The 112,004-nt window shown below is 42.0% G+C and overlaps 1 protein-coding gene across 1 annotated transcript; it reads right to left on the bottom strand.

The window, feature by feature from the left end:
- Positions 1–8,781: 8,781 nt before the first annotated feature.
- Positions 8,782–81,704, bottom strand: CFAP47 (cilia and flagella associated protein 47). Its single transcript, XM_032220387.1, is given in 18 exon segments — positions 8,782–8,957; positions 10,325–10,569; positions 13,006–13,222; positions 15,200–15,296; positions 19,369–19,552; positions 31,452–31,604; positions 31,908–32,076; positions 45,762–45,951; positions 46,809–47,041; positions 49,281–49,384; positions 55,382–55,391; positions 56,146–56,153; positions 60,131–60,294; positions 62,739–62,967; positions 63,666–63,804; positions 79,400–79,515; positions 80,394–80,545; positions 81,533–81,704. Coding segments are annotated over 18 exon segments (2,733 nt in total). The 5' UTR covers positions 81,680–81,704.
- Positions 81,705–112,004: the final 30,300 nt, after the last annotated feature.

Raw genomic sequence — 112,004 nt, 5'->3', positions numbered from 1 at the left:
GAAACAGCCAAAGAGCTATCAGTAAACAGTCCAACTAAAGAATCCTAAAGACAACCCCCACTCACACAGGCAGGCAAGACACCAGAATATAAATTGACAGCAAACAGCACTCCATACTAGCACTTACTAGCACTGATGATGTTAACTAGTTAGGGTAGTGAAACATCTGCAAGAAAACAAGCAAGCTCAGAGAGCAGCAAGGACCCCCCATTTCAATCCTGAGCTACAAATATTCTCCTTTATTGGTAAAACTTCTTTAAATTATTTTAAATGTTTAGATTTTAAGATAAATATAACAGGCTTTTCTTTAAAAAAAACTAAACAGATTTTTCTAGACAATTACAATTTTAAATTAAGAAATACCTGGCTGAAAATGTAGAGTAAAGTCATCATGTTCAGACAAATCTATTGTCACTTTAGCATATGACTTTCCTTTGTTCTCAATAGAAAATGGTATTTCTTGAGTAGAATCCACATAAACACCAGGGAAGATAAAAGAGCACTTTAAAGAAAGCAGTAAATAATCATTTGAGTGACCAAGATAATGGTAAGAAGGAAAACTGCAAACAATTATGTTGAGGAAACTGTAGAAAATAGGATGTCTTCATACATATGGAGATATAACAATAAATATTATTGTGAATATGTGACATTATGGAACAGCTTAATGAAACAGTCAAATAAATATGGAAAATGATGGATTTGCTTTAATAACCTGAAGACAGAAACTTCATATATCTCCTGCATATCACAAAAAACTCTTCCAAAGAATTTACATCACCATAATGATCATGACAAAGATGTGTCATTGCCTTAAAGAATAGTTTACCATGAACTAAGAAGTAACAATCTTAAACATTCTCAGGACCTAATGGACATTCTAGAAACAGAATGTGAACAATTTAGACTTTGTGGAGTTATCAACTACTATTTTCTTATTTTTATGAAAGGGATGTGCTATTATTTATTACACCTACTTTACTTTTCATAATACAATTTTCTGAGATTCTTGGAAAGACAAAAATATTGATTTATGTAATGACATTATCTCAGGTAAACATATTTGAGATTGAGGACATGTTTATACACACAGATCTTTTAGCATCACAGAGCATTTTAAATTTTATTATTTTTTATCCTTTCATTAAAATGAATGGGACTTCCCTATGAATAAATGCATAATATTCAGTACTACAAATCTTAGAACCTAAAAGCATAAAATATTATATATTTACCACACTGATATGTATGTCAGGAACCTCTACTGATCCACCAATCCTAAATTCCAAAGATTTTGCATTGCGTATTTCTACCTAAATAATGAGGGGGCAAAAGTGATTTTCTAATTTCTCATTTTCAGTTTCATTTCTACTTTATTTACTTGTTCTTTGCATTTTCTGCTAAGATTATTCATTGTCAACTTTGTAATAGTCAATTCCCTTTCTGTGTTCAAATCTTTGCTTCTAAAATACAGTGTTACCTCAGTACAAGGCATTAATTGGTTCTGGGAGGCAGAATGGGTAGTAAAAAAACTATGGTTGCCAAATAAACCAGGTGACTTGCCATGTGACCAGAAGTGGGTTGTTCCTGGTTTGGCCCGGATCCGGCAAACCAGTAGTAGCAGCGGCGGGAGGCTCTGCCCCCCCCCCCCGCTGTGTATGTGCAGAAGCGTTGTGCGCATTCCCAAACCGGTAGTAGAAAAATTGGCAACCCACCTTTGCATGTGACTCTTTGTTTTTGCCAGAAAAACTTTCTGCCTATCTCATTTCCTATGACCTTCCCAGGATGGCCAACTTCCTGCCTTCCTGCCTCTGTGGCCATCCCCCTCTCCCTTTTACAGAATGCCAATTACCAAAGAATCCAGGAGTAAAGGGACAACATTTTCTCATCAAAATGCCTTGAGTACCAAATTCAACAAGGTTTGAAGTAGTGGAATACTGAGTACCACTATATTGTAAGAAGTTTCAGATGAATATCACAGAAGCAAAAATCTACTAATAGTACTGCTGACGGTTTATCCATTTAGCAAACAGAATATTAACATACATTTTATGTTGTTACCGAAAGTCAGCTAATCATGGTTAATCATGGGTTTCACAGAGTAAAACTTTAAAATATGCATATATTTTGAAAACAATATTTATTTATTATCCAAATTAATAAAAGCTTTTGAACAACAATTCTAATACCTCTACTCTGCTGTCAAATTTCATTAATGCATTGGGTTTGAAATAAATTTTAATTTCAGTGCAGCCTCCCACAGCAATTACACCCTGAAAAGGAGTTATAATCATTCCAGGAATTGGATTGACATCAAGGACCTGTCAACAAAAGCAAGTACAGTATTATAAATGTTATTTTCCCCCACTATCTTAAAAGTATTCTACTACCAAACATGCTGGAATATCCATGGTAAAGCTATATTATACACACTCCAATCTCTATTGTGAATATACCTTACCTGAAAATATGCATGGTTATGTCCCAAATTTTGAAGAATGGCTGTTCTGTAAGTGGTTAAATGAAGAGGAGCATTATTAAAGGTAATCCGTGGCTCCTTAAACTGAACACTGGTAGAGCCAAGCTAATATTGTGAAAAAAGAAAAATGTATTGTATCAAATGTCCATTTTCCTGTAGACAGGTTTTCTTTCACTTCACAGAAACTAGGCAATAAGGCGAGTACACTACAGATACAATATAAAAAACTTTTTTTTTGAGAAATTAAAATTATAATAAAAACAGAATCATATCTTAATTGCATTATACATAAAACCATTAAATACATCCTAGCATTCTTAAAAATATATTTAACCATTGCCAGCAAATCAACATTAAAATTTCATTTCTGTTAATAACCTTTTTACCTTTAATGCAGAACAACCTCCCCCCCCTCCAGCAGTGACAAAGCCATTGACAAATTACTATTTACTGGATTGTAAACTAGAAAATTTACACAATCTAGGTGTAAGTTTCTACAGCTTTTCTAAAACTTTTGCAATAAAATAATCATAAAAATAATGCCCTTTGGCATTTAATTCAGCAACATTAAGAAGCAATTGTCCTTTGAAACAATTATGGTTTTTCCCCCTAAAAACTATCAAGGAATATGTCTCATTCTTCTGAGATAATTAATACACACTACACTATCTCTCTGACATCATGCTTCAAAAGAATGAAAAGGTAACATAAATAAAAAATAAAAAAAATATGTTGGATCTATTGCAGCGGGTTGAATTATTTGCTGGAAGATGTTATACAGTCTGTTTTCTTTTTCTGATGTGTTCGGTTGCTAGGGTATGTTTGTGCCGTTCTGAATAATGTTCTTACAGAGCTCTTCACAGAGAAATTATGCACACACACCTACACACACACACACACACAAATGTATATGTGTGGTATATATACAGTATGTGCGTGTGTGTGTATGCGTGTATATGTGTGTGTGTATACACACACACACACACGCCAGTATATATATAAATATATTTCTTCTGCTAATAAGGATAACCAGAAAAAGTAGATTGCTGTTGCTTTCCTATTTTCTTGTTAATTCTTTAAGGAGTTTGATGGTTTCAAAAGTATTTTCAGAAATAAAGTTTTTATTTTCAGAAGGAAAAGTCCATGGGAGAAGTTGATTCTCAGTTCGCCTGTGGAAAAGAAAACTGATGGACTAGTACAGGGGTTTCAAACTTGTGTTGTCTATTAGATTTTACAACCCCCGGTATGCAGTATGTAATACAGCCCAGGTTCAAATCCCAGTAAGGGAATGGCTAGCTGATGAGAGCTAAATAGCTTGAAATAGATCTATACTAGTCTCCCTTTATTTATTTATCAGCACAAATACAACAAATGTAACAAAAAGGGAACAGTAAAAATATTGGGTTTCTGCCTGGATGGTCTCTTGTGACGAGCCAAAGGACAGAGAATGGAAATAGTGATCTTCCTCCTATATTTGGGCATACCGGGGGTTGTAAAATCTTATATATATATGTATGTATATATACATACATATATACATATACATACATACATACACACACACACATACACACACACACACACACATATACATATATAATGGTTTTCTATATTACTGTCAAAACATGGACATATTTATACAAATCATTTTAGAAATTAAAATTGTCATTGTGAAAAACTATCTGTAGTACAAATAAAGAACTGAAATTATAAATACAGCAGAATGTCGTTCTATCCTTACTTTTTTACTTTCTATTTTGCATGAGGACCAACTCTACCTGAACAGTCCACTTTAATTCTACTATTTGGCCCCAATCATATTACTACCATCAGAGAACAAAAACAGAGGGGGATAGTTGTTCCTTCCTTATGATAGATCAGCATTGACCTATCATTAGTGAAACTTCAGCTACTGTCTGAAATTTCATCTTCTGAAATGAAACAACTTGATGCCAGAAATTGGGGAATGTATTACATTTCTGTTAGTGAAAATGCTGTGCTTCTAGCCCAAAGGTACCTTAACAGGTACCTTAATATTACCACATCAGAGTTCAAACTCAAATCCAGATAGCAAGCCATTAAGGGCATGGGAACTCCCTAAAGAGGCACATTCACCAGAACTGAGCTTGAAGTAGTAGAATGTCTGTGCATTTTGCTGATAAAATAGTTCTTTATCCATGAGCTAATCAACCAACTCTAATCCTCTCAATTCACAGGTCTGCGATTAAAAACTGTTTGGTTGTTTTCATCTAATTTCCCTGTATTTTGGTGTGCTGAAAACAAATAAAATATTGAAAAAACTCCTAGACGTCATGATTTGCCATAACATGCAAAATTATCTTCAAATTTATCAGTTTTTTTCAATTTTTGGTATTTTTTTATATTATGGGTTTTTAACCAAATTTAAAGTTACTATCAATTAATTCACATAAGTGCATTTAAGATATAAAATGCCAAAAAAAAAAAACCTTAAAGGGTTTGTCCGAGTTATGTAAAAAAAATATAGCACTGTAAATCTGATGGTCAGCAATTTATACATAAGCTAAGCAAGTTTTAAGTCTGTGCTTCTAATGGTAGAAGGGGTTAATCTGAAGAATTAATATTATCACATCATAATCCAGTGGGAGGGAGACACAATATTACCACATCATAATCCAGTGGGAGGGAGACACAGGGCAGATAGCAGCATCTCTGGTCAGTGCAGGGGGCGTGGCCAGAACTGTGATGTCTCGTGTACAGACACAGAGCTGCTCTCTCCTGCATGCCACACTTGTGCATGAATCATCATCAGGTTCTTGGTTCTAGGCTGTTCACACTTTTTCATCGCAATTCATGTTAGCTCGTCATTCAACCGTTGTTATGGCTCCACGAAAGTGTATTAATTCGCCAGACAGTTTCTGTTTCATCTGTGGTGAATATACAGTGTTGAAGCAACAGCAGAATATTACAGACTGTCAACTTCTGCTTTGCTGTCGCTTCAGCTGCCATGAAACGGGGAGGGAGGGCATGGTATTTGGGAGGGGTTACTCATTGTGCTGGAGGAAGGTTCTGGAGTTCACCGACTGATCGGACTATGCATGCGTGGGTGTTTCCCACCAGGACTAACGGCACCGACATTCCATCTTCGTGATGCCTTTTGCAGTTATCTCACACCTGACACTTGAATGAATTATGATTGGACTGGGACTATGATGCCAAGGGGTGGGGAATGGGCTATTCTCTATATCAATCGCTTTCGCGCCTAAATAATCAGACTTCGCTACGCTTTGCCTTTAACCATTCTTAATTAGTAAAAGTACACTTGATTTCTACACATGGAGTCTCGTGGTCTTTCTTTCCTAATTAATTAATGGAGAGGAGCTGACAGATAGCGAAGTCTCATAAACACCCTACCAGGAGAATTCAACCTTCCGTGGGGGGTGAAACTACAAGAAGACGAAACAGAGAAAATGTCTTCGCAAGCCAGCGATGGAGAAATGGAAAAAGAACCCACTGAACTATTATTACCCGAGGAGATGGCCCAGCTGGAAATAACGAGCCCTGCAAGCCCCCCCCCCCCCCTTGGCTGACACAGACTTTGTGAAAAAAGTATACTTTGCATACTTTGGATTAAAAATTGGAGATCAAGATAAAGTTTGGCCGCCTCATAAAGTGTGCAAATGGTGTGTTGAGGACCTCCGAAACTGGTTCAAGGGTAAGAAAAAATCTTTCCGTTATGGGATTCCTAGTGATGACTGTTACTTTTATTCATGTGATGTGAAAGGGTTTAATTCCAAATGTAAGCATTCCATTTCATACCCCAATCTTCACTCAGCAATTCGTCCCATCCTCCATGGCATAGATTCGTCCCATCCTCCATGGCATAGATATATCAGTACCCAAGCCCCCTGCTACCTTGGAAGAGATACCTAGCTCCGATGAAGGTGAAGTCATACCTGAACCAGATGACGAATCAAGTTCTGACTTTGAAGATGATACAAGACCAAAATTGTTTTCTCAGGAGGAGATGAATGATTTGGTAAGAGACTTGAATCTTCCCAAAGATGCTGCTGAGTTACTCAGATCAAGCCTGAAGAGCAGGAATTTATTGTTGCCAGGAGTGTCATCTTCATGGTTCAGACATCGTGAAAAGGAGTTTGTTCCTTACTTCGCTGGTTTATTGCATTGATGTCAAAGGTCTGATGGGTCAATTTAAAATCCAATATGATTCAGAGCAATGGCATCTTTTTATAGATTCTTCAAAAAGAAGTCTCAAAGCAGGTTTTACTCCACAACGGTTTTTACGCTTCCATACCTGTAGGTCATTCTGTACACTTGAAGGAAACTTACAAGAACTTGGAATTGGTTCTTCGTAAACTTAAATATGAAGACCATGATTGGCAAGTGTGTGGGGACTTGAAGGTCTTGTGCATGCTGCTCGGGCAACAAGCTGGGTATACCAAATACCCTTGTTTTCTGTGTCTATGGGACAGTCGAGACCGACAAAATCACTGGACCAAGAAGAGTTGGCAGCCGAGGGTGCTAACAATCGGTGAAAAAAATGTCCTCCGAGAAACTTTGGTACCTTCCCATAAAGTTCTTCTACCACCTCTCCACATAAAATTGGGATTGATGAAACAATTCGTAAAATCACTTCCAAGAGATGGGGAATGCTTCAAATACTTGGTCACCAAGTTTCCATGCCTGTCAGAGGCAAAATTGAAGGAAGGTGTGTTCGTCGGACCAGACATTAGAAGGCTTATAGTTGATCAAGAGTTTGTCAATACCATGACGGATGCTCAAAAAGAAGGGTGGATTGCATATAAAGAAGTCGTACAGAAATTTTTAGGCAATAACAAAGATCCTCACTTCAAAAAGATCGTCAGAAGAATGCTGAAAGCATTTCAAGCTTTAGGTTGCCTGATGAGTTTGAAAGTGCATTTCCTCCAGTCCCACCTTGACTATTTTCCTGAGAATTTGGGAGTGAGGAACAAGGTGAACAATTCCACCAAGACATTAAAGAGATGGAAAGGAGATACCAGGGAAAATGGAGCATTACAATGATGGCAGGCTACTGTTGGATGCTTCAGAGAGACATTCCAGATGCTATTCACAAGCGTAAATGCACCAAGAGGAGCCTCACAAGGAAGAAGAATCGAGTTTAGTGTGTGTAGGTGAGCTCATTTCAGTTAAAAAAAGGATTTTCATGAAAATATTGTAATAAAACTTTAATTTTATAAGTCTATTTCCATTTATTTTGAGGTATTGCCTTATTTAACATAGTTACCTAAATTGTAAGGAAACGTGATGTCCTATGACAAAATGGAGGTTATTTTCGGATTCAGTGCACCAAAAAACATAAAGATTACGTGGAATAACCAAAACAGCTCTTGAAAAAATTTTTTTTGCAGACCTGTGTTAACCCCCGCAGCACAGGTAAGTTGATTCCCTGTCCAAGCAGCAGACAGAGGCAGAGGCGCAGGAGGGGGGAGGCAGGCAATCCGAACACACTGCATAGGTCGCAGAAAAGTCAAGAGAGCATGTGTCTGCAGGGATGATGCAATGGTCATAACTTTAAGGTGAGGTCATAAATCACTTTTTCCAGGGCCATCATAAGTTTGAACCATTAGAAAATGAATTGTTAAGTTAAGGACTATCTGTACTTGTAAGTGCCACTGTGGCAAACATTTCTCCTGATAGCTCTGAATTTAGTGAAGAGAGAATGTTTCTTTAACAATTACTAGTTCATCCTTAATGTACTGGCATTGTTTATTTCTTTACATATTAAACGCATAAGTATCATTACTACAAATAGAAGAAATACTAACTACCATACTTTTCAGAGTATAAGACACACTCCCCCCCCCCCAAAAAAAATGTGGTACGGCAATCGCTACCACCCATTGGCGCCATCACCACCCACTGCCACTGTCACCTATCACCGGGTCCACATTACCTATTTTCCGCCTCCGCGCATCCCATTTTCGGCCTCCGCACACCACATTTTCGGCCTCTGCATGTCCCATTTTCGGCCTGTTCCATGATCCGCGCAGAGGCTGAAAATGGGGTGCTCAGAGTCAGTGGTAGATGACAGTGGTGACAGGCAGCGCTGGCGTCGATGGGTGGCAGCGATCCCCACAGCCTGGAACAGCTGATAGGCAGTATTCCGGGAGGCCAATCAAACCGCCAATCAGCTGCTCATGATAAATTAGGCTGCACTGAAGCTGACAACCCTGTTTGTTGTTTGTGTCAAGAAGGCAAACTGCTGGGAGATAAAGGCAGATTTTTTTTTCTTGTTTTCCTCTCCAAAAGCTAGGTGGGTCCTATACTTTGGAGTGTCTTATAGTCTGCAAAACGTATACTAATACCTTTGCAAAACATTTTAATCTAAGTGTTTTTCCTTCATGCACACACAAATCAAATTCTCCATTTGCAGAAGAGGAGAAACTTGGATGCCAAACAACTTCGCATTCCAGATCTTTACTTGCTTCTACTATACCTAAATATAAAAGGAGAGAAAATAATACTAAACTGTTGAAAATATAACTATTATGAAAGATAAAAAGTAATTTTAATACATTGTAATATTAAGTCAATTCACATAATTAGTTTATAAAGTTATCCATATTAATTAGAGCTGTACTTTTATTCGATCTGAATATCCCAAACTTAATTTACTGAACTTCAAATAATCATCTAATGTAGGTTTTTTTGTAGCCAGTGTGTGGTGTTTCATATTTCCATGCCATTCCTAAAAAAACTCTGCCACATGGAAGATCTAATTTTAACTGAGGTGAGTAGTGAAAAATAATGATTTTCCTTTCAAGTTCAAATTTCAGCATACTCAAACACAGAGAATATATTTATAAAGACATGATTACTAATTATTGAGATAACGTACTGTTAGACAACTAAACATTACAAAACAACAACACAAAACCATGTATCCAAATTAGGGTGATTCTTTTATATCATTTTATAAGTCATTTTTCATTTGTCCTGATTTATAATTCTCCATAGTTTTTACCAATCCAACCAGTGGTGGGTTCTGGATCCCGGTGCAACCAGAACGGTGCAACGAGACTGGGCGTTCACCACATGAATGCGGGCAGCTCATGCACAAGTATGCAGCGTTAACATGCGTACTTACCGCCCGCAACGCTCCAGCTGCTTGGCGGAGTGTTGCGCAGACACCGTACGCTCCATGCGCATAAGCCCCAAAAGTACCGGTAAGGAGCACGGACAGGCAGGTGGGCCCTCCGGAGCACCGTAATGGAACGGTACCTGGTGCTCCCGGCAGGCACTGGTACTCCCGTACCAGGGCGTACCAGTCGTAACCCAACACTGAATCCAACACATGGAAACATTATTAATAAGAAATATTAACATTACACATAAAGAAGTTTTATCATTTAATACTGTAAACTGTTTCAATAAATGAACAACTTCAGTAGCCCTTAATTGTGATATAAACTGTGCCTATCCAATATAACCGCTATGAGCTAATACAGCATCAATAAGAATTGGAAGACTAGGGACCAATTGTTCTCCAAAAAGTCTTTAATATCAATTTGGACCCCAAATCACTATCTCTCATCATAATTTAAAAGATAGGCTTGTAATAAACATGGACCATTAATAGCAGCTAGGCTGGCTAAGAAAATGACAGAACTATGCATAACTAATCTTGGATAACTATAAATATTTTGAACAGAAAATTATTACCATACAATGTACTTTCAAGAAAAGATTACTGTATATTTGACAAATATGATTTGTCCCCTCATATTTAAGTCAATATTCTCTCATTACATATTCAATTTGAAATTCCTCTTTGATTGAAAAAAAGAACACTTTGTACATTACCCTTTTCTGGACAGATGGAAAATCCCATTCCTTTATCTGTGATGACAGGTTTCCAAGTAAATTGTGCAGGATAGTTTTTTTGATTATATAGAGTGACTGTTGTCCTAAATCCAGTTTTTGCTAGAAAGCTAAAAGCAGGATTTAAAGTCAATTCCCTTGTAGATAACTCCAAAGCAACTGGCACAACTTTTGCTATTACTAAAATGTGTCCAACATGGCGTTGGTTTATTGAATACATGAAAGACCTGTAAAACAAAAAAATATTTTCTTCATCAGCCGCTTCATTTGGGAAAACAGAAAACAGAAGAGAGTTGGAAGGGACCTTGAAGGTCTTATAGTCCATTCCACTACTTAGGCAGGAGACCCTACACCACTTCAGACAAATGGTTCTCCAACATCTTTTTAAAAATTCCAGTGTTGGAGCATTCACAACTTCTGGAGGCAAGTTGTTCCACTGATTAATTGTTCTAACTGTCAGGAAATTTCTTCATAGTTCTAGGCTGCTTCTCTCCTTGATTAGTTTCCACCCATTGCTTTTTGTTTCGCCTTCAGGTGCTTTGAAGCATAGCTTAACTCCATCTTCTTTGTGGAAGCCCCTGAGATATTGGAACACTGCTATCATGTCACCCCTAGTCCTTCTCTTCATTAAACTAGACATACCCAGTCCCTGCAGCTGCTCTTCATATGTTATAGTCCACTAATCATCTTTGTTGTTCTTCTCTGCACTCTTTCTAGAGTCTCCACATCTTTTTTAAATTGTGGTGACCAAAACTGGATTTAAGTACCATATATGCAGTATATATAAACTCCTAGCTCTAGATGACTGAGCTGGGGGGCGGGGGGGATGCTAAACAGGATGAGACCACTGGAAAATCCCAGGACTGCAGGCTGGACTGTAAAAAAAAACTTTTCAAAGAAGACAAACCAATTTGCTATATTACCAAAGAAACCCAGAAGATGATCCATGTAATCATAGGGCAACAGATCTTTCCTTACTCAGCAGTCCCTTACTCAGCTTCATCACATTTCTATCTTATTTGCATCCAATTTTCTTTTATTTTCCTTCCTGACTGCAGTTACCGCCCTCTTTTATCCCACTTCTCCTTTCTTTTGTTATGATTTTTGCTAGAAGTAGAGAGGAAAATGGATGACCATTTCTGGGAATATGTGTGGGCTTTGTCTGAGAGAAAGGATGGTTAGTTTATGTAGATAGAAATCAATTTTGAAAGTGGAATATCTTAAAGTCAATTATTTTAAATTAGTAGTTATTTATTCTATTAAATTAATATAAATTCACTTTGCTTTATAATTTGTATTTTTTTCAATTGTGCTTACAGTTTTAGAGTTGGAACAGATAATTATTTTTCCTCAATTTATGTATGTTATTGTGACTGTGGTCCCTTATTGTTATTGGTACAATTACACATAGCCAAATACTTGCTAAGAAAACATCATTATCATGCCATCTTCTTTAGGGCCATTATAGGTGCACTAAAAGTGTGTGTTCAATATAACATTAAGGCTAGAAACAGAAGTGTCAAATGTTAAATCTCAAGCATGATTCAGAATAGTTAACCCGAGTTAGAGTCTTATTTATCTTCAGTGGTTCACTACCACTGTTATTACTAGATAAAGTACAAAGACACTTGACAATTAACCTGGAAAAAAAGTTAGACATATGGATTCTCATTTGAATTTCTACATCACATGGGCTATGAGGATGCTGTTAATATAGTCAAATCAAGGATAGCCAAAATAGAATCCTACAAAGATTTTCAAGTCTCAGAAAGTCCCTCCTAGACCTCCTGCTAAATACCTATATAATTTAACCTGTTATAAACACATGGGCTTTTTTTAATGTACATATTAATTCATTTCTTTCTACAGCAACAGGCAACAATTACTACAAACTTCTTATTCTGAAAGAGTTTGGTTGTATGGATAAATAGAAAAAGAATCTATAGCAAACACTCTTCTAAACTTTTCTCTTTATAAAAGTATAAGGTTATTCAATTCCTTAAGAAATTGAATGGAAAAGCTATAAAATTTGCTTCCCATTTTTTTACACCCCATCCCCCCCCAATGGCTTAACTAATGTTCCAATAGTTTCTGCTCAGAAACTATCCAAAAGCATAACAGTTACAGACAATAGGCAGCAGTAGGTTACTATAGCTAGAGATAGATTTAGATTAGCTTTAGCTTTTATAGATTTTAGACTAACTTGCTATCGGTATTTTATTTAGCTACCAGTTCTTTAGTTGGTCTTGGCTTTCAGGCACAATGAGTTCCTATGAAGAAGCTTGGATATTGTAATGTATCATGTAGTATGTGTGCAGATCCAAGCAATGTATCATTTTGTAATTAACAGATTGAAAATTTTTTATTATTGCCGTGCCATCAGGCAGCACCAACGGTAAAACTGTGCCATTATATATATTTAATTTAGGAATATTGAAATTGACTTAACTTGCTAAACTCTTACACTGTCTCTAAACATAATTCTTAAAATTTAATTTGGATAGCACAACATATATGAAATCTCCTTACAAAAGAATACTTAGTTTTAATTAACTTTTATAACTGCTTTCCAACAAGAATCCTATCTGCCCATCTCCTAGTGTTATTACTGAAAAATTATTTTTCTTCACTACCAAATTACTACATAGAGATATGAGTTTTACTTTTTAAAGTTCCCTAATGTGTCCTTCTCAAACACCACGGTAATACAAGTTTTCATAAAAGGCGTTATGACATGCAACAAAGGATTAGTTCGTTGCAGTTCTTCACTTTTAATTTCTATTTGTAGCCATATATGCACAGGTAGGTTGTTTATGATATGTATTTTTCTGGTAGTTGTAGAATGCACACAGACTTCTCCAAAGTCAATAGTGGAAGGACCTGGAAGGAATAGAAAAGGCATAATAGTTTTTTAGAGAAAAGGAATATACTCATAAATTATAGCACATACCTTTATTTTTCGGAGTATAAGACACACCTTTTTTCTTAAAAAAGAGGCTGAAAATCTGGGTGCGTCTTACACATCGAATACAGCATTTTTTGCCTCCTGAAGCCCCACCCCCTTCACCAAAATTACCATGCATACCCTTATGGAGGCTTTCAGAGAGCTCCTGGGGGCTGGGGAGGGCAGAAATGAGCAAAAAGGGACTGTTTTTTGCCCCCCTCAGCCCCCAGCAGCACTCTATAAGCCTCCATAAGGCTATGCATGTAATTTTTTTTTGACAAAAAATGGGCCCATTTTCATGAAAAACGGACCTTTGTTGCTCATTTTTGACCCCTCCCACACACCCCATGAGCACTCTGAAAGTCCCCACCCAAGGCTTATCATACTTTTTTTTTGGGGGAAAAAAAAAAAAGGCCCGTTTTCATGAAAAACAGGCCATTTTGGGGAGATTTGCAGAGTGCAAAAACTTTTTTTTCTTTTGGAAAGCTCTTTAACTGATTGATGAGAATTACATTGATCAAGTGCTGTGCCAGCAGAAACAAAGTCTTAGGTGCTGCAGATTGTCAGCAATTTCCTTCTCCAGCACATGGATACACTTGGAAATATCTACCTACCTACTCTCACTCTTTCTTCCTACCTACCTACTGTATTTCTCTCTCTCTCTCTCCCTCTATCTACCAACCTACCTACTCTCTCTCTCTTTCCCTACCTATGTACTGTATTTCTCTCTCTCTATTTCTCTCTCTAACCCTCTACCTACCTACCTACACACACTCTCTGTCCCTACCTACTTACTGTACTTGTCTCTGTCTCTCTCTGTCTCTGTCTCTCTCTCTCTCTCCCTACCTACCTACCTACCTACCTACCTACCTACTTTTTTAAAAAAATTGCCTCTTCAAAATATTGGTGCGTCTTATACTCCGGTGCGTCTTATACTCCGAAAAATACGGTACCTATATATGCACAATATTTTATATATAATTCCTCATTTTTCAGACTACACATTTGTGTAGGAACTCCCCTCCAGGTTGTGCAAGGACCACATCAAGGGAAAAATATGAATTTAGATTGCTAGTGAACCCCCTAATTATAAAGTACCATCTGCCAATTAACTACTAAGACATTTTGGAACAGCTTTTATTGATCGAGTAGTTTAGAACAGTTTATTTCTGAAACCATCTATATCTAGTTCATTTATTCAATCTTTGTACATGACAAAATGCACTACTGACATTGCTTGCTTATATTCACTCAGTTGTGGTAAAAGTGTATTCCCTGTAATGAGGCCCAGGTAGTGATATAAATTTCCCTCAGATTTTAAACAGGTCCTTACTGTGAAGTGTTTGTACGGAAGTCAAAATATTTAACAGTTAAAATATTTATTTAACAGTTAAAATATTATTGGTTTTATCAACTTTTCAGCTATTGCCTGTTTACTATTTGTGGTAGTCTATTATTTTGTAGTATTTCAGAGGATGTACTATGTATTCCTATATTTTATTGTATTTATTATAACTGTTTTGAAAATTACATTTTTAAAAACTGAAAACATGGCAATACAATTGCAATTGTAGTTTTCCTTTCTCTTTCTGTGAATAGGGGATATTAATGACAATAGATTTGCTCAAAAAAAGTTCAGTGTGTGTAAAGAGAAAAATGTAATTCTTTTTTGGCAAACATACCAAAATACTATATACGATCAAGAAAAATTTCCACAAATCAACTCCTCAAAGTAAGTTAAGAAAAAGAAAGCAAGTCTCAGGAGCACTTAACCTCTAAAGTTCCATATTCTTCAAGATAATTCATTTATATGCTCTTCTAGATTATTCCATCTTTGTCCAATTTTCCATTTGCCTGTACAATAGTTAATAATTTAAGATAGGAAAATACATGTTATCAAATCACTATCTTACCAATAACTATCTGATGAAGCTGTTTTGGTGTCAAAATTAGACTGCAGTCTTCAATTTCTTGCTGAGACAATGGTTCAGGATTAAGACAACCATTCACCTATTTTAAAAAAAAAACACCCCAAAACCCACACTATTAAAAGAGTTTAATTTGTTTACATACAAAAATACCGCATCTATTTTCTTCTCTGATGATATATGAAAGTCCTGAACTCTGAACTCAAAAATTGTGCCTCTGTGACTCCTAAATTAAAAGGCTTCATAAAATTTGGTAGGCTGGCAGAGTGCCTGCCTCCACTGTTCTTTTCCCATTTCCAAGATTTGTTGAAGACTCTCCACCTCCCTTGAAGAAATGTCATTCCCACTAAAGAGGTGCCAGGACTACAAGCTTCACCATCTCCTAAGACCCAATTTTCCAGTAGGGAAACAACTCTTCAAGGTTTTATGTACTACCTACTTTGCAAAAAAAAAAAAAAAAAAACCAGAGCCAAACAGCTACTTTTTCTAGAAATTCTGAGAAGTCTCTAGGTCATTGATGGGCAAAACTAAATCCTGGCAAGACCGAGTGGCTCTGGGTTTGGGGTTCATTGGCTCAGGGAGAATTGTCACCTCTGATCTTAGATGGGATGACACTACCCCAAACAGATCCTGTGAGTAATCTGGGGGTTCTCCTGGACTCACGATTCGTGTTCAAAGAGGTGACAGTCGTGGCCAGGAGGGCCTTTGTGCAACTGTGGGGTGTGCACCAGTTACGCCCTTTCCTGGACCAACAATCCCTAGTTACCCACACCCTAGTCACTTCCCGTCTTAACTATTGCAACGCATTCTACATGGGGCTGCTCTTGAAGAGCATACACAATCTCCAGTTGGTGCAAAATGCAGCAGCCCACATGGTTTTGTACAGACTCTGGTGTGTACATGTATCATCTTTCCTGCAGGAGCTACGTTAGTTATTGTCTTATTTATTCCCTCCCCTGTTTATTGTGAGCCGCCCGGAGTCCTTCGGGAGTGGGCGGCATACAAAACCAATAAACCTAAACCTAGCTGGTGATTTGCTTCTGGGTACAATTTAAGGTGCTGGTTGTCACATTTAAAGCCCTTCAGGTTAGGATCAGGTGTCTCTTGCTGGTCACATCTACCCAACACATTAGAGCAGGGAGGCAGGGAATGTTGTGGGTGCCATTCCCTAGGCCTAGGTAGATATACCTGGTGGGATCCAGAAGGGTCTTCTCCGTGGTGCCCCCTTAATCTCCCCCAGAGATTAAAATGGCCCAACTCTAGCACTCTTCCAGAAGGCATTGAAGGCCTGGTTCTGCCAGTGGGCCTGGGGAACCCAGAGCGGGATGGAGTCCATTAAATGGCTGGTGTGAGGTGTCGTCACTGGGGCGGGGGGGGGGGTGATTTTATTATATTACCATATTTTTCGGAGTATAAGATGCACCTTTTTTTCTCAAAAAAGAGCCTGAAAATCTGGGTGCATCTTATACATCAAATACAGCATTTTTTGCCTTCCGAAGCCCTGCCCCCTTCACCAAAATGGCCATGCATACCCTTATGGAGGCTTTCAGAGAGCTCCTGGGGGCTGTAGAGGGCAGAAATGAGCAGGCCGTTTTTCGCCCCCTCAGCCCCCAGCAGCACTCTATAAGCCTCCATGAGGCTATGCATGCAAATTTATTTTACAAAAAACGGGCCCGCTTTTGCAAAAAATGGACTTTTTTTGTTCATCCCTCCCCCCAGGAGCACTCTGCAAGCTCCCCCAAGGCTATTCATGCCTTTAAAAAAAACAGGCCTGTTTTTGCAAAAAAACCGGGCCGTTTTGGGGAGGTTTGCAAAGTGTAAAAACTTTTTTTTTTCCTTTTGGAAAGTTCTTTAACTAACTGATGAGAATTACATTGATCAAGTGCTGTGCCAGCAGAAACAAACTTTTAGGTGCTGCAGATTGTCAGCGATTTTCTTCTCAGCATATGGATAAATACATCTGGAAACATCTATCTATCTACCTACTCTCTCTCTCTCTCTTTTTCTCTCTCTCCCTCTATCTACCTACCGACCCTCTCCCCCTACCTACCTACTGTATTTCTATCTCTCTATTTCTCTCTATATATATATATCCCTTTATCTACCTTCCTACATACTCTCTTTCTCTACCTATCTACTTATTTATCTCTCTATCCCTCTATCTACCTATTCTCTCTCCCTCCCTCCCTACTGTATTTCTATCTATCTATTTCTCTCTCTCTCTCCCTTTATCTACCTACCTACCCTCTCTCTCCCTACCTACCTACCCACCTACCTACCTACCTACTGTATGTATGCATGTATGTATGTATGTATGTATATATATGTATATATATATATTCCTTTATCTACCTGCCTCCCTACTTACTCTCTCTCTTCCTACCTACCTACTGTATTTCTCTCTCTCTCTCTCTCTCTCTCTCTCCCTTTATCTACCTACCTAGCTACCCTCTATCTCTCCCTACCTACCTACTCTATTTCTCTCTCTCTCTCTCTCTCTATCCCTTTATCTACCTACCTACCTACTCTGTCTCTCTCCTTACCTACCTACTGTATTTCTCTCTCTTTCTCTCCCTCTTTATCCCTCTATCTACCTACTTTTTTTTTAATTTGCCTCTTCAAAACCTTGGTGCATCTTATACTCTGGTGCATCTTATACTCCGAAAAATACAGTAATTTATTATATGACACTTCTTTTATTAGTTTTAGTTTTTTTTTTTGAGGTTTTATATTCTGTAAGCCTCCTTAAGTCTCCATGTGCAAATAGGCAGCAATATAAATTCCCTAAATAAAAATTTAAAATTTTTAAAAAAGTTGTGAAGTAATTAGTATTTTGGCTGACCAAGCTCATTGCAACCCTAACCCTAACCCTCCTCCCGTTTACCTTTATTTTTGCATACACCCTTATTTACTAATATTTAAATTAAGAAAACCAATAATGGATCAAGATAAATGTATCATGCAGAAAAATATCTCTGCAATTACTAGAAATCAATGTATATTTATAAACATGCATTATTTAGTCTAACGACTGGATAGCAATTTCTTCAATAGCTTTCACCTGACATTTTCCCGCTATCCCCAGCCCATGAGAAAGATATATCATGCTGTCCTCCTGAAAAAATGTGGCGAAAATAATGAAATAATTGCTACGTTATAATCTCCTGAACCTATCGAGTATAGACATATAACTAGGGGTTTGAACCCCCTTTTCCCCTTTAAGAGATAACATAACTCACAAGGTTTCTAAAAAATCAAAGCTTATTAAAAAGAGGAGAGGTTAAAAAACACTTTAATTTTTAAATATCAACATGCCAAACTACAAAAAATGAATTATAGAGATGCCCTAATTAAGTAATATATAATAGTTGGCCATAACCTGGCACTGGTTCACTACAAATGGTACAATCTCTTTTGTGCAATATTAAAATGTAATAACAGACTACAAAAATATTCCACATAAATTTAATATACACTTGCCAATCTCAAATATGGTAAAACAAACTTGGCATTTCAAGTTTATTTTATCATTTTTATAGTCTCTCTCTCCAATTCAAAAGTCTCTAGGTAAATTATAGCAAAATAGAGTATTATAAGCATAAAATCTGTGCTGTTTTTCCACAGTACTATAGACTCTGCTAACTGAAAATGCCACTTCCTTGGTAATTTATTTTAATCAGATATTGGAGATCAATAGTAGCTTGCTCCTTCTCACAATCGCAGCATGCAGCTTTCCCAGGTTTCTACTTCTACTTCTCAAAAAAAAAATGAAGGGTTTACTTATCCAGTAGAGGGAGCATTTGTGTATTGGATTATGCCTACATGCCAAACTTTCCCTCCTGAATGTTGACTGAAGTTCAGACTCACATTGGCTGTCAGTTAATATAGAGAAGGAGCTTGCAAGCAGCAAATTTACTAGAAGATACTAGATTTTGGAGAAAGGGGTTGTAGGTCGATTAATTAAACTGCAAATTATTTATTCTTTTCTAGGAATAAATCCTATTAATTTTAATGGGACTTCAGAGAAAATACACAAAAGAATATGAAAAGTACATTTAAATAGTTAATAGAGCAGAAATAAACAGTTTATGATAAATCAAATATATGATGACAGGCTAAAAGTAAGATACCATATTCATCAATACTAAACGTACCTCTTTTTGTATAGATGTAGATTTGATTTCTGCTAGCTGTTTACTAGTTAACAGGCTATTTCTGTTTACACAAGCAGCTTCGTTCTCCATGTTATCATGCTTTAAAATTCTGAGCATAGGAGATTTTAGCCCTGATGCTGGCTTTAATCCTATGTCCACAGGATTATTAAGCATTTTGGATATCCTATTGTATCAGAATAAAGAAAGATAAGTCATATTTAACTATCTAGTCTATATATTACACAATTTTGCAGAATTTTGACTTATTTGCTGGATTTTATTAATTGAATGAGTATGAAGGGGAAATTCTTGCAAAATGTTTTGCCAAACCATTATTGAAAATTCTGATTGATAATCGGTTCAGAGACTACCTTTGAACTTTTTCTTCAAAAATAATTATTGCTTATTTTCCAAAGGCAACTTTCTATAAAGTGAATATAAAAGTACAATTATCTTAACAATTTTATCACGACTGGACAAATGTTTTCTTGCCTCACTTATAAGAACAAATAATAATGTGAGTCCTCCAGAAGTTTATGTAGAGCCTATGTAATGCCAAGCAATTCAAAAGTAATGAGAGGCAGTTATTTCAGTTCACAACAATCAATTCTGATATAGCAGGAATCTGTATTTTTAAATTATTGACTTGGTGGATGATGATATTAAAATAGGCATTCCCTTATTTATTTTATTTGTATTTTACAATTCTGTGTAGTTAACAGCACAACATGTTTAAAAATCTAATACAGCTTAATGGAAGTGACACCACAAACGTGAGATCAATTTATAAGCAGTTAGAATCAGAACTGATAACTGGCTAAAGCAAGGAAAACTGGAACATCCATAGATTTCTATATTCTAATATTCATTTAGATACACAGAATTATTTCAGCATTTAAGACAAATTTTACAAAAATCCAACAGAAAATAGGACTTGAAAGTCTTTTTGAAATAATTTTGAAGAGGTGTTTTGTTTTGGGTATTTGGGATCAGTCATCTGCAGCTTCTTTGCAGCAGCCTTACCTTTTCTTTTCCCACTGTAGCTGCTGAATCAACCTTTCTCAACTTGGAGCCCTTGAACTATTTATCAAGCAGTAGGAAATTCCTGCACATACAGGCTCAAATATAGGCCAGAAGTTACAAAATTATTATATTCCTTTCATGAAGCTTTTTCCCCAAATCTAATTTACCCTTACTTGTCCCAGAGACCTCTTTACAAAACTAGAAGGAAGATGACACCTTGCAACCTCCAGTACCCCTTCCTTAATACAGTGGTACCTTGGTACTCAACTGGTTTGAAACTCATGAAATTTGGTATTCAATGCATTTTGACACAAATATCCAGAGAGGTATGTTGTCTCCCTGGAGCTAAAATCAAAGATGTCGCTGAGAACCTAACTAAAATAATAAAACTGACAGACTACTACCCCTTTCTACTACTACATGTACGCATGAATGACACAAAAAAGGACTTGAAAACAATATTGAGGGATTACGAACAGCTAGGCAAGAAAGTCAAGAACTTAGGTACACAAGTAGTTTTTTCATCTGTACTGCCAACGAAATGACATCAGGTAAGAGAACAAAAAATTCTAGAAGTGAACTGCTGGCTAAAACGTTGCTGTCGCCAGAAAAATTTTGGATTCCTAGACCATGGTCTGCACTACCTCCAAGATGGGCTTTTGGACAGGGATGGGTTGCACCTCACTGACTCAACTTATCAAGAGGGCTTTAAACTAAAATTGATGGGGGAGGGAGACCAGTCTTTAGGATCTCCAGGACCTAAGTCCAAGCCAAAAAAAAAAAAAAAACCTTAGAAAGCAAGGCAAATAACAAAGTAAGGAGGGATGGGAAGAACGACAAACTCAAACACCAAATAGGAGACATAGGAAGCATACCCAGAGTCAGACATAAAGAACTCAGGTGTCTATATGCAAATGCACAAAGTCTGGGGAACAAACAGGATGATCTTGAACTATTAATACACAAAGTAGATACGACATAGTTGGAATAACAGAAACTTGGTGGGAGGAAACTCAGGACTGGAACATACTGATAGAAGGATACAAAATCTTCACAAATGCCCAGACCCCATAAAAAAGGAGGTAGAGATGCACTGTATGTAAAGGACCACTACATTGCTACAGAATTGCATGAAACCAAAGACAAAACCTCTTAGAATGCATATGGATCAACATCAAAGGAAAAAAGAATGACATGGCCATACATGTATACTATAGGCCACTCAATCAAGCAGAAAAAATAGATATCCTTTTTGCCAACCAACTAACAAACATATGCAGGAAACACACTACTATAGCAATGGGGGACTTCAATTACCCTGATATCAATTGGAAAACTAATTCTGCACCAAGTGAGAAATCAAATAGATTCCTAACCAACCTAGCTGACAACTTTATCATCCAAAAGGTAGAGGAGGGAACTAGAGGGACAGCCATCTTGGACTTAAGTCTTACAAACAGAGAAGTGATAGAGGGAGTTGAAACTGCAGGGAACTTAGTGACCATGTCATACTAGAATTCAACATAACAGAAACACAAGTAATAGAACATAATGATACAGTGGGGCAAAAAAGTATTTAGTCAGCCACCAATGGTGCAAGATCTCCCACTTAAAAAGATGAGAGAGGCCTGTAATTGACATCATAGCTAGACCTCAACTATGAGAGACAAAATGAGAAAACACATCCAGACAATCACATTGTCTGATTTAGAAAGATTTTTTTTGCAAATTATAGTGGAAAATAAGTATTTGGTCAATATCAAAAGTTCATCTCAATACTTTGTTATATATCCTTTGTTGGCAATGACAGAGGTCAAACGTTTACTGTAAGTCTTCGCAAGGTTGGCACACACTGTTGCTGGTATGTTGGCCCATTCCTCCATGCAGATCTCCTCTAGAGCAGTGATGTTTTCGGGCTGTCGCTGGGCAACAGGGACTTTCAACTCCCTCCAAAGGTTTTCTATGGGGTTGAGATCTGGAGACTGGCTAGGCCACTCCAGGACCTTGAAATGCTTCTTACGAAGCCACTCCTTCGTTGCCCGGGTGGTGTGTTTGGGATCATTGTCATGCTGAAAGACCCAGCCACGTTTCATCTTCAATGCCCTTGCTGATGGAAGGAGGTTTGCACTCAAAATTTCACGATACACGGCCCCATTCATTCTTTCCTCTAAACGGATCAGTCGACCTAGTCCTTTTGCCGAGAAACAACCCCAAAGCATGATGTTGCCACCCCCGTGCTTCACAGTAGGTATGGTGTTCTTTGGATGCAACTCAGCATTCTCTCTCCTCCAAACACGTCGAGTTGTGTTTCTACCAAACAGTTCTACTTTGGTTTCATCTGACCATATGACATTCTCCCAATCCGCTTCTGGATCATCCAAATGCTCTCTAGCAAACTTCAGATGGGCCCTGACATGTACTTACTTAAGCAGAGGGACATGTCTGGCACTGCAGGATCTGAGTCCCTGGCGGCATAGTGTGTTACTGATGGTAGCCTTTGTTACGTTGGTCCCAGCTCTCTGCAGGTCATTCACTTGGTCCCCCCGTGTGGTTCTGGGATTTTTGCTCACCGCTGTTGTGATCCTTTTGACCCCACAGGCTGAGATCTTGCATGGAGCACCAGATCGAGGGAGATTATCAGTGATCTTGTATGTCTTCCATTTTCTAATTATTGTTCCCACAGTTGATTTATGCACACCAAGCTGCTTGCCTATTGCAGATTCAGTCTTCCCAGCCTGGTGCAGGTCTACAATTTTGTTTCTGGTGTCCTTCAACAGCTCTTTGGTCTTCACCATAGTGGAGCTTGGAGTGTGACTGTTTGAGGTTATGGACAGGTGTCTTTTATACTGCTAACAAGTTCAAACAGGTGCCATTAATACAGGTAATGAGTGGAGGACAGAGGAGCCTCTTAAAGAAGAAGTTACAGGTCTATGAGAGCCAGAAATCTTGCTTGTTTGTAGGTGACCAAATACTTATTTTCCACCATAATTTGCAAAAAAATTCTTTTCACATCAGACAATGTGATTGTCTGGATTTGTTTTCTCATTTTGTCTCTCATAGTTGAGGTCTACCTATGATGTCAATTACAGGCCTCTCTCATCTTTTTAAGTGGGAGAACTTGCACAATTGGTGGCTGACTAAATACTTTTTTGCCCCACTGTACCAGACACTTAGATTTTAAAACAGCTGATTTTAACAAACTCACAGCGAACTTGGGAAAGATTCTTTGGATGAAAAGTTTAAACAACTCAAGCAGCTTGGGAAACTCTGATCATAAAAGCCCATATCAGCACAACACTACTGAAAAAGAAAAACAAGAAATCCAAGAAGAAACCAGCATGGCTGCACAAAGATCTCTCTGACAAATTGAAAGACAAAAAGGACAAGTACAAAAAAATGGAAAGAGGGACACACAACTAAGACAGTCAGCAGCTAGCCAGAATCTGCAAAGACAAAGTCAGGAAAGCAAAGGCTCAGAATTTATAGATTTGCAACAAAAGTCAAAGATAATTTTAAAAACCCTTTCTTCCAACATATAAACAACAAGAAAAAATCAAGGAAACAGTTGGTCCACTAAAGAGAGAAGACGGCAAGGAAGTAACAGGCAACAGAGAGAAAGAGCTGCTTAACTCATTCTTTGCTTCAGTCTTCACACAAAAAGAAACTATAGCCCAACCTACCAGAAACATAACTGTCAATAACAGACTGGAAATAAAAGTTAAAACAAGCAGCAACAACAAAAAAACAGAGAAGACCTGTCTGATCTTGATTAATACAAATCACCAGGACCTGGCAGATTACATCCCAGTGTTCTAAAGGAGCTGGAAGATCCTGGAACACCAGGGAACTACCAGAGGACTGGAAAGAGCCGAGGTGGCGCAGTGGTTAAATGCAGCACTGCAGGCTACTTCAGCTGACTGCAGTTCTGCAGTTCGGCTGTTCAAATCTCACCGGCTCAGGGTTGACTCAGCCTTCCATCCTTCCGAGGTGGGTAAAATGAGGACCCAGATTGTTTTTGGGGGCAATATGCTGACTCTGTAAACCGCTTAGAGAGGGCTGAAAGCCCTATGAAGTGGTATATAAGTCTAACTGCTATTGCTATAAGAGCTGATGTGGTTTCCATCTTCAAAAAAAAGGGGGGGGGGACAGACCCAGAAAACTACAGACCAATCAGCCTAACATCAATACCCAGGAAGATATTGGAAAAGATAATAAAAAAGAGATCTGCCAACACTTAGAAACAAGTAAAGAAATAACTAGCAGTCAGCACGGGTTTGTTAAAAATAGAACATGCCAAACTAATCTTATTTCATTCTTCAACATAGTGACGAAATTAGTAGAGCAGCGAAATACTTAGACTTCAGCAAGGCATTCGACAGGGTAGATCATAATCTACTTTTCAAAAGCTAGAAAAAAGTGGGATAGATAGCTTCACCAAAAGATGGATTCACAACTGGCTGACAAACTGTACGCAACGAGTAGTCCTTAATGGAGCTAAGTCTACATGGAGAGAAGTCAGCAGTGGGATGCCCCGTCTTAGGCCCAGTACTCTTCAATATCTTCATAAATGACTTAGATGAGGGAATAGAAGGGGAACTTACCAAATTTGCAGATAATACTAAGCTGGCAGAAATAGCTAACACCCTAGATGTTAGGCTCAAGATCCAGATGGATCTTGACAGACTTGAACACTGGGCCCTATCTAACATAATGAAATTCAATGTAGAGAAAAGTAAAGACCTACACTTAGGTAAGAAAAACCAAAATTATACATACAAACTGGGTGAAACCAGGTGTCAGATCCCTTACGTGATACTGCCATTCAATTGGGAGGGGGGGGGCACCTCGGAGTTAAATTACTAGCAGTATCTGTAACAACTGAGTTTTCCAACTAATTTCCTGTTGCTGGAAAGCTGGAGGTCCCAGAACCTCTGGAAGGATGTTTACGATGGCCATGTGGGATATCTTACTTTAATGTCAAGCTAGAGATAGCCATGGGAACATGTGTTTAATTCAACTCTCAGGGCAGAAGAGTTAAGGAAAACATCTTCACACTTGTATATTGGCCAGAGTCTGCATTCTGTCAAAGGGGAGGGGTCATTATCAGTTTAATCCCACTTGCATTGCCTAAAGGGCTTCAGAGGCTCCTTTGCCTCTAATGGTTTTCCATTCTGCTTAATTAAAGATTCCTTTTGAAACAATCCATTTCAAGAGTCTTTTACTTTCTTAAGTTAGGAGAGGAGCCATTACATAAAGCAGCATCTGCGAATTGGTCAAGCAGGAGAGACGACATTTGCTCTACCGAGGGGACCCTGCAAACCATGTCTGAGCACAACAGCGAAAAAGGAGAAGCTGATTGCTGGAGGGAGATGACAACCCCTTCCCAACCAGAGAACTGTTCCATATACTCTGTCAGAGAGGATGAGGTGAGCCTAGAGGACCCCCAAAAAACCCAGCTGGTCAATCGGGATGGAAGATGGCTGGGATGGGAGATCCAGGGGAGTCACTCCTACCTGAGGGAGCCGAAACCCAGGGTGGAAAGTAAAGCTAGAAGCCCACTCTGACCAGGAGGAGCAAAATGAAGCCTCACTGAGAGAGGATCGCCTGAAGAGACAGGTAACCCAGTTGGTGATGGAGATTTTGGAAAATCTCAACATCCGGGGGGAGCCAGAACGGCAACCAAGAGGCGTGGGAAGGGCGGCAACTGCAGAGAGGCCAAAGGAGCTAACCCCCATCTGGGTCCTACTGATCAAGCAGAAGACACCGCAGCAACAGCTAGTAACCCAAAGAACCCTCCCCCCCAGGTGGCGCATAGATTGGGAGGCACCCCCAACCAACCCCGAAACCTTCAATTAGAAAGGAAAACCCCCTCCCTTGGGGCGAAGTTGGATGGAAACCCAAAAAAATGAGATTCTTTGTGGCACACGTGCTCACCTACATGCAAGAATACGGGCATGACTTTCCCAAAGAACCCAAGGATCCCGAGTGGTTACCCTAGCCCTGGAAGGAGCTGCCGCCTGATGGATGGTGACACTACATGATGCCAATGCGCCAGAACTGCGGGACTTCGATCATTTCATGATGGCCCTGCACCGATGTTTCGAAGACCCCCTCGCAGACCACAAAGCACGCGACCGCATTACAGTTGTGAAGCAGGGACGCCGGCCAGAGGCAGAGTATACCAAAAAATTCCGAGACTTGGAGTGTCGTGTGAACTGGCCAGAAGATATCCTGGTAAGCTGGTTCAAAAACGGGCTGAGTGATGACCTCTACAATGCTTGCGTGGTCCGAGGGACATTGAACCACCTACATGAGTGGTATCTCACTGCTGAAGAGGCAGAGTTCGACATGGCCAGGAACCAGTACCGATCAGGGTGAATGTGGAAGAAATCCCCACCCCAATTGAAGCAAGAGCCTTCAAACCCGCAAACGGCATTTTCTCCAAAACCCTCAGCCTGTTTCAAGTGTGGAAAAGAGGGGCACCAAGCTGCAGAATGCCGTTCTCAAGCACCGGCTAGGAAACCAGAGCACGCATTAGGGGGGAAATCTATAAAACCGGGCCAACGTGGGAAGGAAATGGCCCTGAGGAGCAGGGAGATCATAGAATCTCCACCCCTTCCCCTTTTTGAGGAGGATACCTCGGCCTCTCGGAAAGAGGAACCATACTCGTCCGGGAGCGATCCAAACCACTGGTAAGCAAACCAATTAAACCGCTTACCCTCCCCCTAAGACTGTTTATCCACAACCAGGAGAGGGGGATAAAAATCTCTGCTTTAGTGGATTCAGGGTACACCTGTTCTTTGATCAGCCCAACCCTGGTAAGGGAGTTGAGGATTAATATAAGGAAGCTGAAGAGCCCCATAACTTTTTGCCAACTAGATGGGTCAATAGCAGGGGGGGGGGGAGCCAGCTTCATTTGCCACTGAGTCCCTACAGATTGGCATTGGAAGCCACAAAAGAAATACTTACATTTATAGTGGCACCGGGCATGGAATGGCCACTAGTTTTGGGTCTTGCATGGTTGAAAAAATAGAACCCCAAAATTAATTGGAAGCAAGACATCGTAAGAGTGCAGATGCATGTAACCTCTGCTGAGAATCCAAAACAAGAAACTGAGTGGGCAGAGCACCAAGAAACAGCAATGCCTGCTTACACTATGCCAACCCAGGGCATACCCAAAGAATACAAGGACGGATGAGGTTTTTAGCTAAAAAGCCTCTGACGAGCTTCCCCACCACCCCACTGATTTTTGCGATAGAAATTCTACCCAGGGCCAAACTCCCTAAACCCAAGATGTATAGCATGTCTCCAAGAAAGCTGGAAGAACTGAGGACATTCATTGAGAAAAACCTAGCAAGGGGTTTCATTGAACTAGGCCGACCAAAATTGCAACCCCCGTGTTGTTTAGAGAGAAATAAGATGGCTCTAAATGCCTCTGCATTGATTTTAGAAACCTAAATTCTATCAGTGTGGAGAATGTATATCCTCTCATGAAGGATATGCTAGCACACCTCGCAAAAGGGAGAATTTTTGCAAAGCTGGATTTAAGGGAGGCTTACTACCGTATCCGAATTAAAAAGGGAGATGAATGGAAAACGGCATTTAACACCCCTCTGGGATGCTATCAATTTGGACTACAAGGGGCCCCTGCAGTGTTTATGCAATTAATTAATTAGTGTTGTAGGAACGCGTAAACAGCTACAAAGTTTCTTGGGATTTGCCAAATTTTACCGCCCTTTACCCAGATTGCTCTCCCCATCACCAAGCTCTTAAAAACGAAGGGGGAGGATAACACGAAACCGAAACAGCCTTTAAACTGGACAATGGAATGCCAAACTGCATTTGAAAAACTTAAACGACTGTTTTCAGCAGAGCCGATTCTAAAGCTCTCAGACACAGAGAAACCGTTCGTCATACAAGCGGATGCTAGCGATGTGGCAATAGGAGCGGTCCTGCTTCAGAAAAATGAGCAAGAGAAATTACAACCATGCACTTACACATCCAAAAAATTGAATGAATCTGAGCAAAGGTGGGCCATTTGGCAGAAAGAGGGTTATGCAGTTCGATGGGCTCTTTTATCTTGGAGACATTTCCTAGAGGGGAGCAAGATCCCTTTTGAAGTCTGGACAGATCATAAAAATTTAGAAGCCCTAAAGACCCCAAGTAAACTCTCCCCAAAGTAAGTACGATGGGCTCAGTACTTTAAATGGTTTGAATTTATGGTCAGATACCTCCCGGGGGGGGGGGGGGTTTCTGGCAGATGCACTATCCAGGAAACCGCAATTCAATAATGTGAAGCCAGACCTAGTCAAACCCATGATACAACAAAATCAACTAGCTGCTAAAGTAACCACCAGATCCCAGGGGGGAAAAAACACATTGGAGGACAATGACACCACCAAAGCTTTTAAACAAGCTTTAACCACCAATGAATGGTTTTTGAGCCACAAAGATAGCTGCCTGATGAAAGATAACTTAGCTTGGGTGGGAGCGAAGTTGTATGTTCCAGCTAGCCAAAGACTGTACTTAATGGAAAGGTGCCATGACTCCAAATTGGCGGGACACTTTGGTTTGTAAAAAACTTTACATCTAATTAAAAGGCAATTTTGGTGGCGATCACTAAAAAAGGACATAGAGAGCTATGTAGCCAGCTGTCCAATTTGTGCAGCAGCTAAAATACGCCAAGGCAAAATGCCAGGGCTGTTACAGAAGGTAGCCGAGCCTTCAGCACCATGGAAGGAGTTTGCTATGGATTTTATTGTCGAGCTACCAGAAAGCACAGGGAATACTGTCATTTGGGTCATAACAGACTTTTCAAAACAGACACATTTTATATTGTGACAAACGATTCCAATTGCAAAAAGTCTAGCCAAGTTATTCCTGATACACATTTATCGTCTTCATGGAGTCCCGCAGAGAATCATCTCTGACAGAGGGGTCCAATTCACCTCAAAAATTTTGGGGGCATTCTTAAATTTACTTGGCACCACCCAAGGACTGAGCTCCAATCACCATCCGTGTACCAATGGTCAAACTGAAAATTGGAACATGGTTCTAGAACAATACCTAAGATGTTTTATTAATTTTCAACAGGATAACTGGGTTGATCTTTTACCTTTTGCAGAAGTGGCCTTCAATAACACTGTGCACTCAAGCACTGGTTTCACCCCTTTTAGAGTAGCAACAGGCCAGGATTTCAACACCATGACTGAACTACCCACAGAAGAACCCACTATCCTCTCACTTAAAGAATGGATAGACAACCTATGAAACACATGGCCAGTAGTTAGATTAGCTTTACAGGAAGCTAGAGGCTTTTAAAAACCAAGCTGACAAAAAAAAGAGTAGACCCCAAACCTTTCCATGTTGGAGATAGAGTACACTTATCTACAAAATTCCTGAAGTCATTGCAGCCATCAAAGAAATTAAGGCCAAAGTTTAATTCCACTTGCATTGCCTAAAGGACTTCAGATGCTCCTTTGCCTCTAATGGTTTTCCATTCTGCTTAATTAAAGGTTCCTTTTGAAATAATCCGTTTCAAGAGTCTTTAATTTCTTAAGTTAGGAGAGGAGCCATTACACCAGGCTTAATACAGAGGTGGGTTCCTACCAGTTCGCACCTATTCGGTAGAACCGGTTTGTCAAATCTACCGAACCGGTTAGAAGAGGTTCCACCAGTGGACCCAGAAAGCAGGCCACACCTACAGAAGATGTTCCAAAATTTTTTGAAACCCACCACTGGTCCTTGGATATGATTATTCTACACTATCATGCTCATATTTATAAAACTCAGTGCCTCTGTGAAAGGTAAGGATGACTACTGCGTTTGTGGTGCAATCAGAACATTGCGTGTGTTGAAGTTGTTTTAACACAAACCAAAGAAGCCTTTTAAAAAACAAGTTTACATCATATTCTTATGCATGCCACTGCTGTGTTTGAGGTAATTTAAGGTGGTTCTGACAAGTGTCGTCGGCATCTTCATATCCGGTCACATGGGTGGCAAGCCACTCCCATCCGGTCACATGGGCGGCAAGCCACTCCCACAAAGGAGGCCACACCCACAGATTAGGTTCGAAGAATTTTTGAAACCCACCACTGGCTTAATAACAGTGACTGTGAGAGGGACCTTGGAGTCTTCATGGACAACCAGCTAAACCAACAGTGGGCAGCAGCAGCCAAAAAAGCCAATGCAATCGTAAATTGCATTGACAGAGGGATACAATCAAGAGCAAGTGAGGTACTAATACCACTCTATAAAGCCCTAATAAGACCACACCTAGAGTCCTGCATCCAGTTTTGGTCACCACACTATAAAAAAGATGTTGAGACTCTAGAAAAAGTGCAGAGTAGAGCAACCAGGATGATTAGGGGACTGGAGTCTAAAACATATGAAGAATGTTTACAGGAACTGGGCATGGCTAGTCTACTGAAGAGAAGGACCAGAAGATACATGATAGCAGTGTTCCAATATTTGAAGGGCTACCACAGAGAGGAGTGGGTCAAGCTATTTCCAAAGCATCTGAAGGCCAGACAAGGAATAATGGATGGAAACTGACCAAGGAGAGATTCAACCTAGAAACAAGGAGGAACTTATTGAGTGAGAACAATCAACCAGTAGAACAGCTTGCTTTCGGAAGTTGTTGGGGCTTCAGCACTTGAGACTTTCAAGAAGAGATTGGACTGCCATTTGTCAGAAATGGTATAGGATCTCCTGCTTGAGTGGGGGAGGGGGGGCTGGACGGCATGCACATGCTGACAGTTGATGGCTGGGAAGCCAGCAAATATGGCTCCGTGTGCCACCTGTGGCACACATGCCATAGGTTCGTCATCACGGCCTTGGAGTTTCACCGAACCCCAGCTGAGAAACACTGTCATAAATGATTTCAGGAAAAGACACAACTATTTTGAAGACTACAGACTCTTTCTGCCTCTATTTTTTGAAGCATTGTTTTCCAAATGCTTAGTAGAATAAGTGGATATTTAAAGTCATTCGAATAAGTAAAGATATATAATAAATATTTCAGTATTATAGATTGTGTATTTAATCTAGAAGCAACTTACTGAGCTTCTTTTTTTTTTAAACGGACTTTTCTTAAATTGTGAATGTAGTCTGCGTAGTACTCTGTATTCATTTGCTTTTCCAGTTCTTCATATACTGTGTAAGAGAACTCTGGATCTATGTAACAATATCTGGAAGTTTTTGTGAAAATAGTCCTAAATCAGAACAATGATATATAACTTTATCACTACATGGAATATTTAAATATACATTGAAGATACAAAATATTAGTCCTTTTACACACACACACACACGGACACACACACACATGGGGACACACACACACACATGGACAAAATAATTGGAATTTAATTTAACAGCACATATACTTCTGCATAAATAAAAATCACTAATAGAAGATAATAAATTTCCAATATAAACATAATATTCACTATGGCAAAAAAATCATATAAAATAATAAACATAATATGTCTCAAGATCATCATTATTTATATTACCTGTAATCCTTATTCCACTCAGCAGGTCGTATGCTGGCTGGACGATCATTGGGCATAGCTACTAGTTCATTGCTTAAGTTCCTATTAATCCGGTGAGCATGTAATTGTGTTTTATCTGCCTTAAGTAGTACTATTCGTGCAACATCACTCTGTTGATCCCTCTTGTTAGCTATAAATATCCCAGTAGCATTGGAAATCAATGGGGGTAAACCTTGAGACAGGATTTTTAAAAAAAGCGTATTATATAGGACAAGCAAACCAAAATATAAATTATTATATTTTATTACACAAATTCTATAATACTTAATTCACAGTAACATTTTATTCAGTTAAGAATCATATCTGAGCTTCCTGTGGTCGTGCAGCCTGAAGAGCAGCTCTTTTGAGTAGCTCCAGCCCCGAGATCGCGTTACACTGTTTGGACAGCGTATATCAGCCGTCTGACAGATTGATAACCCTTTCCTCGGGTGAAGAGGAAAGGGGAGACCTGCTGAGCTTGGGGAGAGCTCCATTAACCCCGCAGGAGATAATTCTGGGGTGTGGAAGGCACGAGCCCCCCTGTAACTCGGCAAACTCCACACCCGGGACTCATTCTGCTTTTCCGCAGAAACCAAGGCTCACGATCATCCCTGCTCAACGTTTGATTTACATCTGAGCAAAAAGCAAGCAGAGCAGATACTGGAGAATTTACAACTGTAGGTATATGTAAACTTTAACTCCATTTTCTAGAAATTCCTTCTATTAAAACTAATGAGACAGAAGATAAAATGGCGCCAGAGTCTTGAAGGTGGGGCCGAATCGTAATTTAACAATCTACTACAGAGCTTAAAATCACTTAAAGCAGCATTGATTTATTAGCAAGCTACAAGAGTAATAATTGGAATAAAATGTTTGTTTGGACTTAATAATTTGGTGGAAGATAAGGTTGATTGAAGGTTAGAAATGGCTTCAAAACAAGTTAAAACAACAATGGCCTCGAAGAGTGCTGGAAGCTCTCCAGCCCCGACAAATAAATTACAGTCATTACTACTCCCTCTCCTCCTGCTGGAGAAGTTTTAACCCAGGAGGTGCTGCAAAGAGTTTTAAATGATGCTCTAAAAGACCATGCAGCTGCTTTAGAACTTAAAATACAAGAAAAGGTTTCTGCTGCCTTCAAGGAGGTCTCGGAGGAGATTTTGGAGATTAAAGAGTTAATTCAGATTTGCAACCAAGAGATCAAAGAAGATATTGTGGAAGCCTTTAAAGGCTTGTCTGGCTACGTATCTTTATTGGATGATAAAGTGAAAAAATTAACGAGTCTAATGTTAATTTATGAAATAAAGTGGAGGAAGTCCAAAACAAGGTTCACGATGCAGAAACTGAAATCACAATGCTACAATATAGGCAGATGGAACTTGCTCTGAGAATAAGAAGCCTTAAAGAGAATAATCAAGAAAACCTGAAGGAGATTCTTTCAGAAGCCTTTGATCAATTAGTAGGTCAACCAAGAAAGGACTATGACTGGCAAATAGACAAAATATACCACATTAACTCATGGATTGCCAGACAGAAATAACTCCCAAGAGAGTTGTAGTCTACTTTGCCACAAGGAATATAAGGAACTTGATACTACAAGAGTCCTATAAAACCAAGCTGCAGATTGAGGGCCAGGAGGTGATAGTTTTGAAGGAAATCCCACCCAAAATGCTGTGATCCTGGAAAGACTATGCATTCCTAGTGGACAAACTCAAAAACCACCAGCTACAATACAGATGGGAGGCCCCAGCCGGATTAGTGGTCAACTACCTGGGACAAAGACACCGACTTAACTCAGTTTGGAAGGCCAGAGATTTTTACAGCAACATACTAAAGGCTGGTTATCCCTCATCTCCAGGATCTAGAGAAAGGGAGCAAGCAGGAGAGGCCTGACAGCAAGATGCCCAAGGATCATTGGAGGTGGCCCATGTTTTGAATCCTCTGGCAGAGTTAGAAGGAGTCAAGGAGCAAAGACAAACCCGAGTGGCTACCAGACGTAAGGAACAAGAACTAAAGATGCAACAAGCCCAGACAACGGCTCAAGAAGCCATAAATATTAGCTCAGAAGCGGAGGGAGGAGCCAGGCGGAAAATCAAATTACAGGATTTCCAGGTGGCTCTTAAAAAGCTTCAGGGAGCTAAAGATCACAATTAAATTTTTAACTTGGAACGTCAATGGCTTAAATTCACCACAGAAAAGGAAAAAAATAAAACATTATTTGAAACAATTCAAAAATGATGTAATTTGCCTGCAAGAAACACATATTAGAACAAATGACCAGAAATATTTGATGAATGCAAGACTCGGACAACATTTCGTGGCCTCTGCCTCGGAGAAGAAAAATGGTATAGTTATATACCTAAGAAAGGACATAAAGGCTGAACTAACTGAAGCAGACTCTCAAGGAAGATATATTGCAATAGAACTATTTGTCAGACCTGCATTTATATTCCTTTTAGAATTTTGGCCTGCCACACTTTCTATTATTTCATTATGCTGTTTCTTTAAGTATAGTCAATGGGAGGGGGGATTAGAAGGAGTAGAATTGTGGAATGTATTGTTTTCATTCTTTGCTAGAAGTCAGGGTCATCCTTTGTCTCTGCACTTTCACACCTGACCGGAAGAAGCTGGGCATGGCCGCCAGCATGGAAGTTTAAGTTTAAGTTTAATGGAATTTATATGCTGCCCAATCCCAAAGGACTTCGGGCGGCTTACAAAAAGAAGAGGAAGAAGGAAGAAGAAAGAAATAATAAAAAAGACAGATTTAAAATCACAACATGCATTCGTTCTAATCAGGGCTGGACCTAAACAGTGAGGTCAACAGCCCCAGGCCTGCCGGACAGCCAGGTTTTAACAGCTTTCCTGAAGGCCATGAGAGCGGGTAAGGTCCGGATCTCTGGGGGTAGCTCATTCCAAAGGGTCGGAGCAGCCACAGAGAAGGCTCTCCTCCGGGGAGCCGCCAGCCAACATTGTCTGGCTGACGGCATCTGAAGGAGGCCCAATCTGTGTGATTTCACTGGCCGCTGGGAGGTATGTGGCAGTAGGTGGTCTCACAGGTACGCTGGCCCTAAGCCATGTAGGGCTTTAAAAGTAATAACCAACACCCTGAATTGCATCTGGAGACCAATTGGTAGCCAGCGCAGCTCGTGGAGGACAAGTGTAACGTGGGTGTACCTCAGTACACCCAATATCACTCGTGCGGCCGCATTCTGGACTAGCTGCAGTCTCCGAAGGCATTTCAAGGGTAGCCCCATGTAGAGCGCATTGCAATAATCTAGCCTTGAGGTGACAAGGGCGTGAGTAACCGTTTGAAGTGCCTTCGGATCCAAATAGGGCCGCAATTGGTGCACCAGGCGAACCTGGGCAAAGGCTCCCCCTGGTCACAGCCTACAGATGGTGTTCCAGTGTCAGCTGCGAATCCAGGAGGACTCCCAAATTGGGGGCCCTCTCTGAGGGGTGTAAATTTTCACCCCCCAGGATTAAGGATGGACTGACTAGGCTGTCCTTCGGGGGCAGCATCCAAAGCCACTCAGTCTTATCGGGATTGAGTACAAGTATGTTCATCCCCATCCAGATCCTGACAGCTTCCAGGCATCGGCACATCATGTCCGCCGCTACACTGAGCTGGCACGGGGCAGAGAGATACAGTTGCGTATCATCTGCATATTGATGGTACTTTATCCCGTGCTGTCGTATGATCTCGCCCAGCGACTTCATGTAGATGTTAAATACCAGGGGGGACAAGACCAAACCCTGTGGCACACCGCATTTAAGGGGCCTAGGGGTCGACCTTTGCCCCCCGACCAACACTGACTGCGACCTGTCAGAGAGGTAAGAGGAGAACCACCGTAAAACGGTGTCTCTCACTCCCACCTCCTCCAGCCGTCGCAGAAGGATACCATGGTCGATGGTATTGAAGGCCGCTGAGAGGTCAAGAAGCACCAGGATAGAGGAATGTCCTCTATCCCTAGCCCGCCAGAGATCATCGGTCAGTGCGACCAAAACAGTTTCCGTGCTGTACCCAGGCCTGAAACCAGACTGAAAGGAGTCTAGATAATCCGCTTCAATCAAGGTCCGTCGGAGTTGAAGCACCACCACCTTCTCGACAACCTTCCCCAGAAAAGGAAGGTTGGAGACAGGACGATAGTTCTTGAGAATAGCTGGGTCCAGAGAAGGCTTCTTGAGGGGGGGTCTTACCACCGCTTCCTTTAATGATTGTGGGAAAGACCCCTCCTGCAAAGATGCGTTCATAATCGTCTGGAGCCAGCCTCGTGTTACCTCTCTGCTGGTCGAAACCAGCCAAGAGGGGCACGGGTCCAATAAACAGGTGGAGGCACTCATTGCTCCCATGGCCTTGTCCACTTCCTCAGGGGTGACAAACTCAAACTCATCCCAGCAAATCTGATTAAGACTCTCCCTCGGCCAGCGTCGCTCTAGGCGTCTCTTTTGGCGCTTCATCCCCCGGAGTTCCTCGGTGAACCAAGGTGCCCTCCTGGATCCACTGCCATGGAGAGGCCTCAAAGGCACAATCTGATCCAGTGCCTCAGCCGCCGCAACATTCCAGGCAGCGACCAAGGACTCCGTCAGATTGTGGACAAGGGAGTCAGGTATCCCTCCAAGCTCCCTCTGAAATCCCTCCGGGTCCATCACCGCCTGGGGCGGAACCACTTAATCGGCTCCACCTCCCTGCAATGGGGGAGTAGCATCCTAAAGTCAAGCCTCAGCAAGGAGTGATTTGACCATGACAAGGGCAAGATCTCTATTCCCCTTAACTCTAGATCACGTCTTCACTGCCCCGAGAGAAATACAAGGTCGAGTGTGTTTCCTGCTCTATGAGTTGGACCCTGAACTACTTGGGTCAAGTCCATGGTTGTCATGGAAGCCATGAACTCCTGTGCCCTGTCAGAGTGTTCACCAAGAGATGGCAGATTAAAGTCCCCCAGTACCATTAGTCTGGGGAACTCCACCGCCAACCTGGCTACTGCCTCTAGGAGCACAGGCAGGGCTATCGTGACGCAGCTGGGAGGTATGTACATCAAGAACAAGCCCAATTGAACTCCTAGGTCCAACTTCAAGAGGAGAGACTCACACCCCACAATCTCTGGGGCAGGGATCCTGCGAGGAGCTAACAACCTTCGGATGATAACTGCCACTCCCCCACCCCTTCTCTGATGTCGTGGTTGGTGGAGCACCTGGAACCCATCTGGGCACATTTCTGAGAGGGGGATTCCTCCCTCTTGGCCCAGCCAGGTTTCAGTTATACATGCCAGGTCTGCCTCCTCATCTAATATTAAGTCCCAGACAAGGGGAGCTTTGTTCACCACAGACCTGGCATTTAGCAACAGCAACCTGAGACCAGGGCCCTGATCTCCTCTGCCACCAGGTCCTTGAGTTGAGCCTGAGGCGCTGGAATAAGGAATCGCTGTAATGTAGCGAGTCCTTCTTCCCCGGTAATGGCTAGCCCTATAGCTCCCGTCATATCTGCCCCTCCCAGTCGTAACCAAAATGCTCTGACCCTCCCCCATCCCCATAGACCCTCCCCCCTTCCCAATGGCCCCCATTCTTCCCAGCAGGCCACACACACCATTCACTCCAGGACGGGGGGCGAATCTGGGCCCCCATCCACTTCTGCTTCTGCACTCAGTGGAGGGGGCTCCAGGTCGCACTCCCGGTCCTATCATATGCACCAATCAGACACTCTCCTCATCCACACCCCACAATAATCATTAAAATACAGTACAACAATGCAATAATTAATTAAGTTAAAAAGTGGGCACATTCTCGCTCACATTCATACATTCATGCACTGAGCAAACTGGCTAAAAACACAGATCTTAAATACGCAAAAGGCAGTCAGCGCAAGTTCGAAGTGGCTGGGGCCGGTAGTGGTTTGGGAGGGAAGGGTTCCTCGCTCTTCTCTCCTGCGGGGCCTGGAAGAATGTCTGAAAGTCTGAGGCGGCTGAGGGAGTTGGCGCCAGTTGGAGGGGGGGCAGGCTCCCCATCCCCGTCTTCCTCATCCCCCATCCTCTGCAATGGTTGTGAGTCAAAGGGCGGAACGCAAGGCAGCCGGCATGGCAGAAGTTCCCTATGGCCGCTGCAGCAGCCGGAGTGGCGAGCAAAGAAGGTCCCCCGCGGCGACGTTGTCCAAGAAGGCCCCCCACAGCGGCGTTGTCCCAGGGGCCGAAGCGGAGAAGAAGCAGAGGCCACGTCTGGAAACAGGAGCGGTGGAAGAAGACGGCCGTTCAGTCTCAGGGCACACCGGCTCCCCAGAATGGCGGCGTCGAGTCCGAGGCAGCCAGAGAGGGCGGCGCCGCCCAAAGAGCTGCGCCAGGGACAGGAGTGGACGGCAGCGGCAGCAGCGGAGGAAGCTGACCGAGGCCGCAGCAGCCAGAGTGTCAGGCAGAGAAGGTCCTGCGACTGTGTCGCCCGAGAAGCCCTGCAGCGGCGGTGGCAGAGGAGGCTGGTCGCCCAGTCCTATGGCACACCGACAGAGACTCACCGGCTCCTCGAGGCAGCGGAGCACAGGCTCAGCAGCCCAGGCACAGCAGCTCCCCGAGGCAGCGGGGCCGAGGTCGCGGTGGTCGGAACAGGAGTCGTCCTCCAAGAGCAGCACCATCCAAGAGCAACGCTCTTCCAGGTAGCCGCTTCTCCAAAACCTCTTGTGTTGTTCTTGAAGAGTTCTTCACTTCACTGCAATTTCTAGGCTTCGGTTCTGTTTATTTTTGGCCGTTTTTCCCTCTTGAAACCTGAGCGGCAAAGCTCAGGCAGCCATCTTCCTTGCGCATGCACAAGATTGGACCATGTGATGGACCGTGGGTGTGGGGACAAGATCATGAACTTTTAACTGGGTGGAATTCTGATGCCATTTCCAGTATTGGGATTAACACAGATGTGCCTAAAATGTCTGTCTTATTAAATTGGAACAAAAAGGATCGTTTTGCCTTGGACTCTGATTTAATTCTGCATGATACTTGGAACGCTGACACTATTATTAGAAGGGAAAAAGATACTCTTAATGGGAGTATATGCCCCTAATCAACAACAAGAAAAATTATACAAGATGCTCCGTACGAAGTCAATACAATGGGACTATAGATCCTGCATATTAATGAGTGACTGGAATGGAGTTTTGGATACCAAGAAAGATAAGAAGGGTCTTTTGCAAAATATCCAAACACGTGCGAAACTACCTAAGTCTTTCTTCGATATGATGGATGATTTGGAGCTAAGAGATATTTGGCGAGAAAGGAATGCTAAAGAACAGGACTTTACATTCTTTTCTGATAGACATCAATCTTTTTCTAGGATTGACTTTATACTAACTATAAATGATTTGCTTTCTAAGGTAAAGAAGACGAAGATATGTTCCAGAGCCTTAACAGATCATAACCCGGTCTGGATGGAATTGGAATATGGGAAGGAATCTAGAAGGTGTTGGAGGTTAAATGAAAATTTATTTAGATATGAGAAAAATGTCAATGAATGTAAACAATTGCTGAGAGAATATTTTCTTTTTAATATGAACAAGGGTACATCTATGGAAATGGTTTGGGATGCAAGCAAAGCGTATATGAGAGGAGTCCTAATAAATGTAAATAAGCTACATAGACATAGACAGGGGGAAAAAAGAAAGGAACTAGAGGAAGAGATAAAGAAGAAAGAGCAGGAGTTAATATCCAACCCAGGTGACAAGAAGACAAAAGAGGCAATTACCCTATTACGAGCGCAATTTAATATGTTGATGTCACATCAGGTGGCTACTAACTTGTTATATGCTAAACATAATACTTTTTGCAATGCAAACAAATCAGGCAGATGGTTAGCATATATGACGAGGAAAAAACAAAAATCTTGTACTATACAAAAAATATATTATAAAGGCAAAGAAGTTCATCAACAGGATATGATCCAAAAGGCCTTCTTAGAATTTTACGCAGGACTGTACACGGGTGATAAAATACAAGGTTTAGATATAGATAGATACTTGGAGAAAGAAAAAATACCTATAGTTAAAGATGAGCAAAGGGAGAGATTGAACCAACCAATAACTTTGGAAGAAATCATCCAGGTAATTAAACAGTTAAAAGCTGGGAAAGCACCGGGCACAGATGGTTTGACAGCGGTTTACTATAAAAATTTACAATTAGAAATGATAGAACCTCTTAAGGAATTATTTAGCAGAATCCAAATGGAAGGAAAGGTACCTCCATCTTGGAGAACAGCTTTTATATCCTTTATTCCCAAAGAAGATCAAGATCTTAGCCAGCCAAAAAATTATAGGCCTATATCCAGGGGTGGGTTGCTAATCCCGTTCCAACCGGTTTGGTTGGAACGGGGCCGGCGGCGTCCTCGTGCACACGCGCAGTTCACGCATGCATCTTAGCACCTGCGCGATGCTCCAGCTGCTCGCGGAGACACACGCAGGCGCTGTATGTGCCATCCAGCTGCTCGCGGAGAATCGCGCAGGCGCTGTATGTGCCATACGCCTGCGTGGAAGCGCAGAAGCCTTCAAAGACCGGTAAGGAGCGCGGGTGGGTGGGCCCTTTGCCGTTCCCGGAAGTTACTTACTTCCGGGTTCACCGACCAACCGGTTTGCGGGGACTGCCGCGAACCGGTTGAAACCCACCCCTGCCTATATCATTACTCAACACAGATTACAAAATTTTTGCCAAAATATTAGCAAACAGATTGATGTTAGCTATACAGCAACTGATTCACAATGATCAAACTGGTTTTATACAAGGGAGACAAATGAGAAGTAATGTAAGACAAATTGTTAATATATTGGAGTATTTGGGAAAGAATAACCAAGTCCCTGCAGCGCTTATATTTCTGGACGTGGAGAAGGCATTTGATCGAGTGAATTGGCAATTTCTAATGAAAATAATGCAAAAGATGCAAATTGGAGAGTACTTTATACAATCTATCAAGGCAATATACCAGGAACAAACAGCACAAATTACAGTTACTGGAAGCTTAACAGAACCTTTTAAAATTGAAAAAGGTACAAGATAGGGTTGCCCCCTATAGCCATTATTGTTTATTCTAACCCTGGAGTTATTGCTGAATAAAATACGGGGGTCAGATGATTTACAGGGAATTAAGATTAGGCATCACAAATACAGATTACGAGCATTTGCGGATGACTTGGTTGTAACTTTAACCCAAGCAGGGAAATCTACTAAGGCCTTAATGAATATGATTAATCAATATGGTCAAGTATCTGGGTTTAAAATAAATATAGGGAAAACAAAAATGTTAGTTAAAAATATGAACACAAATCAAAGAAAAGAATTAGAAAGAATAACAGGATGTGAGATAGTAAAAAATATCTAGGAGTTTATATTACAACTTCAAATGGGAAATTATATAAGTATAATTATGAAGCATTATGGCACATAATATATGTAGAGATGAAAAAATGGGGAAAACTACAATTGTCTTTGTTGGGAAGGATAGAAGCAGTAAAAATGAATGTTCTGCCTAAGTTCTTATTTCTTTTCTAAATGATACCAATACTTTAAAAAGATGCAAATTTGCTTGAATGGCAGAAGGGTATTAATAAATTTGTCTGGGCAGGGAAGAAACTGAGAATAAAACTTAAAATAATGCAAGATGTACGTGAGAGAGGAGGCTTGAAAATGCCAAATTTAAAATTATATTACAAAGCAGTAGTTTTATCAATAATTAGTGATTGGATCAATTCAACAGAGGATAGAATACTGAACATCGAATGGCATGATTTGGTATACGGTTAGCATGCTTATTTGATATACGACAAGAAGGTGGATAAGACTTTCAAAAGTCATATTTTAAGGAATGCTCTATTGCGTGTCTGGAAAAAATATCAACATAAATTAAATGATAAGATACCTATGTGGGCAATTCCCAGACATGCAATAGAGAATATAAGCATAGCACAAAAACATGATGTAACCACATACAGACAGCTTCTTCCTATAGAAAGAGGTGTATTACAGCTAAAACCTCTGGAAAAGATAATCCAAATGTGGTTTCAGTATGGACAGTTACAGGCCAGATGGAAAAAAGACCAGAAAATTGGTATTACACAAATGAGGACAATCTAGTAAAACAAATTAGGGACAAAAGTCAAATGCATATAAAAAGGTTATATAATAGATTGATAGAAATAGATTCTGAAACAGAATTAGTTAAAGACTGTATGATAAAGTGGGCACAAAATTTTGAAGAACCAATAATGATGGATACATGGGAAAAGATATGGGTAAGAAATGTAAAATTTCCGCAAGCCCAAAATCTGAGGGAGAACTTTTACAAGATGTTTTACAGATGGCATTTAGATCCCAAAAAATTGGCTTGTATGTATCTGAACCTACAACCTAAATGCTGGAGATGTGATTGTGCTGATGCTACGTATTATCATATATGGTGGACTTGTAAAAAGGTCAAAGTATTTTGGATAAAAATATGGTGGATTATGCAAAATATCTTTAAAAAGAGGATAAAGTTTACCCCTCAGTTATTCTTGTTAGGTATAACTACTGATTGTACTGTTATAGAGACTAATTTGATTCTGAACCTAACAACGGCAGCAAGACTGTTGGTGGCGCAGTACTGGAAGAAGGAAGATTTGCCTACTATTCAAGAATGGACGTTAAAAGTAACAAACTTAGCAGAGACGGCTAAAATATCAGCATATCTCAAGGATCATTCAGACGAGAAATATAAGCTGGAATGGAGAAGATGGATTGATTATATTCAAAATAAATACGGGACTAAGAAATTCCAGATAGCTTATGATTGAATGAGCAAGGAATGATATAATTTGTTTAGAGTTAGCTTAATAAAAGGGGAGTTAAAGTACAAGTGAGGGATGCTAAAGTCTGTTAGTTTATTTTAGAATATGGTTGTTAAAGATTTATACCCTGTATTTGCTCTGGGAGGTTGAGGAGGGGAGGTTAGGGGGGAGGTGGGTTTGGGTGGGGGAGAGGAAGTATATATTTGTAAAACCTTTTTTAAAACTTTTAATAAAAAAAAGAATCATATCCACATCTAACCTCTTATAATGTAACAATTTTTGAGACTGAACTTTTTAACATGAGTTTCAATAAAATTGATTGGAGAAAACAAACACAAAGAAAATAAATAAATTGCATCATTAAAATAGCTAAATTAAAGATATTACACAGAACTTAAATTTCAAAATATACTATACATATACAAAATATTTCTATTTTATGGTAATATGTTTCACAGTTTATGCATAAATTAATTTCATTTCTTATTCCTAAAACCAGGCAAGCATAAAACACCAAAAAGAGATCATCAAACTAAATCATTTTGTGTGTGTGTGTTCATCAGAAATCCTCTTACCCTCGCTACCGGGAGCGTGCGCACCTTGCATGCACGCTTCGCTCACCCGCAGCACTCCTGAGCATGTGCAGAGTGTCCATGATGATGTCTGGCTGGGTGGGTGGAGCCCCCCGCTGCCGCTACTGGTTCACCAAACCAGGCAAACTGGCAGAATACCACTGCTGGTGTTCATGTGTTATATTTCTATAATGATCAAATGATTTCGAAAATTAATTGAAGCAGAAGGCTTCTGTCTGATCTTTGGCGAAGAATGGAGTGGAAGCTGGCAGATGTAACAGTTTGTGTTTATTAAGCATAGAACAGCAATATACTAGTAATAGCCAAAGGCTGCAGGCTGACAGCAATCTATATAGAGGGCAGTCAGCCATTAGCCAATGGATTCAAAGTATTTTCCCATGCCTTGTGCTGACTGCAGTGAAACCTTTCAACAGCGCATGTGCATACACAACACCCCTCCCCACCAAGTGGGAGCTGTCAGTCTCCAGTTTTTACACTACAGGCGGAGTCTTCCAAGTATGCAGGTCGACAGCAGGTGTGCATTCACTCCTCCATTCTCAATGAGTCAGTGGGAGCAGCAGGTGCTTGGGCGGAGTCTTCTTATTCTCTCCTCATTCGTAAAGAGTCGGCATGGGAAACGGATGGTTGGTCAAAGACCTCTCCAGGAGTCGTTTGGGCAGAGCCTTCATCTGGGATTGTCTGCTGCAGTGGTGGGACTTCAGTGGCAGTTCACTCTGGTATCGCGGGATTCAGTCCTACAGGTAATGATGCACGGTCTCCTCTTCCTCTCCATTCTGCAATGCTTGGTTGCCGTCTTGCCATTGCTTGTCCATTGTTGGCTCTGTGGAATGGCACGATGATAGCATGGTAGATCCACTGGCTTGCCAAAAACAGTTTGAACTGGGTTGCAGTGAACTGTGGCCCATTGTCCGACACCAGGACATCCAGCAGTCCATATGTCACGAACATCTTCTGGAGTGCTCAGGTGAGTTTCTGTTGTAGAGGATACCATCAGGGTTACCTCAAGCCATTTTGAGTAGGAGTCAACCAAGATGAGGAATGGTCCCGCGAAATCGAGGTATACCCTGGACCATGGTGTCGTGGGTGTTTTCCACTCCCATGTTGGCACCGATGGGGGTTCTGGCCTTGACTCTTGACACAATGCGACCCATTCTACAGTAGCACTGTCCAGGTTGGGCCACCAAACATAGATCCGGGCCAACACCTTCATCTTCACAATTCCGGGGTGGTCATCATGCAACGATTTCAGAATGGGTTGCCTTAGTTTAGGGGGAATCACTACACGGTTTCTCCACAGTAAACAGCCCCACTGAACGGACAGTTCATGTTGCCGGGTATAAAATGGCTTGAACTCTGTGCTTACTGGTTCCTTGGGGCACTCCCTCCACATCCAGTTGAGTACCTGTGCAATTGTTCAGTCCTTGTTTGCGTGTCAGGTGACCTCGGCCCTCTGCCTGGTTCCGGTGATAGTATACGTGCCTGTGGGCAATGCAGGATGGCCTGGGTGCATAATGTTCTTGTAGTTTTTCTTGTAGGGTGTCCCATCTGCATTGGTTGCAGAGTGAGGAGTGCTATGGCTATTTCAATAGTTTTAATAGTTGTGGTTTTTCTAAATAACTAGGGATTTTAACACTATCACTTTTAGGTAAATAATGCAATTTAATCTGAAGAAAATTGAACTACGTGTTCTCCTAGATTTCAAATGGAAATAAAACATAATGGTATATTTTTCATGTCCAACCCCCCAAAAAGCAGATTATAATAGCACTTAGATTACAGACATGTGGTGCAGTGGTTAGTATGCAGTATTGCAACTCACTGCTCACTTGCTAGGACTCAAATTCTGACCGGTTCAAGGATGACTCAGCCTTCCATCCTTCTAAGTTCGGTAAAACCGAGGACTCAAGATTGTTGGGAGTAAACCGCTTAGAGAGGGATGTAAAGTACTATGAAGAGGTATATGAAGCTATGAAGCTAAGCTTATTATAAATTGTAAAAGAAAAAGGCTAAAACTAATATCAGCAGCTCCCAACCACACAGGAAATTAAACCAAGATGTTTAAAAATGTAATTGAGACATTAAAATTTTCTATTTAGTTTTTTAAAAAATCACCAGAAAAAGAGATAGCTTGTCAAACCTTTCCCATCTCGCCATTATCTCATCCTGGAGATATCTGGTATCCGACTTATCCTAAAAGGCATATTAGTCTCAGGGGAATGAAATCAATGCTTACAAATAAGCTTAACTGATAACTAAAACTCATTTATGTTAAGCTACATGGATCTCCACATAATTTTCAAAATTAATAGTTTAAATCAGTTACTTCTTCATAAAGACAGCATTTTGGAAGTCTATCATTTCAGATGATACATAGATCACATCTGTCTTGGGAAAATGTCAAAATTGTTTCTCAGAAAGAAATACATTTCTAAGTAAAAACTTAGCATTTTTTAATTAATAACATACCAGGGTTGGTTTTCAGCACATTAGTGGATACCGACTTGCAGAGGCCAGAAAAAACTAAATGTATTTGATGAAATGGTTTCATCTCTAAAACTGGAAAGTCATCTTTTTTTGCTACTGGTCCTATAATATCTACTTTCTGCCTCACTGTGAAGGATCCTATATGTCGTGGGATAAATGAAAATATCACATCCTGAAAACAAAACAAAAAAACCCACAAAAGTATTAAACACATTAAAAAGGACACAAAAGTTAATGCAAGCTATAAAAAGTTCCATTTGTTACATTATGCTTACTCTCACTCTTAAAACTTTAATTTGGTTTCTTATATTTTTAAAAATTAAAATCTGTAAAGAAAAAAATTGAAATGATGCAATGGAATTGAATGATACATTATCATGTTCTGTTTCACATATGAAATAGACATACCAATTAAATATACAAATGGATAATGAAAGAGAGAAGCTGAGGAGCTAAACAAATGATAAAATAAAATGAGAGAAGTAAATTGGAAATTAGCTGCTTATTGCTTTAAATAATTTAATAAAATATTGTAAAAAATTGAATCTCACTAGGAAACAAAAAAGAAGAGAGCATTCCATTCAGCAGCTGAAGAAAAAGATTAAGGATGTGAATGAACACCAGCAAAATACAGCTGAGCAGGATACAAAGAAAATAGGAAATAAGGAGGATACAAAATAAGAAAACATAATTTAGAATTGAGTATAAGCTTGTAATTGATGAATTATATGAGAGATAAATATAAAGAAAATAATTGTAACTACTACATAGGAGAAAATAAGTTACAATTCAAATATTGTGGACAGTAATGAGAGGAGAAGCATATGGAAGCAATAAAATGGCTAATGTAGTTTAGCCAAAAAATGAAGAAGAGAAAAGGGATTTAGTGCTAATAATAGAAAGTGGTGATGTGTGGGACAAATTGTGTTACATTCTCTCCTTTGCCATGGTTAAAGACAAGAACAGAAAAGCAGCAGCTGCTTTATTTAGATACACATAAATAAAGAATGAAAGAAAATATGTGAATACCTTTACAGACTTTCCTTTTATTTTTCCCTTTTCGGGGCAAATATTATAATGTGCAATCTTATGAAAAACAAATGTCACTGGAAGAACATCACATTCATTTTGGAGTGTGCAAACAAGATCTGTGTGTTCACCAATATAACATTCTTTGAAACTGATAACTGGTCCTGGGATGAATGTCAACATGACTGGAAGCCCTGAGCCTATCAAACCCAGTTCAACACAGTGGGGATTCCCTGAAAAAGATATTAAGATGGAAGAACTATTGTATGTTGTAAAGAGAGTAACAATATATCAGTAAGTTTTCATAGGATATACTGCTATAAAGGAGCAAATAATAATGCATTACAAATAGAAATATTGTTCTCTAATGCAACAATAATTTTAAATAGAACTTGTTCTATAACATGTTTCCCCGAAAATAAGCCCTACCCCCCAAAAATAAGCCCCAGTGAAGGGAGTGGGTATGGCCAGCACAGGAGGTGTTGAGTGAGCATGGGCCAATGATGTCCAGCAGCAGCAGCTGCATGTGCAGTGCAGGTAAGTTGATTACCTGTCTAAGCAGCAGGCAGAAGCAGAGGTGGAGGGAGGGTTGCAATCTGGACGCAGACTGTGGAGAAGCTGAGAGTCGGTGGGCTGGAGCAAGCAGCCGCAGGAGGCCTGTCTTCATGTCTCTCAGCTTGCCTGCTGCATGCGTGGTACATCAGTATCAACTGCCTTCCGCCCTGCACCTCTGCCTCCATCTGCTGCCATTGCTGCTGCATGAAAAAGAGTCTCCCACAGCCAGCCTCCTGCTCTAGCCCATCAATTCTCAGCTTTACCGCAGCCTCATTGTGTGTCTGGATCACCTGCCTCTCCCTATGACTCTGTCTCTGTCTGCTGCTTGGACAGGGAATCAACTCACCTGCGCCGTGCAGGTTGCACAGTGCCAGAGTGCACCGACCAAGGGCTGCAGCTGCTGCCAGATACCATCAGTCCCCTCGCCTAGCCAGGCTGATTACCCTGATATCGTGTTTCCCCGAAAATAAGCCCTAATCTTTATTTTGGAGGGCCCCCAAATATAAGGCTGGGTCTTATTTTCAGAGAAACACTGTAACAATAAAAATCTGTTCTCCAAAGAACTGTTCACATAATAAAGCATTCTTGAAAACAGATGGTTGCACTCAAATGGTAAAGCTATGGAGTTGCTGCCTTAAGTGGAAAACTCCTGAAAGAAAGCTTTTATTAACTACAGCAAATGTAGGTGACTTTTTAATCCTGCTGAACTAACAGATATAATTAAATGGAGAGAGGAGAGTTGGGAGTAGATTGACTAACAGTACCTCAGTCTACCTTGTCAGATTAATTTTGACTCTAGACAACAAGGAAATTGCTAAGTCATTTGTTTATATTAATGTCTAGCATCCTCTGCAAAGCATGAAATGGGATCTTTCTGTAAGTATTTAAGAACTCATCAAAGCAAAAATGATAGCCATAATCATGTATCATTTTTATCTTTGAGCATAAGGAACAAAAACAGAAACTAGGATGATTAGCTTAATGTAATGTTGACGATGGAGTTACACAGTTAGCTACATTAAAACAAGCCAGGAGTCTTCAAAAAAATCTAGCTTAAAATGACTTAACAAACAAATCTTATTTGGGTAAAATGACCAATATTTCTAAATGCAGTTGTAACATTAAATTATCTATGTTGACATGTTTATTCATTAAAATAAGTAATCAGGTTGCAAAAACCAATACATAGCTCATGAATGCTTTAACTTAATGAGTTTCCAGGTTAAAATTGAAATGAAATAATGGTCAATACAATATCTCTGATTCTTGTCATGAAGAATACATAAAGATTTATATTCTAGAGTTAAGCAGTATCAAATAACTGTGATTTCCAAATATAGTTCAAATGTTCAAGATTCCCAGTATCCTATGGAAATTTATGCACAACCTATAGTTTCAAACAATCTTAAACAACTCTACACATACTCTATTGTTATAATGCATTTTCAAATTTATTCTAGTAGAAATGTTCATCATAACATTCAACAGTACTCAAACTGTGATGTTTGGCAGTCCCATCTACCACCAGAATTTATAATTTCAGAAAGGCTAACAAAATAGTGGCCACTCAAAAGCTGCATAAGTGATCAGAAATGTTACTTTGTCCATATGAATTAAAGTACTTTCAAGAAATTCCATAGAATACAATAATCATGATCAATATTATCAGGGATAATATTGGGTTATAATTTTTATCTAATGAAATATATAAATAATTCCATGAGATCATTATTAGAGCTGTACAAACTTCAAAAAATATTTATCTATACACAACATTAATTAAAAAGAGGAACATGTTATTAGACGCTCATCAAGAAATTAACTTTATGTTTTTTAACAATACATATATTGATCTCAATACTTTTCCTATAAAATACATTGATTTTACACTTAATTCAGTATTTACCAATACCATACCTTGGATGGGTATTTCAGCACCAAGCATTGTGTGTAAAAAATCATCTTTGCTTCCTACAGCTTCAAATTTCAAAAAGACAGCATAATCTTTTCGTGATAGTGTTCTGTCAAAGATCCTATCAATTTGTAGCTGCCTGTAAAATTGAAAATTACATTTACATTTCTATCATTCAGATTCCTAATTTCTAACTGTTGATATCAAACTATATAGCAGAAAAAAAGGGCATCGGATACCATCATTTTAATGAAGAATAGCTGAAAATTTAACTACCGTATTTTTCGGAGTATAAGATGCATCAGAGTATAAGACGCACCCAGGTTTTGAAGAGGCTTTTTTTTAAAGTAGGTAGGTAGATAGAGGGATAGAGAGGGAGAGAAAGAGAGAGAAATACAGTAGGTAGGGAGGGAGGGAGAGAGAGAGAGTAGTTAGTTAGGTAGGTAGATGAAGGGAGAGAGAGAAAGAGAGAGATACAATAGGTAGGTAGGTAGGGAGAGTGTAGGTAGGTAGGTAGGTGGGTGGATAGAGAGAAATAGAGAGAGATAGAGCGAAATACAGTAGATAGGTGGGGGGGGAGAGAGAGAGTAGGTAGGTTCACAAAAACGGCCCTGTTTTTTTTCAAATAAAAAGCATGAATAGCCTTGGGGGGGGCTTGCAGAGTGCTCCGGGGGGGGGGGAGAAGAGCATAAAATGGCCCATTTTTCGCAAAAATATGCCATTTTTTGTCAAAAAAATGCACGCATAGCCTCATGGAGGCTTATAGAGTGCTGCTGGGGTTTGGGGGGGGGGGAACGGCCATTTTCTGCTCATTTCTGCCCTCCCCAGCCCTCAGAAGCTGTCTGAAAGCCTCCATAAGGCTATGCACGGCCATTTTGGTGAAGGGGGCGGGACTTCAGGAGGCAAAAAATGCTGTATTCAGTGTATAAGACGCACCCAGATTTTCAGCCTCTTTTTAGAGGAAAAAAGGTGCGTCTTATACTCTGAAAAATATGGTAATCCAAAATCAGGATATGTTTTATGTAATTTCAACAGATCTTTCCACAATAAATATTCTCATTTGTTAATCATAAGGCCACCTGTAGTACTTTTGTTAGATTATCTTATTCACTATTCAGGATAATGAATATTTCAAGTTTCTTGACATCTTTGATAATGACATTACTTTGGTATTAAAATTTCAACCTACCAACTTCCAAATTATTGAACACATGCATATACAATATGTGGCATTTGCACCCCTTTTTATAATTTCTGATGCTGTGTTGCCTAATTATACTAGTATCTACTATACAATCCTTAAGCTTGCATAGTTCAATAATCTTTTAACAATAAGAGCTATCATCTTAAGTAGCACCATTTTGTTCTAAAAAAACTCTCACCTTAATAAGAAATGAAAACAAATAATAGATATCTTATTTTCCCGCTATGACTTAAAGAATAAAAAGAACAACATACATATTCCTCACTGCCTCTTGAAAATGGAATTCATTAAAGCAGAGGTGTGACACTCAAGGCCCAGGGTGCTTAGATCTGGCCCACGGGGCCATTCAGAAAATAGCAAAGGAGTGGCCCGCAGTGCCTCTGCAAAGCAACACACACACACCACGGCCCATTTTTGGCCAAAATGGAGCCTCTGAGACCTCCTCGAGCCTGTTACAGGCTGAAATGGAGCCTCCATGGGTCAGATCCACTTTTCCCCATCCCAGTTCCCATGGCTTTACTGTACTTACTTTTCGAACAGTTCCAGAAGAGGCTGGCCCACGTGGCAGAGAAGCCAAAGTCTTTTATTCAGAAACCCGTGAAACTGTAAGATGAGATGTAAGGAAAACAGCTTTCCCCATCTGAATAAAAGACCGGCTTCTCTGCCATGAGGGCCTGCAGGCTTAGTTTGGGTGCAGTCTGGCTGGTGACGAGCAGCCTCCCACTTGCTGCTGACTGTCTAGTTCAAATGAGCAGCTTCAGGCATGGCAGACAATCAACAAGGGGCTTCCAGTTCAGCCTGATAAGACAAAGGAATTGATTGGCTGCTGCTGCTGCCTCAATCCCTGAAGCAGGAGGCTGCTGGGACCCAGTCCAGCCTGGGCCTGCTGGCCATAGGGCCCCAGTCGAAGTCTTTTCCTCAGAAGCTCATGAAAACGTTTTCCTTAGATTTCACATTCTTACAGCTTTGCCATCATCTGAATAAAACACTTTGGCTTCTCTGCCAGTGGGTGAGCCTCTTCTGGAGTTCTGGAGATCTTTAAAAAGTAAGTAATCCATGGGAAATGGGATGAGGAGGAGTAAGTGGAATCTGGGATGCTAGCAAAGCAGGCCCAGTCTGTGGAGGATGGGGGGAAGCAACTGTGAGGATCCCAGCGGAGCATGAGATATTTCAGTGGATTGGGGGAGGCCTTGGATGGCCTGCGGCAGCACTAGACCTGCATGCTCTTCCCCACTGAGATACTTCATGTGCATGTGATTAACAAATGCATTGGGGAAAGCAGGAAGTGAACACATTCATTTAACGTGATTCAATCAAACGAATCCTCAGGTTACAAATGTAATTGGCAGACTATTACATTCATAACTCGAGGATTACCTATATAATGAGAGTGGGACGTTGGTTCTTACCTGATACGCCCCTTCTCTGGGCAGGTGGAGACAGCGGTCATGCATGGGTTAACTCAGTCAGTAACCAATAGAACTGAGTCTACCAAAGTGATGTCATCGCCTCTGAGGAGCATGCTCCCCGCTTTTCTTGATGAAGGAGATTAGTAGACTGCTGTGCGTGAACAATAGCTTTCTCCCCAGATGCAATACAACATGCTCATAGAACACCCCTGCGAGGTAGGCCAGAATCCCAAGGGTGGGGATGACCGCTGTCTCCACCTGCCCAGAGAAGGGGCGTATCAGGCAAGAACCAACACCCCATTCTCCTAAGTTGGTGGAGACAGCGGTCATGCATGGTACGTACCAAAGCTGGCGTGTCCCCGGGAGGGAGGAGACTGGCCTAGGAGCAAGAGGACGGAAGGACCTGCTGGAGCACACGCCGTCCGAAAGCCGCCTCCGCAGATGCATACCGATCGACCTTGTAATGCCTTATAAAGGAATTAGGGGAAGCCCAGGTCGCTGCCTTACAGATCTCCTCCACAGAGGCCTGCCGCGCCCATGCTGCTGAAGTGGCTGCGCTGCATGTGGAATGAGCCGTAATGTTGGGTGGTGGAGGGTGGTGGAGGGAGATGATGTGAGATGTAAGACTGAGCAATGGCAGATCTGATCCAACGTCCGATCATGGAGGGAGAGGCTTTTTTTTTTATATAATTTTTATTAAACATTATTACCTTTAAAAAACAGGAAGAAAAATACAGTGACATAAATACAACGACATAAGCAAGACAAATCATACATAACAATATAAAGTAAAACATACAGATACAAATGTCGTTTTAAACATACAACCCCCCCTCCCCTCCCCCCCCCCCCCACGGTGACAGTCATTCACAGCCCAGTTTTTTCTTTCTTTCCTCATTGTTAGGTCTCTAGGCCACATCTTCTCATTGCAAGATTCAGGGATCTATTACGGTACCTATGTTAACTTTCCCCATTTTAAGTCCCTGCTGTTCTCCTTGTCGCCCACATATACCATAGGTTCCAGCTAAGATAATGTTCTGTTTCTCCTTTGTCCCTCAGCCAACCCGTCATTCTGTCCATTTCTGCACATTCGTAGATCTTTTTAATTATAGCATCTTCCGACGGTATAGTAGTGGATTTCCAAAATTGTGCATAGGTTATTCTTGCGGCCACAATTACATGCAGGCTCAAATGCCATATTGAACTGCTTATGTTTTCTGGTTTGATGCTTAGTAACAGGTTCTCGGGTCTCCATTCAATGTTTGCCCCGGTAACCTCTTTTAACCATTTTTTAATCCTTTTCCAATATTTCGTGGCCTCAGTACAGGACCACCAAATATGGTAGAATGTGCCATCCTTTCTTCCACATTTCCAACACAATGGAGATAACCCAGGAAACATCTTGGCTAACCTCGTTGGGGGGAAGTGCCACCTATAAACCATCTTGTATATGTTTTCTTTGAATGCAGTAGATGTTGTAAGTTTAATGGTCTTACTCCATAGATCCCACCATTTGCCCATTTCAATTTTATAACCTAGGTTATAAGGAGAGGGAGAGGCTTTTAGGCCCTTATTGGTCGGGTGAAAAGAGACAAAGAGGGCTTCACTACGTCTGAAGGCTGCTGTGTTGGTGATGTATGTTTTTAGAGCACGCCTGACGTCTAGCTTGTGCCATTTGCGCTCCAAACTGTGAGAAGGAGACGGACAGAAGTTTGGAAGGGTGAGATCCAGGGAATGATGGAACGCTGAATTCACCTTCGGGACAAAGGTGGGGTCGATGCGAAGCACCACACGGTCTGGGTGGAAGACACACAGGTCGGCCCGGATGGAAAGGGTCGCCAACTCTGACACCCTCCGTACCGATGTTATGGCCACCAGAAAGGCAGTCTTGAGAGTGAGGTGGTGCAAAGTTGCCGCCCTGAGGGGTTCAAAGGGCGGTTCTGTAAGGAAGTCGAGGACCTTGGTCAGATCCCAGGAGGGGAATCGGTGCATGACAGGAGGACAGATATTGGATGCCCCTTTGAGGAACTTGCGGACGTGAGGGTGCAAGGAGAGGGGTTCATCTCGGTGGAGAGAAGGAACCAAGGAGAGAGATGACACCTGCCTCCGCAAGGTATTCGGAGAAAGTCCCGTATCAAGACCCTGCTGCAAGAAGTCAAGAAGCTGGGGTACTGCAGCTTTCAATGGGTCCTCCCCTCGCCCCTGACACCATGAGACGAAAGCTTGCCATGTAGATTCATATATCCTATTGGTAGCTGGGCGGCGTGAGGCTTGAATGGTATGGATCACAGTCTCGGAGAGGTTATCTGCCCTCAGGACCGCCCGCTCAGCCTCCAAGCAGTTAGGCATAGCCAGTGTAGATCTGGGTGGTGTATGGAGCCCTGATGGAGGAAGGATGGAATCATTGGCAAGAGCCATTGAGGTTCCACTGAAAGATTGATCAGGTCCGCATACCATGGTTGGCGCGGCCAATTGGGGGCAACCAGGATGAGCTCGGCCTCTTCCTCCAGCATTTTCCGAATCACCCTCTGTAACAGGGGGAAGGGAGGGAAGGCGTACAGGAGACCGCGAGGCCACCTGCACCTGAGAGCATCCGTCCCTTCCGCGCCTGGTGTTGTGTAACGAGACAGGTACCTGGGCAGCTGGTTGTTGGCAGATGTTGCGAAGAGATCCAAGGCTGGAGTCCCGTACCTGGCCAACAGCTGATGAAAAATGCGTTGATTCAAGCTCCACTCCCTGGGTCGATCGTTGTGCGGCTCAGCCAGTCTGCTGCAGTGTTGTCCGACCCAGAGATGTGCTCGGCGCGTAGGGAGAGAAAGTTGGTCTCCGCCCAAGTTCCTAGTTGAAAGGCAGATTCCATGAGAGAGACAGCTCTCGTCCCCCCGGCGGTTAACATGCGCCTTGGCCGTGGTGTTGTCCATCCGGATCAACACATGTGAGTTCTGGAGAAAAGGCTGGAAGCGAAGGAGAGCTAGATAGATGGCCCTCAACTCTAGCCAATTCATACTGTGTGATAGGTTTGAATCGGACCAAAGCCCTTGTGCTACTTGTTCCTCCAAGTGAGCACCCCAGCCCATGAGGCTCGCGTCTGTCATTACTACAAGATGTGGAGGGTCCCTGAAAAGAGAGCCCTGAGCAATGGCCGGGGAGATCCACCAGTTTAGGAATAACAATACTTCTGGGGACAGGGAGACCTTCACTGAGGAACAGCTGCTGTTGGACTTCTGGAATGGCAGAAGAAACCACTGGAGGCAGCAGCTGTGGAGCCGTGCCCAAGGAACGATGGACAAGCAGGAGACCATCTTCCCCAGCAGCTAAAACAGCTGAAGAAGAGGGACCGGCTGCCTCCTTCGTACCTCCTTGGCTAACTCCGAGACTGTTCTGGCGGTCCTGGGACAGGAAGACTTTGCCCTGGGATGAATCTATGAGGGCTCCCAGGTGCACCAGGCGAGGGGTAGGGATGAAGTGACTCTTCTCCCGATTGATGGAGAACCCCACATCCTCTAAAACCTGAAGGGTGTCCTGGAGATCCCAGAGGGCCTGGGTGTGAGACCTGGACAACAGAAGGATGTCGTCCAGGTAGCAGAAAGTCCGGATGGGCTTGGCCCGCAGATGTGCGGCTATGACAGACAGAAGTTTCATGAAAACCTTTGGGGCTGAGGACAGCCCGAAGGGGAGGGCCCAATATTGGTAATGGAGGCCCGCATGGACAAAGCGGAGAAACCTCCTGTGCTGTTTGTGGATGGGCATGTGGAGGTAAGCCTCCGTAAGGTCCACTGATGTGAGGAGATCGTATGGATGGGCATGTGGAGGTAAGCCTCCGTAAGGTCCACTGATGTGAGGAGATCGTGTCTGCGAACACTCTCCAGAATTGATAGGAGAGAGTGCATCTTGAATCTCCTGTATCTGATGAACTGATTTAAAAATTTTAGATCGAGGATTTCCCTCCAGCCCCCCGAAGACTTTGGCACGATAAAAAGACGAGAATAAAACCCTCGTCCCTCCTGACCTGGAGGTACAGGTTGAATGGCCCGAATCTGGAGCAGATGTTGGATGGCTGATGTTGCTCTACCAGGAGCCTTTTTTGAGGGTTCCTGGAGATTGGGCACATGACAAAGTGGTTCGGAGGACTGGAGCGCAAATCCAGAAGACCGAATCTGATTGTGCACTTGACCCATGCGTCGTTGGTGATGTCGTCCCAACGATCCACAAAGGTCAACATACGCCCCCCTATTGGGAGATTCTCCAGGCAGTCACTTCTGCCTCTTAAAGGAGTGGTTGGAATTGTCCTTGAAAGGCTTTCTGGGCTGGAATCTCTGGTTGTTCCTGCCTGATCTATAGGGGAAGGAGGGGGCCTGTCTGGGAGGGGCCTGCCACTGTGGACAGGAGGTGGAAGCACTCCCGTCCTGGTTATGAAAGGGCTGCCTGCGGTAAAAAGAATGGTTCCGACCAAGAGCCAAGGTGGCGCAGTGGTTAAATGCAGCACTGCAGGCTACTGCTAGATCAGCAGGTCAGCGGTTCAAATCTCACCGGCTCAGGGTTGACTCAGCCTTCCATCCTTCCGAGGTGGGTAAAATGAGGACCCAGATTGTTGGGGGCAATATGCTGACTCTCTGTAAACCGCTTAGAGAGACCTGAAAGGCCTATGAAGCGGTATATAAGTCTACTGCTATTGCTATTGCTATTCTTGTTTTTTAGTGGCTGGTTGCAGAACTTTCCTCTTATCCTTGGACTCTACCAGAAGGGGTTCTAATGGAGGAACAAAGAGAAGGGATGAAGAGTAGGGAGAGGAGGCAAGTCTCCACTTGGCCCGCGCTTCAGCCTGCCACTGTTTTAGCCAGAGAAGCCGGTGGGTGGAGATGGAAAAAGCAATGGCTTTGGACGCAAACCGGGCCGCGTCCAAGGAGGCATCTGCAATGTATTCTAGAGCTGCCTTGATCTTGTTAATGTCTCTGCGAGCCCTAGAATCCCTGGCTGGAAGGCGAGGTTGAAGTTGTCTCAGCCACAGAAGAGCGGAGCGGCTAAAGAAGGAAGCGGATGTGCCCGCTCTAACGGCCCAAGCTGAGGCCTGATGGCCCTTGACTAGAGTTTGTTCTATTCTCTTGTCTTCACGTTGCAGAGCTTCCTCCGGAGCTGTTGAGGCCGCGTTGGGAGAGGAAAGGGCAATAATAGGTAAATCAATAGAAGGTACCTCTAAAGCCTTAGCGAGGTCAGGAGCGACATTGTACAGGCGCTTGTCCGAGGCATTGGGGAGGGCTCCAGTACCTGGAGAAGCCCATTGATTCTGGACAACGTCTATGAAGAACCTTGGTGCTGGAATCACCTCCTTCTCCACCGTAGGCTGGATGAAGAGTGGGTCAGTGATGTCAGCCTTGTCAGCTTCCGAACTCTGAGGTGCCTTTGGAGAGGGGATGCCTGCGATCTTTTTGGCCTTCAAAAGGAGAGAACGAAAGACAGCAGATTTAAACAAACCAACAAATGGAGGAGGGTCGGGAGGTAGGCCCTCATACTCCGATAGATCTGAGTCTCTTGCAGGACGTTCCTCTTCCCCAAACACCGATGGTTGACTGGAAGTGCCAGGTAGCTCATGTGAAGAAGAAGCCGAGAGATCTCCATCCCTGTGCCTAGACCTGGAGAAAGAAGCAGACCTGCGAGAAGCAGAACGATTAGAGAACCTGTGTTTAAGGCCTGCTGCTATACCCAGTTCTATGGCCTCAGAGATGGTATCAGCCATGCCTGGCGAGTAAAAACGACATTGGCGGGGGGTGGGCGAAATATTTCCCTGGTAGAGGGGATCCTCATTAGGGGTAACACTCCTGCTACAATCTGAATCATCCCCACTGTAGGCTAAAGCATCAGTGCCCCTAGCTTCCTCAGGCTGCAGGATGGACACAGCAGGGGAGAGGTCATCCTCCGAATCCGAAGCAAAATCAGAGGGGTGACTAGAAGGAATAGGCCCCTGGTCCTGGAATATACAAGGTTCAGGTTCACCTTGAGCCAAGGTGGCGCAGTGGTTAAATGCAGCACTGCAGGCTACTGCTAGATCAGCAGGTCAGCGGTTCAAATCTCACCGGCTCAGGGTTGACTCAGCCTTCCATCCTTCCGAGGTGGGTAAAATGAGGACCCAGATTGTTGGGGGCAATATGCTGACTCTCTGTAAACCGCTTAGAGAGGCCTGAAAGGCCTATGAAGCGGTATATAAGTCTACTGCTATAGTCTTAGACCTGGCCTTCTTAGCCGGAACCTGAGGGGCCCTGTCATCCTCCTGAAGAGATGGATCCTGCACCTCCCCGAGTAGGCCTGGGGTCACTGGGGGTGGGCTCTGCGTTGGTAGCCTGAGCAGGCCTGCACTTGCGGCCTCGAGTAGCAGGGGGTTCGATGGTAGGGGCAGGGGCCAAGGAGGTAGGAGGCAGTTGAGGCTCCAGAGGAGGAGAGGAGGCCATAGCCAGTACTCACAGTTCCTTGATCCAAAATGGCCACCGGAAGATCTTCGCGCCAAAATTAACAGCCACTGAGGCTGCAGAGCCTATGGGCCGGATCCACGAGGTTGCCTAGGCCTCGCAATGCAAATGGGCTTTTTAGGCCCTGTGGAGAGGTCGAGGAGCCAGGAAACAAGCCACAGACCTTTAAAAGCTGATCAGAGCGACGATGGGAGGCAGCCTCGTTGTTATTTCAGAGGGAGGGAGGATCCGTTGCTGATATGAAACTCCCCAGGAGTTCGGAGGCTCTTCAGCGGCAATTAGCAGCAATTAGCAGCAAGGCAGGGGCCTGGATTTCCCCTCTAAGGAGTTTGAAGTCTCCTGAGTATTTCAGCTGCTCTGGTGAAGTTCAAAGCCGCAGAAGCCCGGAGGCTTTCACCCACCGGGAAGCCAGCAATTAGGCTTTAAAAGGCAAGCCTGCAATTTAGGCGCATTAGCACTCTCTAGCCCTGAGGCTATTGAGAGATTTCTTTTAAAGGAGCCCAGACCAGAGAGACAATTTAGAAGGACCAATCTGTTAGTAATTTTGATAAATCCAATTAATTTTACCCATTTTTAAGAAATAGTTGAGGAGAAGCAATTAGCACAGCCAGTTCCTATCGAACTGAGTCTAGAAAAGCGGGGAGCATGCTCCTCAGAGGCGATGACATCACTTTGGTAGACTCAGTTCTATTGCTTACTGACTAAGTTAACCCATGCATGACCGCTGTCTCCACCAACTTAGGAGAATGAGGGAGGGTCTCAGGGAAGTCCTGTCTTAGCACTTGGCCACTACAGGTCCACCACCCCGACAAGTCCCATGCCACACCTACCATGGCCACGCCCACCCTGGGCATGCTCCAACTCGGCCCTCTGAAGTAAAACACAACCCTGATGTGGCTCTCAATGAAATTGAATTTGACAACCCTGCATTAAAGCATTTCACCTAATTTAGAGTAAGGTAGATTATCTTGACAGAAAGAATAGATCTCTTACCAAAGCAATGAGGTGATCATTGCTTAAGTTCAAAACAAGAAGGTATGTGTAAACATTTCATAACCTAACTGTAACCCCATCCCAATTAACATGCCTATAAGACAGAGAAAACATAATAAAATTTGGAAAATTATATTACTATAGTCCATCTTAATAAGAGTCATTTTAAACTTCTATGCAATTTATATTTTAGTATGTTCTACATTGTAGGGTTGACATCAAAATAGGCTAATTATAATACGATATATATTGCTATAATGAAGAAAATAAATTGTTTTATGGAATTAGGAATATACATACTTGGGGTATGTATGTATGTATGTATGTATGTATGTATACATACATACATACATACATATATATGTTGTATTTGTGCTGATAAATAAATAAAGGGATGGTCTAATAAATAAAGGGAAGGACAGAGAATGGAAGTAGTGATCTTCCTCCCATATTTGGGCATACCGGGGGTTGTAAATAAATAAATAAATAAATAAATAAATAAATAAATAAATAAATATACACACACACACACATACATACACACACACACACACATACACATACATATACATACATACATATACACATACATATACACATACATATACATATATACATACATACATACATACATACATACATACACATACATACATACATATATATATACACATACATACATACATACATACATACATACACACACACACACACATGTCCATACAGATGCATAAATACACACACAATAGAGCTTTTATCATTTTGTTGTGCTCATTACTGCAGTTTACAAAACCACTTACTTTGGACTAAAAGAAAGAAAAACCACAGTCTTCTGATAAGGTTGTAGTGTTCCTTCATTAGGAATGCAAGTAATCAGAGTTGAAACATCTGTTCCTTGATTGCAAGGATAATTTTTCAAAACAGCATTTGAACTCTGCTTAATATCTGTGCCCTATAGGAAAACATAAAATGAATATGCTAAAAATTACTCACTCTATGTATTTACATGGATGTTTCATATATAAGGTTAATAAATTTACTGAAAAGATAAGTTATAAAAATGTGAAGAAAACTTGCCACTAAGTCTAAACCCACTAACCTTTCCTTTAAAACAGAGGTGTCAAACTCAAGGCCCAGGGGCCGATGTGGTCGGATCCAAGTGCACAGCCATTCTGGAAACTAAGGGGCTGGCCCACTTCACTTCAGCCTGGCCCATGCCATTTGGGCAGGCACATATGTGCACAGGAGGTAGCGGGCACATGTGTGCCTGTTGGGATGGTTTGGCCCAGGCCTATGCGCACAGGAGGTGTTGGGCCAGTGTCACCTCCGCCCAGCCCAGCCCATCTCAGTGTGGCTGCCACCAGGTTTAAAATAAGTGCCGTGCCCCCCACCAACGTCTCCAGCCTTTCAGGAGTGAGTGAGTTTGTGTGTGTATGTGTCCTCGTGCACAGAGAGGGAGCTATCCGGCAGCAGGGGCTCCACAGCTGGTCCTCCAGGAAAAAGGTGTGGCAGTGGGGCACCAACACCTGTAGCATGCAGAGTCAGAGGGAGGCACATGATGTAGACCACCAGACGTGTCTGCTCCATCCCATGTGGCTGGAACGGGCAGGCAGCTGCCTGGCACATCCAGCAGGCCAGACCACTTGCTTCTCCCCTGCGCCTCTGTGGGCTGAGACAAGTTTAGGCAGGGGGTAGGGCCGCTGCTGCCCATCATCATCGACCCGCCTACTCTGTCCCATCTGTTTTTGCTTATGGTTGGAGAGCAGGTCGGTGCTGGTCATCTCCTCAGCCCCCTTGCCAGTCTTGCCCTTGGCTCCCACATGGAGTATGTTCCACTCATGCACCCAATGTAACTCAGCACTGCTGTGAGCCACTGCCACCACCAAGGCCGCCAGCAACTTGCACAGGTCCATTAGGCTGCTGCCACTGCCGCCCGAAGCACCAGGCCTACCCAGCATGAAGGAGGCAAAGCAGCCACCTAGAAAGTCCAAGTAGAGGTGATAGAGCATGCCCAGGCCCAGCAGGCAAAAAGTGGCCACCATTAGTAAGGAAAGCCAGATCTCCATCGGCACCATGGCTCCTCAAGCCCAGCCAGGATTATGTGCTTCCCTCCCATCTCTACTGGGCCTGGGCAGCCATGCTGGTGAAGTGCCGCTCTTGCACACCCAATGCATCTCAGCATCGCTGTGGGCCACTGATGCACTTGGATATATGAGAGAAACATGCTCCACGTGCAGGCCAAGGGCAAGACCCATGAGGGGGCCATGTAGGAGATGACCAGCAGAGACCTGCTCTCCAACTGCAAGCCAAAACTGACAGTGGGATGGAATAGACACATCCAGTGATCTGCATCACATTCCTCCCCGCGCCTCCGCCTGCTGCTGGCTGGCCCAGTGGTGGCAGCGGGCTCCAGAGCCACAACATGGACCAGCTGAGGGGCCAGCAGGCTGCGGCTATAGCCATAAACCACCACCACCCTGCACACAAAGGGCAGAGAGCACGCAGTGGCCCATGGTTTCCAGCTGTAGCTGCCCTGCCTGACTTGCCTCACCTCATTCTGAGGGAAGAGCCTCGTGCCCACCGTCCCACTCACTGGAGACCCCTGGATTATCTCCCCAATGCCGCCCAGCCCCCAGAGGCATCACCCACATGAGTGATGTCAACTGGCTACGTCCCCAGGCCCCACCCAGTCAGCCATGATCACCCTGGCCATGCCCCTCCTCCACCACCACCCCACCCCCCATAGGACAACCACAATGCTGATCCAGCCCTCAATGAAATCAAATTTGACACCCCTGGCTTCAAAACATGACAAGCATAACAAAAAAAAAAGTAATACATTTGAACAATTATTATTCATCAACAAATGTCCATTAATATGACAGGCATTTATATGTCCATGCACTTCAGAAATCCCAAAACTATTACAACATTCATCTGATGTATTCCTACAACTTTCACATGACACCTTAAGGGTAAATAATAAAGTCATATAATGTCAAAGCAATGGGTTGGTTTTAATTCCACTTTAACATATTGTTCCATGTTTTAACATTTCATTTATTTGTGAGAGAGGTCAGAAGTAAATTTGTGGACAATAGTAGAATGTAATTTAAAACTGCCTTTTGAAATGGCTTTTGAACATTTATACGAACTGTGTTTAAAAATACAACGCCCAAATCTGCCCTATAGTTTACTCTTACCTTTTCACATTATATTATCAAGTGCAAGAATCATAGGAACTCTCATTTATATACAAATAGTAGCCAAAATGTAAAACAGTAACAATCTTTATTTCTCCTTTGATAGCTTCTAAGTATGATAGAGAGGAAAGGGAATTATTCTGAAAAAGAGATAGGTGTTTAAAAGCAGGACTAAAATCAAGAGTTTCCTTACCATCTCTCCACCAACAGCATTATCCATCAAGACTGCCACCCAATCCGTAGGCTCTGGACTTTTATTGTGAAGAATAACTTCCTCTATCTTGGAGGTTCCAAAGTAAACATATCCAAAATTAACACACTGGATAGTATTTGAGTGAGGCACACCTAAAACCTCAAGAACTTGTTCCACAATATTGGCTTTGATCTTTATCACAGCAGTGGGCACTCCCTGCAACTCCACACTTTGGATAACAACAGATTAAAAAAAGGAATTTTGGGCTTCAGGCAATCATAAATTAATAATGCTACATTAAATCATTTGGAATTTAAGATATAATTAACATATTTCATATATACACACACACCTGAAATTTGTAACAGTTGCCTATTTGTAACATTCAATGTTTTGTATCAGAATACTAAGTGCTCTGAATATTACATATTAGAAGAATTTACTAATTCATCATTATCCCCAATTTGGAATAATAAAGGAAACACCAAATTTCAATAAAGGAAAGATTTTTTAAATAAGGCTTCAAATTAGATTTTACTGAGAATTGAAGTTTACCTTTGCATTCTATCTAAATAAAATTAAATAATCTGAGACTGATACCCAATGCACTGAGCTCTGTCATTTAATTTATTTAATCACATCCATCCATTCTTTAGATAGGAAATTGAGTGTATGTAATAAAAAAGATCTATCATTCGGTCAAATTGTTCTTATTACATACACACTTTGAATTGACAATATTTTTACTTATTTCACTGACCCAAATATTGTAGTCAAACATATCAAGGCAGTGAAAGAGCAAATAATACTACAGTAAATGTAAGAAGCATACAGCATATGCTTCCATTTATTTATATGTATCATAACATTTAATTCAAGAAGTAAATTAAAAGAGACAACATTGCAATTTAAATATACTACACTTACGTGGCTAGTTGATTAAGTATTTTGGGTACATCGGTACATATCTCTACTTTTATCAATTTCATTGTTTTTGGTTCTATCACGCCACTGATTGGTGCTATAATAATTGGAACACTTCCTCTATATTTTATGTGAAATGTACCTTAAAATATAAAAAAAATATAATAAAAACAAAACCATTTTAGTTGATATATGATAAAAGGCTCACAATAACATTACCTTATGATTGTACCTTACGGCTGTACCTTATGATTTGTGATGAATGTATCTTTTCTTTTATGTACACTGAGAGCAGATGAACCAGACAATTTCCTTGTGTGTCAAATCACACATGGCCAATAAAGAATTCTATTCTATGCTATGCTATGCTATGCTATAAAAGGATCACAATAACAGCATGATAAGATACATCATCAAGATGCATCATCTCATCAAGATTCTGTCTTCCTCAGCTCTTTCTCAGTCATATTTGTATGATAATGTGGATGAATAATGTGAGTTGTTTCCTTTTATTGTTAACAATCATTATTGTTTTTGGAAAAGTCATAGTTCCAAGTTTATAAAAAGCGGTTTTGCTGCAGTTACAGTTAATGTATACTTATACATTCCTCTGAGGTAAAGCTAACAATAAATGTTAAATCCAAGCAATCATACAATCAAGCAGAACTGCAGACTCCTCTCATTGTACATACAACCATAGAAATGAAAGAATGTAAAATTTAACAATTATACAGTCATGGTTCCGAGTAATGCTCCCAATCAATTAATGACTCTAAGGTTGTGGCTTTTCTCAAAGATCCTGTTTATTGGGTACATCATATCGGCAAGTTCAAATGTGAAACCAACTCTGAACAATTCCCACAGTTTGATATAATTAAAGAATAGACATTGTCCACCCCCCCTTGTGTCACAGGTCACGTTAACCAACCAAGCAGGTGATGAACTTCTCATCACTCCCTCCTGCAATTGCTAGATTCAGCTGACCTTCATTCTCATGTGTTTTATCGTTGTTATTTCTGGCACTGTAGAGGAAAACATTCTACATTCTTTACATCCCCCTCCCCCCATATGCAGAGGAACTTAGAAATGAAGCAAAGTATAGCTTCATCTAGAGTCGTTTCGAGAGTTGACTTATACATCAATCATTATACATTGCACTGGTTAGAATGCAGTATTGTAGGCAACATTGGTCCCTAGCCAGGAGTTTGATCCTGACCAATTCAAGATTGACTCAGCCTTCCATCCTTCCTTTTTTGTGTGTGTATGTATATATTTTTTATTTTTCATTTTCATTTTCGTACACTCACATGTATACACCATACAGTATTAAACAATAATTGCATCAATTCCTCTTGTCAACAATGCTCCAGAAAATAAAAGCCCAATATACCTCTTCCATTCTCCATACACCTCTTTCTTCCACCACCCTCCAACTTTCTATCTTCCCTCCATCATCCCCCTCTACCCTACTTCCCCTCCCCCTCTACCACTCCTCTCTCCAAATCCGCTCCCCCCCCCTTCCTTTTCGCCTTCCCCCCCACCCTCTCTCCCATCCCTCTCTACCCATCTTTCTTCTTTCCTACTCCTACTCCCCTTGGTGTATTTCCACTATATGTTAATGTACTTGGCTTATCCTATTTTTAAAGAAAAATTAAAGAAAAACAGTATCCCTCCCCCCACCCTCCACCCCCCGACCCTCCACCTCCTTCCCCCCCCAACTTCCCAGAACCCGTACACGGTATAGATTTTTAACAAACAGTCTAAAATCTATTGAGAAAAAAGAAATAAAAAAATTAATAACATCTCTACATTGATCTTAGCTTCTTCTTGCTAAGCTAACTTTAAACAATTTAAATCATTCCTGATCTTAAGCATAGGCTAACTGGAATTTCTTGGTCCCGTATTTATTTTGTATATAGTCAATCCATTTTTTCCAGTCTTGTTTATATCTCTCATTTGAGTGATCTTTAAGATATGCCGATATTTTAGCCATCTTGGCTAAATTTGTAACTTTCAATGTCCATTCTTGAGTTGTAGGCAGGTCTTCCTTCTTCCAGTATTGTGCCACCAATAGTCTTGCTGCCGTTATTAAGTGCAGGATCAAGTTAGTCTCTACCGCTTTAAAGTCAGTACTTATACCTAGCAAAAATAACTGAGGGGTAAACTTTATCCTTCTTTTAAAGATATTTTGCATAATCCACGATATTTTTATCCAAAATGCCTTAACCTTTTGGCAAGTCCACCATATATGGAAATAGGTAGCATCGAGAGAACCACATCTCCAACATTTGGGTTGTAAATTTGAATACATAGAAGCCAGCTTTTTAGGATCTAAATGCCATCTATAGAACATCTTGTAAAAAATTTCTCTCAGGTTTTGAGCTTGTGTAAATTTCACATTTCTGACCCATTTTTTTTCCCATGTATCCAACATTATTGGTTCTTCAATATTTTGAGCCCACTTTACCATACAATCTTTAACTAACTCTGTTTCGGAATCTATCTGTATTAATACATTATATATCCTCTTTATATGCATTAAACTTTGATCTCTTATTTGTTTAAATAAGTTGTCCTCAATTTGGACAAAACCAATTTTTTGATCTATGTTCCACCTGGCCTGTAATTGCCCATACTGGAACCATGTTTGAACTGCCTTCTCCTCTTTTAATACCTCTAAGGATTTTAATTGTAGTGCCCTTCCTTCCAAAATAAGAAGCTGTCTATAAGTAATTCTATCCTGTTTTTGTGCTATATTTATATTTTCAATTGCATGTCTAGGAATTGCCCACATAGGTATCTTATCATTTAATTTATGTTGATATTTTTTCCAAACCCGCAGTAAAGCATTTCTTAAAATATGACTTTTAAAGTTTTTGTCCAGTTTTTTGTTAAATAACAAGTAAACATGCCAACCATATACCAGATCATATCCCTCAAGGTTCAGTATCCTATCATTAGTTAAACTGATCCAATCACTAATTACGGACAACACCACTGCATCATAATATAGTTTTAAATTGGGTAGTTTCAAGGCTCCCCTCTCGCATATATCTTGCATTATTTTCAGCTTTACTCTCGGCTTCTTTCCTGCCCATACAAATTTATTGATACTCTTCTGCCATTCTAAAAGATTCACATCTTTTTAAAGTATAGGTAACATTTGGAAAAGAAATAGAAATTATTGTAAGATATTCATTTTCACTGCCGCGATTCTTCCCAGCAAAGATAAGTGTAACTTCTCCCGTTTTTTCATCTCTATCTGTATACTATGCCAGAGTGGTTCATGATTATACTTGTACAATTTCCCATTTGAGATTGAAATGTTAACTCCAAGATATTTAATCTTTTTGACTACCTCACATTCTAACATTCCTCCTAATTCCTTCCTTTGTTTAGTATTCATATTTATGGCTAATATTTTCATTTTCCCTAAGTTTATTTTAAAACCAGACACTTGACCATATTGATTAATCATATTCATTAAAACCATACTGGATTCCTGCGGTTGTTCCAATATTATGACCAAATCATCCACAAAAGCCCGCACTCTGTATTCTTGCTGCCTAACCTTAATTCCTTTTAGGCCCTCCAAGTCCTGTATTTTATTCAATAATACTTCCAAAGTTATAATAAACAATAGTGGGGACAAAGGACAGCCCTGACTTGTACCCTTTCCAATTTGAAAGGATTCTGTTAAACTTCCATTGACTATAATTTGAGCTGTTTGTTGTTGATATATTGCTTTAATTGACTGTAAAAAATTATCTCCTATTTGCATTTTTTGCAATATCTTCAGCAAAAATTGCCAATTAACTCGATCAAAGGCTTTCTCAGCATCCAGAAATATGAACGCAGCAGGGATTTGATTGTTCTTTCCCAAATATTCTAATGCATTAATAATTAATCTAACATTACTTTTCATCTGTCTCCCTTGTATAAAACCTGTTTGATCAGCTTGTATCAATTGTTGAATAACCAGCATTAATCTATTTGCTAGTATTTTAGTAAAAAATTTGTAGTCTACATTAAGTAATGAAATAGGTCTGTAGTTATTTGGTTGAGTAGTATCTTGATCTTCTTTGGGTATCAAAGATATAAAAGCCGTCTTCCATGAAGGAGGTACCTTACCTTCCATTTGAATCTTATTAAATAATTCTCTAATAGGTTCTACCATTTCCAACTGTAAGTTTTTATAGTAAGCCGCTGTCAAGCCATCTGTGTCTGGTGCCTTCCCTGACTTTAACTGTTTAATTACCTGTAAAATTTCCCCCGAGGTTATTGGTTGATTCAATTTTTGCCTGTGTTCTTCTTTAACTAAGGGTATTTTTTTGTTTATCTAGGTATTTTTCTATATCTAAACCATTAATTTTATCCCCCTTATAGAACTCTGTAAAAAATTCCCGAAATGCCTTTTGAATCTCATCCTGTTGAAATACCTCCTTCCCTTTGTAGATCAATTTAGATATATTTCGAATTTTCTTTTTTTTCCTAATCTGATAAGCTAACCACCTGCAAGGTTTATTTGCATTACAGAAAGTATTGTGTTTTGCGTATAACAAACTGGTGGCTACCTGGTCAGAGATCAACATATCAAATTGGGATTTTAGTATGGTGATTGCTTCCTTGACCTTTGTATCGCCTGGATTCATTGTTAACTCCAGCTCTTTCCTCTTGATTTCCTCCTCCAACTCTGTTCATTTAACCCCTTGTTTTTGTCTATGTAATTTATTTATATTTAGCAATACTCCTCTCATATACGCTTTGCTTGCATCCCATACAAATTCCATAGGTGTATCCTTATTCATGTTAAAAACAAAGTATTCAGTTAGCAATTTTTTACAATCATTGATATACTTTTCATATCTAAATAAGTTTTCATTCAATCTCCAAGACCTTCTTGCCTGTACCACCCCTCCCAATTTCATCCAAACTGGGTTATGATCCGAAAGGACCCTAGCCGCAATCTTTGTCTTCTTCACCCTAGAAAGCAAATCATTAGTGGTTAATATGAAATCAATCCTAGAAAAGGATTGATGCCTATCAGAAAAAAAGGTAAAATCATATTCCTCTGCATTTCTTTCTCGCCAGATATCTCTCAGTTCAAAGTCATGCATCATTTCAAAAAAGGATTTAGGTAGTTTTGCTCGTATCTTAGTGTTTGGGCGAGAGGTCTTCTTATCTCTCTTGGTATCTATAACATCATTCCAGTCACCCACTAATATACAAGACCTATAATCCCACTGTACTAATTTAGCATGAAGATTTCTATAGAAACCGTCTTGCTGTTAATTAGGAGCATAAATTCCCAAAAACAATGTCTTTTTCCCTTCTAGGATTAGATCTAATGCAATGTACTTTCCATAGGGATCTGCTTCAATTAATTCAGCTTTCATATCTTTTCTTAAGTATAGAACTATACCATTTTTCTTTTCCATAGCTGAAGCTACAAAATGTTGACCGAATCTTGGGTTACTCAGATATTTTTGATCGGTTGATTTAATATGAGTTTCTTGTAAACAAATTGTATCATTCTTGAACTGTTTAAGATAGTGAAATATTTTTTTTCTCTTCTGTGGAGAATTCAATCCGTTGACATTCCATGTTAAAATCTTAGTTGTCATCTTTGGTTAGCTGAAGCTTTTTTATAGCCTCCTGCATGGCCTGTTTAACCTTTGGCCTAGCTCCTCCCACTGCTTCTGAGGTTGTTGCTGTGGCTCCTTGATCAATAGCCGGTAGTTGTTGCGGTTGTTGCATTTTAACTTGTTGCTCCATTCGTCTAGTAATCATATGGCTAGGTCTCTGTTCCATAACACCTTGCGCTTCTAGAAGAGAGAGATGATCCATCTTATCTGGTAGTTGTGTGGTTTGCTGTCTGTCTTGTCTTTCTTGTGATCTTTCTCTGGGTCCAGAAGGTGCAGGATGTCCAACCTTCAAAATATTATGGTGGAAATCTCGGGCTTTCCATACGGAGTTGAGACAATATCTCTGCCTGTCCAGTGTAAGTATGATGCCAAATGGCGCGTCCCATCTGTACTGTATCTGATGATTTCTAAGTTCTTCAACTAAAAAGGCATAATCTCTCCTGGCTCTTAGCATTTGAGGTGGTATCTCTTTCAAAACAGTCAGATCTTGACCCCCAATCTGGAGCTTAGTTTTTTTTTTTTTTTTCGTATTAAATGTTTTATTCATTTTCATTTTCAATTTTGTACATTCACTTATATACGGGATATTTGCAATAATAATAATATAATAGTAAGAAAAAAAAAAAACCCAACCTAAACACAACTCATAAACCCAACCTATCGCTTTCATACACCCCTTCTTCTCCCCCTCCAACTTTCCTTTCTCCCTCCAACGATCACCCCTCCTACTTCCCTTTCCCCTCCTATCTTCCTTTCTCGCCTTCCTCACCCTCCTTCCCCTCTCATCCTCCTTACATTCCCCTCTTCCTCCCTCCTTACTTCTCCCTCTTCCTTTCCTCTACTTCTCACTATGGTGCATTTCTCTATTCCTTACGCCAAAAAGAAAAAAGAAAGGAAAAAAGCAATAAGAAAAAAAAAGAGAAAAATAAAAAGAAAAGATAAGGAACAACAGTATACAAGTGTATTCTTCTTATTCTATATATTGAAACTATATCTCCACCCACCCACCCACCCCCAATGAACCCCCCTCCCTAACCCCCTCCGACTTCCCAGGTCACACACCCGGCACAGTTCAGTACCATTCACCTTCAAAATATCTTATTAACAATAATAATGAAAATAAAATAAAAAGAACACTCCGAAAAAGAAAAAAAACAAAAACAAAAAAGTAAATAAAAAAAATTGAAAAATCTTTTGCATTATGCTCAGCCTCCCATCATTCTTAAAATTTAAACAGTGTGAATCATTCCATTTATATTTTGTCCTCGTCCCTTACTTCTTTGATATTTACCCCCATCTTCCTGTAGACTCTCCAGATAGCCTTTCTTAACCTTATATTCAAATATTAGTTTATACAAAAATCAATTTATCTTCATACTTTCGCTACTCATCTTCCTATCCTTCGTTTCACGTCTCCATTCCTCCCAAGCCCAAATTGCATAAGATTAGGATCTCGCTCTTCACTTTAAAATCCTGAGCTTTTTATGTTATACTTCAGACATGTAAATTCGTAAAATGTGTGCCCAAAATCCATACCAGTTTGTTCAATCCCAAGATCCCTTCATCAATATCCCGCTCCACCTTCCTTTCTGCCCCACTCTTCCCAACTCCATTCATCCCAAACCGCAATTCAAATAAATCTTAGTCCCCACTTTCCTCACAGAAAACACTTCATGCGCAGTTTGGATTGAAATTCAAATAAGTCTTGTAAAAGTCCCGTATAATATCTGTCTAGAATAAGCAATGCTTCTTTCCATTCCTCATCAGTACACAGCTTTACCATTTCATACCAAACAGAAATCCTAAAGTTTTAATCAGTCCAAAAGCTTAGAAAGTATTTTAAAGACGTCACTGGGTCTATATTCTTTACTCTTCTGCCCTTCCGGAAAGAAAAGGCAACCCTCTGCCTTATAACCACGTGTCCCGCTGCTTTGAAAATATGACTGAATCCTCAGTTTCCGGTCTTCTGCCTCTCCAGTAGGGGGAGAACAACTCCCTCCTTCTTGTAACCAAGTGACTTGCTGCTTATCTTTCCTTCACCTTGTCCTTCCGCGTTTCCAAGTGAGTCAGGAAGCCCCGCCTTCAGAGTTTTATAATAAAAGTCCCGAGCTTCCGAAACAGAATTAATACGAAATCTTTGATTTTCAAATGTAACTGTGATTCCAACTGGAGCTTCCCATTTATACTTTATTTGACAATTTCTAAGTTCTTGGGTTAAAAAAGTATAACCTCTCCTTGCTTGCAGCATCTGGAGCGGGATCTCTTTAAAGACAAACAAATCATGGCCATCTATTCGGAGCCTGTTATTGTAAAATTTTTGAGTAATCGCATTTCTGGATTCTCTTGTGAAGAAGTATATAATTATGTCTCTTGGAAGCTGTCGTTGCTCTGCTACACGCGAATTCTGGCGATAGATTTTTCGAATATTCCAATCAAAATTGAGTCCCGGACCTCCCACCGCTTGGCTGAAAGCTTCTACAAACGTCTGTTTCAAGTTCTCTCCTTTCTTTTCGGGCAGTCCTCTAACTCTTATTGCAGACGCCTTTCTGTTATAATTTATCATTGTAAGTTGTGTTTGAGTATCTGTAATCTCTTGTTGTAATGCTTGGATATTAGAAGTCAAATTAAAATTGGCCCCCTCCAAAGTTTCCAATTTCGTCTCCATTTCTTCAATATAATCTGTTAAAGTAGACGTGACTTCAAACATATTCGCATTTATCTGGGCAATTTTGGTCTGTATTTTATCGCATAAATCCAACACAAATTCAATCTGGAGCTTAGTTTTATAAGACTCTTGTAATATCGTGTTTCTGAGCTCTCTTGTAGTGAAATATATAACAATGTCTCGAGGAAGCTGCTTCTGCTTTGCCACCCAAGAGTTCGCACGATAAACTTTATCGATTTGCCAGTCAAGCCCCTGTCTTCCCACCAGATTATCAAAAGCTTCTGAAAGAATCTGTTTCAGGTTTTCCTGTTTTTCTTCACGCAACCCCCTTACTCTTAATGCGAGTTCCATTTGTCTGTACTGTATCATAATAATTTCTTTTTCAGCATTTTCAACTTTTTGTTGCACCACCTCTGTTTTCGATGTCAAATTAGTATTAGCTTGATTAAGATCCTCTAAACTATCTTCAACTCCTGAAACATGTTCTGTCAGTACAGTTACAAGCCCCAGCATATCATCTTTAATTTTAGCAACCCTGGCATCAATTTTATCATACAAGTCCTCCTTAAGTTCTTTTATCTCCTCTTTTATCTCCCCTTTTATCTCCTCTTTAAAATCTTTCAGTTTGTTTTCCACTTTAATTGTCAGCATGTTATGAGCTTCACTCAGTTCTCTCAGGAAGAGTTCTGTCGTTAGTAACTCTCCAGTAGGGGGCGTAGAGGGCGGTGGCTGCGACTTTGTACCAAGTATTGGCGATGTGCTTCTGGGGGCTGAAGGAGGGGGTTTCAAATTAGGATTTGGTTTTGAGGCCATTCCAAGTTTTATCTTCAAGCAATTAGAAAGACTCTACTGGCCCGCTATACAGTTGTGGAAAGAGGAACTAAATCACCACTTTATTTTGAGGTTTTTTTTTTTTTAAAAAAAAACTTCGTAGGACTTTGCAGAAGGTTTCAAAAAATAAGCATTGTAATGAAACAGTTCAGCATATTCATCACCGTTTTGAATGTCTCTATATTAGCAAAGAGTCTTTTAAAAGTGAAACTAATTAGTAAAGATCTGTTGGCCGGCTGTGAGGCAAAATAATAAATCACTCCCCTCCTTTGAAGTTTTGAAACTCCGTAAAACCAGATAAACATTGTTGCTCAGCAATTCAACTGGCTCGTCACCATTTTAAGTGCCTCTTTAAATAGATAAAATAACGGAAGAGGATCTTGTAAAAAAGAAGCTAGGATTTAAATAAACAATTAATGCTCTCGCATACGAGTTCTGCTCATTTTGAAATCAAGTAATTCAATCTTTGTTCTGAGTGGGAGGGACGCTTACTTTGTGCTGCAAAGCAGCTGGAGATTTCCAGCACGGAACAGTTCTGCCTTCAGCTGCCCCCCCCCTCTTCGCAGACACAGAAGCTGCAAAGATCAGAAAGGCATTTGCTCGACAAAACTTCTCTCCTTCCCTTCTTGCCCGAAGAGTAAGGTGTCTGTCAGATGTCTGATAGATGATCATCTAAACAGATAACGCGACTGGTAACTCGGGAGCAGCTATGTTTAGCTGCTTCCATCAGTAAGTCCCGCCCAGGAAGTCTCAGCCTTCCATCCTTCCAAGGTCAGTAAAATGAGGACCCAGATTGTTGGGGGCAATATGCTGACAATGTATAGTGGGGCAAAAAAGTATTTAGTAAGCCACCAATTGTGCAAGTTCTCCCACTTAAAAAGATGAGAGGCCTGTAATTGACATCATAGGTAGACCTCAACTACGAGAGACAAAATGAGAAAACACATCCACACAATCACATTGTCTGATTTGGAAATAATTTTTTTGCAAATTATAGTGGAAAATAAGTATTTGGTCAATATCAAAAGTTAATTTTGATATGGCGCAGTGGTTAAATGCAGCACTGCAGGCTACTTCAGCTGACTGCAGTTCTGCAGTTCGGCTGTTCAAATCTCACCAGCTCAGGGTTGACTCAGCCTTCCATCCTTCCGAGGTGGGTAAAATGAGGACCCGGATTGTTGTTGGGGGCAATATGCTGACTCTGTAAACCGCTTAGAGAGGGCTGAAAGCCCTATGAAGCGGTATATAAGTCTAACTGCTATTGCTATTAATCTCAATACTTTGTTATATATCCTTTGTTGGCAATGACAAAGGTCAAACATTTTCTGTAAGTCTTCACAAAGTTGGTCCACAATGTTGCTGGTATGTTGGCCCATTCCTCCATGCAGATCTCCTCTAGAGCAATGATGTTTTTGGGCTGTCACTGGGCAACAGGGACTTTCAGCTCCCTCCAAAAGTTTTCTATGGGGTTGAGATCTGGAGACTGGCTAGGCCACTCCAGGACCTTGTAATGCTTCTTACGAAGCCACTCCTTTGTTGCCCGGGCGGTGTGTTTGGGATCATTGTTATGCTGAAAGACCCAGCCACGTTTCATCTTCAATGCCCTTGCTGATGGAAGGTTTGCACTCAAAATCTCACGATACATGGCTCCATTCATTCTTTCCTGTACAAGGATCAGTCATCCTGGTCCCTTTGCAGAGAAACAGCCCCAAAGCATGATGTTGCCACCTCCGTGCTTCACAGTAGGTATGGTGTTCTTTGAATGCAACTCAGCATTATCTCTCCTCCAAACACGTCAAGTTGTGTTTCTACCAAACAGTTCTACTTTGGTTTCATCTGACCATATGACATTCTCCCAATCCTCTTCTGGATCATCCAAATGCTCTCTAGCAAACTTCCAACGGACCCGGACATGTACTGGCTTAAGCAGGGGGACATGTCTGGCACTGCAGGATCTGAGTCCCTGGCGTAGTGTGTTACTGATGGTAGCCTTTGTTACGTTGGTCCCAGCTCTCTGCAGGTCATTCACCAGGTCCCCCTGTATGGTTCTGGGATTTTTGCTCACCGCTGTTGTGATCCTTTTGACTCCACGGGGTGAGATCTTGCGTGGAGCCCCAGATCGAGGGAGATTATCAGTGGTCTTGTATGTCTTCCATTTTCTAATTATTGCTCCCACAGTTGATTTCTTCACACCAAGCTGCTTGCCTATTGCAGATTCAGTCTTTCCAACCTGGTGCAGGTCTACAATTTTGTTTCTGGTGTCCTTCGACAGCTCTTTGGTCTTCACCATAGTGGAGTTTGGACTGTGACTGTTTGAGGTTGTGGTCAGGTATCTTTTATACTGCTAACAAGTTCAAACAGGTGCCATTAATACAGGTAATGAGTGGAGGACAGAGGAGCCTCTTAAAGAAGTTACAGGTCTGCGAAAGCCAGAAATCTTGCTTGTTTGTAGGTGACCAAATACTTATTTTCCACCATAATTTGCAAAAAAATTATTTCCAAATCAGACAATGTGATTGTGTGGATTTGTTTTCTCATTTTGTCTCTCATAGTTGAGGTCTACCTATGATGTCAATTACAGGCCTCTCTCATCTTTTTAAGTGGGAGAACTTGCACAATTGGTGGCTGTCTAAATACTTTTTTGCCCCACTGTAAATCGCTCAGAGTGCTGAAAAGCACTATAGAACAGAAAAATCTGTCTAAGTGCTATTGCTATGCTTTAGCTATATAATGAAAACTAAACATTTAAGCCTGTCCCAAAGGTACTTTTTCAAGAGGCAACTGAACTTCGTTTTTTCTTTTGAAGACATTTCACTTCTCATCCAAGAAGCTTCTTCAGATCTGACAGGATAGAGGGGAATGGAAGGATTTGTATTCCTTGCAGACAGCTGGTAATCTGCATCATTTTAGAAAATCCTTGAAACACTTGGAGATTTATCTGTGTCCTGAGTAGTGTCCTGGTTCCTGTAGTCTGCAATATTTTCTCTGGAAATCCATTGCTACTCCCATAGGAGTGTTCATTCCAAACTGTATAGCTAAATGTCTGTAGAGATTCTCAGTCATCCAGGTCATGGTTGTTCCAAAGGTGTTTTTTCAGGAAGCAACTGGACTTTTTTGTTTTTTCTTTGAAGATTTTTGGCTTCTCACCCAAGAAACTTCTTCAGTTCTGACAGGATAGTTAGGACAAGATAGTGGCAAATGATCCGCTGTCTGCAAGGAATATAAATCCTTCCATTCCCCACTATCTTGTCAGAGCTGAAGAAGCTTCTTGGATGAGAAGCCAAACATCTTCAACTGAGAATCTCTATACATTTACCCCTGTCCATTTCTTCCCCCTTATTTGTACTGGCAGCTTGCAAATCCCCCTCACAATATATTACAGGAAAAGAAATGCAGAAACAAGCCTTCTTGATATTGTCCTTACTCTGGATTACTCCACTCCCTGCTTACACTTTGAATAGTAGTGAAGACTGCTTTTCCAATAAGCATAAGACAGGGGATGCTGCCAACTTCTAAAGTGTTGCCATGACTATTATCAGGCTGGCATGGAAGGAGAAATTCCATGCATGCCTTCCATGCAGATCTCATGTCTACAACCTAGTTGGAGAATATGAATTATGACAAAGGACAGAAGGGAGGGGATTACAGGGGTAAAGTTCAAACGCAATTAAGCAAAAGCAGTTTTGGCTCCACAGGAGTCAACACCAGAATGTTGATCCTAATAAATGATTGGATCTTTTTTTAACTTTGTCTGGAGGCTCGTAAATTAATTAGGTCATCTTCTGGGAACTTCACAGATGCTAGTTAATTGTATATTACTGCTTATGGGAGTGTATCATTTTATATCATTTGCATGATGTTATATTTCCTTATTTTTCATTCACAGGAGGAAAAAAGACCAATGTCAAACAAGTATCATACCATCACAATGCAAGTGCCAGCCCTTTTGTACATCCATTATGAGTTGCAGGTATAAACAAAAAGAGAATTGTGCTGTCACAACACTAGTTTTGTCATATATACTCTGTGTGTGTGTGTGTGTGTGTGTGTGTGTGTGTGTGTGTGTGTGTATGTGTGTGTGTAGGTAGGTAGGTAGATACGTACGTACCATATTTTTCCGAGTATAAGACGCACCGGTACAAGACGCACCAAGGTTTTGACGACGTTTTTTTTTAAAAAGTAGGTAGGTAGATAGAGGGAGAGAAAGATAGAGAAATACAGTAGGTAGGTAGGGAGAGAGAGTAGTTAGGTAGATAGGTAGATAGAGGGAGAGAGAGAGAGAGAGAGAGAGAAATACAGTAGGGAGGGAGAGGGAGGGTAGGTAGGTAGGTAAAGGGATAGAGAGAGAGAAATAGAAAGAGATAGATAGAGAGAGAGAGAGAAATACAGTAGATAGGTAGGGGGAGAGAGAGGGGGTAGTGTTCTGACCCCCCCCCCTGTCCCACACCAACACACACTCCGAGCCAAAGATAAGTTACGGCATTTAATTAATAGACAGACAGGTCCTTGGCAGCAAATCGGCACAGACAAGCTTGGGCAGCAATCCAGCACAGATAAGCCGTGGCAGCAATCCAGCCTGCCAAGCTCACAATAATGTTCTCCGACATTAGTTCCTGCGTTGACTTCTGCAAAAGGGGTGTGTGCACAAGCATTCCTTTTATAGTCTGGAGAGGTAGGTAGGTAGATAGGTAGAGGGATAGAGAGTGAGAAATAGAAATATATGGATGGATGGATGGATGGATGGATGGATGGATGGATGGATGGATAGATAGATAGATACAGTAGATAGGGAGGGAGGGAGAGAGAGGGTAGGTAGGTAGAGGTATAGAGAGAAATAGAAAGAGATAGAGAGAGAGAAATACAATAGGTAGAGAGAATGAGTAGGTAGGTAGGTAGGTAGGTAGGTAGATGTTTCCAGGTGTATTTATCCATATGCTGGAGAAGGAAATTGCTGACAATCTGCAAACCTAAGACTTTTTTTCTGCTGGCACAGCTTTTGATCAATGTAATTCTCATCAAGTTAAAGAGCTTTCCAAAAGGGGGGGGGGAAGGTTTTGCACTCTGCAAACCTCCCCAAAATAGCCCGTTTTTCGTGAAAATGGTTTCCTTTTTTTCAAAAATAAAGGCATGAATAGCCTTGGAGGGGGGGGGGCTTGTAGAGTGCTCCTGGGGGGGCAAAAATGAGCAAAAAAACACCAATTTTTCTCAAAAACGGGCCCATTTTTTGTCAAACAAAATTGCATGCAGCGCCTTATGGAGGTTTATAGAGTTCTGCTGGGGGCTGGGGGACAAAAAACAATCCATTTTTTGCTTATTTCTGCCCTCCCCAGCTCCCAGGAGCTCTCTGAAAGTCTTCACAAGGATATGCACGGCAATTTGGGTGAAGGGGGAGAGGCTTCAGGAGGCAAAAAATGCTGTATTCGATGTATAAGACGCACCCAGATTTTCAGCCTCTTTTTTGAGGAAAGAAGGTGCGTCTTACACTCCGAAAAAGTATATACCTTGTGTGTGTGTGTGTGTGTGTGTGTGTGTGTGTGTGTGTGTAAATATATACGGGATGTATGTATGTATGTATGTATGTATGTATGTATGTATGTATGCATGCTTAATGGTTAAGACATCTGCCTAAGATGTAATACAGCACAGGTTCGAATCCCAGTAAGGGTATGGCTAGCTGATGAGAGCTAAATAGCTTGAAATAGATCTATACTAGTCTCCCTTTATTTATTTATCAGCACAAATACAACACAAAATGTAACAAAGGCAACAGTAAAAATATTGGGCTTTCTGTCGTGATGGACTTTTTTGACGAGCCGATTGACAGATGATGGAAGCAGTTAGCTTCCTCCCATAATTGTGGCTTACCAGGGGTTGTGACACTAAATATATACCTTCTTCCCTGGCTTCAGCTGATAAGGAGGAGACCTGTGGCTTAATGGCTAAGACGTTTGCCTAAGATGCAATACAGCACAGGTTCGAATCCCAGTAAGGGTATGGCTAGCTGATGAGAGCTAAATAGCTTGAAATAGATCTATACTAGTCTCCCTTTATTTATCAGCACAAACACACACACACACACACACACACACACATATACACATACATACATACATACACACACACACATACACACATACATATACATGCATGTGTGTATACATATACATACACACATGCACACACGTACACACACATACATACATATCCCCCGTGTGATGGGGAAAGTATAAAAAGTAGCTCATGCAATAGAACATTGCTGCTACAGGGATTTCACTGTGAAATCACTCATAAAAGCATTTGCCAGGGATAAACAACAGATTCAAGTGTTGATAATATATTAATAGTTGAGATAAACTATTGTAAAATAAAGCATTTTCATATTCTGATTAAAGCATTCAGTCTTAACATAATGTATGCCACGATTCAAATCTAGTTAATATCCTAAATCAAAGCACAATATGATTTACCATGTTGCATGAAAGCTGCAGCCATTGAGGTATGTCATTTTTGTTTCTGCTTTAGTGGGTTCATATTTCATGCTGAACCAAAAATAAATTTCAAGCGTGTACAGCTACTAAATGCCATAAAATATTTACCTGGGGATGAGCCATAGTTTGTGATTTTGGTTACTGCATGTATTATTTTACTGTTCGCAATCACTGTTCCAAAATTTATCTCAGGTTCAATTTCTAAAAAACAACATGGACGTAATCTGCAAAAAAAAGTGTATTTTATTGGTTTTATATCATTGTATTGATTTGATTTTTAAATACATTTCAAGGGAAATAAAGTATTTTAGACTTTTTCAACAGATGCACTACCTTTCTTAACTTAGTACTTATGTTGTTACTTTTTTTAAGTAATAAGCACGATGAAAACATATTAATTTGCAACTGCATTTCATTTAGCTTGAAATTATTTTCATGTCAAAATATTTTAATATTTATTGCCTATTTCTATATAATATAGAAGCAAACTCGATGCACTTCAAAGCCATTGGTACTCAATGCATTTTGATGTGAAAATTTTGCTCCAGTGTTCATAGTACCACTCTATATGACTTTAGTATTACATAAACTCACAATACTTGGTGTAAGAAATACTGCCATATTTCACACATAACAAAGCAAATTTAACAAAACACATTAAACTAAGAACTTCTGGAACTGTGTTAGAAGTCATAAGCACTTATAAGTAGGGTTAATGGTTTTTTCTAACTCTGATTGGCCTTGCACAGACAAAATGAAGAAATAATCAGAATTTGTTCCAGGTTTTGCTCCACATTAGTAAAAGACAAATGGGCTGCTACATTATAACAAAGATTGAGACCCCCTGAATTACATAGGTTAAAATTGTAATTATTAAGTGTGGCATATTTTTTATTTACCCAATGCTACTCTAATTAAATAATTAGGTTCAGTTGGAGGTCATATAAAATTATTTTAGGGGTTTGCAGAGCCACAAATTTTATTTTACAACTTCCTGTTTTAAAATGAAGTAATCATCACAACCATTTGTTGGGGTTTAGTGTTGTGCAAATGCTTGCCAAATATTTAACCAACAGTAGTGTTTTATATTGAGATGTCATACCCAATCAGAGGAATTTCAATTACTTTTTTCTCTACATGAAGGAGGAGCCTATCATGAAAGTCTTCCTCACTGTCCGGACGATATTCCACAGTAGCTGTTATGTAAAGGCCAGAAGCAACAGGTTTCTTTGGATTTTCCATAATTAGTTTGAACTACAAAATTAAGAAATCATTCAATTTAGGAAAAGTTATCTGAACTTGAGAATCTTCACCACTATACAGCTTCACCATAGAGCAAATTATAATGCAAATAAAAATTGATGGAGAGGGGTGGGAACAATAATGTAAGAGGAAGTACTGAGATAGTGTGAAACTGTATCATAAACATAGGAAATATACAAACAAATATGAAAGAGGAAGTACCAATTAGGAAGGTCACCTGCTTTTTAAAGGGACTGTAATCTCATTCATGCCTCCTATTCACCTTGAACTATTTACCCTGTAATATCTTGTAAGCTTCTTTCCCAAACTTACATCGAGATTTTGAGTATCTTCCATCTTTTCCAGTCACTGAGTTTTTATGCCTGTTAATAATCTGAAGATGACATAGTAACAGATCTAGCAACAGATTCAAAAATGGTATAATAAATCTGAATTACTAGACAATATTGTGCTGATTCAAAATTATGTATTTCCTGTTAAATTGTAACTTTTTATTGACTGAATTCTTATTTCATCTTACTATTTAACTATCTTTGTTCAAGATTGCAGACACGTATGTTTCTAACCTATAAATAACTGGAGGAATCAAAACTATCCCCCGCTCCATATGCTAATCATAGAGCAAGAAATAATAAGCATGGCTCTTCAAAAAGAATTAGTGAATCCCAGTAACCCACTCAGTATCCTTTTTTCTTTAAGTATGCCTCCCTGCCAAAGATGGACATCCAAATTAAAGGTCTCTTGGTAAAGAGGTTTCTCATTAGAACTCATTGGGTTTGATGCTGCTGAAACAAAACGAATTCCTCCAATATGATCCGCACACAGGCTAAAAAAAAACAAGTTTGTTCGGAATCTTCAAAAATAACTAATTTCACGGTAAAGGAGCATGAGGATTCCCAAGCCTCAATCAGGTCCTGACTAAGATTTCCAACTTCTTCGCTCCACTCCCTTAATGAGACTGCCTTGTTCCCGCCTCACCTGAGGCCGTTCCGGAGGTAGTAAATGAAGCGAACAGCTGCGTTTCTGCAGGTTTTGGACGCTGAGCAGCGCTCTGTAAGATCTGCCTGGCATCGCATCCACGAAGCGCAGCTCGGGGGGCATAATCCGCACTCCGGCAACATCCATGGACCCGCCAGTTTCCAGCTTGCCTCCGCGGGAGCTCATGGCGGCCTTCAAGCTAGTCAACTTCGTGAGCCGAGAGTTCCTGTCTCCAAAGAGACGCAAGCTTCTTTTCCAATCAGCGGCTGGAGAGCTGTTGCTCCGCAACTGGAATCCGTATTCTGATTGGCGACTAGGCTTTAGCCTGAAATTCTGCCCTTGAACGCGGAGCCCCCCTTCTCCCACCATAAAAGGGAGTCCCTGTCCTGCAAAGGGAAAGAGGAGGCCGTTCAATGTCAAGCTAACCAGAAACACTTGGTTGGGGGGGGGGGGGGTGTTAAGCTTTAGTTGGTGCTTTTTGCACCTGTCGTTTTATGTTCTAGAGACAAAGGCATTTCATCTATTATAAAGTAAGGACAAGAATCTGATCAAGTGGAATTTCTTTTTTTAAGAAGTTTTTTTTTAATTTATTTTCAATTTTTAAAATATAAACATTCCATAAGCAGTGGGTCGTCTGGGTACAAATATTTCTGTGCAGCATTCTTCCAAAGGTTACGTTGAATATTTAATACATTGTAAAGCTCTACATTTCCTTCTTAACATATATTCTAATAAAAATACAATTGTAAGGTTTGAGAATACATCCAAATCACAATGAGCCAAACATGAGACTTCAACGGAGGCTGAATAACAATCACAGTTTAATCTTTGATCAAAGTTTAAAGACATGATGGTCAGTTGTTCCCAACATATCCCAAGGATATGCAGGGAAGAATTACCCTTCAGAGAAGGTGTAGCTCCTTTTTATACAGTTAGAAACATCATCACTATTTTTATCAGTCTTATCTCTTTGCTGTTCCCATGATTGGCCATTTGGCCCCCTATTGTGAAGGGCACAGATCTAAGGTGAGATACCTTCTTAGGCAGAAGTGGGACAGATCAAATGTGTCAACACCTGTGTTTACAGCTCTTTACAGCCCCATTCCGGGGTAGGTTCTATCCCCATAGATTGCAGATTGATAAGAGTTCAAATGGCCAGGATTTGACATTTGCCAGATATGTTACAAGTACAAGGCATAATATATGCGTGTTACAGAAAATAAATGTTTCTACTAAAACCAACAAGTTTGCATCCTTATTACTATTCCCCTTCCAGTGACGTGCGGTGACGGTTACCGTTGGTGAGGCAAGACGGCAGCAGCGGCGAGAAGCAACGTCCCTGGCACTGTGTCCGACAGGTGTCTCGCATTTATGGCGGACATAAACGCGAGACGCCTGTCGGACACAGTGGCGGGGGTGTTGCTTCTCGCCGCCGTCGTGCTCCACCGCCATGCCCCCACCCCGCCTCCTCCGACAAACAATCCTGATGCCCCAGCCTGCAGCCAGCCCAGCACCGAGCCTGGACTCACCGCTCTTCTCCTCCTCCTCCTCCTCGTCCCCGCTCGGTGCTGGGCTGGCTGCAGGCCGGGGCATCAGGATTGTTTGTCGGAGGAGGCGGGGGCGGGGGCAAGGTGGGGGAGCGCGACAGCGGCGAGAAGCATCTCAGATGGAGCCAGGACACCCGGAAGACAAGACGGCACTTAAAGGCATGCCGAAGTACCGGCTTGTCTTCCGGGTGTCCCGGCTCCATCTGAGATGCTTCTCGCCACCGTCGCGCTCCCCCTCCTTGCCCCCGCCCCCCACCTCCCCATACGGACAGTCACAATCCTGCTGCCCCAGCCTGCAGCCAGCCCGCCCGACCTGCTCCCTGCCTGGACTCACCACTCTCCTCCGCCTCCTCCTCCCCGCTCGGTGCTGCGCTTTAAAGGGGTCTCCCCTCCCCAGCCAGCCAGCCCACCCAGCCAATTCCTCCCACCACCACCACTGTGTCCAACAGGCCAGGTGTCTCGCGTTTATGGCGGACATAAATGCGAGACGCCTGGCCTGTTGAAACACAGCGGCGAGAACATCCCTGCCGCTTCCGTGCTCCGTCGCCTCGCCCCCCTGCCTCCTCCGACCCCACCGCTGTGAAGAAAGAAAAAAAAACACACACACAAACCTCACAATAAAAAAATAATTTTTTTATTAAATTACAAAATACAAATTAAATTACAATAAATTTGAACCCCCCCCCCTCCCTCCGTCTGATCCACCTTTTCCAGCTGTGGAAACTCTCTCAACTCTCCTCTTGTCCGCCCAACGTAGGCGTGCTCAACGTAAGCTCCTAAGGCATGATTCGCTGCTCCCCAATCAGGAGGCGGGAGAATCAGTGCCTCTTTTGCATATGAAAGTTTTCGCTTGTTAACTCCTCCTTAACTTTTAAAAGACGAACAATTCCTTAGGCAAAAGAGGCCCCGAGTTCTCTGGCCTCCTCCCATAGTTAACACTGAGAGCAGACACCAAGCCACTGTGACTTTGAATCTGGTAGCAACTACCCTGGCTTTAATTATTTTTTAAAAAAATTATTTAAAATTCTTCCTTTCCCTCAGGAGACTGGTGAGGCCCTGCCTCCCCTGCCTCTAGTGACTGCACGTCCCTGTCCCCTTCACAATCATAACATTAAACATAGTTATTCTCATAATACGAGTACTAACAATTGTCATTTTATTCTTATCTCTATCTTGATACATTTTCTATCTTCTTCTATTTTCAATTTCCTTTTTTATCCTCTAATCATTGATAAAACACTCCCCATCCCTGTAACAATCAGTTCTTTCTCCTTAGTTAGTCTATTCATTTCTGCATATTCTAATATTTTCCTAATCACCTTCTTATCAGTAGGAATCTCTCCACTTTTCCAATTTGTGCAAATACAATTCTAGCTGCAGTTAAAATATGAATAATTAAATATATATTCTCTTTATCATAAGTTACAAGTAATATCCCCAACAAAAATATTTCTGGTTTTAGCTCAATACATTCTTTAATCATCTTTTCCAACCATATCTTTCTTTTTCTCCAGTACTTCTTTGCTTCTCCACATGTCCACCACATAGGATAGTAAGATCCAGGTGTCTGGTGGCACTTCCAACATTTAGCTCATTTGTCTTTAAACATCTTTGCCAACCTCTCCCGCAGAAGATGTCATCTATAAAACATTTTATATAAATTCTCTTTATATGCAGTTGACATTGTTAATTTACAATTTCTGTTCCACAATTTTTGCCATTTATCTAATTTTATCATATAACCAAAAATTTTCACCCATACTGTCATTGTCTCCTTTACTTGTTCCTCTTCTAATTTTATACCCAATAAGTGTTCTGTCCCAAGCCTCTACAATATATACGGATGCAGACTTGGCTGTCTGCCACAACTAAGGAGGGAGATAAGCAACCCCTTGGCTGGGAGTCCAGAAAGCTATCTCTATGAAACAAAGCTTGAACTCATGAAATTCTCCTAATCTTTCTCTACAGCTGGATCAGTAAATTGTTGCTTCCTGCAAAATTCCCCTCCCGTCGCCCCACCTATAAGCTCTCTGGGAGGGGCCAATCAGTAGCCACCTGTTCCTATTTCCTTCTGTGACCGTTTTTCCAAAGCTGCTCCCTCCTTCTCGCAGCCCTATGCTTACGTACGTCAGGGACAGCCTCCCTCTGTTCTTCCTCACTGCTCCCTGACTCATACGCCACCTGATGGCCAACAGGCCTCTCTAGTCCCTGCTATGACTCCGAACACCCCCCAGAGTCTTCCCCAGCCTCCAGGGCAGTCCCATAGTGTTCATCGCTGTCAGATTCCACCAACAGCTCAGCCGGCCACTGTTGGACCACAACACTATCCCACACCGCAGGGTCCTTCCCCCGGGTCTGATGCTCAGGGTGTGGCCTAGATGGGAATTGATCATGGAAGGCCTGCACCAAAGCAGGTGCGTGCACGGAGGTCGCATCCTCCCAGGTAAAATCCTCCAGCCGATAGCCCTTCCATTCAATCAGGTATTGGAACCGTCCTTTCAGCCATCGGGAATCCCGGATACTGGCAACTTCATTCTCGGGCGGCTACCCATCATCACAAGGTTCTGGCTGGGGATGATCTGGTTGGTGAAAAGGACAAGCCGGCCGTTCAGGAACAAGGAGAGATCGATGAAAGACCGGATGGACTTGCATCGAACGTGGCAATGTCAGGCTATAGGCGATCAGATTGATGACTGCTTCAACAGGAAACGGACCAAGGTAATGGTGGTCTAACTTTTTGAACGGCCAGTCTGATGGAAGGTGTCTAGTGGACAGCCACACTCGATCCCCCAGAGTCAACGCCAGTGTCACGCATCGAGACCTGTCCGCAACTCTCTTATAGTCCTCCTTTGCTTTATCCAGATATTGTCGCACCACTTGATGGATTGCCTGTAGTTCCGACAGAAAGTCCTTAGCTGCGAGGACCGGTGAGTTGATTGGTGTGAGGAGAAAAAACCAAGGATGATACCCTACATTGACCAAGAAGGACGTAGTTTGGGTGGATGTGTGCTGTGAGTTATTGAATTCAAACTCTGCCACTGCCAGGTAGTCTGCCCAATCATTTTGCTGCTGATTCACAAAACAGTGCAGGTACTGCTCCAAGATCCCAATCACTTTCTCCGTCCCTCTGTCGGTTTCTGGATGGTGCACCGAGGACAAGCAGATTTTTACACCCAAGGCCTTCATCAGCCCTTTCTAAAACTGGGCTGTAAATTGCATTCCTCTGTCCGACACGACCCTGTCAGATAGGCCGTGCAGCCTGAAAACATGTTGGATAAACATGCGGGCGGTGGTGCGGGCTGTCGGTAATCCCCGACATGGGATAAAATGTGCCGTCTTCGTCAACATGTCTACCATTAGGTCCATCAAGAAGTCCATAGAAATGGCCCCCAGGGTCTCTTCGATGTCGGCAATGGCTGGGCTCCCATCGCTTAATTGGCCTGCTGATACTGAACATGTCTTCACGTAAGATTATACGATCATGTCATAATCGGGGCCATCAGTAGGTACGGGGGGCCAGATTCAAGGTCTTGAAGAGGCCAAAGTGCCCCACTGCAGGATTATCATAGCACTGGGATAGAATAAGTCCCCAAAGTGGCCTCACTGGCACATAGAGTCTGTTTCGGTACCGCAAGAGTTCATCAGTGAATGTCCATGGAGAAGTAGGCCCCACCTCTGCCTTCAATTGTTCTACCCAATTGTCATGCCACTGCTCTTCCCGTATCTGAGGCTGTAAGTCCACAGGCTCCTGAACTGCGGAGAAGGACTCTACGGGCAAAACTGTCTGGGGTGGAATCTGGTCTTTGGTACAAGAATACTCGGGTTTCCGTGACAGTGCATCTGCCCTTTGGTTGCGCGCACTGGGGATGTATGTCACACAGAAATTGAACCGTGCAAAGAAGAGGGACCACCGAATCTGGTGCTGGTTCAATTTGTGCGGTCTTCAAAAATTCCAAATTTCTATGGTCTGTCCAGACTTCAATTTGATGTCTGCCCCCCCCTCTAAATGATGCCTCCAGCCCCAAACACCACCTTAATGGCTAGTAACTCCTTCTCCCAAATGGTATAATTGCGCTTGGAAGAATTGAGGTTCCACGAATAATAAGAGCAAGGGAAGAGGGTACCACTGGAGGCGTGAGCCTGAAGTAATACCAGTCCAATAGCGATATCTGATGCATCCGCCTCCACTACAAACAGATGGTGAGGGTCAGGATGCTTCAAGATGGGCTCTTTCAGGAAGGCCTGCTTCAAGGCCTGGAACGCTTGTTGCTTGCGGGCACTCCAGTGAAATGGAACTTTCTTCTGAAGGAGCCGAGCAAGGGGCTCAGTCAGGGAACCAAAGCTGGGAATAAAAGTCCAATAATAATTGGCAAACCCAAGGAGTTGCTGGACATCCTTCACTCGCCAAGGAGGTTGCCAATTACGCAAAGACTCAACCTTGCCCAGCTCCATCGCAATGCTTCAGGAGAGATACGATGCCCCAGGAACTCGATGGTGGACTGCCAAAACTGGCACTTCTCCAGTTTTGCATACAAGCGATTCTCACGGAGCCATTGTAGGACCAGGCATAGGTGCTGCCGATGACTCTCCCAGGAGGATGAGTAAATTAGAATGTCATCTAGATAAATAACAACAAACTAGTCCAAAAGGTCCCGAAGATGTCGTTCATAAAATGTTGGAAGACGGCAGGGCCATTGGTCAGCCCAAAGGCATGACCATATACTCAAAATGCCCATACTTGGTGCCGAATGCTGTCTTCCATTCATCCCCGGGCTGGGTCCGGACAAGATTATAGGCTCCACGCAGATCCAATTTCGTGAAAACTGTAGCCTTTCTGAGCTGCTCCAACAGTTTAGGAATAAGGGGCAGAGGATATTGATTGTGCACCGTGATAGAATTAAGTTTACGGTAGTCACAACATAGTTTCAAATCTCTGGTCTTCTTTTTGATGAACAAGACCGGGGCAGACTGTGGCGAAGACAAGGCTTGGATAAAACCCAAAGTTAGGTTTTTATCCAAAAAGTCCCGCAGTGTGGCCAACTGTGGATCTGACATCAAATACAAATGACCCACGGGGAGTGGTATGTCCGGAATCAAATCGATGGAGCAATCATATGGCCTGTGCGGTGGCAATTGGTCTGCTTCTTGTTCACTGAACACGTCCGCAAAATCTGCTATGATGGAAGGCAAGGATACCCTAGGTGGACTCAGCAACTGGCCTGTACAGATTTGACAGTTGTGGTCCACACATTGCAAGGCTGGAAAAGTGACAAGATTCTGGGACCAGTAGATTTGTGGATCATGCACCTGAAGCCAAGCCAAGCCCAAGACCACAGGGAAATGCAAGCCAGAGGTAGTGTAGAAGTGGATGGCTTCCTCATGAGCCCCAATGACCAAGGGCAAGGGTTGCGTGGCGGCCTTGATAGGCCCAGACAGAAGCACCCAACCATCAATGGTCTCCACCAGGGACGTGCTGCGCTTTAATTTTTTTAATTCATTAAAAAAATATTTTTTTTAATGAATTAAAGCCAGGATAGTTGCTACCAGATTTCAAGTCACAGTGGCTTGGTGTCTGCTCTCAGTGTTAACTAGGAGGAGGCCAGAGAACTCGGGGCCTCTGTTGCTTAAGGAATTTTTCGCCTTTATAAGTTAAGGCGGAGTTAAAAAGCAAAAGATTTAATATGCAAAAGAGGCACTGATTCTCCCACCTCCTGATCTGGGAGCAGCGAATCATGTCTTGCACTTGAGCGACTGCGCAAGTGCAAGGGTGATTCTGGAGAGGTTTTTCTTTCACCAGCCACCATTTCTTCTGCAGCCAGCCCAGCACCGAGCAGGGAGGATGAGGAGGAGAAGAGCGGTGAGCCCTTGTGGCTGGCTGGGGAGGGACTCACCGCTCTTCTCCCAGCCAGCCAGCCACTCACCCCCACCCGACCTGCTCCCTGCTTGGCTGGCCGGCCGGCCGGCACAAAGACTCACCGCTCTTCTCCTCCCAGCCAGCCAGCCACCCATCCCCACCCAACCTGCTCCCTGCCTGGCCGGCCAGCCAGCACAAAGACAAACCGCTCTTCTCCTCCCAGCCAGCCAGCCACTCACCCCCACCCGACCTGCTCCCTGCTTGGCCGGCCGGCTGGCCGGCACAAAGACTCACCACTCTTCTCCTCCCAGCCAGCCAGCCACCCATCCCCACCCAACCTGCTCCCTGCCTGGCCGGCCAGCCAGCACAAAGACAAACCGCTCTTCTCCTCCCAGCCAGCCAGCCAGCCACCCCCACCCAACCTGCTCCCTGCCTGGTCGGCCAGCCGGCACAAAGACAAACCACTCTTCTCCTCCCAGCCAGCCAGCCACCCAACCTGCTCCCAAGAATGTCAGCAGGGACGGAGAAGGTGGGGGGCGAGGCGGCAGAGCGTGGCAGCGGCGAGAAGCAACACCCCCGCCGCTGTGTCCGACAGGCATCTCGCGTTTATGTCCATCATAAACGAGAGATGCCTGTCGGACACAGCGGCGGGGACGTTGCTTCTCACCGCTGCCACGCTCTTGCCTCACCAACGGTATCCCTCACCGCACGTCACTGGTCTCCACAAGCATGGGAGGATCTACCGGACACAGAGGGACTGCATAGTTGGTTGCAAATGCCTTGTCCATGAAGTTTGTTGTAGCCCCGGAGTCGACCAGAGCATGTGCCGGAATCCCCTGCAAACTATTGGACAGGACTATTCATGATGCCAGGATCAGGTGTCGGGGAGGCCCGCAAGTCACTGTCTCTAAGCATGGCTGTGAATTGGTGTGCGCCCAACCTAAGGTCTCCCTTAGATCGGGCTTGGGGGCATTTCCCAACAAACTGTTCTGGGGCTAGGCGGTTGGTCCAGTAACTGACGCCCCTTGTCTCTTCTTGGGGCAAAAGGCTGCCATGTGCCCAGGTTCCCCACAATAAAAACACAACCCCCCTGAGCGGCGTCTGTTTTTCTCCATTATCGACAAGCGGGGTTTGGCTGCACCTAATTCAATGAGTTCCTCCCATGGAGTTGGAGTCTCACATATGGCCAGAACCACCCTGTTCTCCTGGAATGTGCAGCAACTTCCCCACCTCTGCAACTGAGCATCAATCCAGAGACACAGATGGACCAGTGTGTTGAAATTCGGTGGCCTATCCACACACACCAGCTCATCCTGCAATTCTTCCAACAACCCATCCTGAAATGTGTCCATGAGGGCTGCCTCATTCCAAGCCAAATCCTGGCTAAGTAGCCTAAACTCGCTGATGTATTCTTGCAAGGAACGCAGACCCTGCTTCAGACTCTTCAGATGTTGGGTAGCCATCTCCATCTTAATGGGGTCCTCATATATTAACCTGAGGTGGTCACAGAACCTCCTGAAGTCATCTAGCAAATCATCTAGCCTGGACCAGCAGTGGGGTAGCCCAACGAGCTGTGGCGCCAGAGAGAAGGTTAATCATAAACCACACTTTATCTCATCAGTGGGGAAATGCTCTGCTCTCAAGCTGATAAACAGCTGGCATTGTCCCCAAAAAGATAGAAACATGGCTTGGGTGCCATTGAATTTATCAGGCATTGCAACCAGGCATTTCCTCGGAGGCAGTGGTGGAGCAGTGTGAACTTGGTGCTGAGCCACCTGGGCAGCCAGCACAGCTACCTGTTGCATAAACTGCACGTTTTCTGCATGAAGCTGCTCTATAGCTATCTCTATGACACAAGGCTTGAACTCACAAAATTTTCCCAATCTTTTTCTGCAGCTGGATCAGTAAATTGTTGTTTCCTGCAAAATTCCCCCCCTGTCGCCTCACCTATAAGCTCTCCAGGAGGGGCCAATCAATAGCCACCTGTTCCTATTTCCTTCTATGACCCTTTTTCCAAAGCTGCTCACTCCTCCTCGCAACCCCACGCATACGTACGTCAGGAACAGCCTCCCTTTGTTCTTCCTCACTGCTCCCTGACTCAGACGCCACCTGGTGGCCAACAGGCCTCTCTAGCCCCTGCTCTAACTCCGAACACCCCCCAGAGTCTTCCTCAGCCTCCCGGCCAGTCCCATAGTGTTCATCGCTGTCAGATTCCACCAACAGCTCAGCCGGCTGCTGTTGGGCCACAACAATAGGTAACTATAGAATTTCTTTATTAGTCTTTCTTCTGCTCCTGTTAAGATTTTATCTAGTTGTTCTTTGTAAAAACCATGTAATTTAGCATCTTTCTCATATCTAGAATGTATCTGCACTTGTGAATACCATATTATATCAATCCTTTGCTCACTCACTTCTTCTTTTAAGTTCCCTCTTTTCATTCAAAATATCTTTGTATCTAATAATATTTCCCATATTAATAACATTTAGGTGAATTAATGCTCCTTGTACTTTAGTTTTCTCCCATACCAACATTAATACATTCCTTACATAAGGTCTCCATTTATCCATGTATCTTATTTTTCCCATACCACAGGAAAGCATGCCACGACAACTGTAAATCATATCCTTCCAAAGTCAATAATCTTATATTATTCAGTACAATCCACTCTTTCATCCATGTTAATACAGCAACCTGATAATACAGTTCCCAGTTTGGTAGCCCAAAACCTCCTCTGCTTCATACATTTTACATTATTTTCAAGCCAATTCTTGCTTTTTTCCCTTGTCAAATATATTTATGCATTATATATTGAGTTCAACAGGTGGAATTTCTGTTATAGTTTACAGGCAGTTTGCTTTCAGTTATTCTGATGGCTTTCTCTTTATCACAGAAACATTGAATATATGATTTAATGATAGATGTCAGATCCTAAAAGTGATACTGCGATTCAATTGGGAGAAGGGAGGCCTTGGACTCGATTTATTATCAGTGCCTGTGACAACTGATATTTTACAAAAGGTTTCCTGGCTCCAAAACACCTTGAGATCCCCTCACCTTTTAGGGAATGTTTATGATGTCCATGTGAGACGGTTCATTTCAATGTCTAACAGAAGATAACCATGGGAATGTGTTGTGGCCCAGCAGGAGCCATTGGAGCTGCAAACAGACTCTGACAGCGAGGGGCCTTATGAGTTGGCTCTGGAAGAGGTGGAGGACCCTGGACAGGGTTCCGACTCCGAGCAGGGCGCAGAGAGGCTGGTTGGCCACCAGGAGGCACCTGAGGCATGGAGCAGCGGTGAGAGCTGAAGGGAGTGTGCTCCTGATGTCAGGCCTTGGAGTAGTGATGAGGAGACAAGGGAGGTGGTCCTGGATGCCCGGCAACGCCGGGCAGATTGACAAAGAAAACAGCTACACAGTTACAAAAGATAATTGGACCCAGGTGGTTGTAATTAGGTTCCTCTCAAGATTGTATTTAAGGAGAGACTCTGGGAGGAGTCTGGTTTTCAGGATTCAACTTATTTCTTAATGCTGGAGAAGCTGTTATCTGTCAAAGTCTGAGTTGCTGCAAGGTTCTTATCTATTTGTCTGCTTGGGCTTTCAGCCACCGAGGTTTATGTTACCTGCTAATAAAATGCTGTGAAATTCCAGCTAAGCTTGTCTCAGCATTCATTACTGGATGGATGAGGGGGTCAGAACAAATTGAATACTGTCCCAAACGAAGCTCCATTAAGCTACAATGGAGCAACTTCATGCTGAGAATGCCCAGTTGGCACAACAGATTGCTTTGCTGGCTGGTCAAGTATCTCAGCTCCAGAGAGCTGCTAACTCCTTCCCCAGCCATGGAGGAAATGTCCGGTGGCCATACCAGACAAGTTTGCTGGCAACCAAGATATGTTTACAGCTTTCTTGGGACAATGCCAGCTGTTTATCAGCTTGAGAGTGGAAGACTTTCCCACTGACCGGATTAAGGTGGGATTTATTATTAGTTTTCTTTCAGGCACAGCTGCGCGTTGGGCTACTCGGCTGCTATCACAGTCTAGCCCCCTGCTGAATGATTTCCGGGCTTTTTGTGACCATCTCAGGCTGATGTATGATGATCCCATTAAAGGGGAAACAGCCACTAGACTACTCAAGTCGCTGCAGCAGGGCCGTGGCTCCTTGCAGGAATATGTCAATGAATTCCAGCTGCTTAGTCAGAACTCAGCCTGGAATAAGCCAGCCCTCATGGACACTTTTCAAGAAACGGGTGGGGTCTGATCTGAGGGAAACATTAGGTTGGGTGCACGCCGAAACAAAGGTGGACGGGCCTCCACGGCACATGGTTTTTGCAGCACACATCCTCTTGTCGGGTAGTCCGCAGGGAATTCCGGCCCATGCCTTGGTCGATTCCAGGCTACCACGAATTTTATGGATGCGGCGTTTGCTACAAAGTACTACGTCCCTCTGTCTGGTGGACCCACCAATGCAGGTTGAGACCATTGACAGCCAAGTGCTTCTGTCTGGGCCTATCAAGGCCGCCATGCAGCCCTTGCACCTGGTCATCAGGGAGCATGAGGAGGCCATCCAATTTTTTGTTGCTTCAGGCCTGCATTTCACAGTGGTCTTGGGCTTGGCTTGGCTGCGGGAGCACGACCCTCAGATTTATTGGTCGCAGAACCTGATCATGTTCCCGTCCCTGCAATGTGTTGACCATACCCATCACGTCTGTGCAGGCTAGGTGCTCAGCTTGCCTGGGGGGAGCCGTGCCACTGGGATTAGCGGAGTTCGCGGATGTCTTCAGCAAGCAGGAGGCAGATCAACTGCCACCGCACCAGCCTTATGACTGTCCCATCAACCTGGTACCTGATGCGAAGCTCCCGGCGAGTCGCTTGTATTCCGTATCCGAGCCGGAGTTGGCTGCCTTGTGGGAGTTTCTAGACAAAGACCTCACCCGGGGTTTTATCAAGCCCTCATCTTCACCCCTGTCTGCCCCGGTTTTGTTTGTTAAAAAGAAGACCAGGGATCTGAGACTTTGTTGCGATTACCGTCGCCTGAATGCCATCATGGTACGTAACCGTTACCCGTTACCCGCTGCCCCTGATTCCTGAGTTGTTGGAGTGGCTCTGGGAGGCAACAGTGTTCACAAAACTGGACTTGAGTGGGGCTTATAACCTGGTCCGAGTCAGGGTGGGGGACGAATGGAAGATGGCCTTTGGCACCCGGTATGGACATTTCATGTACAGGGTCATGCCGTTCGGGTTGACCAATGCGCTGGTAGTCTTCCAACACTTCATGAATGACATCTTCCGGGACCTTTTGGATCAGTTTGTCGTCCTTTACCTGGACAACATCTTGATCTACTCGACATCCCGAAAGGATCATCAACATTTGCGCCTGGTCTTGCAACAACTCCGCGAGCATCGGTTGTTTCCAAAGTTGGAGAAGTGTCAGTTCTGGCAGACTACCATCGAGTTCCTGGGGCATGGTATCTCCCCTGAGGGAATTGCGATGAAGCCAGGGAAGGTGGAGGTGTTGCGCAGTTGGCAACCTCCTCGGCATATGAAGGATGTTCAGAGACTCCTTGGTTTTGCCAACTATTACCAGACCTTCACCCCCCGCTTTGCTTTCTTGACTGCGCCCCTCACTCTGCTCCTACAAAAGAAAGTTCCATTTTGCTGGGGGGGCCACGGAGCAACAGGTGTTCATGTCCCTGAAGCATGCCTTCACGAAGGAACCGATCCTGAAACACCCTGATCCCCATCGTCCATTTGTAGTGGAGGCAGACGCATCTGACATCATGGTGGGTGCGGTATTACTGCAGGCTCACGCCCCTGCTGGCACCCTTTTCCCTTGCACTTATTACTCACGGAAACTCAATCCTTCCGAGCGCAATTACACCATCTGGGAGAAGGAGTTGCTGGCTATCAAGGTGGTGTTTGAGGCCTGGAGGCATCACCTGGAGGGGGCCAGGCATCAAGTTGAGGTCCAGACGGACCATAGGAATTTAGAGTTCCTGACAACGGCGCGCAAGTTGAACCAGCGCCAGATCCGGTGGTCTCTGTTCTTTGCCTGGTTCAATTTCAAAGTGACATACATTCCTATTGCGCTGAACCAAAAGGCAAATGCCCTGTCCAGGAAACCGGAGTACTCTGACCCTGCAGACTCGCTTCCACCTCGGACTGCTCTACCCGTCGAATCCTTCGCTGCAGTTCATGAACCCGTGGACTTACGATCTCTGATACAGGATGTGCAGTGGGGCGACGAGTGGGTGGGGCAACAGAGGGCAGAGGTAGGGCCGGCTTCCCCATGGACCTTTGACGATGACCTTTTGAGGTATCGGGACTAGCTCTATGTGCCCGCAGGGCCCCTCTGTGGACTTGTTCTCTCCCAGTGTCATGACAATCCAGCAGCAGGACATTTTGGCTTTTTCAAGACTTTGAACCTGGTCTCCCGTACTTTCTGGTGGCCCCACTTACGAGACGACGTACAGATGTACGTTACATCGTGCATACAGTGCAGAGGTGGGTTCCTACCAGTTCACACCTATTTGGTAGAACTAGTTTGTCAAATCTACCAAATCGGTTAGAAGAGGTTCCAGCAGTGGACCCGGAAAGCAGGCCACACCTACAGAAGACGTTCCAAAAATTTTTGAAACCCACCACTGGTCCTTGGATATGATTATTCTACACTATCTTGCTCATATTTATAAAACTCAGTGCCTCTGTGAAAGGTAAGGATGACTACTGCATTTGTGGTACAATCAGAACATTGCGTGTGTTAAAGTTGTTTTAACGCAAACCAAAGATGCCTTTTAAAAAACAAGTTTACATCATATTCTTATGCATGCCAGTGCTGTGTGTGAGGTAATTTAAGGTGGTTCTGACAAGTGTCGTCGGCATCTTCATATCCAGTCACATGGGTGGCAAGCCACTCCCATCCGGTCACATGGGCAGCAAGCCACTTCCACAAAGGAGGCCACACCCACAGAGTAGGTTCAAACAATTTTTGAAACCCACCACTGATACAGTGTCGACAGGCGAAGTCAGCGACGGGAGTTCCTCCAGGTTTATTGCAGCCCTTCCTGACCCTGGACAGACTCTGGGGAGCAGTGTCCATGGACTTCTTGACAGAGCTGCCTCCGTCTTCAGGGTTTACCACGGTGCTTGTAGTGGTGGACATGCTCACCAATACGGCGCATTTCATCCCCTGCCAGAGATTGCTGACAGCCCGTGCCACACCCCGCATGTTCCTCCAGCACGTTTTATGGTTGCATGGCCTACCTGACCAGGTTATATCAGACCGTGGGATGCAATTCATGGCCCAGTTTTGGAAAGGGCTGATGGTGGCTCTAGATGTCCAGGTGTGTTTGTCCTCGGTGCACCATCTTGAAACTGATTGGGATACAGAGAAAGTGATTGGGATCCTGGAACAGTACCTGCGCTGCTTCATGAATCAGCAGCAGAACAACTGGGTGGAGTACCTGGCCGTGGCAGAGTTTGCATTTAACAACTTGCAGCATACCTCCACACGGACAATGCCCTTCATGGCTAACGTTGAGTACCACCCTCACTTTTTCCCTCTCACCCCAGTGGACTCCCCGGTCCCTGCAGCGCAGGACTTCTTCTCTGAGCTCCAGGCGGTCCACCAAGTGGTGCGTCGCTGACTCAGGCAAAGGAGGACTACAAAAGAGTGGCATATAAGTCTCGACGTGCGGTGCTGGAGTTCACTGTGGGAGATTGCGTGTGGTTGTCCATGTGGCATCTTCCATCCCACTGGCCAGCTAAGAAGTTGGACCACTGATATCTTGGGCCATTCCCCATGGAGGCCATCATCAACCCGGTGGCCTATCGCCTGACCCTACCATGCTCAATGCGAGTGCACCCGGTGTTCCATTGCTCGCTCCTGATCCCTGAGCAGTCTGCTTTTCCTCTCTGCCAACCTTTCCCCCCAGCCATCATCGCGTGAGGTGGACACGCAGCCACTGTACAAAGTGGCCCGGATCCGAGACTTGAGATGGCTAAAGGGACGTTTCCAGTACTTGGTAGACTGGAAGGACAAGAGGTCAGACGGGGGAACCTGGACCGATGCAATGGTTGTGCATGCCCCTGCTCTGGTGCGAGCCTATCATGCGCAATATCCCTCGAGGCCACATCCCAAGCGTCAGCCCCGGGGCTAGGGCCCTGTGGTGAGGGATAGTGTTGTGGCCCAGCAGGAGCCATTGGAGCTGCAAACAGACTCCAACAACAAGGGGCCTTATGAGTTGGCTCTGGAAGAGGTGGAGGACCCTGGACACGGTTCCGACTCCAAGCAGGACGCAGAAGGGCTGGTTAGCCACCAGGAGGCGCCTGAGGCATGGAGCAGCGGTGAGAGCCGAAGGGAGTGTGCTCCTGACATCAGGCCTTGGAGTAGTGACCAAGAGACAAGGGAGGTGGTCCTGGCTGCCCGGCAACACCGGGCAGATCAATGGAGAAAACAGCTACGCAGTTACAAAAGATAATTGGACCCAGGTGGTTGTAATTAGGTTCCTCTCAAGATTGTATTTAAGGAGAGACTCTGGGAGGAGTCTGGTTTGCAGGATTCAACTTATTTCTTAATGCTGGAGAAGCTGTTATCTGTATCTGTCAAAGTCTGAGTTGCTGCCAAGGTTCTTATCTGTTTGTCTGCTTGGGCTTTCAGCCACCGAGGTTTATGTTTCCTGCTAATAAAGTGGTGTGGAATTTCAGCTAAGCTTGTCTTGGCATTAATTACTGAATGGAGGAGGGGGTCAGAACAGAAATGTATGTTTATTCGGTTTTCAGAGCAGTTGGTAAAAGAAACATGTTCACACTTGTGTATTGGCTAAAATCTGCATTCGAACTAATGGGAGGGGTCTCTACTGTTTTAATTCTACTTGCATTGCATAAGAGAATTCAGATGTTGCTTTGAACTTAATGGTTTCGTTTCTACTTAATAAAAGCTTTTTTTTTAAATACTCTGTTTCAAGAATCTTCACTTTCTTAAGCTAGGAGAGGCAATCCTTACATAAAGTAACGTCTCTGCAAAACGGTCAGCCCAGAGAAGCGATTTCGCTCTACTGAGGGGACCCTGAAAACCTGTACCCTGTTGGAGAGGATGAGGTGACCCTGGAGGACCCCAAAAAGCCCTGCTGATCAATCAGCATTGGGACAAAAGACAGCTGGGATGGGACGAGCAGAGGAGTCACCCTCACCCATGGTAACTGAAAACTGGTGTGGAAATTGGAGCTAGAAGCCTCCTCTAACCAGGAGGAGCTAAATGAAGCCTCGCTGAGAAAGGATCGTCTGAAGAGACATGTAACCCAGTTGGTGATAGAGATCACCTCCCCTTGGGATGAAGTTTGATGGGAATCCACGAAAATTGGGATTCTTTGTGGCACACATGCTCACCTGCAGAGTACGAGTGTGCTTTTCAATCCCAAGGATCCCAAGTGTGAGTTGTGGAAGCCCTGGAAGGAGCCACTTCCATAGCCCTGGAAGGAGCCACTGCCAGATTGATGGGGACCCTACATAATGGTGATGTGCCAGAACTGCGGGACTTTGACGATTTCATGATGGCACTGCGATGATGTTTCAAGGACCCCCTCACAGACTGCAAAGCACATCACCGCATTGAAATTGTGAAGCAGGGATGGCAGCCAGTTTCAGATTATACTGAAGAATTCCAAGACCTGGCATGTCATGTGAACTGGCCAGAGGATATCCTGGTAAGCTGTTTCAAAGATGGGCTGATTGATGACCTCTATAATGCCTGTGTGGCCCGAGGTGTTACATACTGAGACCAAAGCAGAACATGGCCAGAGGATATCCTGGTAAGCTGTTTCAAAGATGGGCTGATTGATGACCTCTATAATGCCTTTGCGGTCCAAGGTGCACCGAACCACCTACATGAGTGGTATCTCACCATTGGAGACTGAGATCAACATGGCCACCTCAGTGGAAGCAAGAACTTTTCAATCCGCAAACAGCATCTTCTCCGAAACCCTCAGCCTGTTTTAAGTGTGGAAAGAAGGAGCACCAAGCTGCACAATGCCATTCTCAAACACCTGCCAGGAAACCAGAGCGCCCATTGGGTGGGGGACCTACAAAACCTGGCTAGTGCAGGAAGGAGACAGCCCTGAGGAGCAGGGAAGATTGTAGAATCTCCACCTCCTCCCCTCTTTGAGGAGGAAACCCCAGCTTCTCAGCAGGAGGAACCATATTCATTCGGAAGCGATCCAGAGGATGAACCACTGGTAAGCAAACCAATTAAACCGCTTACCCTCCCCCTAAGACTGTATATCCACAACCAGGAGAGGGGGATAAAAATCTCTGCTTTAGTGGACTCATGGTGCACCCGCTGTTTGATCAGCCCAACCCTGATAAGAAAGTTGAGGATTAATGAAAGGAAGCTGAAAAGCCCCATTCCTTTTTGCCAACTAAATGAGTCAATAGCAGAACATTTAAAGATAGGCATTGGGAGCCACAAAGAAATACTTACATTTATAGTGGCACCTGGCATGAAATGGCCGCTAGTCTTGGGCATTGCATGGCTGAAAAAATGGAACCCCAAAATTAATTGGAAGCAAGGCACCATAAAAGTTCACATGCATGTGACTTTTGCTGAGAATCCACACAAAGAAACTGAGGGGACAGAATACCAAGAAACAGTAATGCCTGCTTACACTATGCAAACCCAGGGCATACCAAAGAATACAAAGACTTTTTTTAGTGAAAAAGCCTCTGACTAGCTCCCCTCCCCCATCGCTCCACAGACTGTGCGATAGAAATCCTACCCGGTGCAAAACTCCCTAAACCCAAGATGTATAGCATGTCCCTGAGGGAGCTGGAAGAACTGAGGGCATTCATTGAGAAAAACCTAGCAAGGGTTTTCATCAAGCCAGCCCAACCAAAAATCGAAGCCCCAGTGTTATTTAAAGAGAAAAAAAGATGGGTCTAACTGTCTCTGTGTGGATTTTAGAATTTTTTTTTCCAATTTAAATATTTTAATTAATCAAAAGATGCAGCACAATTAATAACAAAGTACCCTTTTAAAAGAACTCGTCTCTTCAAGGATGACTTGATTCAAAAGTAAGTTTCCTTTTTTTTCCGGTTCAAAACTTTTATTTTCTTTTAAAACAAACATTTCATCATTCCTCAATCAGTAACACATCGGAATACAATTTTTTTGTGTGTCAAAATAGTTCTAGTTTACCACCAAATTCTTGTCTAGCCTAATGTATACCCGTCCCTCCACCCTCCCCCCAACCCCCCTCCTCCTCCCCCCCGACTTCCCAGAACCCGTACACGGTATAGATTTTTAACAAACACAGTCTAAAATCTATTGAGAAAAAAAGAAATAAAGAAATTAATGACATCTCTACATTGATCTTAGCTTCTTCTTGCTGAGCTAACTTTAAACAATTTAAATCATTTCTGATCTTAAGCATAGGCTAACTGGAATTTCTTGGTCCCGTATTTATTTTGTATATAGTCAATCCATTTTTTCCAGTCTTGTTTATATCTCTCATTTGAGTGATCTTTAAGATATGCCGATATTTTAGCCATCTCGGCTAAGTTTGTAACTTTCAATGTCCATTCTTGAATTGTAGGCAAGTCTTCCTTCTTCCAGTATTGCGCCACCAACAGTCTTGCTGCCGTTATTAGGTGCAGAATCAAGTTAGTCTCTACCACTGTAAAGTCAGTACATATACCTAGTAAGAATAACTGAGGAATAAACTTTATCCTTCTTTTAAAGATATTTTGCATAATCCACCATATTTTTATCCAAAATGCCTTAACCTTTTGGCAGGTCCACCATATATGAAAATATGTAGCATCGAGAGAACCACACCTCCAACATTTAGGCTGTACATTCGGATACATAGAAGCCAGCTTTTTAGGATCTAAATGCCATCTATAGAACATCTTATAAAAATTTTCTCTCAGGTTTTGAGCTTGTGTAAATTTCACATTTCTTACCCAGATTCTTTCCCATGTATCCAACATTATTGGTTCTTCAATATTTTGAGCCCACTTTATCATACAATCTTTAACTAATTCTGTTTCCGAATCCATCTGTATTAATACATTATATATCCTCCTTATATGCATTAAGCTTTGATCTCTTATTTGTTTAAACAAATTATCTTCAACTTGGATAAAACCAATTTTTTGATCTATTTTCCACCTGGCCTGTAATTGCCCATACTGGAACCATGTTTGAACTACCTTCTCCTCTTTTAATACCTCTAAAGATTTTAGTTGTAGTACCCCCCTTTCCAAAATGAGAAGCTGTCTATAGGTAGTTCTATCCTGTTTTTGTGCTATGTTCATATTTTCAATTGCATGTCTAGGAATTGCCCACATGGGTATATTGTCATTTAATTTATATTGGTATTTTTTCCTGACCCACAGTAAAGCATTTCTTAAAATATGACTTTTAAACTTCTTATCCAATTTTTTGTTGAATAACAGGTAAGCATGCCAACCATATACCAGATCGTGTCCCTCGATATTCAGTATTCTATCATTAGTTAAATGAGTCCAATCACTAATTACAGATAGCGCCACTGCATCATAATATAGTTTTAGGTTAGGTAATTTCAAGCCTCCTCTCTCACGTACATCTTGCATTATTTTCATCTTTACCCTCGGCTTCTTTCCTGCCCATACAAATTTGTTGATACCCTTCTGCCATTCTAAAAGATTCGCATCTTTTTTAAGTATAGGTAACCTTTGGAAGAGAAATAAAAATTTTGGTAAGATGTTCATTTTCACTGCCGCTATCCTACCCAGCTAAGATAAGTGCAATTTCTCCCATTTTTTCATCTCTATCTGTATACTATGCCAAAGTGGTTCATAATTATGCTTATATAATTTCCCGTTTGAGGTTAAAATATTGACTCCAAGATATTTGACTTTTTTGACTACCTCACATCCTAGCATCCCTCCTAGTTCTTCCTTTTGTTTAGTATTCATATTTATAGTTAATATTTTGGTTTTTCCTAAATTTATTTTAAAGCCAGACACTTGACCATATTGATTAATCATATTCATTAAAACCATACTGGATTCCTGCGGTTGTTCCAATATTATGACCAAATCATCCACAAAAGCCCGCACTCTGTATTCTTGCTGCCTAATCTTGATCCCTTTTAGACCATCCAAGCCCCGTATTTTATTCAACAATACTTCCAAAGTTATAATAAACAATAGCGGGGATAAAGGACAGCCCTGTCTTGTACCTTTTCCAATTTGAAAAGAGTCTGTTGACTATGATTTGGGCTGTTTGCTGTTGGTATATTGCTTTAATTGACTGTAAAAAATTATCTCCTATCTGCATTTTTTGCAATATCTTCAACAGAAATTGCCAGTTAACTCGATCAAAGGCCTTCTCAGCATCCAAAAATATAAACGCAGCAGGGATCTGGTTGTTATTTCCCAAATATTCTAATGCATTAATAATTAATTTGACATTACTTTTCATCTGACTCCCCTGTATAAAACCTGTTTGGTCGGTGTGTATCAATTGTTGAATAACCAGCATTAACCTATTTGCTAGTATTTTAGTAAAAATTTTATAATCTACATTAAGTAATGAGATAGGTCTATAATTTTTTGGTTGGGTAGTATCTTGATCTTCTTTGGGTATCAAAGATATAAACACTGTCTTCCAAGATGGAGGCACTTTACCTTCCGTTTGAATCTTATTAAATAATTCTCTAAGAGGTTCTACCATTTCTAACTGTAAATTTTTATAGTAAACCACTGTCAAACTGTACCTGGTGCTTTCCCTAACTTTAATTGCTTAATTACCTGCAAAATTTCCCCCGAGGTTATTGGTTGATTCAATTTTTGCCTGTGCTCTTCTCTAACTGAGGGTATTTTCTCTTTATCTAAATATTTGTCTATATCTAGACCATTAATTTTATCCCCTTTATACAATTCTGTAAAAAATTCCCGAAATGCCTTTTGAATCTCTTCCTGTTGAAACACCTCCTTCCCTCTGTAAATCAGTTTAGATATATTTCGAGTTTTCCTTTTTTTCCTAATCTGATAAGCTAACCATCTGCCAGGTTTGTTTGCGTTACAAAAGGTATTGTGTTTTGCATATAATAAATTAGTGGCTACCTGGTCAGAGATCAACATGTCAAATTGAGATTTTAATATGGCGATTGCTTCCTTAACCTTTGTATCGCCTGGATTCATTGTTAACTCCAACTCTTTCCTCTTAATTTCCTCTTCCAATTCTGTTCGTTTTAGCCCTTGTTTATATCTATGTGTTTTATTTATATTCATCAGCACTCCTCTCATATACGCTTTGCTTGCATCCCATACAAATTCCATAAATGTACCCTTATTCATATTCAAAACAAAATATACAGATAACAATTTTTTACAATCATTAATATACTTTTCATATCTAAATAAGTTTTCATTCAATCTCCAAGACCTTCTTGCCTGCACTACCCTTCCCAATTCCATCCAAACTGGGTTATGATCCGAAAGGACCCTAGCCGCAATCTTTGTCTTCTTGACCCTAGAAAGCAAACCATTAGTGATTCGTATAAAATCAATCCTTGAAAGGGATTGATGTCTATCAGAGAAGAAAGTGAAATCATATTCCTCTGTGTTTCTTTCTCGCCAAATATCTCTCAATTCAAAGTCGTCCATCATGTCAAAAAGAGGTTTGGGTAGCTTTGCTCGCATCTTAGTATTTGGGCGAGAAGTCTTCTTATTTCTTTTAGTGTCTATCACACCATTCCAATCACCCAATAGTATACAGGACCTATAGTCCCACTGTACTAATTTGGCATGAAGATTTCTATAGAATCCGTCTTGCTGTTGATTAGGAGCATAAATTCCCAAAAGTAATGTCTTTTTCCCTTCTAGGATTAGATCTAACGCGATATATCTCCCGAAGGGATCTGCTTCAATTAATTCAGCTTTCATGTCTTTTCCAAAATGTTGACCAAGTTTTGAGTTAATCAGATATTTTTGATCAGTTGATTTGATACGAGTTTCTTGCAAACAAATTATGTCATTCTTAAACTGTTTAAGATAGTGAAGTATTTTCTTTCTCTTCTGTGGAGAATTCAATCCATTGACATTCCATGTTAAGATCTTAGTTGTCATCTTTGGTTGGCTGAAGCTTTTTTAGAGCTTCCTGCATGGCCTGTTTAACCTTAGGCCTACCTCCTTCCACTGCTTCCAGACTTGTTACTGTAGCTGCTTGATCGATGGCCGGTGATTGTTGAGGTTGTTGCCTTTTAGCTTGTTTCTCCATTCGTCTAGTAATCATACGGCTAGGTCTTTGTTCCATAACACCTTGCGCTTCTAGAAGAGAGAGATGCTCCATCTTATCTGATAGTTGTGTAGTTTGCTGTCTGTCCTGTCCTTCTTGTGGTCTTTCTTCAGGTCCAGATGATATAGGATATCCAGCCTTCAAAATATTATGGTAAAAATCTCGGGCTTTCCATACAGAGTTGAGGCGATATCTTTGCCTATCAAATGTCAGCATAATACCAAATTGTGCGTCCCATCTATACTGTATCTGACGGTTTCTGAGTTCTTCGACTAAAAAAGCGTAGTCTCTCCTGGCTCTTAACATTTGAGGTGGTATCTCTTTCAAAACAATCAGGTCTTGACCGCCAATTTGGAGCTTAGTGTTATAAGACTCTTGTAGTATCATGTTTCTGAGCTCTCTTGTAGTGAAGTATATAACGATGTCTTGAGGAAGCTGTTTCTGCTTTGCCACCCAGGAGTTAACGCGATAAACTTTGTCAATCTGCCAGTCGAGCTTAGTCCCTGGTCTTCCCACCAGACGGTCAAAGGCTTCTGATAGGATCTGTTTCAGGTTCTCCTGTTTCTTCTCACGCAACCCCCTTACTCTTAATGCCAGTTCCATTTGTCTATACTGTATCATAATAATTTCTTTTTCAGCATTTTCAACTTTTTGTTGCACCACCTCTGTTTTCAATGTCAAGTTGGTATTAGCCTCATTAAGATCCTCTAGACTATTTTGAATTCCGGAAACATGTTCTGTCAATACAGTTACAAGTCCCAGCATTTCATCTTTAATTTTAACAACCCTGGCATCGATTTTATCATACAACTCCTGTTTAAGTTCTTTTATTTCCCCTTTTATTTCTTTTATTTCTTCTTTTCCCTCCTGTTTTATCTCCTGTTTTATCTCCTCTTTAAGATCTCTAAGTTTATCTTCCATTTTAATTGTCTGAGCGTTGAGAGCCACACTTAATTCACTCAAGAAGAATTCTTTCGTTAACAAATCTCCAGCAGGGGCCGTAGGGAGCGGAGGCTGCAACCTTGTGCCAGGCATTGGGGATGTGCCCCTGGGAATAGAGGGCGACGGTTTCAGATTAGGATTTGGTTTTGAGGCCATTCCAAATTTTATCTTCAAGCAGTTAATAAAACTCTACTGGCTGACTGTGCAGCTATAGGAAGAGATGCTGAATTTCTCCCTTTGTTTTGAAATTTGAGGCTTGGCAAAGCTTTACCAAGGATTTCAGAATATAAGGATTGTAATAAGACAGTTCAGCAGATTCATCACCATTTAAATTCCAGATAAGCAAGATTAATGAGAGAAAGGAAGTCTTGTAAAAATGAAACTAATTAAAAAGTTTCTGTTGGCCGATTGTGAGGCAGGGTGATAAATCACTCCTTTGAAGTTTTAAAATTCTGTAGCGTTTAACAAGGAGATTAAGAAAATAATCATTGTTACAGGAGAATCCAGCCGGCTCGGCGCCATTTTAAAAGCCTCTAAGTAAATAGATTTTCAGAAGAAGATCTTGTAAAAAAAAAAAAGAAGCTAGGATCTTGGTAAACAATTAATGTCCTCGTAAACGGATTCAGCTCGCATTAAAATCAAATAAATCAAAGCTGTGAACTGAGTGGGAGAGATCTTACTTTGTACTGCGCAAGGCAGTTTGAAGTTCCCAGCACGGACGCCGTTCTGCCTTGGGCTGGCCCCCCTCTCTCTGCAGACACAAAAGCTGCAAAAATCGAAGGGCATTTGCCAGCAAAACTATATCTTCTTCCCTTTTTGCCTGAAGGATAAGAAACCTGTTAGATGTCAGATAGATGATCATCTAAACAGATACGTGACCAGGAATTCGGGGGCAGCTATTTTAAGCTGCCACCATCAGTAAGCTCCGCCCAGGAAGTCAGGATTTTAGAAATTTGAATACAATCAGTGTGGAGAACATGTACCTAATCCCCACATGAAAGACATGCTAACACACCTCGCTAAAGGGAAAAAAAAAATTCAAAGTTGGATTTAAGGGAGGCTTACTACCGCATCAGAATTAAAGAGGGCGACGAATGGAAAACAGCATTTAACACCCCGCTTGGATGCTACCAATTCAAAGTGCTCCCATTTGACTACAAGAGACCCCTGCAGTGTTTATGCAATTAATAAACAAAGTGCTACATGAGCATTTGTATAAGGGGGTCTTGGTTTATTTAGATGACATTTTGTTACATACTGAGACCAAAGCAGAACATGTAAAATTAGTCCAAGAACTAGTCTGAACAAATTCTGCTCTGCCAAACTTTATGCTATTCTTTAAATGTGAATTCCACCAAGAAAAAAAATGATTATTTAGGGTACCGCATTTCACACCAGGGCATAGAAATGGACACTTTAAAAGCACAGTCGGTAATTGATTGGGAACCACCCAGAACACGTAAACAGTTACAAAGCTTCCTGGCATTCACCAACTTTTACCGCCAGTTTATCCCTACTTTTGCCCAGATTGCTTTCCCCATCACCAAGCTTTTAAAAATGAAGGGGGAGGGTAACTGAAAACCGAAGCAGCCTTTGAACTCGACAGTGGAATACTAAGCTGCAATTGAAAAACTTAAAGCAGAGCCAATTCTAAAGCGCCCGGACACAGAGAAACCGTTTATCATACAAGCAGATGCCAGTGATGGGGCAATAGGAGCAGTCCTGCTTCAGAAAAATGAGCAAGACCAATTAGAACCATGCACTTAAACATCCAAAAATTGAACGAAACTGAGCAAAGGTGGGCCACTTAGGGGAAAGAAGCTTATAAGTTTGGTGGGCGCTTTTAACCTGGAGGCATTTCCTACAAGGGAGTAAGATCCCTTTTGAAGTCTGGATGGATCATAAAAAATAGAAGCCTTCAAGACCCAAAACAAGTACGATGGGCTCGAACGGTTTGAATTTATGCTCAGATATTTGTAGAAAACCACAATAAAATAGTGCGAAGTCAGACATAATCAAACTCACGGTACAAAACAATCAGCTATCCCAGGCAAAACAAGAAATATTGACGGAGAAGCTTTGGCCATTGATGAATGGTTTTTGAGCCACATATCTAGCTGCCTGATGGAAGATAACTTAGCTTGAGTGGGAGAGAAGTTGTATGTTCCAACTAGCCAAAGACTGCGCTTAATGGCAAGGTGCCATGACTCCAAATTAGCTGGACACTTTGGTCTTGTGAAAACTTTACACCTAATTAAAAGGCAATTTTGATGGCCATAATAAAAAAGGACATAGCGAGCTATGTAGTTAGCTGCCCTATTTGTGCGGCAGCTAAACAACATCAAGGGAAAATCCAGGACTCTTACAAAAGGTAGCTGAACCTTCAGCACCCTGGAGAGAGATTGCTATGGACTTTATTGTAGAACTGCCAGAAAGTGCGGGGAATACTGTCATTTGGGTCATAACAGGTCTGTTTTCAAAACAGGCACATTTTATACCTTGCCAAATGATCCCAACTGCCAAAAGTCTAGCCAAGTTATTCCTGATACACGTTTATTGTCTTCATGGAGCCCTGCAGAGAATCATCTCCAACAAAGGGGTCCAATTCACCTCAAAATTTTGGAGGGCATTTTTAAATTTACTTGGCACTGCTCAGGGGTTGAGCTCTTCACATCATGCCAAGACTAATGGGAATTATGAAAGTTCTAACTTGGTATTAGAACAATATCTAAGATATTTCATTAATTTTCAACATGATAACTGGACTGAATTTTTACCTTTTGCGGAAGTGGCCTTCAATAACTGTACACTCAAGCGCTGGTCTTACCCCATTTAGAGTAGCAACAGGCCATGATTTCAGCCCCATGCCTTAACAACCCACAGAAGAACCCACTATCCCCTCACTTAATGAGTAGATAAACACTTTATGAAACACATGGCCAGTAGGTAGATTAGCTTTAAAGGAAACTAGAGCGGCTTTTAAAATTCAAGCTGACAAGAAAAGAATGAAACCCAAACCTTTCCATGTTGGAGATAGAGTATACTTATCTACAAAATTCCTGAAGTCATTACAGCCATCAAAGAAATTAGGGTCAAATTTCATTGGACCTTCCCCTATCACTAGGGTCATCAATCCAGTAATAGTAGAATTACTCCTTCCCAAGACACTCAGACAAGTCCACCCAGTATTTCACATTTGTTTACTCAAATGAGAGGTAAACTCAGACCACCTGTACCTACACCACCTGTTCCCATCATGATAGTAGATGAACAACACTTTGAAATCAAGGAAATCCTTGACTCCAGGATCCACAGGAGGAAAACCCAATATTTAGTTGCTTGAAAGCATCTACCCTCATCCCAAAATGAATGGGTCTCTAAACACCACATTAGGGCCCCTATCTTACTGAAAAAAAATTCAGTCCCAATACCCCGACAAACCTTGTTAAAATACTATAATGGGATTTTTGTTTCTATCTTTTCACAGGTGGATCTCTCCTTTTTCTAACGAAGGCAGCTTGTCAGATCCCTAAAAGTGATACTGCCAACTGTATGCCTTTTTGCTACCAGTTTCCCATTTCAAAGCCAGATCTCTGGTGGATTCCTTTTATCCCCTGGGACATCTCCTGTCCTGTCTTTGCCTTTGTTTGCCTTTTACTTAGGGCTGGATGTCAGGTAGATACCCCTTATCCCCTGGGACATCTCCTCACCAGTCCTTATCTTTTCTTCACATTTTGCCTCTTCCTTTTCTTCTACCAGAGCTAGTTCCTGCTCCTCAGGGCTTCAGCCTTTGAGTTCAGTTAAGAAGTCACCAAGGATCTTACCGAGGCTGAATATTCATTTAGACAGTGGCTCATAGCATTCAATCAATCCACTCTATGCATCAGTGAGACCCATCTCTGGTAGCCTTTGGTGTTTTCCAGTTGAATCCAGGCATGGAATCCCAGACGAGCCCCCAGATTCTTGTCCCTAATTCAGGTCTGAGCCTGGTGCCACAGCCAATGATTGACGTCAGACACGAGCTGCAGGTTTTTTGATTGCTTTTTATTGGATGCTCCAAGAAAAAATGGGTTCCTGGTCCAAAGACAAGAAACAAGAACAAAGGTTTAAGTAAGCTTTATACATTTTCGCTAAAGGAGAAGGCGGGACAAGGTGAGATAACAAGAAATATCATCTAATAAATATTTTAGCAATAATTCTACAATTTGTTCCATTTATCTCTAGTTATACCTATTCCTAAGCCTTGGCTAATGAATGCCCCAGGAGTTACCTAATACACATTTCATTTGCTGCAGGCCATCCCTAACTTTTAGCTGATATCTGCAAGTTGTCTAACTACCCATAATTGCTACAAGCTTTACACATGCATATTTCCTGGTGATAAGCATACTTTATTCTTGCCAGACATATCCCACAATTAGAGTCTTCCTGATTTACTTTCAAGTGTGTGCCATGACCTTGCTTTAGCAGCCAGCCCATCACAAGTAAATCTTTCAAAATGAATTTCTACATTACATTGCTATTGTCTGTAATGTAAAAGGAAAAAGGCTGAGGTAGTTGCTGCCAGACTCACAGTGGATGACTCTGCTTAGTGCTTAACTGTTTAAAAAAGCCTCTAAAAAGTGCTCTCTACAGGAGGAGGCGGGAGAACCATGTGCCTCATTTAGTCTATCTTTCTGATCACTCGAGCAGAGTTAAGCAAGGGTGAAAAACTGAAAAATTCCTTATGTAGATGAGGCATGTGGTTCTCTTGCCTCCTCTTGTAGAGGGCATTTTTTAAAGAGGCTTTTTTAAACAGTTAAGCAGAGTCATCCATTGGAGACTCTGGCAGCAGCTAACCCAGCCCGACCTCAGCAGCTCTTGCCTTTTTCCTTTTACATTTTTACATTTTCATCATGGCAGACAAGAGCAGAGTTGAAATCCTCTGTGAAACAGCTGGAAAAGGTATGTGAGTCATAGGGAGGGGGAAGAATTCAAAATTAATGTAATTTCTAAGTAATTGTATTATTGTAAGTAATTTGTGTCTGTGTTTTACCTGCCTCTGCTGGCACGCGGGCTGGCACTTTTTTTTTTTTTATGTTTTGGAACCATTCCCATAAATAAACACATTTATTGGGCAGTAGGAAATCACTCAGACACTCAGTGTCTGAGTTGAATTTGGCAACCCAAAACTGTTAAAGCGAGGAGGCTGACCATTCAGCAGGCATGATTATAATCATTTTCCGTTTCCTGTCTAAGGGGAACCACTTTAAGTGTGGGGTGTCTTCATTAATATAATCTGTCCCTTTCTCCTTCTGATGCTGTTTTGTAGGAGAGGGGAGAAGGATGGGTTCTCCCTTGGTGTGGTAGAGCCCTTCCGAAAGCCCTGCCGCTGTGTCCGACATAGAGGCATCCCGCATCTATGGCGGACACAGCGCCGGGGGTTTCGGACACCCTGGCACTGTGTCCGACATAGGGCGGCTTTTGCCCGCTTGCCTCATCAGCCATAAACCTCACTGCACGTCACTGGCAGACATGTCTGGGGAAAGTTTGCTATAATTAATGATATAGTCAAGGCAATCTTATATGCATATAAATAGACATGTGGTAAAACAAATTTCTGTTCTATGTATTGGGAATACGCCTTGTCACATCCCTAAATTGTATTGTTTCATGACCTCTCTGTATTACTGGCTTATGGCTTTGTATTATATATGTTTTTGTCTTTTGGTTGTTTTCTAAGACAACAATCCTAAGTGCATTGTTTTAGATTATTTTTACTGTTAAGGGATATACTATAAGAATGTAATCTGTGAGATAATAATTTCTTTTTGAGTATGTGCATAGGATTGCATATTCCATTTCTTAATTTTGTCCTTATAATTATAGCTTATTCATTGCCACCTTAGAAAAGTATATCTATATTGTGATTTCTGATACTGGACTGAGACAGGAGTTGCTATAAACTCCCTTTTTGACTTACCTAGTTAGCCTTAAGATCACAATGTAGCAAATTTGTACCCCAGTAATTATTTTCTATTATAGTATTGAAGGTAAATATGAATATTCTTTTCTATGGTTCTTCACATACAAAATAACTTTTTAAGTCTAATAGAACCTTTCATTAATATTTGCCAATCTTTTTCTGGCAAAGAAACTAGGAATTAAATGCATGGTTGTGTTTTCTGTGAGAAGCCAACCACTTATATTTTTTAAAAATATAAAATTTAACAGCAATCTCCCAAGCATCATTTCTAAAAAGATTTAGAATAACAGAGCTGGAAGGGACCATGGAGGTCTTCTAGTCCAACCCCTGCCTAGACAGGAAGCCCTACACCACTTCAGGCAAATGTTTATCCAACATCTTCTTAAAGACTTGCAGAGTTGGGCTTTCACAACTTCTGGAGGCAAGCTGTTCCACTGATTAATTGTTCTAACTGTCAGGAAATGTCTCCTCAGTTCTAAGGTGCTTCTCTTCTTGATTAGTTTCCACCCATTGCTTCTTGTTCTACCCTCAGGTGCTTTGGAGAATAGCTTGACTCCCTCTTCTTTGTGGCAACCCCTGAGATATTGGAACACTGATATCATGTCTCCCCTAGTTCTTCTTTTCATTAAACTAGACATACCCAGTTCCTGCAACTGTTCGTCATGTTTTAGCCTCTAGTCCCCTAATCATCTTTGTTGCTCTTCTCTGCACTATTTCTAGAGTCTCCACATATTTTTTACATTGTGGCGACCAAAACTGAATGCAATATTCCAAGTGTGGCCTTACCAAGGCATTATAAAGTGGTATTAACACTTCACGTGATCTTGATTCTATCCCTCTGTTTATGCAGCCTAGAACTGTGTTGTTTTTTTTGGCAGCTACTG

The sequence above is a fragment of the Thamnophis elegans genome, chromosome 6, assembly GCF_009769535.1.
Source record: "Thamnophis elegans isolate rThaEle1 chromosome 6, rThaEle1.pri, whole genome shotgun sequence".
NCBI lineage: Eukaryota > Metazoa > Chordata > Lepidosauria > Squamata > Colubridae > Thamnophis > Thamnophis elegans.
Note: the sequence above shows the minus strand (reverse complement) of the source record. Positions and strands in the feature narration are given on the sequence as shown.